The sequence below is a fragment of the Conger conger genome, chromosome 9 (assembly GCF_963514075.1).
Source record: "Conger conger chromosome 9, fConCon1.1, whole genome shotgun sequence".
Taxonomy (NCBI): domain Eukaryota; kingdom Metazoa; phylum Chordata; class Actinopteri; order Anguilliformes; family Congridae; genus Conger; species Conger conger.
In genome coordinates, this window is record NC_083768.1 from 7,368,610 (window position 1) to 7,512,788 (window position 144,179).

Below are 144,179 nucleotides of genomic sequence, written 5' to 3' on the forward strand. Positions count from 1 at the left end.
TCGCTCACAGTCTGCGGAGATTCACTGCAGTTGAATGGAGTCGTTGGAAAGTCCGTTTTGCTTCCCACGGAGAAGGAAGGACTATTCAAAGGAATGGGGTTCATGAATTGGAAAAAGAATAGCGATGATGTCATCACATTACTGAGAGGATCAGAAAACTCATCATTTGAAATCCACCAAATAGACTCAAACTTCAAAGGGAGATTGATCGTGAATAAAGACACTGGGGCTCTAAACATCAGCAATCTGAGAGAAGAGGATTCTGGGGAATATGTCTTTAGCGGTATAATATCATCCATAGCCCTGACGCCAGAGAAATATAAACTACAAGTTTATGGTGAGCACCTCAGTGTTTGTGTCTGTAGATCTCTTAACTGTAATGCCGTTGTGTGTTTCAGTGTGTGTGTCTGTAGATCTCTGACCTGTAATGAAGTGGTGTGTCTCAATGTGTGTGTCTGTAGATCTCTTAACTGTAATGAAGTGGTGTGTTTCAGTGTGTGTCTGTAGACCCCTGACCTGTAATGAAGTGGTGTGTTTCACCATTTGTGTCTGTTGATTGTAATATAAATTTGATGCTGGTGCTTCCTTTCTCCACAGAGATGATTGACTCAGTGCAGGTAACCACCCAGGTCAATAACAGCACAGACAGCTGTAATGTGACCCTGAGTTGCAGTGTGTTTGGAAGCCACCAGGTGGCACTGTTCTGGTCCATAAATGGAGGCAACATTCCCGGAACAGAGAACAAAACTACCCTGACTGTGTCCCCCACCCTGGCAGAAGAGATCTACACCTGTACAGCCAAGAACCCCGTCAGCTCCCAAAGCAGCAGTGTGACAGCCAAGTCCTGCCAACCTCGCGGTCAGTCAGCAATTACTCTCTGATTAGCATAGTCTGTGATTAGCATGTACTCGGCAGAAATTATTAGATGAACTTGCACTCCTTGCACTTGGTCCGTTCTCTGCCTAATTATGTTAAATCCGTATATCCTAGAATGAAAATTGCAGTTCATAATAGTGAAGGACGTGTGCATTTGTGTGCCATAAAACATGGACTCTATCTCTACTAATTTAAATGGGATCAAACCAAACATTTCTTTCGACGATATAAAGGTGCTATATGAATAAAGCTTATAATTATTTTAAAATGCTGCCTAAAGCTGGTTGACACCCACAGACCCCCAATGTCTCCAGACCCTCCAAAGCAGTGGCTAAGGGGCCAGCTTTTACACCGAGGGCACTTCTAGGTGGGAAACCATGACAACCACTCAAACTTTGAAGGCTGATTTCATAAAACCACTCATATTTTAACAAGCTATATCCTCCAAAATGGATTGGCCAATCCCGACAAGTGATTTTGTAGCTCCGTCCGTTAGATGTGTGATAAGATACGCCATTTACTGTATTGCATCAGAAAGTTTTTGTGTAAGGCCGCTTGGCACCTCCCCCTCTCAGAACCTCCACCTCACGCTCACGACTACTGTCTGTTCTGGCTCCACGGTGGTGGAACGAACTCCCCGTTGAGGTCAGAACTATAGAATCTCTCCCCACCTTCAAGCGCAAGCTGAAGACGCACCTCTTCAAGCAGCACCTCTCCCCATCCCTCCCTACCTCCCTGTGAACCTTAATTGTTGTCTCTGTGACTTGCTTTGTGTATCGGTATTTTTAGTTGGCTAGGTAAGCAGTGTTTGGATAGTTAACTTTGGTCACTTTTGCTCTTGTTTGTTTGTTCAAAAAAAAAAAAAAAAAAGAAAAAAAAAAGAATAAGAAATGGCCCTTGTCCTTATCTTTGTTGTACAGGTAGCAGTTGAAATTGTACTTACCTCTAGGGTCTTTCAGCGAACTTATCCCTGGTTATGGGTATGCACTTTGTTGTACGTCGCTCTGGATAAGAGCGTCTGCCAAATGCCAATAATGTAATGTAATGTAAGTGCATGTGTGTTTGCGTGTGACAGTAGTTGTCTCTGTGGGGTCCTGTGTAATGTTTATTTCCTGTAGCACCATCTCCTGGCTTCTCACCGTGTGCACTAAAGTCAGTGCTGTTCTCCACGGGTCTGGTTGCCATGGTTTCGGCTGTCATCGCAGTTAATGTCAGAGAGAGGTGCTGCAGGTCAGTCATGGTCACTGTGTTTATATTTCTCATCAGCATTGAGCTTCAATCTGACACACTCACAATACAACACATTCTACCACTCACACCCTACCATGCACTCACACTCTCTAACACACACTCACACTCTACCATGCACTCACACTCTACCATACTGACACACTCTACCACACACTCACACACTCTACCACACACACTCACACACTCTAACACACATTCTACCACACTCACACTCTCTACCACACACTCGCACACACACACACTCTGTCACACACTCACACACTCACACACTCTGTTGCATACTCACACACTCTGTTGCACACTCACACACTCGCACACTCTGTTGCACACTCACACACTCTACCACACACTCGCACACTCACACACTCTGTCACACACTCACACACTCACACACTCACACACTCACACACTCTGTTGCACACTCACACACTCAGTCACACACGCACACACTCACACACTCTGTTGCACACTCACACACTCACACACTCACACTGTCGCACACTCACACACTCTGTCGCACACTCACACACTCACACACTCTGTTGCACACTCACACACTCAGTCACACACGCACACACTCACACACTCTGTCGCACACACACACACTCACACACTCACACACTCTGTCACACACTCACACACTCACACACTCACACACTCGGTCACACATCCTACTGCACACTACTGAGCAGCACACTCTCACCTTGTTAAAAGAGGTCTAAAAAGCCACACTGCTGCAGATTGTATTGCTTAGTATGAATTTTGGATGCAGTCCTTTGTTTAAAGTTCTTTATTTCTGTTGTTTTTTCAGAGAAATGAGGACTGAGGAGGGAGGGTAAATCTGATATTTGGTATTTGTGTGTGTGTTAGATTAGATTAGATTACATTAGATTTGTATTAAAATTGAGTAAATGAGAACTCTCACCCTGCCGCATTATCTGGTTTGTAAAACTGCAAGCTAAAATTTGTGAAAAAATATAAAATACAGTAAGTAGTCCTTGCAATGCCGTACAGTCCATCTTTTAACCCACCGCTGGGAGGGAAATGCCGACACAGATTCTGATTATTGGTTTGTGCAAGCTTTGCAGTGATTGCCACTTCGTACCGTCTGGCACCTCCCCCTCGCCACACCTGCACTTCACGCTCACGACTGCTGTCTGTCCTGGTGCCACGGTGGTGGAATGACCTCCCGGTGGATGTCAGAACGGCAGAGTAAAACAACTCCTTCAAGTGCAGACTGAAGACCCATCTCTTCAGGCTACACCTTTCCCTCCCCAACTCACAATCACCGTGATTAGCCTTAGACCGTAATGGCACTTATGTATAGATATCGTTACTTGTATAGGTATTGTTGTTGTATTGTTGTATTCTAGCTGCCAACTGTGGTATGCTAGTTTGAAAGTTGATTGTATTCTTCAAGGGTTCTGAATTTCTGTATGTTTACACTAGCACTCGGAACTGTACTGTCCTCTCAGGTCCACTTTTGCACTGCTAAATGCCACGTAATGTAATGTAATGTATAATTGTTAGCCATTATTTGATCTTAACAGTTGTGTTAAATGTTTTTTTTAATTTTTTGCTGTTACAGTATTTTTTCATGTCTGTGAGCTTTTATGAACTCTCAAATGAATCCAAACAAATCGAAATCAAATTAAATATGAAATGTAAATCATTTGTTGCACCAATCAGAGCCTAGCTTGTGCTATACGTTCTCACAGATCCAGCGCTCCACTCTGTTAGTACTGTTTGTTACTGTATTAAGATGTTAAGCGATGAAGCTGCCCCAACCGCCTTTCTAAAGGCAAGAGCAATAAAACGAAGCTCCGCTGGAGTGATTCAAGAAATGCCAAGTCTGTCTCAGTCTCCATCAACTGCGCCGCTCACTACAATACTTTTCATCAAAATTACAAGCTACTATTGCACATCAGCATATTACAGCTTTTAATGTAAAACGGCATTCGATTTTAAAACAAACTCAGCTCTGTGGATCTATTTCAGATGTTTTCATCTCAATGCACACATTTGCAAATGAAGTCACATGAAGTCTAGAGAGTAATGCCATTCTCAGCTCAAAGAGTGAGTATTTACAGCCCATTTAAATCTCCTGGAGCTGACTGAATTTCAGAATGTCCCGTATGTTCAACAGGGCACCAAGCACAGTACACAGCTACTGTAACTTTTAGTTCCATATTTCCAGTGCAGTGGAAAGATTACACATTCAATTCCAAATCAAAGCATTAACAAATGTTATCAAGGCTGCATTATTATTTTACAGGAAGCAAAAATAAGTAATATTAGTCTGTTCAAAAAAATGTCAGTGTCAACATTTTTCTCTTCAAACTGAAACATTACTGTATAAACTGAAAAAATCTTTCTCGATTTTTTTTCTAGCTGGGCGACATGGCTCAGGCAGTAAGAGCAGTCGTCCGGCTGTCGGAGGGTTGCCGGTTCGATCCCGCCCTGGGTATTTGCCATGTAGATTAAGCTTCACTTTAAATTACTGAACTAATATTTAGTTGCATAACCATTGTTTTGGTTGCGTGTCTGTGTCGAGTCAACCAACTTCTGGCTTCTGGTTGTAATATTGAGCTGGCCACTCCATTACCTCAATCATTTTTGTCTGGAACCAAGATGCTCCTCGCTTCCTCAATGTATTCAAACTGATCCATGATCTTGGAATACAAACCCAACACCGTTGTATAAAAAACATCCCCATACCATGATTGTTGCGCCACCATGCTTCACTGTCTTCACAGTGTACTGTGGCTTGAATTCAGTACCCGGGGGTCGTCTGACCACTAGACCCAAAAATAACAATTTTACTCTCATCAGTGTCGTGAGCCACGGACCCCTTGCCGAGCTCAGACCTCACGTTCCCACGAGCAGTACCCCACGAGGAGGTGTCTCGGGGACGAACTCAAGTACTCCGAACGTCCTGGAGCCCTGGTAAGTTCTACTGAACTTCCAGCCCAGTCTCGAAGTGAAGGGTGTGATGCAAATCTGGTAATCGATGTCCTGTATTCAATGTATTCCTCTAAAGACTCTTTATCACATATGATTATAGTAAGATATACTTTATTATAATCAATCAAAAGAATAGAGTTATACAGATTACAGTGTACATATCATCTTTTGCAGTTTGCTAATCACATGCAAGTTACATATACCCCTCTTAGCTCTTTCTAAATTACCTTTCCACCACGATGTTTAAAAATCAAGGTACACCCTTCCTATATCCATCCTCTTTGGCCTTAGCCTTATCCTATAGCTCCCCCTTCTTGACGTTTAAAAAGAAACTATTCCTATAATATTATATTTATCTAAATATGATAATTTCTCTACATTTTTCTACTTTATATAGTACCCTAATAAGAAATAAAAGATATATAAAAGTAAACTTATAATATGTTACTTTTCCTACTTCTACAAATAATATAGATTATAATTACCACTCCAGCTTGGTTATAATTGTTCTGCGTGGATCTTTCTTCACCAGCTCGTAGATATCTTCTGAAGCCAAATTCTGGGATCCTGCTCTAAGGTCTAAAAACTTATCCCTTATATATCTTTTTTGCATACAAAAGTGTACCTTTTTTGATAAGAAATGCCCCCATTATGTCAAGCGGGAAGACATTTATCTTTTATATAACCTGTTTTTTAATGATCATATTAATTATTTCTGTTTTTCCAATTGTCATTTTCTCATACCTCAAAAGAACTGTCCCCAATATTTTATTTCATGGGCCCCTCTGGTTTGGGAATTTCCCCCATCTTGATATATGAGTGGAAAAACACTAGCCCTTATGTTGTTTTTAATGAACCTATTCATCACTGGTGTCTGTGTCAGTTTCATAATCTCTCCTTGACTTCCTCCAAACTTTGATTTCATGCAAGCCAGACGTTAAAGCCTGCCACCATCCCAACACCCTCTTCAGGTGCTCCTTTTTGTGGCGCCTTAAGGGGTCTACAAAGGTCATCCAGCTAATAGCTGAGTGTAATTCATCATTCAACTCCTCTATAGTCAGTCCTTTAAATCTATTCGATAAATTATTTGTGTTATCCTCAGAGAGGCCCGTGAAGCCTCTTAATTTTCTTTCGGTATTGACGTCCATGCCATTTTCCTTATCTCTTTTACATTTTTCAATCTCCTCCTGCTCTTTGATTTCCCAATTATTTTCATTGTCTTTCTCATCCTGTTTTTTTTTAACCAGGCCTCGTGCTCCTCCCCTGTAGGAGCCAGCCCACACGTGTCAACCAAGTATGTTATCGCATCTATCGTCTCCTTGAATGCAAAACTCCCTGGGTCCCCAATTTTCCGTTCTGCGTGTTCAGCCCCTTCCATGGTCATGCTAGAACACATTCTACGCATGGCCTCAGTCAGGCCTTTAGCCTTGCTTTCTAAAACCCTGAATCTAAGTCCTCTGACTTCAGACTCCTCAGTATCCATATACGGTTGTACATTTATTTTATACCATATACTTTTCCTCTTACGGGAGCTTTTACTCCTACCCCATTGGCGTGTGCGAGGGGTTAACAATGCATTCCTGCTTAACCCATCTTCTGTCAATCTCTCATCAGGAGGGCCTAGGGCCGGGTCCTCGACATCAGTTCACAGAATGTTACGCCATTTCTCTTTGGAACAATCAATGTTCCTTGGCAAATTTTAACCAATTCTGCACATTTCCCTTTTTCAACAATGGTGCTTTACTGGGGTTTCTTGCTGATAGCTTAGCTTCTATCAAACGTCTTCTGACTGTAACAGTACTTCCACGTAATTGTAGATCATCTTTGATCTTTCTGGAGCTGATAAATGGCTGAATATTTGCCATTCTGACTATTCTTTGATCCGTTTTAACAGTAGTTGCTTGTTTTCTTCTGCATGTTTCGGGTTTTTGTTGCCATTTTAAAGCATTTGAGATAATTTTAGCTGAGCATCCTATAATTTTCTGCACTTCTTAATATGTTTTCCCCTCTCCAATCAACTTTTTAATCAAATGATGTTGTTCCTCCAAACAATGTTTGCAACGGCCTATTTTACTATTCAGAAGAAAATATATTTTATAATAATGTGTGAAAGATTTGCTTCCTTTTTTCCTTACTAAAGGATAATTAATGACACCTGTTTTTTCACAGAATTAATGAATTCTCTAATTAAACTCCACACTGCTATTATTTTTAACACACCCCTTTCAATGAATGAGTCAATTACTCAGAACAAGCAGTGTGCATGTCATGACAGTTGGGTCTGTTGTTTTTCTATTACACTATGACATCTATAAGTAAATTATTTGTGCCATGCAGAAATATCACTACTACTAATAACAGTGGTTCATCAGGTTACTGATGTTGTACTGCTATTTTTTGAACACCACTAATTCCTTCTGTTACTAAACAGGGCTGGTTGACATAAGAGATCAGACAGAAATGTGCTAATGTATCTTCAAAAAGTAGAACATGCCTACCAAATACTGTCTATATACTAATCTGTCTATATACTAACTACAGTCAAAAAGATGGAGGCCAATGTTACTGCATGTGACATAGGTGATAAAGAGATCACACAAAATACATCACCTACAGTGCATCCGGAAAGTATTCACAGCGCTTCACTTTTCCCACATTTTGTTATGTTACAGCCGTATTCCAAAATTGATAAAATTCATTTTTTCCTCCAAATTCTACACACAATACCCCATAGTGAGTTTTGGTGATTTTTGCAAATTTATTAAAAATAAAAAAATATGTACATGTACATAAAATGTACATAAGTATTCACAGCCTTTGCCATGAAGCTCAAAATTGAGCTCAGGTGCATCCTGTTTTGACTGATCAACCTTGAGATGTTTCAACAGCTTAATTGGAGTCCACCTGTGGTAAATTCAGTTGATTGGACATGATTTGGAAAGGCACACACCTGTCTATATAAGGTCCCACAGTTGACAGTGCATGTCGGAGCACAAACCAAGCATGAAGTCAAAGGAATTGTCTGTAGATCGCCGAGACAGGATTGTCTCGAGGCACAAATCTGGGGAAGGGTACAGAAAAATTTCTGCTGCTTTGAAGGTCCCAATGAGTACAGTGGCCTCCATCATCCGTAAATGGAAGAAGTTTGGAACCACCAGGACTCTTCCTCGAGCTGGCCGCCCGTCTAAACTGAGCAGTCGGGGGAGAAGGGCCTTAGTTAGGGAGGTGACCAAGAACCCGATGGTCACTCTGTCAGAGCTCCAGCATTCCTCTGTAGAGAGAGGAGAAACTTCCAGAAGGACAACCATCTCTGCAGCAATCCACAAATCAGGCCTGTATGGTAGAGTGGCCAGACGGAAGCCACTCCTGAGTAAAAGGCACATGGCAGCCCGCCTGGAGTTTGCCAAAAGGCACCTGAAGGACTCTCAGACCATGAGAAACAAAATTTCTGGTCTGATGAGACAAAGATTGAACTCTTTGGCATGAATGCCAGGCGTCATGTTTGGAGGAAACCAGGCACCGCTCATCACCTGGCCAATACCATCCCTACAGTGAAGCATGGTGGTGGCAGCTTCATGCTGTGGGGATGTTTTTCAGTGGCAGGAACTGGGAGACTAGTCAGGATTGAGGGAAAGATGAATGCAGCAATGTACAGAGACATCCTGGATGAAAACCTGCCCCAGAGCGCTCTTGACCTCAGACTGGGGCGACGGTTCATCTTTCAGCGGGACAACGACCCTAAGCACACAGCCAAGATATCAAAGGAGTGGCTGGTATAGAGGTACTAAAGTAGACAGACAGACAGACAGACAGATAGAGAGTTTTTAAGACTGAATTGCTTTTCATCTCGAGAGGCATTCAGTAAGAAATTAGAAATTAGAAATAGAGAAGTTTCCGTTTGTTTCAATGTTTGTTTCTGGGTTCCACTTCTGTTTTTTTAGAGCAAATGGCAGAGTTCGCAATATGGGGCACTATTAGTAATATGGGGAAATATGTGGAAATATGGGGCACTTCTTGTGTAAACACACACAGGCACACATACGCGTACACACACACACACATAATAAGCCCTATCTCCATAGAGGAAGCCACACAGATCTCTCTTGGATTGAAAATGCTTGTCCTGTTGGTGCCCACACTGCTGTTTGCAGGTACAGTTTAATAACTACGTCTATTTGAAATATGTATTCATATAATAGGTGACTTGCCTCTTATTTTGTGTGGTTCAAATCTCTTTATCACCTTTGTCATCTGCAGTAACATTTTCCTCCATCATTTTGACTGTAGTTAGTATACAGACAGATGTATTTGGAAGACATGTTCTACTTTGTAAAGGTACATTAGCACATTCTTCTCTGATCTCTCATTCCAACCAGTCCTGTTTGCTTCCTGAAGGAATTAGCTGTGCTGTGCTGTGCTTGATGCCCTGTTGAACATACGGGACATTCTCAAATTCAGTCAGCTCCGGTAGATTTAAATAGGCTGTAAATACTCACTCTTTGAGCTGAGAATGGCATTACTGTCGAGACGTCATGTAACTTCATATGCAAATGTCTGCTTTTTATATGACTCATTGTGCATCATGGACTGTATAGTATAGAGCTTTGTGATTATATGACCACTAATTTAAAAGATTTGTAGTGTACCTCCCCACCAGACCGAATCACTTTACCCCCTCACCAGATCTATTCACCCCCCTCCCCACTCCTGTGATGTGTTTCAATGTATGACAATGGCCATTTGTTCTCCACTGAGGGACAGGGTATAAGTGTTGACATTCTCCCTCATCTGCTAGTTCTTGTTGATCTGTACTTGGGGAACAGAACCACTAGTTCCTCTACTATATTAAACTTTCAAATTTGAAACAAAGACATACCTGCATTTATTGTTCTACTGACAATCGCACAGATGAATATATTTAACAAAAATTTCACATTATTGGCGAGCCAACCAGGAGTCAAACCTAGAAAATAATGTAGAATTAGTTAAATATATTCAACCATACAATGTACAATTGTGGGCCCAGAGGGTAGCATTACCCCACTCTGTGCCAGTCCAATGGCTTGATTCTTCCCGTTCCTTCAGAGGGTGACATTGCCTATTTTTACATGAACCTTCGTATTGTTTTAATCATATGAATTTGGATGCATCATTGTTAGACCAGGGTAACTTATTGATTAACACTTCATGACCCATCTCCCCTGGTTATCCTTTCCCTAAAACCCAAGTCTTATGTTATTATTATATGACCATTAACATGCTTTTACTGTAACACCAAATGCTCTATTTTGCGAAGCAATTCTTCCATGTGCCCTCTGTTGTGATGCTTCACCATCTTTCCACCATGTCCGAAGTCCAATCAGTGAATCCAACTGCAGCTGGGCATATTATCCTCGCTTGATACATTGTGTGTGGTTTGTGAATACGACAGGAACCTTCCATGTAGTAGTGCAACCAGGCGCCAACTAGTCTGGTCCATAGAACCAAGAGCACTGTCCTCATCCTGATTAGTTCTGTAGGGGAGAGAAAGACCAAGTGTGAATGTATAGTCTTATGCAGTTTTAATAATTGTATTCATATTGACACTGATGTCAAAGCTCATTTGCGTCCCAGCCAATTATTATTATTATTTTATTATTTATTTAATTTAATTTTTTTAAAGGTACATTACATTACATTACATTACATTACATTACATTACATTACTTGGCATTTAGCAGACGCTCTTATCCAGAGCGACGTACAACAAAGTGCAAATCAATCACAAGAACAAGTGCAAAAGTAGACCTGAGAGGACAGTACAGTTCCGAGTCCTAGTGTAAACATACAGAAATTCAGAACCCTTGAAGAGTACAATCAACATTCAAACTAGCATACCACTGTTGACAGCTAGAATACAACAACAGCCAATAAAAACAACAATACCTATACAAGTAATGATATCTATACATAAGTGCCATTACGGTCTAAGGCTAATCACAGTGATTGTGAGTTGGGGAGGGAAAAGTGTAGTCTGAAGAGATGGGTCTTCAGTCTGCGCTTGAAGGAGGTCAGAGACTCTGCCGTTCTGACATCCACCGGGAGGTCATTCCACCACCGTGGGACCAGGACAGACAGCAGTCGTGAGCGTGAAGTGCAGGTGTGGCGAGGGGGAGGCGCCAGACGGCACGAAGTGGCAGAACGGAGGGGTCTTGTTGGTGTATAGGTCTTGATAAGGGATTGAATATACACAGGGGCTGATCCTTTAACTGCCTGGTATGCGAGCACCAAAGTTTTTAATTTGATGCGAGCCATAACAGGCAGCCAGTGGAGGTTGCTGAGCAGGGGGGTGACATGTGAATGTCTGGGAACATTGAATACCACACGGGCTGCAGCGTTCTGGATGAGTTGTAGGGGTCTGATGGCAGATGCTGGAAGGCCAGCCAGCAGAGAATTGCAATAGTCCAGACGGGACAGGACCATTGCTTGAACAAGGAGCTGAGTGGAGTAGGTGGTGAGAAAGGGTCGGATTCTCCGGATGTTGTACAGGAAGAACCTGCACGCCCGGGTCACCGTAGTGATGTTCTTGGAGAAGGATAGCCTGTTGTCCATCACCACTCCAAGGTTTCTTGCACTAGGGGATGAGGTCACTGTGGTATCCCCTAGTGAGATGGAGAAATCAGAGAAGGGAGAGGTTAAAGCAGGGATGAAGATCACCTCCGTCTTATCTGGGTTGAGCTTTAGATGGTGGTTGCCCATCCAGCTCTGGATGTCTCTCAGGCAGGTGGAGATACGGGTAGAGACCTGTGTGTCTGATGGGGGGAAGGAGAGAAAGAGTTGGGTGTCATCGGCATAACAATGATAGGAGATGCCATGAGCAGAGATAATGGGGCCAAGGGATCTTGTGTAGATGGAGAAGAGGAGGGGTCCGAGGACTGAGCCCTTGGGGACTCCTGTAACAAGGGGGCGAGGGAGGACCAGCCAGAGAGATAAGATTGGATCCACTCTAAGGCTGTGCCACAGATCCCTGTAGATGCCAGGGAGGCTAAGAGGATGGAGTGGTTGACCGTGTCGAACGCCGCAGAGAGGTCAAGAAGGATCAGGACAGAGGAGAGAGAGGTTGCTTGTGCAGCCTGAAGGGACTCATTGACAGAGAGGAGTGCAGTCTCCGTCGAGTGGCCAGGTCTGAAGCCGGACTGGTGGGGGTCCAGCAGGTTATTCTGAGAGAGGAAGGAAGAGAGTTGGTTGGAGGCGGCTCGTTCAATGGATTTGGATAGAAAAGGAAGGAGAGATACCGGACGGTAGTTTTGAATGCAGGAGGGGTTGCCTGAAAGAGGTTTGAGGGGATGGGGTCCAGGGCACAAGTAGTAGGGCGGTGGGAGAGCAGGAGGTGAGACACATCAGCATCTGTAAGGGGACAGAAAGAGGAGAAACAGGGGGCAGACACAGAAATGGAGGCAGGCATAGAAGTGGTGGTGATCGCGAAGGTGCTGCGGATATCTGCAACCTTCTCGTCAAAAAATACCGCAAAGTCATCAGCAGTGAGCGAGGACTGAGATGGTGGGGGAGGTGTGCTGAGGAGAGAGGAGAAAATGGAGAACAGTTGACGAGGGTTAGAAGTGGAGTTCTGGATTTTTGTTTGGTAGTCATTTCTTTTGGCAGTGGTGACAGCGGAGGAGAACTCCGCCAGGAGAGACTGGTAGGAAGACAGGTCCGACGGGTCTTTTGATTTCCTCCACTTCCTCTCGGCTGCACGTAGGCTTGGCCTGGAGGAACGTAGAAGGTCAGAAACCCATTGGCTGGGAGGGGAGGATCGAGCAGGCCGGGAGACAAGAGGACAGAGAGAGTCAAGGGCTGAGGAGAGAGAGGAAAGCAGCACGGAAGATGGGGAATCAGTGGGTAGTTTGGAGAAGGATTCAAGAGGAGGGAGGGAAGCAGTGACTCTGGGGGCAAGGGAGGAGGGTGATAGAGAGCGGAGATTACATCGGACAGAAACAGTGGGGGTGAGAGAAGGGGAGGGAGGTAGAGCAGCTAGGGGGATGGAGAAGGAAATGAAGTGGTGATCAAACTTGTGTAAAGGGGTAACAGTGGGGTTAGAAGAGGAGCAGTTCCTCAGAAAGATCAGGTCAAGAAGATTTCCAGCCTTGTGAGTTGGGGGAGAGTGCTGCAGAGAAAGGTCAAAGGAGTGAAGTAGTGGTAAGAAGGCAGCAGACTGGGAGGCTTCCAGGTGGATGTTGAAATCTCCCAGGAGGATAAGTGGGGTGCCATCCTCAGGGAATGAGCTGAGTAGAGTGTCAAGCTCATCAAGGAAACTTCCCAGGGCACCTGGTGGACGATAAACAACGACAATATAGAGTTTAACAGGGTGAGTAATTGAGACAGCGTGGCATTCAAATCTGGATAGGGATAGGTCAGTGAGGGAAAAGGCAGAGAATTTCCACGAAGGGGAGATCAGCAAGCCAGTACCACCTCCACGGTCAGAGGGCCGGGGGGTGTGTGAGAATGAGAAGGAGGATGAGAGGGACTGGAACTGTAGGGACAGGAGGGAGGCATAACCAGTAATGAAGTCAGCCTTCCGTGTGGCAGACTGACAGTTCCATAGCCCCCCTGCAACTGTGAAGTTGTCACAGGGGGTCAGTGAGGGGTAGCAGAGGTAGGTTGGGTTTCGTCGTCGTGGAGGGCCACGTCGCTGGAAGCGTGTTCTGAAGGGGAGAGAGCAGACCGTAATGGGGTGCTGACACAACATACCATTCCAAAATGGGACGGAGCATCGCTCTGAGCACGCCTATATAAACTGCTAATTACTAATGCAAACTAGCGCCGCCGCAATGTTCTCGGAAAGGGACAGTCTGCTGTCCATCACCACGCCGAGGTTTCTTGGACTGGGTGATGGCGTGAGTGTGGTATCCCTGAGGGAAATGGAGAGATCCAGATGAGGAGTGGTATTAGCAGGGATGAGTATCATTTCATCATTTATCATTTCAAAAACGACACCACGGCAGCAAGTTCTTCAGGAAAATCAGACTTTATTAGCACACGTGCATAAAGCCAGATCAGTTCTCCAGAACTGAACCCCGACTGTCATCCATACACGTCACTCTGTATCTTTCGCTTTTATAAGACGATCTAAGCTGCCGTAATCACTGAAAATATACAGACATACTAAACATTTGATTAATTATTCTCTTCTAAGGGAGTAAATGTACGTTGCATTCTTTGCTCTCATTTCAACAGTTTTCACTGTGGTTTCTTGCGTTTTCATAAGCTCAGCTATAATTAATGTTCTAGGTTCATTTGATTTAATAACAAGCAGCGTACATGGGATATAGTGATTATAAGTCACTTGCATATAGATACACTTCTGGCAAAAAACATTGAGAGTCCCGGAGAAATCAGCTGTACAGTCATATCTCGCTCTGCCCGTGTCCTTGACAGTTGACAGACGCCTCCCCCCCAGCTGGCTGCTGTGTAATTCTAGCATAATTTAGCATTAATTGGTTTGAAACTATACAGGGTACATATCATACTTTAATACGGATATATTGATACACTTTTAGCATACATCATCGAGTGCTTTGGAGGAACCAGCCTGCTCACTAAGGTGGAGTCTGATTTCGACTTGTGATTGTTTATCATGCTTTTAGGAGGGAGATCTTTTGTTCTGTGAATTTTTCCCTACAATGGCTCAGGCAGTAAGAGCAGTCGTCTGGCAGTCGGAGGGTTGCCGGTTCGATCCCCCACCCAGGCTGTGTGTGTGTGCTCGAAGTGTTCCTGAGCAAGACACATAACCCCCAAATACTCCTGACGAGCTGGTTGGTGCCTTGCATGGCAGCCAATCGCCGTTGGTGTGTGAGTGTGTGTATGAATGGGTGAATGGAGAAGCATCAATTGTACAGTGCATTGGATAAAGGCGCTATATAATTGCCTGCCATTTGCCATTTACCTGTACCCACAAGACACTAGCTGTAGTAGCAGCCTCCCCATGGCCTTAACCGCAGACAGTAGGTCTGACATGTGAGTGCCTTCAGTCTCTGGCCCTATAGCCTTAACCACAGACAGTAGGTCTGACATGTGAGTGCCTTTAGTCTCTGGCCCCATAGCCTTAACCACAGACAGTAGGGGTGACGTGTGAGTGCCTTTAGTCTCTGGCCCCATGGCCTTAACCGCAGACAGTAGGGGTGACGTGTGAGTGCCTTCAGTCTCTGGCCCCATAGCCTTAACCGCAGATAGTAGGTCGGACATGTGAGTGCCTTCAGTCTCTGGCCCCATGGCCTTAACCACAGACAGTAGGTGTGACATGTGAGTGCCTTCAGTCTCTGGCCCTATAGCCTTAACCACAGAAAGTAGGTGTGACATGTGAGTGCCTTCAGTCTCTGGCCCCATAGCCTTAACCGCAGACAGTAGGTCTGACATGTGAGTGCCTTCAGTCTCTGGCCCTATAGCCTTCACCGCAGACAGTAGGTCTGACATGTGAGTGCCTTTAGTCTCTGGACCTATAGCCTTAACCACAGACAGTAGGTCTGACATGTGAGTGCCTTCAGTCTCTGGCCCCATAGCCTTAACCACAGAAAGTAGGTGTGACATGTGAGTGCCTTCAGTCTCTGGCCTCATGGCCTTAACCACAGACAGTAGGTCTGACATGTGAGTGCCTTTAGTCTCTGGCCCCCTGGCCTTAACCGCAGACAGTAGGTCTGACATGTGAGTGCCTTCAGTCTCTGGCCCCATGGCCTTAACCACAGACAGTAGGTGTGACGTGTGAGTGCCTTCAGTCTCTGGCTGTTCTGACTGAGGCTGCTGTGCACCCAGCCGTTTTGGCCCTTTTCCTTCCTTCCCCCCTCCTTTTGACCAGCACTGTCAACAATACTGTCATTGGTGCACACACGGGGGCTCCTACACTCACTCTGAATGTGGCCTGCTTTTCCACAGTTAAAACAATTAAATTTGGCCTGGCCCTGATTAGATGGTAGTACGGCAATCCTTTTCCTGGAGCTCTGTTTGGGGGATGAACTGAGTTGAGACTCATTCCATGCAGATAAACAGTCCTGGATCTCTCTGCCTGTCTGATTGGCTGTGCACTCAATTCCCTATTAAATTGTAATAATAAATGCTGGCAGGTAGGGGAAACACAGCCTTTGTATTTATGAATGACCAAACTCCAGAAAATCGGGTCATCACCTGTCAATAGTGCTCTGGCCCCTCCACCTCTGTTACGATTATAGACTCCTACAAATGTTCTAAGAAAATCTGTGGGATGCCGCCCCTCCTTGTGAACAAACTCAAGAATTTTATTCATGTCAGCTATAACAGCTATAACGAGCATAGCCTCGTTCATTAGTCGTAATCGTATGTCATGATTGGGGAAAGCAACAGGGTTTCCATGGCCCTGTACAAATTCTACTGGGATAATGGCCGATGTAGGCAGCCCAGATTGTAATCATTTGCAGTCCTTGTCAGTAAACTGAGTGTATTTGCTGTAGCGCTTGCACTTTGTCAACAACAGCAGTCGGGTCGCTAACTCCATCCCACGTGGGAAGTTGTTGCTGATAAGTAGTCAACCCAGTCAGTGTAAGATCGCGATCAACCTGCTGGTCCTCATATTCGTAAATGACAGTCCCATTAACGGGATTATTTGTTCCACTTGTACAAACTCTGCGTGTACTTATTGGTGCCAGTTTTTTTGACCGATTTACTTGCGTTTGGTGATCTCCCCTCAATGGAAACCGCCCTTCGGAAATGAGAACGAAGTGAATGAGCAATGGATGCACTACATCCTGTCTGGTCATCATTACTTCCTTCAACATCCACGCCTACCCAAGGATCTGTCGCATTTGCCCATCTGATCTGCCATTCATCATCTTCAGGACTGTATTCTGACTCTGCTGGTCTAATGTCCCGAAACCAAGCGCTGCCACTCGCCGTTGCATTACAGTGTTAGTTCATTTTTGCTTTGCTATTTTTTCCTTCAACAACCTTAACTTTTGTACAATGCCCCTATCCTTATATTCACCAGAGACATTCCATAACTCCTCATATGCGATCTGCGCCTGCGCCTGCACATCGCAATTTAGGGATTTCCATAACTTTATCTTTCAGATACTTAATTGTTTGGAACATAGCCATCACACAGTAAGCCTGTCTCGTTTTCTAATTCTTCTCCTTTGCATTGCGCTCTTCACAAGCAGTTTTAAGATATTCAAACACATCTGCTTCTTTTGGTAGCGGCCTGTAGCGGCGTAGTGGTTAAGGTAAATGACTGGGACACGCAAGGTCAGATGTTCGAATCCCGGTGTAGCCACAATAAGACCCTTAACCCTGCATTGCTCCAGGGGAGGATTGTCTTCTGCTTAGTCCAAAGAACTGTACGTTGCTCTGGATAAGTCTGTTGCTGGAAAATTGTGCGGTTAAAAGGTTACAAGCCCAGTTCCTACACTACACTCCACAGCGTTTCTCCCGTTTCAGGGATCCTACATGTTCTATGAGATTAACTATTTTGGTTTCGTTTGTTTGTTTGTCTGGACATTGCAAACATCATTTAAGTGAATTAAAGTATATGGGCATTGAGGCTATCAGGTTGCCATATGGGGGGCTTCCATGCTGAAAGGCCTTCATGAGGATTTCACATTGGCTTGTTTAATTTAATTGTTTGCTCGTTGCCGGTTTCTTGCACGTGACTGGCCCTACTATGTGCCATGTTACCTTACCTGTTGTGGCAGGTAAATGTTTTATGTTTGATGGAACCTGCATTTTGCTTTGTTACTTTTGGCAAACAGACGAAAGGTTGTTTTGCCCAAAACATTGGTGAAAATTAATAATGAAATATCTTTCATGGTACAGTGGTCCTTGCTAGGGAAAAATGCCCTTTTTAACATTTCACAGGTGAGCATCGTCTGATGAAACAGATCCCAGTAAAAACAACGATAGCTATACTTGAGTTTAACTTTATTTGCAAAGAAATGACAGAAAGTGAGAAAGCTTACCGGCTTTCTGATTTGCATCAGACACAGTAAGACTCTTATACACACTTTTCCAGAAGGGGGGGCTTTACCAAAACAAAAAGACATGAAGCTGGCCACGAACATTTATCAGTATTTTGTCTTCTGAATACCCCTTGTTGACCTTGCTGTAAGACTAGAATGTGCTAGCTGAGAAGCAGAGACATTAAGGTCAAAGGCTGTCTGTCTGCTGGAGAGAGACAGAGAAAGACTCATAGTAAGCACTTAATTCAAAAATAGTAATAAGGATTATCACTAAAAGGTTATTTGTAATCATGTGATTGTCTTTATGTTAACACATATTGTCAATTAAGAATCAATTAAGAAAATTACCCTTACATCCTTTACCTCACTGCTATGATGCACCTGCCATCTTCTTAATGCTTTAATTGCTCTGATTGCACTCAAGGGGACATATGGTGACTGAAGAATTACATACCTTATTCCTGATCTGTTCCTTTTCGACAACGTTTCTACAACAGATTGGCTTGGAAGCACCTTGATGGTTTAATCTTTGCTTGAAGTTAATCACCTGACAGAGATTAGAGACAAATGCATTTCTTTCCAGAGTTTTTTTCTGAAATAGTGGGATTATTATTATTATTATTCTTTAAATAATAATAAGAAAAAACAAAACATGAAAAAAGACAAGATAACATCAGACAAATCATCTGACTATAATTTACTGAGAAAACAATACAAAATTTTATAAAACAATACAAAATACAACATTTTGTGATATGTTAGTTCTGCATTGTACATGAAGAGTTGTACACTGGAACTTGCGTTCTATTAAGAGAAGTGTAGTTATAGCTGTGGGGTTGTGATTGTATGGTAATAATAGTTATATTCACATGTACCATCCATCCATCCATTATCTTAACCCGCTTATCCACAGGGGGGCTGGAGCCTATCCCAGCATACATTGGGCAAAAGGCAGGAATACACCTTGGACAGGTCGCCAGTCCATTGCAGGGCACACACACCATTCACTCACACACACACTCAAACCTATGGGCAATTTAGACTCTCCAATCAGCCGAACCTGCATGTCTTTGGACTGTGGGAGGAAACCGGAGAACCCGGAGGAAACCCACGCAAACACGGGGAGAACATGCAAACTCCACACAGAGAGGCCCCAGCTGACCGGGATTTGAGCCCAGGACCTCCTTGCTGTGAGGCGGCAGTGCTACCCACTGCACCATCCATGCCGCCCTCACATATACCAGTCATGTCATGTCAGTTTTTTAGTTAGTAATGCCTGTGTGATATATTGCAGTAAAATTAGTAGTCATGTTGTAATAGTTGTTTATTAATAATCATGTTGCAGTAGAAGCTGTGTTGCAGTGTAACAGTTGTAGAAATGATTATCAAGTAGTCATACTTGAGTAGTATTTCTCTTGTCATAAGTTGTACAGTGGAAGTATTGTTGTAGTATTGCTGTGTATTAATAATAGACCTGGGTTCAAACTGTAATTATTTTGGATTCAAATACTTTTTGTGCTCTATTGATCTTGCATGGTGAATTTGAGTCTGCAAGGGGGACCAGATGGGTGAGGTTTAAACTTTTGGGATAATTTCATTAGTTCTGATACACCAGGCAAGCTTAGTCAAATTCAGAAAAGCATTTGAATCCAAAACAAATACTACTGGTCTGATTTAGTAGTTGTGTTTTAAGTTCTGTAATGATGGATGTGTTGTGTTGGTAACTGTGTTCTCGTAACAGTTGTGTTGCTGTTGTATTCACTCACAGTGCTGCAGGTGTTTAATGCCTGCGGAGATTCACTGCAGTTGAATGGAGTCGTTGGAAAGTCCATTTTGCTTCCCACGGAGGAGCGTCTACTCAAAGGAATTGGTTACATGAATTGGAAAAAGAACAGCGATGATATCATCACATTAGTGAGAAAATCAGAAAACTCATCATTTGAAATCCGGCATATAGACTTAAACTTCAAAGGGAGATTGATTGTGAATCATGACACTGGGGGTCTAAACATCAGCAATCTGAGAGAAGAGGATTCTGGGGAATATGTCTTTGGCGGTTTAGTATCATCCAGGTCCCTGAAGCCAGCGACATATAAACTGCAAGTTTATGGTGAGCACCTCAGTGTTTGTATCTGTAGATCTCTGACCTGTAATGAAGTGGTGTGTCTCAATGTGTGTGTCTGTAGATCTCTTAACTGTAATGAAGTGGTGTGTTTCAGTGTGTGTCTGTAGATCCCTGAGCTGTAATGAAGTGGTGTGCTTCAGTATGTGTCTGTAGATCCCTGACCTGTAATGAAGTGGTGTGTTTCACCATTTGTGTCTGTTGATTGTAATATAAATTTGATGCTGGTGCTTCCTTTCTCCACAGAGATGATTGTCTCAGTGCAGGTAACCACCCAGGCCAATAACAGCACAGACAGCTGTAATGTGACCCTGAGTTGCAGTGTGTTTGGGATCCAACAGGTGGCACTGTTCTGGTCCATAAATGGAGGCAACATTCCCGGAACAGAGAACAAAACTACCCTGACTGTGTCCCCCACCCTGGCAGAAGAGATCTACACCTGTACAGCCAAGAACCCCGTCAGCTCCCAAAGCAGCAGTGTGACAGTCAAGTCCTGCCAACCTCGCGGTCAGTCAGCAATTACTCTCTGATTAGCATAGTCTGTGATTAGCATGTACTCGGCAGAAATTATTAGATGAACTTGCACTCCTTGCACTTGGTCCATTCTCTGCCTATTTATGTTAAATCCGTATATCCTAGAATGAAAATTGCAGTTTATAATAGTGAAGGACGTGTGCATTTGTGTGCCATAAAACATGGACTCTGAGACGGGTGCGTGGGGGTTGGACCCAAAATGCACGACTCAGAAACAATAGTAATATAAAGACCCCTCAGGGCTTTATTCGGGACAAATCCCAGGGGAGTAGTCAACACAAGCAAAGTCCATACACGTAGATCGAGCCAAACAAAAAGTAAACAAACAAAAAGCACGGTGCCGAGGGAAGAGGCAAACTCGTAGTCGGTAGACGTGCAGGGAGGTCCGGTAGCAGGAGAGCTGTCAGCGAGGCAGATGAACAGACGGACGGCAGGCAGAGGCGTAGTCATGGACGAAGCGGGAGTCGAAACCATGAAACAATCAGCGAAGCAAAAGTACAAAAACGGTAGGCGAGGACGGAGTCAAAAAACAAACGATGGTCACAAAACAAAAATCAATAAACAATGGTCGGTAACAGGCTTGGATCGTAACGTGTAATCAATAGTGGTAAATGCTCAAGAGTTGCGTGGTAAACAGAGGCAGACAATTTCGCGAAGAACAGTTGCACGACTGGGCTATAAATGCGGGTGTAGACAGGTGTAGACAATTAGTTAGAGCGTAGCAAGGAAATGGAAAACAGGTGCGATGGATGACAAGTTTAACAAGGAGATTAGTAATCGTTAGTAATAAACCTATCCTGCCCTAGCATTAGTAAATTAGTAAATGACATGCACGAGAAACGTAAGGTAACATGAACACATGATTAGTCTTGTTAGTTTCTATCCAATCCTGATCTAGCGTTAGTCGTTTTAGTAAATAGACAAATGGAAATAATTAGGGAGTGAATGACAGAAGGAGCGAGAGAGAAAAGGCGGAACGCAAGGTTTGCGGAAAGACATGTAAAAGTGTATGCATAAACAACGACCAGTTAACGTAACAATAAACATAAATCAAAACATAATACAAAACGAAACTAAGACGATAACCATTCAACATAACAAGGTAATATAATCGTAACGAAACATAACTAGACATGACGAGAAAATAAATCGTAACAAGAAATAAACTAAACAACATGACGAACCTAGACTAACATAATACATGATAAGACACTACGTGACTAAGACAACATGAATAAACATAAAACATGGCGAGACAGACCTGAAACGTGACAGGACCCCCCCCTTAACGACCGACTCCTGGCGGTCCTTGGAATTTATCAGGGTGGTCACGATGGAAGTCCTTGATCAATGTCTTATCTAGGATGAGACTGGGAGCTACCCAGGAACGCTCCTCAGGGCCATAGCCCTCCCAGTCAACCAGATATTGCACACCACGGCCCCTCTTACGAATGTTCAAGAGCTTTTTCACGGTGAATGCAGGGTGGTTATCAATGATGCAGGGGGGAGGGGGTGGGGGATCGGGGGGACAAAGGGGGTGAGAGGATACAGGCTTAATACATGAAACGTGGAATGTAGGGTGAATCTTAAGTGAAGCGGGGAGTGACAGTTTAACAGAAGATGGATTGATAATGGTGTGGATCTTAAAGGGGCCAATGAAGCGGGGTTGAAGTTTGTGCGATGTGGCTTGGAGGGGAATGTCCTTAGTGGACAGCCAGACGGAGTCACCTGGTTTGTAGGCTGGTGCTGGTGTTCGGTGGCGATCAGCAAAGCGCCGATTACGATCTGCCGTGCGTAAGAGCGCGGCCTTGGCATCCCTCCAGATCTTAGCACAGCGCTTCATGTGGGTGGCGAGGGAGGGAACAGCAATCTCGGCTTCCTGGTCAGGAAACAGTGGAGGTTGATAGCCAAGAGAGATCTCGAAGGGAGACTTTCCGGTGGCGGCGCAGGGCAGGGTGTTGTGCGCGTACTCAACCCAGGTGAGCATCTTGCTCCAAGAAGCCGGATTCTGGGTTGAGACACAACGAAGGGCGGCTCCCAAATCCTGGTTGGCCCTCTCGGTTTGCCCATTGGACTGGGGGTGATAGCCGGATGAGAGGCTGGCCGTGGCACCGAGGGCCAGACAGAAAGCTTTCCACACTTGAGAGATGAATTGTGGGCCCCGGTCGGATACAATGTCTGAGGGGATTCCGTGGATGCGGAACACTTCCTTAATCAACACGTCCGCAGTCTCTTGGGAGGTGGGTAATCCAGGTAGGGGGATGAAGTGGGCTGCTTTACTAAATCGATCCACCACGGTGAGGATGGTGGTGTTACCTTCGGAAGGGGGAAGTCCGGTAACGAAATTCCACCCCAATGTGGCTCCAGGGTCGGCTGGGCACGGGCAGAGGTTGGAGCAGACCAGCAGGGGCTTGGTGGGAGGCCTTGCTTCTGGCACAGGTGGTGCATGCTTTGATGAAGTGTCTGGTGTCGGGGATCATGGTGCTCCACCAGAACTTTCGCTTAAGCACCGCCAAAGTGCGGGTAAAGCCGGGATGGCAGGACAGGGGAGATGAATGAGCCCATTGGAGCACCTGTGTCCGAGCAGCTGATGGGACATAGAGGCGTATTCCTGGGTTGGACCTGGGGTCGGGTTCCTCCCGTAGAGCCCTCTGGATAACAGCCTCAATCTTCCAGGTTACGGATGCGACAGTGCAGGAACCCGGGAGGATGTTCTCAGGTGCCTCACGCTCAGGACAGGTGTCGAATTGTCGGGATAGGGCATCTGGCTTGACGTTCTTAGAACCCGGGCGGTAAGTGAGAGTGAAGTTGAATCTTCCGAAAAACAGCGCCCATCTGGCTTGGCGTGAGTTCAGTCTTTTGGCCGTCTGGAGGTACGCCAAGTTCTTATGGTCGGTCCAGACGATGAAAGACTTCTCGGATCCCTCCAGCCAATGCCTCCACTCCTCTAGTGCCAGTTTGACTGCGAGGAGTTCTCGATTTCCCACGTCATAATTTCTCTCCGCTGGTGAGAGCTTTTTGGAGAAGAAGGCACATGGGTGTAACCGGTTGTCGGAGGCAGAGACTTGTGACAGCACGGCTCCCACCCCAGTGTCAGAGGCATCAGTCTCCACAATAAACTGGCGAGTGGGATCGGGGTGCACCAGGATAGGGGCGGTAGAGAACAGTCTCTTAATTTTTACAAATGCCCCATCTGCTTCGGGGCCCCAACGGAATGGCATGGCAGTGGATGTGAGCTTGGTGAGGGGGGAGACAACTTGGCTGTATGATCTTACGAATCTGCGGTAAAAGTTGGCGAATCCCAAGAAGCGTTGGAGTTGTTTCCGGGTGGAAGGCGTAGGCCAGTCAGTGACCGCTTGAATCTTCTTGGGATCCGCCCTGATCTGTCCCTTCTCCAGAATGAAGCCAAGGAACTCGACAGTGTCGGTGTGGAAGACACACTTCTCCGCCTTGACAAACAATTTGTTCTCCAAAAGTCTCTGGAGAACTTGCCTGACGTGAATCTCATGTTCCTTGGCATTGGTAGAGTAAATTAGAATGTCGTCCAGGTAAACAAATACGTGTCGGCCCAGTAAGTCCCGAAGAACATCATTGACTAGCGCCTGGAACACAGCAGGTGCGTTAGTGAGGCCGAATGGCATGACCAGGTACTCAAAGTGTCCAAGGGAGGTATTGAAGGCGGTTTTCCACTCATCACCTTCTCGGATACGAACCAGATGGTAGGCATTGCGTAGGTCTAACTTGGTGAAGATCGTGGCATCGTGTAGAGGGTGAAAGGCAGAGTCCATCAATGGCAGAGGGTATTTGTTTTTTATTGTAATGTTGTTAAGTTCTCTGAAGTCAATACAGGGACGCAATGAGCCATCCTTCTTCTGCACGAAGAAGAATCCGGCGCCCACAGGTGAGGAGGATGGGCGAATCAGTCCATTGGCTAGGCAGTCCCGGATGTATTTCTCCATGGCCTCCCTCTCAGGTCTGGAGACTTTGTATAAACGGCTTGAGGGGAGTGTGGAACCGGGTAGCAGCTCAATGGCGCAGTCGTAGGGTCGATGAGGGGGAAGCGTCTGTGCCTGTGTCTTGGAGAAGACCGTGCCTAGGTCATGGTAAGGGGTGGGCACCTTCTCCAGGGAGGGCTTGGGGACCTGTGGTGGGTTGGGTGCACCCTCTGCTGGTGCAGGAGCGGATCGTAGGCAGGATTGGTGACACTCACGACTCCAGGCTTGAATCTGGCATGAACTCCAGTCAATGGTGGGGTTGTGTCTCTGGAGCCAGGGTAATCCCAAAATGAGCTGGTCGTTAGGGGACCGGATGACACGGAACTGAATCATCTCGTGGTGGTTTCCAGAAATGATCAGCTGAATGGGTTTGGTGATGTGGGTCATGCGGCAGAACGTCTTTCCGTCCAATGACCGAGCATTCTCGGGGTGGGGTAGTGGGAGGGTGGGAATGTCCAATTCCATGGCCATCATTTCGTCAATGAGGTTTGCGTCAGCTCCAGAATCCACCAACGCGTTAACCTGGATTGCTCTGTCGGGAAGCATCAACATGGCCGTAAGCGTGGAGCGATGGTCGTTCCTGGCAGCGCCTTCATATCTGTTGAGCACTTTCACCTCAACAGATGAGGCAGAGTTCTTGGACCGGAGGGTGCACCGAACTTGGGTGTGTCCCAGCCTCCCACAATAGAAGCAGGAACCGGTTGCTCTCCGACGTGTCCGTTCCTCAGGCGATACTTTCATGCCTGCACGGGAAAGGTCCATGGGTTCGACTCCTTCGGCTAGCTTCTCCTCCGGTCGGGAACTTAACCCTCGCCTGGGGTATGCCTGGGTGGGTGGGACCTGTCTCTCAATCCGGCGTTGTCTGGCACGGTTGTCCAAACGGATGGCAGCACGGACGAGTGGGTCGAACTGAATGATGGGTTCGAGACGTGCCAACTCGTCCTGGAGTGCCTCACTCAGGCTGGCCAGGAACAGGTTAGCCAATGCTGCATCATTCCAGCTGGTGGCTGCCGCGAGAGTACGGAACTCGATAGAATGGTCCGCCGCAGTTCTCCTGCCTTGGCGAAGGGCGATCAGACGTTGGGATGGCTCTTGGTCACTGGAAGCATGCTGGAAAACCTTGCGGATCTCCTCGGCGAACTCCGGGTACCGGGGAGGGAATGAACCCCCGGACCACACAGCTGTCGCCCAGTCCAAGGCTCTCCCCTTCAGTAATCCCATCATGTAGCCGATCCGGCGGTCATCGCTGTTGTAGGTCTGAGGTTGCTGTCTGAACACAAAGTCGCACTGGAGCAGGAACGCCTTGCATCTCTCCGGTTCTCCGCCGAACCTCTCCGGGGGGGGTTGTTGTGGCTCCCGGAATTGCCAGGTTCCCATGGGGTGGGAAGGTAGAGGTGCAGGCGGGTTGGCAGGTTCCTCCAGTGGGTGTGGCTGAACCGCGATGGCGAGTCTCGTCATCTCCGCACACAGCTCACGAATCTCCAGACGAAGTTCGGAGATTCCTTGTGAGTGTTGCTGGACAATGGCGCCTTGTTCCTGGAGTGCGTAGAACATGGCGGTTGAGTCAGCCGGGTCCATGTTGGCGAAATTGTTCTGAGACGGGTGCGTGGGGGTTGGACCCAAAATGCACGACTCAGAAACAATAGTGATATAAAGACCCCTCAGGGCTTTATTCGGGACGAATCCCAGGGGAGTAGTCAACACAAGCAAAGTCCATACACGTAGATCCAGCCAAACAAAAAGTAAACAAACAAAAAGCACGGTGCCGAGGGAAGAGGCAAACTCGTAGTCGGTAGACGTGCAGGGAGGTCCGGTAGCAGGAGAGCTGTCAGCGAGGCAGATGAACAGACGGACGGCAGGCAGAGGCGTAGTCGTGGACGAAGCGGGAGTCGAAACCATGAAACAATCAGCGAAGCAAAAGTACAAAAACGGTAGGCGAGGACGGAGTCAAAAAACAAACGATGGTCACAAAACAGAAATCAATAAACAATGGTCGGTAACAGGCTTGGATCGTAACGTGTAATCAATAGTGGTAAATGCTCAAGAGTTGCGTGGTAAACAGAGGCAGACAATTTCGCGAAGAACAGTTGCGCGACTGGGCTATAAATGCGGGTGTAGACAGGTGTAGACAATTAGTTAGAGCGTAGCAAGGAAATGGAAAACAGGTGCGATGGATGACAAGTTTAACAAGGAGATTAGTAATCGTTAGTAATAAACCTATCCTGCCCTAGCATTAGTAAATTAGTAAATGACATGCACGAGAAACGTAAGGTAACATGAACACATGATTAGTCTTGTTAGTTTCTATCCAATCCTGATCTAGCGTTAGTCGTTTTAGTAAATAGACAAATGGAAATAATTAGGGAGTGAATGACAGAAGGAGCGAGAGAGAAAAGGCGGAACGCAAGGTTTGCGGAAAGACATGTAAAAGTGTATGCATAAACAACGACCAGTTAACGTAACAATAAACATAAATCAAAACATAATACAAAACGAAACTAAGACGATAACCATTCAACATAACAAGGTAATATAATCGTAACTAAACATAACTAGACATGACGAGAAAATAAATCGTAACAAGAAATAAACTAAACAACATGACGAACCTAGACTAACATAATACATGATAAGACACTACGTGACTAAGACAACATGAATAAACATAAAACATGGCGAGACAGACCTGAAACGTGACAGACTCTATCTCTACTAATTTAAATGGGATCAAACCAAACATTTCTTTCGACGATATAAAGGTGCTATATGAATAAAGCTTATAATTATTTTTAAACGCTGCCTAAAGCTGGTTGACACCCACAGACCCCCAATGTCTCCAGACCCTCCAAAGCAGTGGCTAAGGGGCCAGCTTTTACACCGAGGGCACTTCTAGGTGGGAAACCATGACAACCACTCAAACTTTGAAGGCTGATTTCCTAAAACCACTCATATTTTAACAAGCTATATCCTCCGAAATGGATTGGCCAATCCCGACAAGTGATTTCGTAGCTCCGTCCGTTAGATGTGTGATAAGATACGCCATTTACTGTATTGCATCAAAAAGTTTTTGTGTAAGTGCATGTGTGTTTGTGTGTGACAGTAGTTGTCTCTGTGGGGTCCTGTGTAATGTTTATTTCCTGTAGCACCATCTCCTGGCCTCTCACCGTGTGCACTAAAGTCAGTGCTGTTCTCCACGGGTCTGGTTGCCATGGTTTCGGCTGTCATCGCAGTTAATGTCAGAGAGAGGTGCTGCAGGTCAGTCATGGTCACTGTGTTTATATTTCTCATCAGCAGTGAGCTTCAATCTGACACACTCACAATACAACACATTCTACCACTCACACCCTACCATGCACTCACACTCCCTAACACACACTCACACTCTACCATGTACTCACACACTCTACTGTACCACACACTCACACTCTCTAACACACACTCACACTCTACCATGCACTCACACACTCTAACACACATTCTACCACACTCACACACTCTACCACACACTCGCACACTCACACACTCTGTCACACACTCACCCACTCACACTGTCGCACACTCACACACTCTACCACACACTCACACACTCTACCACACACGCTCACACACTCTAACACACATTCTACCACACTCACACACTCTACCACACACTCGCACACTCACACACTCTGTCACACACTCACACACTCGGTTGCACACTCACACACTCTACCACATACTCGCACACTCACACACTCTGTCACACACTCACACACTCACACACTCTGTTGCACACTCACACACTCAGTCTCACACGCACACACTCACACACTCTGTTGCACACTCACACACTCACACTGTCGCACACTCACACACTCTGTCGCACACTCACACACTCACACACTCACACACTCTGTTGCACACTCACACACTCAGTCAGACACGCACACACTCACACACTCTGTTGCACACTCACACACTCACACTGTCACACACTCACACACTCGGTCACACATCCTACTGCACACTACTGAGCAGCACACTCTCACCTTGTTAAAAGAGGTCTAAAAAGCCACACTGCTGCAGATTGTATTGCTTAGTATGAATTTCGGATGCAGTCCTTTGTTTAAAGTTCTTTATTTCTGTTGTTTTTTCAGAGAAATGAGGACTGAGGAGGGAGGGTAAATCTGATATTTGGTATCTGTGTGTGTGTTAGATTAGATTACATTACATTAGATTTGTATTAAAATTGAGTAAATGAGAACTCTCACCCTGCCGCATTATCTGGTTTGTAAAACTGCAAGCTAAAATTTGTGAAAAAATATAAAATACAGTAAGTAGTCTTTGCAATGCCGTACAGTCCATCTTTTAACCCACCGCTGGGAGGGAAATGCCGACACAGATTCTGATTATTGGTTTGTGCAAGCTTTGCAGTGATTGCCACTTCGTACCGTCTGGCACCTCCCCCTCGCCACACCTGCACTTCACGCTCACGACTGCTGTCTGTCCTGGTGCCACGGTGGTGGAATGACCTCCCGGTGGATGTCAGAACGGCAGAGTCTCTGACCTCCTTCAAGTGCAGACTGAAGACCCATCTCTTCAGGCTGCACCTTTCCCTCCCCAACTCACAATCACCGTGATTAGCCTTAGACCGTAATGGCACTTATGTATAGATATTGTTACTTGTATAGGTATTGTTGTTGTATTGTTGTATTCTAGCTGCCAACTGTGGTATGCTAGTTTGAAAGTTGATTGTATTCTTCAAGGGTTCTGAATTTCTGTATGTTTACACTAGGACTCGGAACTGTACTGTCTTCTCAGGTCCACTTTTGCACTTGTTCTTGTGTTTGATTTGCACTTTGTTGTACGTTGCTCTGGATAAGAGCGTCTGCTAAATGCCACGTCATGTTATGTAATGTAATTGTAGTAATTGTTAGCCATTATTTGATCTTAACAGTTGTGTTAAATGTTTTTTTTAATTTTTTGCTATTACAGTATTTTTTCATGTCTGTGAGCTTTTATGAACTCTCAAATGAATCCAAACAAATCGAAATCAAATTAAATATGAAATGTAAATCATTTGTTGCTCCAATCAGAGCCTAGCTTGTGCTATACGTTCTCACAGATCCAGCGCTGCACTCTGTTAGTACTGTTTGTTACTGTATTAAGATGTAAAGCGATGAAGCTGCCCCAACCGCCGTTCTAAAGGCGAGAGCAATAAAACGAAGCTCCGCTGGAGTGATTCAAGAAATGCCAAGTCTGTCTCAGTCTCCATCAACTGCGCCGCTCACTACAATACTTTTCATCAAAATTACAAGCTACTATTGCACATCAGCATATTACAGCTTTTAATGTAAAACGGCATTCAATTTTAAAACAAACTCAGCTCTGTGGATCTATTTCAGATGTTTTCATCTCAATGCACGCATTTGCATATGAAGTCACATGAAGTCTCGACAGTAATGCCATTCTCAGCTCAAAGAGTGAGTATTTACAGCCCATTTAAATCTACCGGAGCTGACTGAATTTCAGAATGTCCCATATGTTCAACAGGGCACCAAGCACAGTACACAGCTACTGTAACCTTTAGTTCCATATCTCAAATGTAGTGGAAAGATTACACATTCAATTCCAAATCAAAGCATTAACAAATGTTATCAAGGCTGCATTATTATTTTACAGGAAGCAAAGAAAAGTAATATTAATCTGTTCAAAAAAATGTCAGTGTCAACATTTTTCTCTTCAAACTGAAACATTACTGTATAAACTGAAAAAATCTTTCTAGATTTAACTTCACTTTTAATTACTGAACTAATATTTAGTTGCATAATCATTGTTTTTGATGACTGCTGCACGTCTGTGTTGCATCGAGTCAAGCAACTTCTGGCACCTAGAAACAGGCATTTCAGCCCAGGATGAACAAACTACACTCCACAGTTCCTGTGAATTTTTGGGTTTTGCTGCAGAAATGGCATTTTTAATGTCACCCCACAAGTTTTCAATGGGGTTGAGGTTGTGATATTGAGCTGGCCACTCCGTTATCTCAATCATTTTTGTCGGAACTAAGATGCTCCTCGCTTCCTTAATGTATTCAAACTGATCCATGATCCTTGGAATACGAAGTAGTATAAAAAACATCCCCATACCATGATTTTTGCGCCACCATGCTTCACTGTCTTCACAGTGTACTGTGGCTTGAATTCAGTACCCGGGGGTCGTCTGACCACTAGACCCGAAAATAACAATTTTACTCTCATCAGTTCACAGAATGTTATGCCATTTCTCATTGGGCCAATCGATGTTCCTTGGCAAACTTGAACCGATTCTGCACATTTCCCTTTTTCAACAATGGTGCTTTACTGGGGCTTCTTGCTGATAGCTTAGCTTCTATCAAACGTCTTCTGACTGTAACAGTACTTACAGGTAATTGTAGATCATCTTTGATCTTTCTGGAGCTGATAAATTGCTGAATCTTTTCCATTCTGATTGTTCTTTGATCCGTTTTAACAGTAGTTGCTCACTTTCTTCTGCATGTTTCGGGGTTTTGTTGCCATTTTAAAACATTTGAGATCATTTTAGCTGAGCATCCTATAATTTGCTACACTTTTTTATACGTTTTCCCCTCTCCAATCAACTTTTTAATCAAATAATGTTGTTCCTCCAAACAATGTTTGGAACTATTTTACTCAGCAATTCAGAAGAAAATATATTTCATATTTTAGACACGATGTGGGTGCGTCACTCTCACTCTCACTCACTCCATCCTTCTCTTCATGAGTGTCTCACTGCTGCCCCCTTCAGGGCTCCATGGCAATGACAGAAACGGCGACCTCAATGCTCTCGGGGAAAACATCGGTAAATGGTAAATGGTTGGAATTTATATAGCGCCTTTATCCAAAGCGCTGTACAATTCTTCTCATTCACCCATTCATACACGCACTCAGACGCTGACGGTGACTGGCTGCCTTGCAAGGCACCGACCAGCTCGTCAGGAGCATTTGGGGGTTAGGTGTCTTGCTCAGGGACACTTTGACACAGCCCGGGCAGGGGATCGAACCGGGGGATCGAACCGGCAACCCTCCGACTGCCAGACGACTGCTCTCACTGCCTGAGCCATGTCGCCACCACGGATGCGGATCGGATCAACGGTCTTGTACATCAAAATCGTTTACATTAATTAATCGCTTTTCAGCGAATGTTGGCCACAGATCAAAACAAATGAATTAAAAAAACAAGTCCCTTCCCCTTTTAATTCCAAGCGCTGGCCAAGCGCTACGAACGCACTACCGAGCCCCTTCATCCAGATACTTCAGAGATCCTTAGTCACACGTGCACTGGGTGAGGTGTTTCGTTAGATTTGACAGCTCTGGAGTTACTGCACCCTATGTCCGATTTGAGGTCCGAGAAGTCGGCGTGTCACTCGCGGCGTGCGAGGGCCATTATTATCTGTTGACAGCTTGCCTTTTGGGTGCTGAGACAGGAAGTTGCGCTTCCGCTCTCTACAGGGTTTTTATTTATTTATTTATTTTTATTTTTAAAGTAAACCCTTTGTCTGCAGTCCGTCCAGCGCACAGACCGCTGAGCTCTGTGAAGCCCCAGCTCTGCAAAAGCCACCAAACGTCATCTGCACTCCGAAGAACAGAGACAGCCACGGACCCAGTGCTCACACAATACAAACAAACACGCACACACACACACACTCAGACCTACCAGTTCACACATACGCAGACAAACACACATTAACTCAGACCAACTGAGTTAATGTGACCCTCACACACACACACACACACACACACACACACACAAACGCACAAACTCAGACCTGCTCCTTCACACACAAGCCCAGGTATCTCTCACACACACACACACACATTGTTGTAGTGAAGGCCATAAAGAAGCTCTGTCATTTCTGCTAAGCTGATTTTGCACCATGTCCTCTTCCCTGTTTGCAGCTCTTTTGGGTAAGTGCGGAGACCGACTCAATCTCTCCCTCTTTCCCTTTCTCTCGTTCTCTGTCCCTTCCTCCTCTTTTACCTGAACAACCTGTTCTTGGCCAGGTTGTTCCCCTTTTTATGGTTGTACTCTGGTTTTGTCAGATTTTGAAACATGATCTAATCAAGGAAATGTTCTATATCGGACAATGATCGAAATATGTGAAATGGTTGCCTTTGAAATGGTTTCTAAAGTTTTCATACAAGAGCTTGAACATGAATTCCAGGTGTGTATGTGATCGAAAGAAAACCTGAACTTGTAATGGTACAGAGTTTTAAAATTTTAAAGCAGGATTTCTTTGTGTATCATTTTTTAACTGTGTGTATGTATGTACAGTCAGGTCCATAAATATTGGGACATCGACACAATTCTCTTCTTTTTGGCTCTATACACCACCACAATGGATTTGAAATGAAACGAACAAGATATGCTTTAACTGCAGACTTTCAGCTTTAATTTGAGGGTATTTACATCCAAATCAGGTGAACGGTGTAGGAATTACAACAGTTTCTATATGTGCCTCCCACTTTTTAAGGGACCAAAAGTAATGGGACAATTGGCTGCTCAGCTTTTCCATGGCCAGGTGTGTGTTATTCCCTCATTATCTCATTTACAAGGAGCAGATACAAGGTCTAGAGTTCATTTCAAGTGCGCTATTTGCATTTGGAATCTGTTGCTGTCAACTCTCAATATGAGATCCAAAGAGCTGTCACTATCAGTGAAGCAAGCCATCATTAGGCTGAAAAATCAAAACAAACCCATCAGAGAGATAGCAAAAACGTTAGGTGTGCCCAATTCAACTGTTTGGAACATTCTTCAAAAGAAAGAATGCACTGGTGAGCTCAGCAACACCAAAAGATCTGGAAGACCACGGAAAACAACTGTGGTGGATGACCGAAGAATTCTTTCCCTGGTGAAGAAAAACCCCTTCACAACAGTTGGCCTGCCATGTATGGCTGCCAATGGAACTGGTTCCCTTGTATTTATTGATGATGTGGCTACTGACAAAAGCAGCATGATGAATTCTGAAGTGTTTTGGGCAATATTATCTGCTCATATTCAGCCAAATGCTTCAGAACTGGGTGATCACAAAAAATATTGATTTGATTCAGTTTTTAACTATTCTGCCAAATGGCTAAAATGTAATGTAAACTGTATAGTACGTTTATTTAGGACCTTACATTGAATTATTTTTGAAATAATCTTATCTGTACAGAATGTTATACAGGTGCCTAAGACTTTGGAACTTTGTTACTTTTTAAAAAGATGATTACTAAAGCCCAGACCCAGGTGACTTACTCTTTAGGGCTTCAGTGAGTCAGGTGAGTATGATTCCAGGGCTGAACTTTTCATTCTGAAGTAACTCCATGCCTTCTAAAGTATCCAACTGCAGTGGCTGTTCTGTCTGCTACTAACAACCGTGGGTTCCTGGAAACGGTTGTGCAATGATTTCAGACTGAAGATGGTGGATTTCCACCACAGCCAGAAAGTGAGAATTGAAAGAGTAGCTACAGGAAGCGTTTACAAGCTGTCCTAGTTGCCTGAGGAGGAGTTACTACTAACTGACAGGATTCCCAAACTTTTGCACAAGGCCTTTTTCATTTTTTGTTATTATTTTGAAACTTAAAAAAAAGAAAGAAAAAAAAAGTCAGCTTGGCTTCTGTTCGCTTAGATATTAATTGTGAAAGGCTTTTAGACCCAGGGGTGCCCACATTTTTGCACACTACTGTAATAGGGTTGTTGCCGTGCATACACCTCCTCACAGTCACTGGTCTACATAGATGTAGGAAAAAAGTGAGAAGGTCAGTTGAGTCATCCATCACTATATTCTCGTAAAGTTGACGAGTTCATACGGTGGTGTGAAAAAGTGTTTGCCCCCTTCCTGATTTCTTATTTTTTTGCATGTTTGTCACACTTATATGTTTCAGATCATCAAACAAATTTAAATATTATTCAAAGACAACACAAGTAAATACAAAATGCAGTTTTTAAATGAAGGTTTTTATTATTAAGGGAGAAAAAAAATCCAAACCTACATGGCCCTGTGTGAAAAAGTGATTGCCCCCCCTGTTAAAACATAACTTAACTGTGGTTTATCAAACCTGAGTTCAATTTCTCTAGCCACACCCAGGCCTGATTACTGCCACACCTGTTCTCAATCAAGAAATCACTTAAATAGGACCTGCCTGACAAAGTGAAGTAGACCAAATGATCCTCAAAAGCTAGACATCATGCTGAGATCTAAAGAAATTCAGGAACAAATGAGACTGGGCAAAAATGGCCTGCATGGCAGAGTTCCAAGACGAAAACCACTGCTGAGCAAAAAGAACATTAAGGCTCGTCTCAATTTTGCCAGAAAACATCTTGATGATCCCCAAGACTTTTGGAAAAATACTCTGTGGTCTGACGAGACAAAAGCTGAACTCTTTGGAAGGTGTGTGTCCCATTACATCTGGCGTAAAAGTAACACTGCATTTCAGAAAAAGAACATCATACCAACAGTAAAATATGGTGGTGGTAGTGTGATGGTCTGGGGCTGTTTTCCTGCTTCAGGACCTGGAAGACTTGCTGTGATAAATGGAACCATGAATTCTGCTGTCTACCAATAAATCCTGAAGGAGAATGTCCGGCCATCTGTTTGTGACCTCAAGCTGAAACGAACTTGGGTTCTGCAGCAGGACAATGATCCAAAACACACCAGCAAGTCCACCTCTAAATGGCTGAAAAAAACCAAAATGAAGACTTTGGAGTGGCCTAGTCAAAGTCCTGACCTGAATCCTATTGAGATGCTATGGCATTACCTTAAAAAGGCGGTTCATGCTCGAAAACCCTCCAATGTGGCTGAATTACAACAATTCTGCAAAGATGAGTGGGCCAAAATTCCTCCACAGCGCTGTAAGAGACTCATTGCAAGTTATCGCAAACGCTTGATTGCAGTTGTTGCTGCTAAGGGTGGCCCAACCAGTTATTAGGTTTAGGGGGCAATCACTTTTTCACACAGGGCCATGTAGGTTTGGATTTTCTCCCTTAATAATAAAAACCTTCATTTAAAAACTGCATTTTGTGTTTACTTGTGTTGTCTTTGACTAATATTTTAATTTGTTTGATGATCTGAAACATTTAAGTGTGACAAACATGCAAAAAAAAAACCCCCAAAAAAAAGAAATCAGGAAGGGGGCAAACACTTTTTCACACCACTGTATGTGGCATCCACCAAGAGAACAGTACAGGCCTGATTGGTTGTTATGCTGTGGGGGGAATTTTCCTACCGTGGTTTTGGTCCACTTTTCTTCCCCATTTGCAGGGAAGCGTCATTTCAAATCAATGCAAAGCTATTCTGAGTGATCACCTTTATAGCTATGATTACATTACATTACATTACATTACATTACAAGGCATTTAGCAGACGCTCTTATCCAGAGCGACGTACAACAAAGTGCAGATCAAACACAAGTACAAGTGCGAAGTGGACCTGAGAGGACAGTACAGTTCCGAGTCCTAGTGTAACCATACAGATATAATCGGAACCCTTGAAGAATACATCAACTTCCAAACTAGCATTCCACGGTTGGCAGCTAGAATACCCCGAGTACAACAATACAATAGCTAATACAAAAAAAGAATATATGATGAAATATGATGAAACCTTTCTATCCTGGCGGGTGGTCTTTTCCTGGATGCCACTGTGCGTGTCCACAATGAGTATGAAAATGATTGGTTTGATTGATGGTGATTACTAATATATGAGAGAATATATTATTATTATTATTATTATTATTATTATTATATTAGTCTTTCACATCAATGTGGAGGAATTTTACTCCATTTTTCTGTATATAATTCAGTCAAAGTGGTAGGTTTCTGAGCATGAACTTCTCTTTTCAGGTTCTGCCACAGCATCTATATTCCACTCAAGTTTGACTAGACCACTCCAATACTTTAATTTTGATTGTTTTCAGTCAACTGGACGTGGACTTGCTTTTGTGTTTTGGATTGTTGTCTTGGTTATCTCGCCCAGTTATGCTTCAGCTCATGGACATCATGTTCATAGTTTAATTTCAAATCTAATGTGCTGGAGTACCGAGCCAAAAGAACAGAAATTGTACCACTGTCCAAATACTTACAGACTGCACTGTACATACACAATTTGATATTTAATGCTCACTCATGATGTTATGTTATGGTGCTCTGAAATGGAGGAGGACTATGTATAAAACGTGCGTTGTGAAAAGAGAATTGTTTTGGATTCATCAGCTAGACGCCCTAATGCTGAAAGGACTTTGTGCTGACTTGACATTAGCTTGTTTAGGAAGGAATTGACATTATAAATATTTTGTTATATTCACATATACCAGTCATGGTTAAATTGTAGTCGTTTTTGTGTTTTAGTTGTGTAGTAACGCCTGTGTGGTTGTCCTTATATTGCAGTAAAAATTGTAGTAGTGTTGTAATAGTTGTATATTAGTAATTGTGTTGTAGTGGAAGCTGTGTTGCGGTAACAGTTGTAGAAATTATTATTGAGTAGTCATACTTGAGTAGTACTTCTCTTGTCATAATTTGTACAGTGGAAGTGTTGTTGTAGTAATTGTGTATTAATAGTAGACCTGGGTTCAAACTGTAATTATTTTGGATTCAAACACTTTTTGTGCTCTATTGATCTTGCATGGTGTATTTGAGCCTGCAAGGAGGACCAGATGGGTGAGGTTTAAACTTTTTGGATAATTTCATTAGTTCCGATACACCAGGCAAGCTTAGTCAAATTCAGAAATTTGAATTTGAATCCAAAACAAATACTATTTGACTGATTTAGTAGTTGTGTTTTAAGTTTTGTAACGATGGATGTGTTGTGTTGGTAACTGTGTTCTAGTAACAGTTGTGTTGCTGTTGTATTCGCTCACAGTGCTGCAGGTGTTTAATGCCTGCGGAGATTCACTGGAGTTGAATGGAGTCGTTGGAAAGTCCATTTTGCTTCCCACGGAGAAGCGACTACTCAAAGGAATTGGTTACATGAACTGGAAAAAGAACAGCAATAATGTCATCACATTAGTGAGAAAATCAGAAAACTCATCATTTGAGATCCGGCATATAGACTCAAACTTCAAAGGGAGATTGATCGTGAATAATGACACTGGGGCTCTAAACATCAGCAATCTGAGAGAAGAGGATTCTGGGGAATATGTCTTTGGCGGTTTTGTATCATCCAGGCCCCTGAAGTCAGCGATATATAAACTGCAAGTTCATGGTGAGCACCTCAGTGTTTTTGTCTGTAGATCTCTGACCTGTAATGAAGTGGTGTGTCTCAATGTGTGTGTCTGTAGATCTCTGAACTGTAATGAAACAGTGTGTTTCAGTATGTGTCTGTAGATCTCTGATCTGTAATGTAGTGGTGTGTCTCAATGTGTGTGTCTGTAGATCCCTGAACTGTAATGAAGTGGTGTGTTTCAGTGTGTGTGTGTCTGTAGATCTCCGAACTGTAATGAAGTGGTGTGTTTCAGTTTGTGTGTCTGTAGATCTCTGAACTGTAGTGAAGCAGTGTGTTTCACCATTTGTGTCTGTTGATTGTAATATTAATTTGATGCTGGTGCTTCCTTTCTCCACAGAGAGGATTATCTCAGTGCAGGTAACCACCCAGGTCAATAACAGCACAGACAGCTGTAATGTGACCCTGAGTTGCAGTGTGTTTGGAAGCCACCAGGTGGCACTGTTCTGGTCCACAAATGGAGGCAACATTCCCGGAACAGAGAACAAAACTACCCTGACTGTGTCCCCCACCCTGGCAGAAGAGATCTACACCTGTACAGCCAAGAACCCCGTCAGCTCCCAAAGCAGCAGTGTGACAGCCAAGTCCTGCCAACCTCGCGGTCAGTCAGCAATTACTCTCTGATTAGCATAGTCTGTGATTAGCATGTACTCGGCAGAAATTATTAGATGAACTTGCACTCCTTGCACTTGGTCCGTTCTCTGCCTAATTATGTTAAATCCGTATATCCTAGAATGAAAATTGCAGTTCATAATAGTGAAGGACGTGTGCATTTGTGTGCCATAAAACATGGACTCCATATCTACTAATTTAAATGGGATCAAACCAAACATTACTTTCGACGATATAACGGTGTTATATAAATAAAGCTTAGAATTATTTTAAAACGCTGCCTAAAGCTGGTTGACACCCACAGACCCCCAATGTCTCCAGACCCTCCAATGTAGTGGCTGAGGGGCCAGCTTTTACATCGAGGGCACTTCTAATTGGTAAACCGTGACAACCACTCAAACTTTGAAGGCTGATTTCACAAAACCTCTCATGTCAGACACACATATTTTAAAAAGCTATATCCTCCAAAATGGATTGGCCAATCCTGACAGGTGATTTCGTAGCTCCGTTCTTCTGATTTCACTTCCAAAAAAATAATAATAATAATTAGATGTGTGAAAAGATATGCCATTTACTGTATTGCGTCAAAATAGTTTTGTGTAAGTGCATGTGTGTTTGTGTGTGACAGTAGTTGTCTCTGTGAGGTCCTGTGTAATGTTTATTTCCTGTAGCACCATCTCCTGGCCTCTCACCATGTGCGCTAAAGTCAGTGCTGTTCTCCACGGGTCTGGTTGCCATGGTTTCGGCTGTCATCGCAGTTAATGTCAGAGAGAGGTGCTGCAGGTCAGTCATGGTCACTGTGTTTATATTTCTCATCAGCAGTGAGCTTCAATCTGACACACTCTGTACCCTCTTTAAAAACAGGTCCAAAAACACTCACACTCACAATACAACACATTCTACCACACACTCACACGCTACCACACAATCTACCACACACTCACACTCTACCACACACTCACACTGCCACACTCACACTCTACCACACACTCACACTCTCTGTCGCACACTCACACACTCACACACTCTGTTGCACACTCACACACTCACACACTCACACACTCGATCACACACTCACACACTCACACACTCGGTCACACATCCTACTGCACACTACTGAGCAGCACACTCTCACCTTGTTAAAAGAGGTCTATAAAGCCACACTGCTGCAGATTGTATTGCTTAGTATAAATTTTGGATGCAGTTCTTTGTTTAAAGTTCTTTATTTCTATTGTTTTTTTCAGAGAGAAATGAGGACTGAGGAAGGAGGGTGAATCTGATATTTGGTATCTGTGTGTCTGTTAGATTAGATTACATTACATTAGATTTGTATTAAAATTGAGTAAATGCCTGCCGCATTATCTGGTTTGTAAAACTGCAAGCTAAAATTTGTGAAAATATATAAAATACAGTAAGTAGTCCTTGCAATGCCGTACAGTCCATCTTTTAACCCACGGCTGGGAGGGAAATGCAGACAGAGATTCAGATTATTGGTGAGCTGAAAATGAAGTAGTGTGTGCAAGCTTTGCAGTGATTAATTGTCGTAATTGTTAGCCATTATTTGATCTTAACAGTTTTCCTTACAATGTTTTTATTTTTATTTTTTGCTGTTACAGTATGTTTTCCAAGTTTCATTTATGAACCCTCAAATGAATCCAAACAAATAGAAATCAAATTCAATATGAAATATAAATCATTTGTTGGAATCCATTCATTTAAATTCCATCAAATGCACGAAATAAATTGGGCTGTAATTAAACAAGACTACAGTTTTTTGTGATTAAACCTTATATTCCATCCAACACAGTTACCCAACATTTTTCGCTTCAATCTGAAACATTACTGTATAAACTGAAAAAATCTTTCTAGATTTAACTTCACTTTAAATTACTGAACTAATATTTTGTTGAATAACCACTGTTTTTGATGACTGCTGCACGTCTGTGTTGCATCGAGTCAACCAACTTCTGGCACCTAGAAACAGGCATTTCAGCCCAGGATGAACAAACTACATTCCACAGTTCCTGTGAATTTTTGGGTTTTGCTGCAGAAACAGCATTTTTAATGTCATCCCACAAGTTTTCAATGGGGTTGAGGTTGTGATATTGAGCGGGCCACTCCATTACCTCAATCTTTTTCGGCGGAACCAAGATGCTCCTCGCTTCCTCGATGTATTCAAACTGATCCATGATCCTTGGAATACGAACCCAACACCGTAGTATAAAAAACATCCCCATACCATGATTTTTGCGCCACCATGCTTCACTGTCTTCACAGTGTACTGTGGCTTGAATTCAGTACCCGGGGGTCATCTGACCACTAGACCCGGAAATAACAATTTTACTCTCATCAGTTCACAGAATGTTATGCCATTTCTTACGCCATTTCTCTTTGGGCCAATCGATGTTCCTTGGCAAATTTTAACCGATTCTGCACATTTCCCTTTTTCAACAATGGTGCTTTACTGGGGCTTCTTACTGATAGCTTAGCTTCTATCAAACGTCTTCTGACTGTAACAGTACTTACAGGTAATTGTAGATCATCTTTGATCTTTCTGGAGCTGATAAATTGCTGAATCTTTTCGATTCTGATTATTCTTTGATCCGTTTTAACTGTAGTTGCTCGCTTTCTTCTGCATGTTTCGGGGTTTTGTTGCCATTTTAAAACATTTGAGATCATTTTAGCTGAGCATCCTATAATGAAACATTTGCTTCCTTTTGTCCTGTGACAATTATTGACACCAGTTTTTTCACAGAATTAATGAATTCTCGAATTAAACTCCTTGAACATGAATGAGTCAATTACTCAGAACAAGCAATGTGCATGTCATGAAAGTTGGGTCTGTTGTTTTTCTAATTACACTACGACATCTACAAGTAAATTATTTGTGCCATGCAGTTACTGCACGTGACATCGGTGATAAAGAGATCTAAATCACACGAAATACATCACCAATTATATAAATACATATTTAAAATAAATGCAGTTATTACACTGTACCTGCAAACAGCAGTGTGGAGACCAACAGGACAAGCATTTTCAGTCTGAGAGAGAGAGAGAGAGAGAGAGAGAGACATCTTATGTCATGTAAGAAATCCCATTAATTTTTTTCCCATAGAGAAATTGTTGTTTGATCTGAAAATCCATACATGGGCATTTCTTTGGCTTACGTCAAAGAACAAGGCTTATGAGGTGTTGGTGTTGGCCTTTCTGGTAGGAAACCCGTATGGATCATAAATCCGAAATCTTCAGTGCAGGGCCCGTCTGGGTGCATGGTGAACGGCGGCCTGTTGCATAGTGGTTAAGGTACATGACTGGGACATGCAGTCGGTGGTTCTAATCCCGGTGTAGCCACAATAAGATCCGCACAGCCGTTGGGCCCTGGAGCAAGGCCCTTAACCCTGCATTGCTCCTGGGGAGGATTGTCTCCTGCTTAATCTAATCAACTGTACGTCTGCCAAATGCCAATAATATAATGTAATGTAATGGCTTCTGATGTCAAGATAGGGTTTAATATGTGTGTATGTTGTGGTAGATAAACTGCCTCAGTCTGAGCCAGATGGACTGGGTGTTCACTCCACACTTGATGAAAACTTCTCCAAAAATCCTTTCCAGTTCACAGTTATAATCTGATATTGACTTCAAATCTTGTCTACCATTATTTTTATGTCTCCCATTCAGCCCCATAAAAAATAAATAGTTGACTTTCTCTGCTGCTCAGATGCTTTACGTCTCCTTTTTTGTTGCACTAATCGTGCACTATGTGATGTTACTGACAATGCATGTTGCCTGGAAACCATGTGTGGTCGTACTGGTGTGGTCATAGCTTGCACTTGCTCAGGCCATAGTTATTCATATAAGCGAACTGATGTTACAGTGACAGGCTTCAAGTTTCTCTTATCTTCAGTTCTCCTTATCTGCTCTGTACCCCCAGCATGTTTTTCTGACACAGAAATACACAGGAATGTATCTGAGAGTGTTTAGACTTCCACAATATGTGACGCAACGCAGTAAATGGTGTATTAGCACAGATTTCATTTTTCTTTTTTTAACTAGAAGATCAGAGCTACAAAATGAGGTATAACATGCACTATGGGGGGCACTATAAGTAAATTGTATAAGGGGTACTACTGTATTAGTAAATAAATTTGGCTTTTCTAAAAAAATATTTCTAATTTGAAAAATGTGTTTGATTGCATTGCATAAAAAATACAATATTTTCTACCTAAATATATCTCAGTAATAATTTGTTTTCTGGTCTTTTTGTGCATCTTTATCAATGGTGCCAGTAATTTGGACATAATTGTACACATTTCTTTGTGAGCAGGTATTACAGTCTCTGTAGATTGTAACTTTAATACACTTCCTGTGTGAAGTTAGTGGCCCCACCACACACACGCACACACACACACAGGCACACACACACACACACACACACACGCACACACGCACGCACGCACACACATACATATACAAAGCCCCGCAGAGGAAGCCACACAGATCTCTCCCGGACTGAAAATGCTTATCCTGTTGGTGGCCACACTGCTGTTTGCAGGTACAGTTTAATAACTACGTCTATTTGAGATATTTATTCATATAATAGGTGACTTGCTTCTTATTTTGTGTGGTTCAGATCTCTTTATCACCTTTGTCACCTGCAGTAACATTTTCCTGCATCATTTTGACTGTAGTTAGTATATAGAGAGATGTATTTGGTAGGCATGTTCTACTTTGTAAAGATACATTAGCACATTCTTCTCTGATCTCTCATTCCAACCAGCCCAGTGTGCTTCCTGAAGGAATTAGCTGTGCTGTGCTGTGCTTGATGCCCTGTTGAACATATGGGACATTCTCAAATTCAGTCAGCTCCAGTAGATTTAAATAGGCTGTGAATACTCACTCTTTGAACTGAGAATGGCATTACTGTCGAGACTTCATGTGACTTCATATGCAAATGTCCTTTGTAAAATGGCTGCTTTTTATATTACTCATTGTACATTATGGAGTGTGTAGTATAGAGCTTTGTGATTATATGACCACTAATTTAAAAGATTCATAGTGTTCGAAAACATGGGAGGCAAGTGCACTACAGTCAACCCCCCTGAAGCATCTCACTTTGTTTGGTCAATCTACAACCCTGTCTAGCCCCCAATCCTGTGAAATGTAACTCTTTGATTAGTACCTCTCTGTCATATCCTCTGCCTTCTCTTTGGCCAAACTCTTAACCTTCAGCAGGGATATCCATGTTGGCTTTTTCCCCTCCAAAAGCCAACATGGATATTCCTGCTGAAGTCTGCTGAATTGAAAAGATAATAGTGCTGGCTTTCCTGTCAGATTTTTAGTCACCAAACAAGATATCTCCCAGTCAAAACTTTTAAGAAAGTCCAGTTCATGTGGAGCAAAATAAAGACGCTAATCATTATGTGAAAGCATGTCATTTATAACAGTGTAGGAGTATAATCTTTTTATGCATTTACTCTTTTTCCCAACACCTGTTTTTTCTTTACTTTTGTCAGGTTTGAAAGCTTTATAAGTGACTGATTCAAATTTTTCAGCAATAAGTCTCACAAATGAGATGACAAATAGCAAGCAAGACAGTCAAAGTCTGCAGAAGTACAACTGTAGCAAGTTTATTTTATGTATATATATTTTTTATACTATACAAAACTATACTATTTCATGAATGTATAATTTTTCTTTTCTTTTTTTTTACATGCGCCTAAGATTTTGCACAACACTGTATATACACTCACCGAGCACTTTATTAGGAACATTTTTACTTTATAACACCTACTTATTCATGCAACTATCTAATCAGCCGATTGTGTGGAAGCAGTGCAATGCATACAATCATGTAGATACCGATCAGGAGCTTCAGTTAATGTTCATATCAACCATCAGAATGGGGTAAAAATGTGAGCTAAGTGACTTTGTCCGTGGAATGACTGTTGGTGGCAGACTGGGTGGTTTGAGTATCTTAGAAACTGCTGATCTCCCGGGATTTTCATCCATACTAGTCTCTAAAGTTTGCAAACAGACAGAAATACCTTGTTAATGAGAGACATCAGAGGAGAATGGCCGGACTGGTCAAGGCTGACCAGAAAGCGACAGTAATGCAAATAACCACACATTACAACAGTGGTTTGCAGAAGAGCATCTCTGAATGCACAACACATCATAACTCTAAGTGGATAGGATACAGCAGTAGAAGTCAAAAACAAAAAATATATAATAAATACCTAATAAAGTGCTCACAGAGTGTATTAAGCTACTGTTTTTGTTTTGAATCAAGTAAACTGTAGTAAAGTGTAAATATTTTCATTATGTTCATCCATTTAACATGATCTTTTGTATAGATGTGTATAGATCTGAGTTGCACACTTGAATTACACTTCTTCCCAAAAATATATAGATGCACAGTGGCAGTTTGTTTCTATTTTATAATGGATCCTGTAAATTGTTGTGTTGATGTTATAATGTGTGTTGAACAGAGTTTGTTTTACAGTTTTAAAAAACTTAAAAAAAACATTTTTCTGTTTCTTTCTAGTTTCCAGAGCTGAAGAGGATTTGTTTGTGCTCAAGGGAGACTCTGTTCGTCTGGATGTGAAGAGACATGAAGAACTACAGTTTGACAGCATATTATGGAGATTTAATATCTCTTCTAAAATAGTGCATTACACTCAGAATATAAAATATATGAAAAAATATAAAAACAGTATTATATCAGAATTTGATGAGACAAGCTTCTCTCTGCTACTGAAGAATGTGCAGCAGAATTACAGTGGGATCTACAGAGCAACGATAGCAGATGATGGAGGACAGGAGAAACATGTTGCTACCTACAGGCTCACAGTTCAAGGTAGAAATGTGACTCTGTTACAGTTACTGGGATGTGTAAAATACACATAGGGGCAACATTACCTCAGGAGGTATGAGCAGTTACCTGGCAGTGGGAGGGTTCCCGGTTCGATTCTGCCCTGGGTGTGTTGAAGTGTCCCTGAACAAGACATCTAACCCCCAATTGCTCCCGATGAGCTGGTTGGTGCCTTGCATGGCAGCCATTCACCGTTGGTGTGTGTATGAATGGGTGAATGGGAAGCATCAGTTGTACAGTGCTTTGGATAAAGGCGCTATGTGAATGGCAACTATATACAATCATAAGAGTGAAAAAATGATCATACCCTAATGCATTTAAAATGGCAATCTATGATTTTTCCATACGAACAAATATCATCTTTGAGATATATTCCCACTGGCGTTTCTCTAGCAATCACAATTGAGATCATTCACAGTGTTTAATTTCATTTCTGTACATTAAAACTTAAAGTTTGTGGCGGGCGCCCTGTATGTAAATGTATGCAGGAAAACCATGGAAACTAATGTTGCGAGGGCAGAGATGTGTAGTTTGCGTGGCACAAGCGTCCGGCAGTAATGCAGGAGAGTTTAAGCGCCATAAACACAAGAGGAGGAGGAGTTTGAGAACCCTTGTCTGTGGTGAAGTGACTGAAACAAGGAAACACTGACAGTCAGGAGAGGGAAAGCTGTGTGAGAGAGAGCTGGAGGTTGCGAGGAACTAAAATGTAGAATAGACCAAAACTGAGGAAATCATAGATTAAAGCCACTTTAAATAAGTGTAATTCTGTAGATAAATGTTATTTCTGAGATTATCATGAGATTGTCATATGTGGTTTCTGAGATTATATGATAACAATATGAATATGTGGCATTATTGTGATATTAAATGATATGATGTATGAGTTTATTATGACTATATTCTGAAGTGTGTCACATCTTTGGCCCAGTGGATTGGTTGTTGTTTTGCAGAGGCCCCGCCCATACCCCAGGTGATAGTGGCGTTACTCTCCTCTGATGGAGGGGTCTGTAAGGTGTTGGTGAACTGCTCTGCTGAAGACACCATGGTCAGCGACACCTGTGACCACACCCACTGCACACAGGTAGAGAATACAACCTCACTGACAGGACTCAACCTCATCGTCACGGCAACCAACAGGAACATCTACTGCAACAGCAGTAACCGGGTCGACACAAAGACGCAATCAAATTCCACAAAGGACATCTGTAAGTCTGTCTGTGGATAATGTGACTGTGCTTATTCTCTGGCATTTCCTGTGTGTGTGTGTATGTGCGTGTGTGTGTGCATGTGTGTGTGTGTGTGTGTATGTCTGTGCGTGTGTGTGTTTGTGTATGTGTGTGCGTGTGTGTGTGTGTGTGTGTCTGTGTGTGTGTGCGTGCGTGTGTGTGTTTCAGTCTGTCCATGAGTGTGTGAAAGTGTCCCATGTATGTTTGAATGTGCTTGCACACACGTGTGTATATTTGTGAGTATGGGCATGTGTATGTGTGTAAGTGCATGTGTGTTTGTGTGTGACAGTAGCTGTCTCTGTGGGGTCCTGTGTAATGTTTATTTCCTGCAGGTTCAGTGCCTCCTGTAGCACCATCTCCTGGCCTCTCACCGTGTGCACTAAAGTCAGTGCTGTTCTCCGCGGGTCTGGTTGCCATGGTTTCGGCTGTCATCGCAGTTAATGTCAGAGAGAGGTGCTGCAGGTCAGTCATGGTCACTGTGTTTATATTTCTCATCAGCAGTGAGCTTCAATCTGACACACTCTGTAACCTCTTTAAAAACAGGTCCAAAAACACTCACACGCTTTCAATACAACACATTCTACCACACATTCACACACTACCACACAATCTACCACACACTCACACTCTACCACATTCACACACTCTACCACACACACTCACACGCTACCACACTCACACTCTCTAACACACACTCTACCACACACTCACACTCTCTACCACACACTCACACTCTCTAACACACACTCTACCACACACTCACACACTCTACCACACACTCACAGTCTCTACCACACACTCACACACTCTACCACACACTCACACTCTCTACCACACACTCACACTCTCTAACACACACACTCTACCACACACTCACACTCTACCACACTCACACTCTCTACCACACACTCACACTCTCTATCACACACTCACACTCTCTACCACACACTCACACACTCTACCACACACTCACACTCTCTAACACACACTCTCTAACACACACTCACACTCTCTAAGACACACACTACCACACTCACACTCTACCACACTCACACTCTGTTGCACACTCACACTCTCTGTTGGACACTCACACTCTCTGTCGCACACGCACACACTCTGTTGCACACTCACACACTCTACCACACACTCACACACTACCACACTCACACTCTACCACACACTCACACTCTCTGTCGCACATTCACACACTCGGTCGCACACTCACACACACGGTCGCAGGCTCACACACTCTGTTGTATGCTCACACACTCTACCACACACTCACACTCTCTGTCACACACTCACACACTCTACCACACACTCACACACTCACACACTCGGTCACTCATCCTACTGCACACTACTGAGCAGCACACTCTCACCTTGTTAAAAGAGGTCTAAAAAGTCACACTGCTGCAGATTGTATTGCTTAGTATGAATTTCGAATGCAGTTCTTTGTTTAAAGTTCTTTATTTCTGTTGTTTTTTTCAGAGAAATGAGGACTGAGGAGGGAGGGTGAATCTGATATTTGCTATCTGTGTGTGTGTTAGATTACATTACATTACATTAGATTTGTATTAAAATTGAGTAAATGAGAACTCACCCTGCCGCATTATCTGGTTTGTAAAAGTGCAAGCTAAAATTTGTGGAAAATATATAAAAAACAGTAAGTAGTCCTTGCAATGCCGTACAGTCCATCTTTTAACCCACCGCTGGGAGGGAAATGCCGACACAGATTCTGATTATTGGTTTGTGCAAGCTTTGCAGTGATTAATTGTAGTAATTGTTAGCCATTATTTGATCTTAACAGTTTTCCTTACAATGTTTTTTTTGCTGTTACAGTATGTTTTTCATGTCTGTCGAAATCGAAATCAAATTAAATATGAAATATAAATCATTTGTTGCCCCAATCAGAGCCTAGCTTGTGCTATACGTTCTAGCAGATACGTTCTAGTACTGTTTGTTCCTGCATTACGATGTTAAGCGATGAAGCTGCCCCAACCGCCTTTCTAAAGGCGAGAGCAATAAAACGAAGCTCCGCTGGAGTGATTCAAGAAATGCCAAGTCTGTCTCAGTCTCCATCAACTGCGCCGCTCACTACAATACTTTTCATCAAAATTACAAGCTACTATTGCACATCAGCACATTACAGCTTTTAATGTAAAACGGCATTCAATTTTAAAACAAACTCAGCTCTGTGGATCTATTTCAGATGTTTTCATCTCAATGCACGCATTTGCATATGAAGTCACATGAAGTTTAGACAGTAATGCCATTCTCAGCTCAAAGAGTGAGTATTTACATCCTATTTAAATCTACCGGAGCTGACTGAATTTCAGAATGTCCCATATGTTCAACAGGGCACCAAGCACAGTACACAGCTACTGTAACTTTTAGTTCCATATTTCAAATGTAGTGGAAAGTTTACACATTCAATTCCAAATCAAAGCATTAACAAATGTTATTAAGGCTGCGTTATTATTTTACAGGAAGCAAAGAAAAGTAATATTAATCTGTTCAAAAAAATGTCAGTGTCAACATTTCTCTCTTCAAACTGAAACATTACTGTATAAACTGAAAAAATCTTTCTCGATTTTTTTTCTAGCTGGGCGACATGGCTCAGGCAGTAAGAGCAGTCGTCCGGCTGTCGGAGGGTTGCCGGTTCGATCCCGCCCTGGGTATTTGCCATGTAGATTAAACTTCACTTTAAATTACTGAACTAATATTTAGTTGCATAACCATTGTTTTGGTTGCGTGTCTGTGTCGAGTCAACCAACTTCTGGCTTCTGGTTGTAATATTGAGCTGGCCACTCCATTACCTCAATCATTTTTGTCTGGAACCAAGATGCTCCTCGCTTCCTCAATGTATTCAAACTGATCCATGATCTTGGAATACAAACCCAACACCGTTGTATAAAAAACATCCCCATACCATGATTGTTGCGCCACCATGCTTCACTGTCTTCACAGTGTACTGTGGCTTGAATTCAGTACCCGGGGGTCGTCTGACCACTAGACCCAAAAATAACAATTTTACTCTCATCAGTTCACAGAATGTTACGCCATTTCTCTTTGGAACAATCAATGTTCCTTGGCAAATTTTAACCAATTCTGCACGTTTCCCTTTTTCAACAATGGTGCTTTACTGGGGTTTCTTGCTGATAGCTTAGCTTCTATCAAACGTCTTCTGACTGTAACAGTACTTCCACGTAATTGTAGATCATCTTTGATCTTTCTGGAGCTGATAAATGGCTGAATATTTGCCATTCTGACTATTCTTTGATCCGTTTTAACAGTAGTTGCTTGTTTTCTTCTGCATGTTTCGGGTTTTTGTTGCCATTTTAAAGCATTTGAGATAATTTTAGCTAAGCATCCTATAATTTTCTACACTTCTTAATATGTTTTCCCCTCTCCAATCAACTTTTTAATCAAATGATGTTGTTCCTCCAAACAATGTTTGGAACGGCCTATTTTACTATTCAGAAGAAAATATATTTTATAATAATGTGTGAAACATTCGCTTCCTTTTTTCCTTACTTAAGGATAATTAATGACACCTGTTTTTTCACAGAATTAATGAATTCTCTAATTAAACTCCACACTGCTATTATTTTTAACACACCCCTTTCAATGAATGAGTCAATTACACAGAACAAGCAGTATGCATGTCATGACAGTTGGGTCTGTTGTTTTTCTATTACACTATGACATCTATAAGTAAATTATTTGTGCCATGCAGAAATATCACTACTACTAATAACAGTGGTTCATCAGGTTACTGATGTTGTACTGCTATTTTTTGAACACCACTAATTCCTTCTGTTACTAAACAGGGCTGGTTGACATAAGAGATCAGACAGAAATGTGCTAATGTATCTTCACAAAGTAGAACATGCCTACCAAATACTGTCTATATACTAATCTGTCTATATACTAATTACAGTCAAAAAGATGGAGGCCAATGTTACTGCATGTGACATAGGTGATAAAGAGATCTAAATCACACAAAATACATCACCTACAGTGCATCCGGAAAGTATTCACAGCGCTTCACTTTTCCCACATTTTGTTATGTTACAGCCGTATTCCAAAATTGATAAAATTCATTTTTTTCCTCCAAATTCTACACACAATACCCCATAGTGACAACGAGAAAATCGTTTTTTTGGTGATTTTCGCAAATTTATTAAAAATAAAAAAATATGTACATGTACATAAAATGTACATAAGTATTCACAGCCTTTGCCATGAAGCTCAAAATTGAGCTCAGGTGCATCCTGTTTCGACTGATCAACCTTGAGATGTTTCTACAGCTTAATTGGAGTCCACCTGTGGTAAATTCAGTTGATTGGACATGATTTGGAAAGGCACACACCTGTCTATATAAGGTCCCACAGTTGACAGTGCATGTCGGAGCACAAACCAAGCATGAAGTCAAAGGAATTGTCTGTAGATCGCCGAGACAGGATTGTCTCGAGGCACAAATCTGGGGAAGGGTACAGAAAAATTTCTGCTGCTTTGAAGGTCCCAATGAGTACAGTGGCCTCCATCATCCGTAAATGGAAGAAGTTCGGAACCACCAGGACTCTTCCTAGAGCTGGCCGCCCGTCTAAACTGAGCAATCGGGGGAGAAGGGCCTTAGTTAGGGAGGTGACCAAGAACCCGATGGTCACTCTGTCAGAGCTCCAGCATTCCTCTGTAGAGAGAGGAGAACCTTCCAGAAGGACAACCATCTCTGCAGCAATCCACAAATCAGGCCTGTATGGTAGAGTGGCCAGACGGAAGCCACTCCTGAGTAAAAGGCACATGGTAGCCCGCCTGGAGTTTGCCAAAAGGCACCTGAAGGACTCTCAGACCATGAGAAACAAAATTTCTGGTCTGATGAGACAAAGATTAAACTCTTTGGCATGAATGCCAGGCGTCATGTTTGGAGGAAACCAGGCACCGCTCGTCACCTGGCCAATACCATCCCTACAGTGAAGCATGGTGGTGGCAGCTTCATGCTGTGGGGATGTTTTTCAGTGGCAGGAACTGGGAGACTAGTCAGGATTGAGGGAAAGATGAATGCAGCAATGTACAGAGACATCCTGGATGAAAACCTGCTCCAGAGCGCTCTTGACCTCAGACTGGGGCGACGGTTCATCTTTCAGCAGGACAACGACCCTAAGCACACAGCCAAGATATCAAAGGAGTGGCTGGTATAGAGGTACTAAAGTAGACAGACAGACAGACAGATAGAGAGTTTTTAAGACTGAATTGCTTTTCATCTCGAGAGGCATTCAGTAAGAAATTAGAAATTAGAAATAGAGAAGTTTCCGTTCGTTTCAATGTTTGTTTCTGGGTTCCACTTCTGTTTTTTTAGAGCAAATGGCAGAGTTCGCAATATGGGGCACTATTAGTAATATGGGGAAATATGGGGCACTTCTTGTGTAAACACACACAGGCACACATACGCGTACACACACACACACACACACACACACATAATAAGCCCTATCTCCATAGAGGAAGCCACACAGATCTCTCTTGGATTGAAAATGCTTGTCCTGTTGGTGCCCACACTGCTGTTTGCAGGTACAGTTTAATAACTACGTCTATTTGAAATATGTATTCATATAATAGGTGACTTGCCTCTTATTTTGTGTGGTTCAAATCTCTTTATCACCTTTGTCATCTGCAGTAACATTTTCCTCCATCATTTTGACTGTAGTTAGTATACAGACAGATGTATTTGGAAGACATGTTCTACTTTGTAAAGATACATTAGCACATTCTTCTCTGATCTCTCATTCCAACCAGCCCTGTTTGCTTCCTGAAGGAATTAGCTGTGCTGTGCTGTGCTTGATGCCCTGTTGAACATACGGGACATTCTCAAATTCAGTCAGCTCCAGTAGATTTAAATAGGCTGTAAATACTCACTCTTTGAGCTGAGAATGGCATTTCTGTCGAGACCTCATGTGACTTCATATGCAAATGTCTGCTTTTTATATGACTCATTGTGCATCATGGACTGTATAGTATAGAGCTTTGTGATTATATGACCACTAATTTAAAAGATTTGTAGTGTACCTCCCCACCAGACCGAATCACTTTACCCCCTCACCAGATCTATTCACCCCCCTCCCCACTCCTGTGATGTGTTTCAATGTATGACAATGGCCATTTGTTCTCCACTGAGGGACAGGGTATAAGTGTTGACATTCTCCCTCATCTGCTAGTTCTTGTTGATCTGTACTTGGGGAACAGAACCACTAGTTCCTCTACTATATTAAACTTTCAAATTTGAAACAAAGACATACCTGCATTTATTGTTCTACTGACAATCGCACAGATGAATATATTTAACAAAAATTTGACATTATTGGCGAGCCAACCAGGAGTCAAACCTAGAAAATAATGTAGAATTAGTTAAATATATTCAACCATACAATGTACAATTGTGGGCCCAGAGGGTAGCATTACCCCACTCTGTGCCAGTCCAACGGCTTGATTCTTCCCGTTCCTTCAGAGGGTGACATTGCCTATTTTTACATGAACCTTCGTATTGTTTTGATCATATGAATTTGGATGCATCATTGTTAGACCAGGGTAACTTATTGATTAACACTTCATGACCCATCTCCCCTGGTTATCCTTTCCCTAAAACCCAAGTCTTATGTTATTATTATATGACGATTAACATGCTTTTACTGTAACACCAAATGCTCTATTTTGCGAAGCAATTCTTCCATGTGCCCTCTGTTGTGATGCTTCACCATCTTTCCACCATGTCTGAAGTCCAATCAGTGAATCCAACTGCAGCTGGGCATATTATCCTTGCTTGATACATTGTGTGTGGTTTGTGAATACGACAGGAACCTCCCATGTAGTAGTGCAACCAGGCGCCAACTAGTCTGGTCCATAGAACCAGGAGCATTGTCCTCATCCTGAAGAAAGAACAAGTGTGAGTGTATAGTCTTATGCAGTTTTAATAATTGTATTCATATTGACACTGATGACAAAGCTCATTTGCGTCCCAGCCAATTATTATTATTTTTTTATTATTTATTTAATTTTATTTTTTTAAAGGTAGGCACCTCTGTTGCCCTAATGGCCATTAGTACAGCTGGGAATGCCAAAATTCAATTTGAAACCATTGTCTCTTTCCTGTTGTTTTGGAAATCCAGGAAATCCCCATCATGGGAACACTATGGGTGACATGGTGTCGTGTCTAGGAAACGACAGAGTCCAAATCTTCAATTTGTGGAAAAACATTACATTACATTACATTACGTTATTGGCATTTGGCAGACGCTCTTATCCAGAGCGACGTACAACAAAGTGCATACCCAAAACCAGGGATAAGTTCGCTTAAAGACCCTAGAGGGAAGTACAATTTCAACTGCTACCTGGACAACAAAGATAAGGACGAGGGACAATTATTATTATTATTTTTTTTGAACAAAGAAACAAACAACAGAGCAAAAGTGACCAAAGTTCACTATCCAAACACTGCTTACCTAGCTAACTAAAAATACCGATTCACAAAGCAAGTCACAGAGACAACAATTAAGGTTCACAGGGTAGGGAGGGATGGGGAGAGGTGCTGCTTGAAGAGGTGTGTCTTCAGCTTGCGCTTGAAGGTGGGGAGAGATTCTTCAGTTCTGACCTCAACGGGGAGTTTGTTCCACCACCGTGGAGCCAGAACAGACAGTAGTCGTGAGCGTGAGGTGGAGGTTTGGAGAGGGGGAGGTGCCAAGCGGCCTGTGGAGGCTGAACGAAGAGGTCTGGCAGGGGTGTAGGGTCTGATGATTGTTTGTAGATTAGCTCGGGAAGACCCCTTAACTGCTTGGAAGGCTAGCACCAATGTTTTGAATTTGATGTGAGCCATGACAGGCAGCCAGTGGCAGGAAGTAAGCAGGGGGGTGACGTGTGAGTATTTGGGAAGGTTGAAGACCAGACGAGCTGCTGCATTCTGGATAAGTTGGAGGGGTCTGATGGCAGACGCTGGGAGGCCAGCCAAGAGGGAATTGCAGTAGTCCAGGTGGGATAGAACAAATCGCTTGGACCAGGAGCTGGGTCGAGTAAGGGGTGAGAAAGGGGCGGATTCTCCGTATGTTGTATGGGAAGAACCTGCAAGACCGGGTCACCGGCGCAATGTTCTCGGAAAGGGACAGTCTGCTGTCCATCACCACGCCGAGGTTTCTTGGACTGGGTGATGGCGTGAGTGTGGTATCCCTGAGGGAAATGGAGAGATCCAGATGAGGAGAGGTATTAGCAGGGATGAGTATCATTTCATCATTTATCATTTCAAAAACGACACCACGGCAGCAAGTTCTTCAGGAAAATCAGACTTTATTAGCACACGTGCATAAAGCCAGATCAGTTCTCCAGAACTGAACCCCGACTGTCATTTTTACACCCATTTTATACACAGTTACTCCACCTACAACACCCACACTGTTCTTATCGTAACTCCTCCCAAAGCTCCTCCCACAACATCATTGTGGCAAATCACCAATGGTCCTTATGCTCTGCCAAGTTCAGGGCGTTCTGCCAACTACGAACAAAGTTCAGGACTCCCCCCGTCCTCACTTCACCCCGCATCTGCTCTTGGCAGAGTGGAAAACTACCAGACCTCATAAAGTTCTGGATGCCCCCCCTCTAACACACACGTCATCCATACACGTCACTCTGTATCTTTCGCTTTCATAAGACGATCTAAGCTGCCGTAATCATTGAAAATATACAGACATACTAAACATTTGATTAATTATTCTCTTCTAAGGGAGTAAAGGTACGTTGCATTCTTTGCTCTCATTTCAACAGTTTTCACTGTGGTTTCTTGCGTTTTCATAAGCTCAGCTATAATTAATGTTCTAGGTTCATTTGATTCAATAACAAGCAGCGTACATGGGATATAGTGATTATAAGTCACTTGCATATAGATACACTTCTGGCAAAAAACATTGAGAGTCCCGGAGAAATCAGCTGTACAGTCATATCTCGCTCTGCCCGTGTCCTTGACAGTTCGAGACGCCTCCCCCCCAGCTGGCTGCTGTGTAATTCTAGCACAATTTAGCATTAATTGGTTTGAAACTATACAGGGTACATATCATACTTTAATACGGATATATTGATACACTTTTAGCATACATCATCGAGTGCTTTGGAGGAACCAGCCTGCTCACTGTGCATTAGTGTTCTGCAGTGGGTTGGTTGCATTTTCTCCTGGATTAGTTAAGTATTATTTGTTTGCTTGCTGATTCTAAATTCAGTTTAGTTGTCATTATAGTGTTCTGTTGTGTACTTGTTTGTTTGTTAGCTATTACAAGTGGTGTTTATTTAGATTCAGTGAAACTGGGTTAGGTGTTTGTTTCTCTCAGGTAAGCTAGGCTATTAAGTTAGGCTATTGTTTTACTGGCTGGCAGGCCACAGCTTTTGTTGTAGGAGGAGCCAATACTTTGCACCCTGCTCAGGGTATAATTACTGGCACACCTGAACTCACTTCAGTGTGCATTAGTGTTCTGCAGTGGGTTGGTTGCATTTTCTCCTGGATTAGTTAAGTATTATTTGTTTGCTTGCTGATTCTAAATTCAGTTTAGTTGTCATTATAGTGTTCTGTTGTGTACTTGTTTGTTTGTTAGCTATTACAAGTGGTGTTTATTTAGATTCAGTGAAACTGGGTTAGGTGTTTGTTTCTCTCAGGTAAGCTAGGCTATTAAGTTAGGCTATTGTTTTACTGGCTGGCAGGCCACAGCTTTTGTTGTAGGAGGAGCCAATACTTTGCACCCTGCTCAGGGTATAATTACTGGCACACCTGAACTCACTTCAGTGTGCATTAGTGTTCTGCAGTGGGTTGGTTGCATTTTCTGTATTCAGCGTCAGTGTTATTTAAGCAGTTGTGTAGCGCACCAGCGGCAGCTGTGTGCGGCAGCCTCGGCTACTTGCCTCGGCGTACGAAGTCGCAGGTGTACAAAGTCGGGGGTGTCTATCTACGGGTGTCCATCCAGGCTGTCTTCGAGCCTGATGTTTGATTTTGTTTTTGCTGCCTGCCCTCATTCCACTGTGTAGTATTCCCCTTGTCCTCCCTAGTTCCCTCCATGTGTTTCCTTCCCATCCCTGTCCTCTCTCCTCTCCCCAGGTCCCAGTCAGGTAGGAGGTTCGCCTCCCGCCAACATGGGCAGAATATCTCTAACCTCATCTTCCCTCCCAGATCCCCTGGTATTGATCTCTGTGTGGCTGGTGGCCTCTGGAACTGCCAGTCCGCCGTCCAGAAAGCAGACTTCATATCTGCCTATGCCTCCCACCTCAACCTTGACTTTCTTGCTTTAACTGAAACGTGGCTCTCACCTGAGAACACGGCCACCCCGGCTGCCCTTTCCTCTGCCTTCTCTTTTTCCCACACACCCAGATCCTCTGGCAGAGGAGGTGGCACAGGTCTCCTAATCTCATCCTCATGGAGATCTAGTGTCTTCTCCTCATCCCTCTCCTTCTCCTCTTTTGAATTTCATGCGGTTTCTGTTACTCTGCCGTGCAAACTGTTTATCATTGTTGTTTATCGCCCCCCGGGTCCTCTGGGGAACTTTTTGGATGAGATGGACATCCTCCTCAGCTCCTCACCTGTCAATGACACCCCCCTGATCCTCCTGGGTGACTTCAACCTCAACTCAGAGTCCACCCAGTCTACCTTTCTCTCCCTCCTCTCTTCTTTTGACCTTACCCTCACTCTTTCCCCTCCCACCCACAAAGCAGGCAACCTTCTTGACCTCATCTTCACAAGGAGCTGCACAACAACCAACCTCTCTGTAACACCACTCCATATATCTGACCACTCCTTCATCTCTTTCTCTCTTCCACTCTCCTCTAACACCCATCCATCTCTCCCACCATCCACTGTCACCTGTCGACGGAACCTACGCCACCTGTCTTCCTCCACCCTCTCATCTACAATCCTCTCCTCCCTACCATCTGCAGAGTCTTTCTCTCGACTGTCTACCGATGATGCGGCTACAACTCTCATGTCCTCCCTCTCATCTTCCTTTGACTCTCTGTGTCCCCTCACCACCAAACTAGCTCGGGCCTCCCCCCCCAGTCCCTGGCTTTCTGATGCTCTACGAGCTGTCCGAACCGAACTGCGGGCGGCGGAGAGAAAATGGAAAAGGTCCTGTCTCCCCAGTGATATGGCTTCCTTCCATGCCCTCTTATCATCTTTCCATTCCTCTGTCTCTCTAGCTAAATCTTCCTTCTTTCACTCGAAAATTAACGCGGCCGCCTCTAATCCCCGCAAACTGTTTTCAACTTTCTCCTCTCTTCTGGCCCCCCCTCCCCCCCCACCCCCCTCATCACTCACACCTGATGACTTTGTCTCCTTCTTTGAAAAGAAGGTCGATGCTATTCGCAATTCCTTCTCCCAACCCTCCACCCCTGCTGACCCTCCTACCCTCCCCAACTCCCTAACCTCCTTTTCTCCCCTCTCTGACGCCGACACGCTGAAACTCCTTACTTCCCACCGCCCGACCACCTGTCCTCTTGACCCCATCCCCTCTCCCCTCCTACAATCTATATCTGAGGACATTCTCCCTTTTCTCTCCTCTCTAATCAACACCTCCCTCTCTTCCGGCACCATGCCCTCTTCCCTGAAGAGGGCCAGAGTCACTCCCCTCCTCAAAAAACCTACTCTCGATCCCTCTGCCCTGAACAACTACCGGCCTGTCTCTCTTCTTCCCTTGCTCGCTAAAACCCTGGAACGGGCGGTCTGCTCCCAACTGTCCACCTATCTTCTCCACAACAATCTCCATGACCCCAACCAGTCTGGCTTCAAGAGTGGCCACTCCACTGAAACCTGCTCGCGGTCACTGAGGCACTCCACTCTGCTAAAGCAAAATCCCTCTCCTCTGTCCTCATCTTCCTCGACCTGTCGGCCGCCTTCGATACAGTCAACCATGAGATTCTGCTCTCATCGCTGGCTGGGATGGGTGTCACAGGTTCTGCACTCGCTTGGTTTTCCTCCTACCTCTCTGGTCGCTCCTACCAGGTGACTTGGAGGGGCGCACTCTCCGACCCTCAACCCCTACGAACTGGAGTCCCGCAGGGCTCGGTTCTTGGGCCTCTCCTCTTCTCGCTATACACCATGTCTCTTGGTTCTGTTATCTCTTCCCACGGCTTCTCTTATCACTCCTACGCTGATGACACCCAACTCTTCATTTCCTTCCCCCCTGACACCCAAATCACCACACAGATCTCTGCCTGCTTGGCTGATATCTCTGCATGGATGACTTCCCATCACCTGAAGCTCAACCTTGCCAAAACTGAGCTTCTCTACATCCCTGCTAAGTCCTCTCCGTCAATCGACCTCTCACTGACTGTGGAGGACTTTGTAGTTTCCTCCTCCCGTACGGCAAAGAATCTTGGGGTGACTCTTGATAACTGCCTCTCCCTGGCTCCACAAGTATCCTCCACTGCCAGAACCTGCAGGTTCTTTCTGTTTAATATACGCCGCATCCGTCATCTCCTGACGGAGAAAGCCACCCAGCTCCTAGTCCAGGCGCTCGTCATTTCCCGCCTGGATTACTGCAACTCCCTCCTAGCCGGTCTCCCAGCGTGCGCCATCAAGCCCCTCCAGCTGGTCCAGAATGCTGCAGCCCGCTTGATCACCAGTCAGCCCAGGTCGGCTCATGTCACCCCGCTTCTCATTGGCCTCCACTGGCTTCCTATTGCCGCACGCATCCGATTCAAGGCCCTAGTGTTGGCATTTCAGGCTGCTAAGGGGACTGCCCCACATTACATACAATCCCTGATCACTCCCTACTCCCCAGCTAGACCACTCCGGTCTGCCAGCTCTGGTCGCCTTACGATTCCCTCTCTACGGGCACCTGGCGGTCGAGCTGCACGTTCACGCCTGTTTTCCGTTCTGGTTCCTCAGTGGTGGAATGACTTGCCTACCACTGTCAGGACAGCAGAATCCCTCCCCCTATTTCGACGCAGACTCAAAACACACCTCTTCAAACTCTACCTTAGTCCCCCCTCCTGATTTACCCCGCCCCCCCCTTCTGATACCCCTATCCCTGTCTAACCCCCCCCCAAAAAAAATAAAATAAATAAATAAATAAATAAATAACAGCCTTTGTATTTATGTGTAAAACCCCACGCTAACCCAACGACGGAATTTAGCGAGGGCTGAAGGTATCAGCGTGCTCGTCCTACTGGTGTTGTTGAAAGAATACTAATAGGGTTAAAAATGAGTGGCCCCTATGCGCAGATTCTAGATCAGCCAATAAATAAACCACGATAAAAAGGCAGTAGTACCACTCTGCCTTCCGCTCTTTACTGGTCCGGGCTGACCAAGAATATCCACAATAGGGCCAATATATTCACCTTCGTTTATCTGACTCCATTTTAGAATAATAATTTAGATTAGTTATCCACATTAGGTAGATGTCTTATTGATAATTTTGACTTGATCGCTATAGGAATCCTGTACTGAGATTTACTCTCCGAACAGTCCTCTGCTGGTACCGCCGCATGTCACATCGCGCGTTATGTGCACGTCTCACAAACTGACTAGATATCTATAGTCATCACAGAGTGATTTATGCTGTGTAATATGAACGGCGTGCCTCTTTTGGTTGTTGGATGTATTTGGACTTTACAAAACCCCTTGCTCCTGCACCATTTTGATTGTAGTTTAGAGTTTGTTTGTAGTTCATTGGTTTGGAGGTATTTATATTTTAGTGTATGCTTCACCCTTACCTGCTGACATTAGCTTGGGAGCCCCCTGAAGGGTCCATGAAGCCAGCGCCCCTCCCGCCCCCAGGGGACAATGCAAACATCATTTAAGTGAATTAAAGTATATGGGCATTGAGGCTATCAGGTTGCCATATGGGGGGCTTTCATGCTGAAAGGCCTTCATGAGGATTTTTTTCCGAAATAATGGGATTATTATTATTTTTTAAATAATAGTAATAAAACACAAACCATGACAAAAGACAAGATAACATCAGACAAATCATCTGACTATAAATTACTGAGAAAACAATACAAAATTTTATAAAACAATACAAAATACAACATTTTGTGATATGTTAGTTCTGCATTGTACAGGAAGAGTTGTACACTGGAACTTGTGTTCTATTAATAGAAGTGTACCGTAAATCCTCAAATTGTGGCCAGGGTCTTTTATTTACTTAGGCTGCACAAAGCACAGGCCTTTATTTGGGGCAGGCTTGTATTCGAGGCAGGCCTTTATTTCTTATTAGGCTTCTGTTGTAGAATTTTATTCTTAGAAATAAAGTAAAAGGCTACACTTAAAGTGGGCCAACACTGTTCAACACTTCCTGTAACCGTTTAGAAACGCAACTTGAGTAGCTACACCATTAATGAAAGCCAAAACAGATGCGTCTTCATAAAATACCAACTTGCCAGACATGCCTTCATGAACAATAACAAATTAGCGTAGATAACAGCAAGTTAAGGATCTTTTTTTCCTAAAGTGCGTTTTATTGTGAGACATGCGTTTCATTTTGAGCAGCATACCGGTAGGCTATCAAAAGATTTTCGCTTTGGTTTGGGATTTAATTTACTTTTGGACTGTCTGATTCAATTGCTAAATGTTGGGACTGATGAGCACTGAAATCTGGGGGGTATTTGATGGTTCACTGTTAAGTTTTATGTAGTTGAAAGAGAGTTGGGATTTCCACCCGTCTGTTTATTGCGAGTCAAGGCAGCCACTTTCATTCATTCATTGAACGTGCGCTGTGCTGTAAATACATGGAAACCTTATTGCGTAGCCAAGTAGCCTAAATTGAGTTAATTTTTAATTTTGCCTGATTTACTTTTTATTAAATTCGTATGCTGGAATGCATCGCGGCAACAATTGTGTTTAAATGTATACTGCTTGAGCTTTTGGCAAGCTACTCAGAAGGGGGCGGCAAGCGACTGGTAGCTTGAGAGCAATGTGTTGGAGACCCATGGTGTAGGACAACGACTTTTCATTGGCAACAGTATTAAACCAACCAACAATATAAAATATTAAGAAGAGCTCTTTTATTTCATTGAGTTAAATCGAAACAATGTCTTCTAGTGCGCATGGACTGATAGCCCTACTGGTAGGCAATATTACCCCGGCTTGTATTTGGGGGCCGGCCTTTATTTGTCCGAATCGACCACGCCCTCGGCTATTATCCGAGGCCCGGCTTCAAATAGAATCCCGGACACAATTTGAGGATTTACTGTAGTTATGGTTGTGGGGTTATGATTGTATGGTAATAATAATTATATTTACCATCCATCCATCCATCCATCCATTATCTTAACCCGCTTAGAGGGGGGCTGGAGCCTATCCCAGCATACATTGGGTGAAAGGCAGGAATACACCCTGGACAGGTCGCCAGTCCATTGCAGGGCACACACACCATTCACTCACACACTCACACCTATGGGCAATTTAGACTCTGCAATCAGCCTAACCTGCATGTCTTTGGACTGTGGGAGGAAACCGGAGTACCCGGAGGAAACCCACGCAGACACGGGGAGAACATGCAAACTCTGCACAGAGGCTTACCTGGATTCAAACCCAGGACCTCCTTGCTGTGAGGCGGCAGTGCCACCCACTGCACCATCCGTGCCGCCCTCACATATACCAGACATGGTTAAATTGTAGTCTTTTTTTTTTTTTTTTCGTGAGTAATGCCTGTGTGATATATTGCAGTAAGAATAGTAGTAGTGCTGTAATAGTTGTTTATTAGTAATCATGTTGTAGTGAAAGCTGTGTTGCAGTAACAGTTGTAGAAATTATTATCAAGTAGTCACACTTGAGTAGTACTTATCTTGTCATAATTGTACAGTGGGAGTGTTGTTGTAGTGATTGTGTATTAATAGTGGACCAAGGTTCAAATAATATTTATTTTGAATTCAAATACTTTTTGTGCTGTATTGATCTTACATGGTGTATTTGAGCCTGCAAGGAGAACCAGATGGGTGAGGTTTAAACTTTTTGGATAATTTCATTAGTTCCGATACACCAGGCAAGCTTAGTGAAATTCAGAAAAGCATTTGAATCCAAAACAAATACTATTTGTGCCCTGGTCTGATTTAGTAGTTGTGTTTTAAGTTTTGTAACGATGGATGTGTTGTGTTGGTAACTGTGTTCTAGTAACAGTTGTGTTGCTGTTGCATTCGCTCACAGTCTGCGGAGATTCACTGCAGTTGAATGGAGTCGTTGGAAAGTCCGTTTTGCTTCCCACAGAGAAGGAAGGACTACTCAAAGGATTTGGGTTCATGAATTGGAAAAAGAATAGCGATGATGTCATCACATTACTGAGAGGATCAGAAAACTCATCATTTGAAATCCACCAAATAGACTCAAACTTCAAAGGGAGATTGATCGTGAATAAAGACACTGGGGCTCTAAACATCAGCAATCTGAGAGAAGAGGATTCCGGGGAATATGTCTTTAGCGGTATAATATCATCCATAGCCCTGACGCCAGAGAAATATAAACTACAAGTTTATGGTGAGCACCTCAGTGTTTGTGTCTGTAGATCTCTTAACTGTAATGACGTTGTGTGTTTCAGTGTGTGTGTCTGTAGATCTCTGACCTGTAATGAAGTGGTGTGTCTCAATGTGTGTGTCTGTAGATCTCTTAACTGTAATGAAGTGGTGTGTTTCAGTGTGTGTCTGTAGATCCCTGAACTGTAATGAAGTGGTGTGTTTCACCATTTGTGTCTGTTGATTGTAATATAAATTTGATGCTGGTGCTTCCTTTCTCCACAGAGATGATTGTCTCAGTGCAGGTAACCACCCAGGCCAATAACAGCACAGACAGCTGTAATGTGACCCTGAGTTGCAGTGTGTTTGGGATCCAACAGGTGGCACTGTTCTGGTCCATAAATGGAGGCAACATTCTCGGAACAGAGAACAAAACTACCCTGACTGTGTCCCCCACCCTGGCAGAAGAGATCTACACCTGTACAGCCAAGAACCCTGTCAGCTCCCAAAGCAGCAGTGTGACAGTCAAGTCCTGCCAACCTCGCGGTCAGTCAGCAATTACTCTCTGATTAGCATAGTCTGTGATTAGCATGTACTCGGCAGAAATTATTAGATGAACTTGCACTCCTTGCACTTGGTCCATTCTCTGCCTATTTATGTTAAATCCGTATATCCTAGAATGAAAATTGCAGTTCATAATAGTGAAGGACGTGTGCATTTGTGTGCCATAAAACATGGACTCTATCTCTACTAATTTAAATGGGATCAAACCAAACATTTCTTTCGACGATATAAAGGTGCTATATAAATAATGCTTATAATTATTTAAAAACGCTGCCTAAAGCTGGTTGACACCCACAGACCCCCAATGTCTCCAGACCCTCCAAAGCAGTGGCTAAGGGGCCAGCTTTTACACCGAGGGCACTTCTAGGTGGGAAACCATGACAACCACTCAAACTTTGAAGGCTGATTTCCTAAAACCACTCATATTTTAACAAGCTATATCCTCCAAAATGGATTGGCCAATCCCGACAAGTGATTTCGTAGCTCCGTCCGTTAGATGTGTGATAAGATACGCCATTTACTGTACTGCATCAAAAAGTTTTTGTGTAAGTGCATGTGTGTTTGTGTGTGACAGTAGTTGTCTCTGTGGGGTCCTGTGTAATGTTTATTTCCTGTAGCACCATCTCCTGGCTTCTCACCGTGTGCGCTAAAGTCAGTGCTGTTCTCCACGGGTCTGGTTGCCATGGTTTCGGCTGTCATCGCAGTTAATGTCAGAGAGAGGTGCTGCAGGTCAGTCATGGTCACTGTGTTTATATTTCTCATCAGCAGTGAGCTTCAATCTGACACACACTCTACCATGTACTCACACACTCTACTGTACCACACACTCACACTCTCTAACACACACTCACACTCTACCATGCACTCACACTCTACCATACTGACACACTCTACCACACACTCACACACTCTACCACACACACTCACACACTCTAACACACATTCTACCACACTCACACACTCTACCACACACTCGCACACTCACACACTCTGTCACACACTCACACACTCTGTTACACACTCACACACTGACACACTCTACCACACACTCACACACTCTACCACACACACTCACACACTCTAACACACATTCTACCACACTCACACACTCTACCACACACTCGCACACTTACACACTCTGTCACACACTCACACACTCTGTTGCACACTCACACACTCGCACACTCTGTCACACACTCACACACTCGGTTGCACACTCACACACTCTACCACACACTCGCACACTCACACACTCTGTCACACACTCACACACTCACACACTCTGTTGCACACTCACACACTCTGTTACACACTCACACACTCACACACTCTGTTACACACTCACACACTCGATCACACATCCTACTGCACACTACTGAGCAGCACACTCTCACCTTGTTAAAAGAGGTCTAAATAGCCACACTGCTGCAGATTGTATTGCTTAGTGTGAATTTCGGATGCAGTCCTTTGTTTAAAGTTCTTTATTTCTGTTGTTTTTTCAGAGAAATGAGGACTGAGGAGGGAGGGTAAATCTGATATTTGGTATTTGTGTGTGTGTTAGATTAGATTACATTACATTAGATTTGTATTAAAATTGAGTAAATGAGAACTCTCACCCTGCCGCATTATCTGGTTCGTAAAACTGCAAGCTAAAATTTGTGAAGAAATATAAAATACAGTAAGTAGTCCTTGCAATGCCGTACAGTCCATCTTTTAACCCACCGCTGGGAGGGAAATGCCGACACAGATTCTGATTATTGGTTTGTGCAAGCTTTGCAGTGATTGCCACTTCGTATCGTCTGGCACCTTCCCCCTCGCCACACCTGCACTTCACGCTCACGACTGCTGTCTGTCCTGGTGCCACGGTGGTGGAATGACCTCCCGGTGGATGTCAGAACGGCAGAGTCTCTGACCTCCTTCAAGTGCAGACTGAAGACCCATCTCTTCAGGCTACACCTTTCCCTCCCCAACTCACAATCACCGTGATTAGCCTTAGACCGTAATGGCACTTATGTATAGATATCGTTACTTGTATAGGTATTGTTGTTGTGTTGTTGTATTCTAGCTGCCAACTGTGGTATGCTAGTTTGAAAGTTGATTGTATTCTTCAAGGGTTCTGAATTTCTGTATGTTTACACTAGGACTCGGAACTGTACTGTCCTCTCAGGTCCACTTTTGCACTTGTGTTTGATTTGCACTTTGATGTACGTCGCTCTGGATAAGAGCGTCTGCTAAATGGCACGTAATGTAATGTAATTTAATTGTAGTAATTGTTAGCCATTATTTGATCTTAACAGTTGTGTTAAATGTTTTTTTATTTTTATTTTTTGCTATTATGGTATTTTTTCATGTCTGTGAGCTTTTATGAACTCTCAAATGAATCCAAACAAATCGAAATCAAATTAAATATGAAATGTAAATCATTTGTTGCTCCAATCAGAGCCTAGCTTGTGCTATACGTTCTCACAGATCCAGCGCTCCTCTCTGTTAGTACTGTTTGTTACTGTATTAAGATGTTAAGCGATGAAGCTGCCCCAACCGCCGTTCTAAAGGTGAGAGCAATAAAACGAAGCTCCGCTGGAGTGATTCAAGAAATGCCAAGTCTGTCTCAGTCTCCATCAACTGCGCCGCTCACTACAATACTTTTCATCAAAATTACAAGCTACTATTGCACATCAGCACATTACAGCTTTTAATGTAAAACGGCATTCAATTTTAAAACAAACTCAGCTCTGTGGATCTATTTCAGATGTTTTCATCTCAATGCACGCATTTGCATATGAAGTCACATGAAGTTTAGACAGTAATGCCATTCTCAGCTCAAAGAGTGAGTATTTACAGCCCATTTAAATCTCCTGGAGCTGACTGAATTTCAGAATGTCCCATATGTTCAACAGGGCACCAAGCACAGTACACAGCTACTGTAACTTTTAGTTCCATATCTCAAATGTAGTGGAAAGATTACACATTCAATTCCAAATCAAAGCATTAACAAATGTTATCAAGGCTGCATTATTATTTTACAGGAAGCAAAGAAAAGTAATATTAATCTGTTCAAAAAAATGTCAGTGTCAACATTTTTTTCTTCAAACTGAAACATTACTGTATAAATTGAAGAAATCTTTCGAGATTTAATTTCACTTTAAATTACTGAACTAATATTTTGTTGAATAACCACTGTTTTTGATGACTGCTGCGCACCTGTGTTGCATCGAGTCAACCAACTTCTGGCACCTAGAAACAGGCATTTCAGCCCAGGTTGAACAAACTACATTCCACAGTTCCTGTGAATTTTTGGATTTTGCTGCAGAAACAGCATTTTTAATGTCACCCCACAAGTTTTCAATGGGGTTGAGGTTGTGATATTGAGCTGGCCACTCCGTTACCTCAATCATTTTTGCCTGGAACCAAGATGCTCCTCACTTCCTCGATGTATTCAAACTGATCCATGATCCTTGGAATACGAACCCAACACCGTAGTATAAAAAACATCCCCATACCATGATTGTTGCGCCACCATGCTTCACTGTCTTCACAGTGTACTGTGGCTTGAATTCTGTACCCGGGGGTCGTCTGACCACTAGACCCGAAAATAACAATTTTACTCTCATCAGTTCACAGAATGTTACGTCATTTCTCTTTGGAACAATCAATGTTCCTTGGCAAATTTTAACCAATTCTGCACATTTCCCTTTTTCAACAATGGTGCTTTACTGGGGTTTCTTGCTGATAGCTTAGCTTCTATCAAACGTCTTCTGACTGTAACAGTACTACCACGTAATTGTAGATCATCTTTGATCTTTCTGGAGCTGATAAATGGCTGAATATTTGCCATTCTGACTATTCTTTGATCAGTTTTAACAGTAGTTGCTTGTTTTCTTCTGCATGTTTCGGGTTTTTGTTGCCATTTTAAAGCATTTGAGATAATTTTAGCTGAGCATCCTATAATTTTCTGCACTTCTTAATATGTTTTCCCCTCTCCGATCAACTTTTTAATCAAATGATGTTGTTCCTCCAAACAATGTTTGGAACGGCCTATTTTACTATTCAGAAGAAAATATATTTTATAATAATGTGTGAAACATTCACTTCCTTTTTTCCTTACTAAAGGACAATTAATGACATCTGTTTTTTCACAGAATTAATGAATTCTCTAATTAAACTCCACACTGCTATTATTTTTAACACACCCCTTTCAATGAATGAGTCAATTACAAGCAGTGTGCTTGTCGTGACAGTTGGGTCTGTTGTTTTTCTATTACACTACGACATCTATAAGTAAATTATTTGTGCCATGCAGAAATATCACTACTACTAATAACAGTGGATCATCAGGTTACTGATGTTGTACTGCTATTTTTTGAACACCACTAATTCCTTCTGTTACTAAACAGGGCTGGTTGACATGAGAGATCAGACAGAAATGTGCTAATGTATCTTCACAAAGTACAACATGCCTACCAAATACTGTCTATATACTAACTACAGTCAAAATGATGGAGGCAAATGTTTCTGCACGTGACATAGGTGATAAAGAGATCTAAATCACACAAAATACGTCACCTATTATATAAATACATATTTAAAATAGACGTAGTTATTACACTGTACCTGCAAACGAGAGAGAGAGAGAGAGAGAGAGAGAGAGAGAGAGAGAGAGAGAGAGAGAGAGAGAGAGAGAGAGAGAGAGAGAGAGAGAGAGAGAGAGAGAGAGAGAGAGAGAGAGAGAGAGAGAGAGAGAGAGAGAGAGAGAGAGAGAGAGAGAGAGAGAGAGAGAGAGCGAGCGCCTGTAGCCTAGTGGTTAAGGTGAATGACTGGGACACGCAAGGTTGGTGGTTCTAATCCCGGTGTAGTCACAATAAAATCTGCACAGCTGTTGGGGCCCTTGAGCAAGGCCCTTAACCCTGCATTGCTCCAGGATTGTCTCCTGCTTAATCTAATCAACTGTATGTCTGCCAAATGCTAATAATATGATGTAATATTACAGCTTCTGATGTCAAGATAGGGTTTAATATGTGTGTTCACTTTTCTTTTTTTAACTAGAAGATCAGAGCTACAAAATGAAGTATAACATGCACTATAGGGGGCACTATTAGTAAATTGTATAAGGGGTACTACTGTATTTGTTTAAACTTTTGGGCTTTTCTAAAAATATATTTCTAACTTGAAAAAATGTGTTTGATTGCATTGCATAAAAAATACAATATTTTCTAACTAAATATATCTCAGTAATCATTTGTTTTCTGGTCTTTTTGTGCATCTTTATCAATGGTGCCAGTAATTTGGACCTGATTGTACACATTTCTTTGTGATTGCTATAAGCAGTTATTACAACCTCTGTCGGCTGTAACTTTAATACACTTCCTGTTATGCCGGGGGGAACAGGGGAACCAAAAGCAGACCGGGGTGAAGAAAAAATGACGGATTTAATTGCAACAGCAGGGGCAGACAGAGCGGAGTCAAAAAACAGGCCAAGATCAAAAACCAGGGGGTCAGTCCAACAAGGCAGGGGTACAGATATCCACAACACGCAAAGAAGAGTCCAGGGAAGCAGGCAGGGGTCAAAACCGGAAATCCGATAAACAGGGGCAAGGACTCAGGAACAAGGGCAAGGATACAGGAACAAGGGCTCAGCAACAAGGGGGCTAGAACTGGAGGAAGGATTAAAGGGCTCGGGAACAAAAAACAGGGCAAAAAAACAGGACGAACTCGCAGCGTGCAACTGAAAAGGACAGGTATAAATACACGGGGGGAATGAGAAAAACTAGGCGGGGCATGGGAGTGAGGGCGGTCTAACAAATAAAAATCAGGTGAGACACATGAAAGGGTAATAGGACAATAACGAGGGGGAAACGAAAATGCGGACTGGATTCACAAAGACACACATAGGTCCGGACTAGGGAGTAGACAATTTGCAGAGAATCAGGAGATGCAGAGATACGGAGAGACAGCTGTGAATACTTCGCTGATCAATGATAGAATAGGGAGGCGGAGTTACAGAACAGAATTGAAACTGGAGATGCGTTAGTAAGTTAGTTAAGTGATTTAAATTACAAATACCCAAAACTAGTGAAGGTTAGTTTGTTAGTTTTACAGACATATTAGTGTGTTAGTATAATTAGTACTGTACAACTTCTATGTTAGTTGGGATTAGTATATTAGTGCTATGTACAAACATGAAATGGAGAGAAAGCAGGAAGTAAGGAATGCAAGATTGGAAGGAAGGTTGAACCCCAGAACTACCGTAAACACCCGAATAGTGGGGCACGCAGACAGGGGAGTGACTGGGCTAGTAAACATTCAGACTCAGACATCACAGGGGATGACGAGTGCAAAGACTAATGAATATAAACAGAACACCAGACATGAAATATGAAAAATAATAAATTACAAGAATAATGATAATAAACAAAGATGAACTAACACAGGAAAGAACAAAGGAACATAACACTTCCTGTGTGAAGTTGGTGGCCCCACCACACACGCACACACACACACACACAAACACACACACACACACACACACACATACTAAGCCCTATCTCGACAGAGGAAGCCACACAGATCTCTCTTGAACTGAAAATGCTTGTCCTGTTGGTGCCCACACTGCTGTTTGCAGGTACAGTTTAATAACTACGTCTATTTGAAATATGTATCCATATAATAGGTGACTTGCCTCTTATTTTGTGTGCTTCAGATCTCTTTATCACCTTTGTCCCCTGCAGAAACATTTTCCTCCATCATTTTGACTGTAGTTAGTATACAGACAGATGTAATTCTCAAATTCAGTCAGCTCCGGTAGATTTTAATTGGCTCTAAATACTCACTCTTTGAGCTGAGAATGGCATTACTGTCGAGACTTCATGTGACTTCATATGCAAATGTCCTTTGTAAAATGGCTGCTTTTTATATTTGTCATTGTACATGGACCGTATAGTATAGAGCTTTGTGATTATATGACCACTAATTTAAAAGATACGTAGAAACGACAGAAACAAAAAAAATTTGCATTTTCCTTTATTTAAACTCAGAGACACATTGTGAGCATTTGGAGGTACACATAAAACACGATAACAATTTGAAAGAAAAATTAGTAGTACTAAATAAGATAAATCAATAATAAAGATTCAAAAGGAAACAATATAAAATAGAGACTTAAGAGACACAGTAAAAATAAATAATTTACTTATGTGAGTGTGTTTTGTTGTGCGTTATCACTGCATAGGGTGTGCAGAGCTTTGTTCTGTTTTGTTACCAGAAAATCATTGAGCAGGATTCAGACCAGCAGCCGTTCATTCACATTAACTGCAGAAATCCGTGTGTAATGTTTGCCGGTTAAAAGCCCAGTTCCTACACTACACTCGGGACCAGAGCGTTTCTCCCGTCTCAGGGATCCTACATGTTCTATGAGATTAATAATTTTGGTTTTGTTTGTGGCGGCACAGATGGTGCAGTGGTTAGCACTGCCGCCTTACAGCAAGGCGGTCTTGGGTTTGAATCCCTGTCGGCCGGGGCCTCTCTGTGTGGAGTTTGCATGTTCTCCCCGTGTTTGCGTGGGTTTCCTCCCACAGTCCAAAAACATGCAGGTTAGGCTGATTGGAGAGTCTAAATTGCCTGTAGATATGAGTGTGTGAGTGAATGGTGTGTGTACCCTGCAATGGACTGGCGACCTGTCCTGGGTGTATTCCTGCCTTTCACCCAATGTATGCTGGGATAGGCTCCAGCCCTCCAGCGACCCTGTTCAGGATAAGCAGGTTAGGATAATGAGTGAATGGTTTTGTTTGTTTGATTTCATGCACATCTTCCTCTGAGCGGTATGTGCATGTGAAATAACACAATCATGTACATACGTGGGCATACACAGCAGGAATTGGCAGTATTTCAAATACAGGCATTTCAAACAAGCGCTTGCATTCATGCATTTGGTATGTAATATGAATGGCGTGCCTCTTTTGGTGGTTCACATTTGGTATGTAATATGAACGTGTGCCTCTTTTGGTTGTTCACATTTGGTACGTAATATGAACGTGTGCCTCTTTTGGTTGTTCACATTTGGTATGTAATATGAACGCTGTGTAATATGAACGACGTGCCTCTTTTGGTTGTTTACATTTCGGATGTATTCAGACTCTGTGCCACTTGTTCCTGCACCATTTTGATTGTAGTTTAGAGTTTGTTTGTAGTTCATTTGTTTGGAGGTATTTATATTTTAGTGTATGCTTCACCCTTACCTGCTGACATTAGCTTGGGAGCCCCCTGAAGGGTTCATGAAGTCAACGCCCCTCCCGCCCCCAGGGGACATTATTTAAGTGAATTAAAGTATATGGGCATTGAGGCTATCAGGTTGCCATATGGGGTGCTTCATGAGGATCTGACATTGGCTTGTTTAATTTAATTCTTTGCTCGTTGCCGGTTTCTTGCACGTGACTGGCCCTACTATGTGCCACGTTACCTTACCTGTTGTTACATTACATTACATTATTGGCATTTAGCAGACGCTCTTATCCAGAGCGACCTTTACCTTGTGGCAAGTAAATGTTTTATGTTTGATGGAACCTGCATTTTGCTTTGTTACTTTTAGCAACAGACGAAGTGAAGACTGAAGAGTTCCATACCTTATTCCTGATCTGTTCCTTTTCTACAATGTTTCTACAACAGATTGGCTTGGAAGCACCTTGATGGTTTAATCTTTGCTTGAAGTTAATCACCTGACAGAGATTAGAGACAAATGCATTTTTTTTTCTGAAATAATGGGATTATTATATATATTTTTTTAATAATAATAATAAAACACAAACCATGACAAAAGACAAGATAACATCAGACAAATCATCTGACTATAATTTATGAGAAAACAATACAAAATTTTATAAAACAATACAAAATACAACATTTTGAGATATGTTAGTTCTGCATTGTACAGGAAGTGTTATATTAATATAAGTGTAGTTATGGTTCTGGGGTTGTAATTGTATGGTAATAATAGTTATATTCACATGTACCATCCATCCATCCATCCATCCATCCATCCATTATCTTAACCCACTTGTCCTGAACAGGGGGGCTGGAGCCTATCCCAGCATACATTGGGTGAAAGGCAGGAATACACCCTGGACAGGTCACCAGTCCATTGCAGGGAACACACACCATTCACTGACGCACTCATACCCACAGGCAATTTAGACTCTCCAATCAGCCTAACCTGCATGTCTTTAGACTGTGGGAGGAAACCGGAGTACCCAGAGGAAACCCACACAGACACGGGGGGAGAACATGCAAACTCCACACAGCCGGCTGACCGGGATTTGAACCCAGGACCGCCTTGCTGTGAGGCAGCAGTGCTACCCACTTCACCATCCCTGCCGCCCTCACATATACCAGTCATGGTTAAATTGTTGTTGTTTTTTAGTTAGTAATGCCTGTGTGATATATTGCAGTAAAAATAGTAGTAGTGTTGTAATAGTTGTTTATTAATAATCATGTTGTAGTGTAAGCTGTGTTGCAGTAACAGTTGTAGAAATGATTATCGAGTAGTCATACTTGAGTAGTACTTCCCTTGTAATGAGTTGTACAGTGGAAGTGTTGTTTTAGTAATTGTGTATTAATAATAGATCTGGGTTCAAACTGTAATTATTTTGGATTCAAATACTTTTTGTGCTCTATTGATCTTACAGGGTGTATTTGAGCCTGCAAGGAGGACCAAATGGGTGAGGTTTAAACTTTTGGGATAATTTCATTAGTTCCGATACACCAGGCAAGCTTGGTGAAATTCAGAAAAGCATTTGAATCCAAAACAAATGCTTTTGGTCAAATACTACTGGTCTGATTTAGTAGTTGTGTTTTAAGTTTTGTTACGATGGATGTGTTGTGTTGGTAACTGTGTTCGAGTAACAGTTGTGTTGTTGTTGTATTCGCTCACAGTGCTGCAGGCGTTTCATGTCTGCGGAGATTCACTGCAGTTGAATGGAGTCGTTGGAAAGTCCATTTTGCTTCCCACGGAGGAGGAAGGACTGCTCAAAGAAACTAAGGGAATAATGGTGTGGAATAAGGAAAATGCTGATATCATCACATTAATGAGAGAATCAGAAAACTCACCATTTGAAATCCAGCAAATAGACTCAAACTTCACAGGGAGATTGATCATGAATAATGACACTGGGGCTCTAAACATCAGCAATCTGAGAGAAGAGGATTCCGGGGAATATGTCTTTGCCGGTTTTGCATTATCCAGGTCCGTGAAGCCAGAGAGAAATAAGCTGGAAGTTTATGGTGAGCACCTCAGTGTTTGTGTCTGTAGATCTCTGACCTGTAATGAAGTGGTGTGTCTCCATGTGTGTGTCTGTAGATCCCTGAACTGTAATGAAGTGGTGTGTACCCGGGCTGTGTCGAAGTGTCCCTGGGCAAGACACCTAACCCCCAAATGCTCCTGATGAGCTGGTTGGCGCCTTGCATGGCAGCCAATCACTGTTGGTGTGTGAATGGGTGAATGAGAAGCATCAATTGTAAAGGCGCTATATATCTGAACTGTAATTAAGTGATGTGTTTCACCATTTGTGTATGTTGACTGTAAAATTAATTTGATGCTGGTGCTTCCTTTCTCCACAGAGACGATTGTCTCAGTGCAGATAACCACCCAGGTCAATAACAGCACAGACAGCTGTAATGTGACCCTGAGTTGCAGTGTGTTTGGAAGCCACCGGGTGGCGCTCTTCTGGTCCACAAATAGAGGCAACATTCCCGGAACAGAGAACAAAACTACCCTGACTGTGTCCCCCACCCTGGCAGAAGAGATCTACACCTGTACAGCCAAGAACCCCATCAGCTCACAAAAAAAGCAGTGTGACAGTCAAGTCCTGCCAACCTCGCGGTCAGTCAGCAATTACTCTCTGATTAGCATAGTCTGTGATTAGCATATACTCGACATAAATTATTAGATGAAATAATGAAATAATGCACTCCTAGCACTTGGTCCGTTCTCTGAATATTTATGTTAAATCTGTATATCCTAGAATGAAAATTGCAGTTGATAATAGTGAAGGACGTGTGCATTTGTGTGCCATAATACATGGACTCTATCTCTACTGATTTAAATGGGATCAAACCAAACATTACTTTCGACGACATAAAGGTGCTATATAAATAATGCTTATAATTATTTAAAAACGCTGCCTAAAGCTGGTTGACACCCACAGACCCCCAATGTCTCCAGACCCTCCAAAGCAGTGGCTGAGGGGCCAGCTTTTACACCGAGGGCACTTAGAGTTGGGAAACCATGACAACCACTCAAAAGGCTGATTTCACAAAACCTCTTATGTCAGACACACATATTTTAACAACCTATATCCTCCAAAATGGATTGGCCAATTCCGACAAGTGATTTTGTAGCTCCGTTCTTCTAATTTCACATAAAAAAAATAAAAATAATAATTCGATGTGTGATAAGATACGCCATTTACTGTGTTGCATCAAAATAATTTTGTGTAAGTGCGTGTGTTTGTGTGTGACAGTGGTTGTCTCTGTGGGGTCCTGTGTAATGTTTATTTCCTGTAGCACCATCTCCTGGCCTCTCCCCATGTGCACTAAAGTCAGTGCTGCTCTCCATGGGTCTGGTTGCCATGGTTTCGGCTGTCATCGCAGTCAATGTCAGAGAGAGGTGCTGCAGGTCAGTCATGGTCACTGTGTTTATATTTCTCATCAGCAGTGAGCTTCAATCTGACACACTCTGTACCCTCTTTAAAAACAGGTCCTAAAACACTCACACTCACAATACAACACATTCTACCACACACACCCAACCATGCACTCACACTCTACCACACACTCTACCACACACTCACACTCTCTAACACACACTCTAACACACACTCACACTCTCTACCACACACTCACACTCTCTACCACACACTCAAACTCTAACACACACTCTACCACACACTCACACTCTCTAACACACACTCACACTCTCTACCAAACACTACCACACACTCACACTCTCTAATACACGCTCACACTCTCTACCACACACTCACACTCTCTACCAAACACTCACACACTCTACCACACACTCACACTCTCTAACACACACTCACACCCTCTACCACACACTCAAACTCTCTAACACACACTCACACTCTCTACCACACACTCATACTCTCTAACACTCACTCTACCACACACTCACACTCTCTAACACACACTCTACCACACGCTCACACTCTCTAACACACACTCCCACTCTCTACCACACACGCACACTCTCAAACACACACTCACACTCTCTACCACACACTCACACACTCTACCACACACTCACACTCTCTAACACACACTCACACTCTCTACCACACACTCACACTCTCTAACACACACTCTACCACACACTCACACTCTCTAACACACACTCACACTCTCTACCACACACTCACACTCTGTACCACACACCCACAATCTCTACCAAACACTCACACTCTCTAACACACACTCTACCACACACTCATACTCTACCACACTCACACTCTACCACACACTCACACTCTGTACCACACACTCACACTCTCTAACACACACTCACACTCTCTACCACACACTCACACTCTCTACCAAAGACTCACACACTCTACCACACTGTCACACACTCGGGTACACACTCACACACTCTAACGCACACTCACACTCTCTACCACACACTCACACTCTCTAACACACACTCACACTCTCTAACACACACTCTACCACACACTCACACTCTCTAACACACACTCTACCACACACTCCCACTCTCTACCACACACTCCCACTCTCTAACACACACTCACACTCTCTACCACACACTCACACACTCAACCACACACTCACACTCTCTAACACACACTCACACTCTACCATGTACTCACACACTCTACTGTACCACACACTCACACTCTCTAACACACACTCTACCACACACTCACACTCTCTGACACACACTCACACTCTCTACCACACACTCTACCACACACTCACACTCTACCACACTCACACTCTCTACCACAAACTCACACTCGCTAACACACACTCACACTCTCTAACACACACTCACACTCTCTAACACACACTCACACTCTCTAACAAACACTCACACACTCTACCACACACTCACACTCTCTAACACACACTCACACTCTCTACCACACACTCACACTCTCTACCACACACTCACACTCTCTAACAAACACTCTACCACACACTCACACTCTACCACACTCACACTCTCTACCACACACTCTACCACACACTCACACTCTCTACCACACTCACACTCTCTAGCACACACTCACACTCTCTAGCACACACTCACACTCTCTAACACACACACTACCACACACTCACACTCTCTAACACACACTCTACCACACACTCACACTCTACCACACACTCACACTCTTTAACACACACACTACCACACTCACACTCTGTTGCACACTCACACACTCTGTTGCACACTCACACACTCTACCACACACTCACACACTCTACCAAACACTCACACTCTCTGTCACACACTCACACACTCGGTCACACGCTCACACACTCTGTGGCACACTCACACACTCACACACTCTGTTGCACACTCACGCACTCCGTCACACACTCACACACTCACACACTCTGTTGCATGCTCACACACTCTGTTGCACACTCACACACTCGGTCACACACTCACACACTCACACACTCTGTTACACACTTACACATTCTGTTGCACACTCACACACTCTGTCACACACTCACACACTCTGTTGCACGCTCACACACTCTGTTGCACACCCACACACACACACAGTCTGTTACACACTCACACACCCTATTGCGCACTCACACACTCTACCACACACTCACACTTTCTAACACACACACTACCACACTCACGCTCTCTCACACACACACTACCACACACTCATACTCTCTACCACACTCACACTCTCTACCACACACTCACACTCTCTAACACACACTCTACCACACTCTCTACCACACACTCTACCACACACTCACACTTTCTAACACACACACTACCACACTCACACTCTCTAACACACACACACTACCACACACTCATACTCTCTACCACACTCACACTCTCTAACACACACACTACCACACACTCACACTCTCTAACACACACTCTACCACACACTCACACTCCACCACACTCACACTCTCTACCACACTCACACTCTCTAACACACACACTACCACACTCACACTCTACCACACTCACACTCTCTGTTGCACACTCACACTCTCTGTCACACACTCACACACTCTGTTGCACGCTCACACACTCTGTTGCACACCCACACACTCACACAGTCTGTTACACACTCACACACCCTATTGCACACTCACACACTCTACCACACACTCACACTTTCCAACACACACACTACCACACTCACGCTCTCTAACACACACACTACCACACACTCATACTCTCTACCACACTCACACTTTCTACCACACACTCACACTCTCTACCACACACTCACACTCTCTAACAAACACTCTACCACACTCTCTACCACACACTCTACCACACACTCACACTTTCTAACACACACACTACCACACTCACACTCTCTAACACACACACTACCACACACTCATACTCTCTACCACACTCACACTCTCTAGCACACACTCACACTCTCTAACACACACACTACCACACACTCACACTCTCTAACACACACTCTACCACACACTCACACTCTCTACCACACACTCACACACTCAACCACACACTCACACTCTCTAACACACACTCACACTCTCTACCACACATTCACACTCTCTAACACACACTCTACCACACACTCACACTCTCTGACACACACTCACACTCTCTACCACACACTCTACCACACACTCACACTCTACCACACTCACACTCTCTACCACAAACTCACACGCTCTAACACACACTCACACTCTCTAACACACACTCACACTCTCTAACAAACACTCACACACTCTACCACACACTCACACTCTCTAACACACACTCACACTCTCTACCACACACTCACACTCTCTACCACACACTCACACTCTCTAACACACACTCTACCACACACTCACACTCTACCACACTCACACTCTCTACCACACACTCTACCACACACTCACACTCTCTACCACACTCACACTCTCTAGCACACACTCACACTCTCTAGCACACACTCACACTCTCTAACACACACACTACCACACACTCACACTCTCTAACACACACTCTACCACACACTCACACTCTACCACACACTCACACTCTTTAACACACACACTACCACACTCACACTCTGTTGCACACTCACACACTCTGTTGCACACTCACACACTCTACCACACACTCACACACTCTACCAAACACTCACACTCTCTGTCACACACTCACACACTCGGTCACACGCTCACACACTCTGTGGCACACTCACACACTCACACACTCTGTTGCACACTCACGCACTCCGTCACACACTCACACACTCACACACTCTGTTGCATGCTCACACACTCTGTTGCACACTCACACACTCGGTCACACACTCACACACTCACACACTCTGTTACACACTCACACATTCTGTTGCACACTCACACACTCTGTCACACACTCACACACTCTGTTGCACGCTCACACACTCTGTTGCACACCCACACACACACACAGTCTGTTACACACTCACACACCCTATTGCACACTCACACACTCTACCACACACTCACACTTTCTAACACACACACTACCACACTCACGCTCTCTCACACACACTCTACCACACTCACACTCTCTACCACACACTCTACCACACACTCACACTCTCTACCACACTCACACTCTCTAGCACACACTCACACTCTCTAGCACACACTCACACTCTCTAACACACACACTACCACACACTCACACTCTCTAACACACACTCTACCACACACTCACACTCTACCACACACTCACACTCTTTAACACACACACTACCACACTCACACTCTGTTGCACACTCACACACTCTGTTGCACACTCACACACTCTACCACACACTCACACACTCTACCAAACACTCACACTCTCTGTCACACACTCACACACTCGGTCACACGCTCACACACTCTGTGGCACACTCACACACTCACACACTCTGTTGCACACTCACGCACTCCGTCACACACTCACACACTCACACACTCTGTTGCATGCTCACACACTCTGTTGCACACTCACACACTCGGTCACACACTCACACACTCACACACTCTGTTACACACTCACACATTCTGTTGCACACTCACACACTCTGTCACACACTCACACACTCTGTTGCACGCTCACACACTCTGTTGCACACCCACACACACACACAGTCTGTTACACACTCACACACCCTATTGCACACTCACACACTCTACCACACACTCACACATTCTAACACACACACTACCACACTCACGCTCTCTCACACACACACTACCACACACTCATACTCTCTACCACACTCACACTCTCTACTACACACTCACACTCTCTACCACACACTCACACTCTCTAACACACACTCTACCACACTCTCTACCACACACTCTACCACACACTCACACTTTCTAACACACACACTACCACACTCACACTCTCTAACACACACACTACCACAAACTCATACTCTCTACCACACTCACACTCTCTAACACACACACTACCACACACTCACACTCTCTAACACACACTCTACCACACACTCACACTCCACCACACTCACACTCTCTACCACACTCACACTCTCTAACACACACACTACCACACTCACACTCTACCACACTCACACTCTCTGTTGCACACTCACACTCTCTGTCACACACTCACACACTCTGTTGCACGCTCACACACTCTGTTGCACACCCACACACTCACACAGTCTGTTACACACTCACACACCCTATTGCACACTCACACACTCTACCACACACTCACACTTTCCAACACACACACTACCACACTCACGCTCTCTAACACACACACTACCACACACTCATACTCTCTACCACACTCACACTCTCTACCACACACTCACACTCTCTACCACACACTCACACTCTCTAACACACACTCTACCACACTCTCTACCACACACTCTACCACACACTCACACTTTCTAACACACACACTACCACACTCACACTCTCTAACACACACACTACCACACACTCATACTCTCTACCACACTCACACTCTCTAGCACACACTCACACTCTCTAACACACACACTACCACACACTCACACTCTACCACACTCATACTCTACCACACACTCACACTCTCTACCACACACTCACACTCTCTAACACACACTCACACTCTCTAGCACACATTCACACTCTCTACCACACACTCACACTCTCTAACACACACTCACACACTCAACCACACACTCACACTCTCTAACACACACTCACACTCTCTACCACACACTCACACTCTCTAACACACACTCTACCACACACTCACACTCTCTGACACACACTCACACTCTCTACCACACACTCTACCACACACTCACATTCTACCACACTCACACTCTCTTCCACAAACTCACACTCTCTAACACACACTCACACTCTCTAACACACACTCACACTCTCTAACACACACTCACACTCTCTACCAAACACTCACACACTCGACCACACACTCACACTCTCTGACACACACTCACACTCTCTACCACACACTCTACCACACACTCACACTCTACCACACTCACACTCTCTTCCACAAACTCACACTCTCTAACACACACTCACACTCTCTAACACACACTCACACTCTCTAACACACACTCACACTCTCTACCAAACACTCACACACTCTACCACACACTCACACTCTCTAACACACACTCACACTCTCTACCACACACTCACACTCTCTACCACACACCCACACTCTCTACCACACACTCACACTCTCTAACACACACTGTACCACACACTCACACTCTACCACACTCACACTCTCTACCACACACTCTACCACACACTCACACTCTCTACAACACTCACACTCTCTAGCACACACTCACACTCTCTATCACACACTCACACTCTCTAACACACACACTACCACACACTCACACTCTCTAACACACACTCTACCACACACTCACACTCTACCACACACTCACATTCTCTAACACACACACTACCACACTCACACTCTGTTGCACACTCACACACTCTGTTGCACACTCGCACACTCTACCACACACTCACACACTCTACCAAACACTCACACTCTCTGTCACACACTCACACACTCGGTCACACGCTCACACACTCTGTCGCACACTCACACACTCACACACTCTGTTGCACACTCACGCACTCTGTTGCACACTCACACACTCGGTCACACACTCACACACTCACACACTCTGTTACACACTCACACATTCTGTTGCACACTCACACACTCTGTCACACACTCACACTCTCTACCACACACTCACACTCTCTACCACACACTCCCACTCTCTAACACACACTCACACTCTCTACCACACACTCACACACTCTACCAAACACTCACACTCTCTGTCGCACACTCACACACTCTGTTGCACACTCACACACTCTACCACACACTCACACACTCTACCAAACACTCACACTCTCTGTCGCACACTCACACACTCGGTCACATGCTCACACACTCTGTTGCACACTCACACACTCTTCCACATACTCACACACTCTACCAAACACTCACACTCTCTGTCACACACTCACACACTCTGTTGCACGCTCACACACTCACCCACTCACACACTCTGTTGCACACTCACACACTCGGTCACGCACTCACACACTCACACACTCTGTTACACACTCACACATTCTTTTGCACACTCACACACTCTGTCACACCCTCACACACTCTGTTGCACACTCACACACTTGGTCACACACTCACACACTCACACACTTTGTTACACACTCACACATTCTGTTGCACACTCACACACTCTGTTGCACGCTTACACACTCTGTTGCACACTCACACACTCTGTTACACACTCTGTTACACACTCACACACTCTAACACCCACTCACACTCTCTACCACACACTCACACTCTCTACCACACACTCACACTTTCTAACACACACTCTACCACACACTCACACTCTACCACACTCACACTCTCTACCACATACTCTACCACACACTCATACTCTCTACCACACTCACACTCTCTAGCACACACTCACACTGTCTACCACACACTCACACTCTCTAACACACACACTACCACACACTCACACTCTCTAACACACACTCTACCACACACTCACACTCTCTAACACACACACTACCACACTCACACTCTACCACACTCACACTCTGTTGCACACTCACACACTCTGTTGCACACTCACACACTCTACCACACACTCACACACTCTACCATACACTCACACACTCTGTTGCACACTCACACACTCTGTCACACACTCACACACTCACACACTCTGTTGCACGCTCACACACTCTGTTGCACACTCACACACTCGGTCACACACTCACACTCTCACACACTCTGTTACACACTCACACATTCTGTTGCACACTCACACACTCTGTCAGACACTCACACACTCTGTTGCACGCTCACACACTCTGTTGCACATTCACACACTCTGTTACACACTCACATACCCTGTTGCACACTCACACACTCACACACTCTGTTACACACTCACACACTCACACACTCTGTTACACACTCACACACTCTGGTACACACTCACACACGCTGTTGCACACTCACACACTCTGTCACACACTCACACTCTCTACCACACACTCACACACTCTACCACACACTCACACTCTCTAAAACACACTCACACTCTCTACTACACACTCACACTCTCCAACACACACTCACACTCTCTACCACACACTCACACTCTCTACCACACTCTCACACTCTCTACCACACACCCACACTCTCTACCACACACTCACACTCTCTAACACACACTCTACCACACACTCACACTCTACCACACTCACACTCTCTACCACACACTCACACTCTCTACCACACACTCACACTCTCTAGCAAACACTCACACACTCTACCACACACTCACACTCTCTAACACACACTCACACTCTCTAACACACACTCTACCACACACTCACACTCTACCACACTCACACTCTCTACCACACACTCACACTCTCTACCACACACTCACACTCTCTAACACACACTCACACTCTCTACCACACACTCACACTCTCTAGCAAACACTCACACACTCTACCACACACTCACACTCTCTACCACACACTCACACTCTCTACCACACTCTCACGCTCTCTAACACTCACTCACACTCTCTACCACACTCTCACGCTCTCTAACACTCACTCACACTCTCTACCACACACTCACACTCTCTAACACACACTCACACTCTCTAACACACACTCACACTCTCTAACACACACTCTACCACACACTCACTCTCTACCACACTCACACTCTCTACCACACACTCACACTCTCTACCACACACTCACACTCTCTAACACACACTCACACTCTCTACCACACACTCACACTCTCTAGCAAACACTCACACACTCTACCACACACTCACACTCTCTAACACACACTCACACTCTCTACCACACTCTCACACTCTCTAACACTCACTCTACCACACACTCACACTCTCTACCACACACTCACACTCTCTAACACACACTCAACCACACACTCACACTCTGTAACACACACTCACACTCTCTACCACACACACTAACTCTCAAACACACACTCACACTCTCTACCACACACTCACACACTCTACCACACACTCACACTCTCTAACACACACTCACACTCTCTAACACACACTCTACCACACACTCACACTCTCTACCACACACCCACAATCTCTACCACACACTCACACTCTCTAACACACACTCTACCACACTCTCACACTCTACCACACTCAATCTCTACCACACACTCACACTCTCTAACACACACTCACACTCTCTAACACACACTCACACTCTCTACCACACACTCACACTCTCTAACACACACTCATACTCTCTACCACGCACTCACACTCTCTACCAAACACTCACACACTCTACCACACTGTCACACACTCGGTTACACACTCACACACTCTAACGCACACTAACACTCTCTACCACACACTCCCACTCTCTAACACACACTCACACTCTCTACCACACACTCACACACTCAACTACACACTCACACTCTCTAACACACACTCACACTCTACCATGTACTCACACACTCTACTGTACCACACACTCACACTCTCTAACACACACTCACACTCTCTAACACACACTCACACTCTCTACCACACACTCACACTCTCTACCACACACCCACAATCTCTACCACACACTCACACTCTCTAACACACACTCTACCACACACTCACACTCTACCACACTCATACTCTACCACACACTCACACTCTCTACCACACACTCACACTCTCTAACACACACTCACACTCTCTAGCACACATTCACACTCTCTACCACACACTCACACTCTCTAACACACACTCACACTCTCTAACACACACTCACACACTCAACCACACACTCACACTCTCTAACACACACTCACACTCTCTACCACACACTCACACTCTCTAACACACACTCTACCACACACTCACACTCTCTTCCACAAACTCACACTCTCTAACACACACTCACACTCTCTACCACACACTCACACTCTCTAACACACACTCTACCACACACTCACACTCTACCACACTCACACTCTCTACCACACACTCACACTCTCTACCACACACTCACACTCTCTAGCAAACACTCACACACTCTACCACACACTCACACTCTCTAACACACACTCACACTCTCTAACACACACTCTACCACACACTCACACTCTACCACACTCACACTCTCTACCACACACTCACACTCTCTACCACACACTCACACTCTCTAACACACACTCACACTCTCTACCACACACTCACACTCTCTAGCAAACACTCACACTCTCTACCACACACTCACACTCTCTAACACACACTCACACTCTCTACCACACACTCACACTCTCTAGCAAACACTCACACACTCTACCACACACTCACACTCTCTAACACACACTCACACTCTCTACCACACTCTCACACTCTCTAACACTCACTCTACCACACACTCACACTCTCTACCACACACTCACACTCTCTAACACACACTCAACCACACACTCACACTCTCTACCACACACTCACACTCTCTACCACACTCTCACACTCTCTACCACACACCCACACTCTCTACCACACACTCACACTCTCTAACACACACTCTACCACACACTCACACTCTACCACACTCACACTCTCTACCACACACTCACACTCTCTACCACACACTCACACTCTCTAGCAAACACTCACACACTCTACCACACACTCACACTCTCTAACACACACTCACACTCTCTAACACACACTCTACCACACACTCACACTCTACCACACTCACACTCTCTACCACACACTCACACTCTCTACCACACACTCACACTCTCTAACACACACTCACACTCTCTACCACACACTCACACTCTCTAGCAAACACTCACACACTCTACCACACACTCACACTCTCTAACACACACTCACACTCTCTACCACACTCTCACGCTCTCTAACACTCACTCACACTCTCTACCACACTCTCACGCTCTCTAACACTCACTCACACTCTCTACCACACACTCACACTCTCTAACACACACTCACACTCTCTAACACACACTCACACTCTCTAACACACACTCTACCACACACTCACTCTCTACCACACTCACACTCTCTACCACACACTCACACTCTCTACCACACACTCACACTCTCTAACACACACTCACACTCTCTACCACACACTCACACTCTCTAGCAAACACTCACACACTCTACCACACACTCACACTCTCTAACACACACTCACACTCTCTACCACACTCTCACACTCTCTAACACTCACTCTACCACACACTCACACTCTCTACCACACACTCACACTCTCTAACACACACTCAACCACACACTCACACTCTGTAACACACACTCACACTCTCTACCACACACACTAACTCTCAAACACACACTCACACTCTCTACCACACACTCACACACTCTACCACACACTCACACTCTCTAACACACACTCACACTCTCTAACACACACTCTACCACACACTCACACTCTCTACCACACACCCACAATCTCTACCACACACTCACACTCTCTAACACACACTCTACCACACTCTCACACTCTACCACACTCAATCTCTACCACACACTCACACTCTCTAACACACACTCACACTCTCTAACACACACTCACACTCTCTACCACACACTCACACTCTCTAACACACACTCATACTCTCTACCACGCACTCACACTCTCTACCAAACACTCACACACTCTACCACACTGTCACACACTCGGTTACACACTCACACACTCTAACGCACACTAACACTCTCTACCACACACTCCCACTCTCTAACACACACTCACACTCTCTACCACACACTCACACACTCAACTACACACTCACACTCTCTAACACACACTCACACTCTACCATGTACTCACACACTCTACTGTACCACACACTCACACTCTCTAACACACACTCACACTCTCTAACACACACTCACACTCTCTACCACACACTCACACTCTCTACCACACACCCACAATCTCTACCACACACTCACACTCTCTGACACACACTCTACCACACACTCACACTCTACCACACTCATACTCTACCACACACTCACACTCTCTACCACACACTCACACTCTCTAACACACACTCACACTCTCTAGCACACATTCACACTCTCTACCACACACTCACACTCTCTAACACACACTCACACTCTCTAACACACACTCACACACTCAACCACACACTCACACTCTCTAACACACACTCACACTCTCTACCACACACTCACACTCTCTAACACACACTCTACCACACACTCACACTCTCTTCCACAAACTCACACTCTCTAACACACACTCACACTCTCTACCACACACTCACACTCTCTAACACACACTCTACCACACACTCACACTCTACCACACTCACACTCTCTACCACACACTCACACTCTCTACCACACACTCACACTCTCTAGCAAACACTCACACACTCTACCACACACTCACACTCTCTAACACACACTCACACTCTCTAACACACACTCTACCACACACTCACACTCTACCACACTCACACTCTCTACCACACACTCACACTCTCTACCACACACTCACACTCTCTAACACACACTCACACTCTCTACCACACACTCACACTCTCTAGCAAACACTCACACTCTCTACCACACACTCACACTCTCTAACACACACTCACACTCTCTACCACACACTCACACTCTCTAGCAAACACTCACACACTCTACCACACACTCACACTCTCTAACACACACTCACACTCTCTACCACACTCTCACACTCTCTAACACTCACTCTACCACACACTCACACTCTCTACCACACACTCACACTCTCTAACACACACTCAACCACACACTCACACTCTGTAACACACACTCACACTCTCTACCACACACACTAACTCTCAAACACACACTCACACTCTCTACCACACACTCACACACTCTACCACACACTCACACTCTCTAACACACACTCACACTCTCTAACACACACTCTACCACACACTCACACTCTCTACCACACACCCACAATCTCTACCACACACTCACACTCTCTAACACACACTCTACCACACTCTCACACTCTACCACACTCAATCTCTACCACACACTCACACTCTCTAACACACACTCACACTCTCTAACACACACTCACACTCTCTACCACACACTCACACTCTCTAACACACACTCATACTCTCTACCACGCACTCACACTCTCTACCAAACACTCACACACTCTACCACACTGTCACACACTCGGTTACACACTCACACACTCTAACGCACACTAACACTCTCTACCACACACTCCCACTCTCTAACACACACTCACACTCTCTACCACACACTCACACACTCAACTACACACTCACACTGTCTAACACACACTCACACTCTACCATGTACTCACACACTCTACTGTACCACACACTCACACTCTCTAACACACACTCACACTCTCTAACACACACTCACACTCTCTACCACACACTCACACTCTCTACCACACACCCACAATCTCTACCACACACTCACACTCTCTAACACACACTCTACCACACACTCACACTCTACCACACTCATACTCTACCACACACTCACACTCTCTACCACACACTCACACTCTCTAACACACACTCACACTCTCTAGCACACATTCACACTCTCTACCACACACTCACACTCTCTAACACACACTCACACTCTCTAACACACACTCACACACTCAACCACACACTCACACTCTCTAACACACACTCACACTCTCTACCACACACTCACACTCTCTAACACACACTCTACCACACACTCACACTCTCTGACACACACTCACACTCTCTACCACACACTCTACCACACACTCACACTCTACCACACTCACACTCTCTTCCACAAACTCACACTCTCTAACACACACTCACACTCTCTAACACACACTCACACTCTCTAACACACACTCACACTCTCTACCAAACACTCACACACTCTACCACACACTCACACTCTCTAACACACACTCACACTCTCTACCACACACTCACACTCTCTACCACACACCCACACTCTCTACCACACACTCACACTCTCTACCACACACTGTACCACACACTCACACTCTACCACACTCACACTCTCTACCACACACTCTACCACACACTCACACTCTCTACAACACTCACACTCTCTAGCACACACTCACACTCTCTATCACACACTCACACTCTCTAACACACACACTACCACACACTCACACTCTCTAACACACACTCTACCACACACTCACACTCTACCACACACTCACATTCTCTAACACACACACTACCACACTCACACTCTGTTGCACACTCACACACTCTGTTGCACACTCACACACTCTACCACACACTCACACACTCTACCAAACACTCACACTCTCTGTCACACACTCACACACTCGGTCACACGCTCACACACTCTGTCGCACACTCACACACTCACACACTCTGTTGCACACTCACGCACTCGGTCACACACTCACACACTCACACACTCTGTTGCACGCTCACACACTCTGTTGCACACTCACACACTCGGTCACACACTCACACACTCACACACTCTGTTACACACTCACACATTCTGTTGCACACTCACACACTCTGTCACACACTCACACTCTCTACCACACACTCACACTCTCTACCACACACTCCCACTCTCTAACACACACTCACACTCTCTACCACACACTCACACTCTCTAGCAAACACTCACACACTCTACCACACACTCACACTCTCTAACACACACTCACACTCTCTACCACACTCTCACACTCTCTAACACTCACTCTACCACACACTCACACTCTCTACCACACACTCACACTCTCTAACACACACTCTACCACACACTCACACTCTACCACACTCACACTCTACCACACACTCACACTCTCAAACACACACTCACACTCTCTACCACACACTCACACTCTCTAACACACACTCTACCACACACTCACACTCTCTACCACACACCCACAATCTCTACCACACACTCACACTCTCTAACACACACTCTCTAACACACACTCTACCACACTCACACTCTCATACACTCACACTCTCTACCACACACTCACCCTCTCTAACACACACTCACACTCTGTAAAACACACTCACACTCTCTAACACACACTCATACTCTCTACCAAACACTCACACTCTCTACCAAACATTCACACACTCTACCACACTGTCACACACTCGGTTACACACTCACACACTCTAACGCACACTCACACTCTCTACCACACACTCACACTCTGTTACACACACTCATACTCTCTACCAAACACTCACACTCTCTACCAAACACTCACACACTCTACCACACTGTCACACACTCGGTTACACACTCACACACTCTAACGCACACTCACACTCTCTACCACACACTCACACTCTGTAACACACACTCACACTTTCTACCACACACTCACACACTCAACCACACACTCAAACTCTCTAACACACACTCACACTCTAACCATGTACTCACACACTCTACTGTACCACACACTCACACTCTCTAACACACACTCACACTCTCTACCACACACTCACGCTCTCTACCACACACCCACAATCTCTACAACACACTCACACTCTACCACACTCACACTCTACCACACACTTACACTCTCTACCACACACTCACACTCTCTAACACACACTCACACTCTCTAACACACACTCACACTCTCTACCACACACTCACACTCTCTACCAAACACTCACACACTCTACCACACTGTCACACACTCTGTTACACACTCACACACTCTAACGCACACTCACACTCTCTACCACACACTCACACTCTCTAACACACACTCTACCACACATTCAAACTCTCTAACACACACTCTACCACACACTCACACTCTCTAACACACACTCACACTCTCTACCACACACTCACACTCTCTACCAAACACTCACACACTCTACCACACTGTCACACACTCTGTTACACGCTCACACACTCTAACGCACACTCACACTCTCTACCACACACTCACACACTCAACCACACACTCACACTCTCTAACACACACTCACACTCTCTACCACACACTCACACTCTCTAACACACACTCTACCACACACTCACACTCTACCACACTCACACTCTCTACCACAAACTCACACTCTCTAACACACATTCACACTCTCTAACACACACTCACACTCTCTACCAAACACTCACACACACTCTACCACACACTCACACTCTCTAACACACACTCACGCTCTCTACCACACACTCACCAAACACTCACACTCTCTACCACACTCACACTCTCTAGCACACACTCACACTCTCTAGCACACACTCACACTCTCTAACACACACACTACCACACACTCACACTCTCTAACACACACTCTACCACACACTCACACTCTACCACACACTCACACTCTCTAACACACACACTACCACACTCACACTCTGTTGCACACTCACACACTCTGTTGCACACTCACACACTCTACCACACACTCACACACTCTACCAAACACTCACACTCTCTGTCACACACTCACACACTCGGTCACACGCTCACACACTCTGTCGCACACTCACACACTCACACACTCTGTTGCACACTCACGCACTCGGTCACACACTCACACACTCACACACTCTGTTGCACGCTCACACACTCTGTTGCACACTCATAAACTCGGTCACACACTCACACTCTCTACCACACACTCACACTCTCTACCACACACTCACACTCTCTACCACACACTCACACTCTCTAGCAAACACTCACACACTCTACCACACACTCACACTCTCTAACACACACTCACACTCTCTACCACACTCTCACACTCTCTAACACTCACTCTACCACACACTCACACTCTGTAACACACACTCACACTCTCTACCACACACGCACACTCTCTAACACACACTCACACTCTCTACCACACACTCACACACTCTACCACACACTCACACTCTCTAACACACACTCTACCACACACTCACACTCTCTACCACACACCCACAATCTCTACCACACACTCATACTCTCTACACACTCACACTCTCTACCAAACACTCACACACTCTACCACACACTCACACTCTCTAACACACACTCACACTCTCTAACACACACTCACACTCTCTAACACACACTGTACCACACACTCACACTCTCTACCACACACCCACAATCTCTACCACACACTCATACTCTCTACACACTCACACTCTCTACCAAACACTCACACACTCTACCACACACTCACACTCTCTAACACACACTCACACTCTCTACCACACACTCACACTCTCTACCACACACCCACACTCTCTACCACACACTCACACTCTCTAACACACACTCTACCACACACTCACACTCTACCACACTCACACTCTCTACCACACACTCTACCACACACTCACACTCTCTACCACACTCACACTCTCTAGCACACACTCACCCTCTCTAACACACACACTACCACACACTCACACTCTCTAACACACACTCTACCACACACTCACACTCTACCACACACTCACACTCTCTAACACACACACTACCACACTCACACTCTGTTGCACACTCACACACTATGTTGCACACTCACACACTCTACCACACACTCACACACTCTACCAAACACTCACACTCTCTGTCACACACTCACACACTCGGTCACACGCTCACACACTCTGTCGCACACTCACACACTCACACACTCTGTTGCACACTCACGCACTCGGTCACACACTCACACACTCACACACTCTGTTGCACGCTCACACACTCTGTTGCACACTCACACACTCGGTCACACACTCACACACTCACACACTCTGTTACACACTCACACATTCTGTTGCACACTCACACACTCTGTCACACACTCACACACTCTGTTGCACGCTCACACACTCTGTTGCACACTCACACACTCACACACTCTGTTACACAATCACACACCCTGTTTTACACTCACACACTCTACCACACACTCACAGTTTCTAACACGCACACTACCACACTCACACTCTCTAACACACACACTACCACACACTCATACTCTCTACCACACTCACACTCTCAACCACACACTCACACTCTCTACCACACACTCACACTCTCTAACACACACTCTACCACACTCTCTACCACACACTCTACCACACACTCACACTTTCTAACACACACACTACCACACTCACACTCTCTAACACACACACTACCACACACTCATACTCTCTACCACACTCACACTCTCTAGCACACACTCACACTCTCTAACACACACACTACCACACACTCACACACTCTACCACACACTCACACTCCACCACACTCACACTCTCTACCACACTCACACTCTCGAATACACACACTACCACACTCACACTCTACCACACTCACACTCTCTGTTGCACACTCACACTCTCTGTCACACACTCACACACTCTACCAAACACTCACACTCTCTGTCGCACACTCACACACTCTGTTGCACACTCACACACTCTACCACACACTCACACACTCTACCAAACACTCACACTCTCTGTCGCCCACTCACACACTCGGTCACAAGCTCACACACTCTGTTGCACACTCACACACTCTACCACATACTCACACACTCTACCAAACACTCACACTCTCTGTCGCACACTCACACACTCTGTTATACACTCACACTCTGTTGCACACTCACACACTCTGTTGCACACTCACACACTCACACACTCTGTCACACACTCACACACTCACACATTCTGTTGCACACTCACACACTCTGTTGCACACTCACACACTCACACATTCTGTTACACACTCACACATTCTGTTGCACACTCACACACTCTGTTGCACACTCACACACTCTGTCACACACTCACACACTCTGTTGCACACTCTGTTACACACTCACACATTCTGTTGCACACTCACACACTCTGTTGCACGCTCACACACTCTGTTGCACACTCTGTTACACACTCACACACTCTGTTACACACTCACACACTCTAGCACACACTCACACTCTCTACCACACACTCACACTCTCTAACACACACTCACACTCTCTAACACACACTCTACCACACACTCACAATCTCTAACACACACTCTACCACACACTCACACTCTCTAACACACACTCACACTCTCTAACACACACTCTACCACACACTCACAATCTCTAACACACACTCTACCACACACTCACACTCTCTAACACACACTCACACTCTCTAACACACACTCTACCACACACTCACAATCTCTAACACACACTCTACCACACACTCACACTCTCTAACACACACTCACACTCTCTACCACACACTCACACTCTCTAACACACACTCTACCACACACCCACACTCTCTGACACACTCACACTCTCTACCACACACTCTACCACACACTCACACTCTACCACACTCACACTTTCTACCACAAACTCACACTCTCTACCACACACTCACACTCTCTAACACACACTCACACTCTCTAACACACACTCACACTCTCTAACAAACACTCACACACTCTACCACACACTCACACTCTCTAACACACACTCACACTCTCTACCGCACACTCACACTCTCTACCACACACCCACACTCTCTACCACACACTCACACTCTCTAACACACACTCTACCACACACTCACACTCTTCCACACTCACACTCTCTACCACACACTCTACCACACACTCACACTTTCTAACACACACTCTACCACACTCACACTCTCTAACACATACACTACCACACACTCACACTCTCTACCACTCTCACACTCTCTAGCACACACTCACACTCTCTAACACATACACTACCACACACTCACACTCTCTACCACACTCACACTCTCTAGCACACACTCACACTCTCTAACACACACTCTACCACACGCTCACACTCTACCACACTCACACTCTCTACCACACACTCTACCACACGCTCACACTCTACGACACTCACACTCTCTACCACACACTCACACTCTCTAACACACACTCTAACACACTCACACTCTCTAACAAACACTCACACACTCTACCACACACTCACACTCTCTAACACACACTCACACTCTCTACCGCACACTCACACTCTCTACCACACACCCACACTCTCTACCACACACTCACACTCTCTAACACACACTCTACCACACACTCACACTCTTCCACACTCACACTCTCTACCACACACTCTACCACACACTCACACTTTCTAACACACACTCTACCACACTCACACTCTCTAACACATACACTACCACACACTCACACTCTCTACCACTCTCACACTCTCTAGCACACACTCACACTCTCTAACACATACACTACCACACACTCACACTCTCTACCACACTCACACTCTCTAGCACACACTCACACTCTCTAACACACACTCTACCACACGCTCACACTCTACCACACTCACACTCTCTACCACACACTCTACCACACGCTCACACTCTACGACACTCACACTCTCTACCACACACTCACACTCTCTAACACACACTCTAACACACTCACACTCTCTAACACACACTCACACTCTCTAACACACACTCTACCACACACTCACAATCTCTAACACACACTCTACCACACACTCACACTCTCTAACACACACTCACACTCTCTAACACACACTCTACCACACACTCACAATCTCTAACACACACTCTACCACACACTCACACTCTCTAACACACACTCACACTCTCTAACACACACTCTACCACACACTCACAATCTCTAACACACACTCTACCACACACTCACACTCTCTAACACACACTCACACTCTCTACCACACACTCACACTCTCTAACACACACTCTACCACACACCCACACTCTCTGACACACTCACACTCTCTACCACACACTCTACCACACACTCACACTCTACCACACTCACACTTTCTACCACAAACTCACACTCTCTACCACACACTCACACTCTCTAACACACACTCACACTCTCTAACACACACTCACACTCTCTAACAAACACTCACACACTCTACCACACACTCACACTCTCTAACACACACTCACACTCTCTACCGCACACTCACACTCTCTACCACACACCCACACTCTCTACCACACACTCACACTCTCTAACACACACTCTACCACACACTCACACTCTTCCACACTCACACTCTCTACCACACACTCTACCACACACTCACACTTTCTAACACACACTCTACCACACTCACACTCTCTAACACATACACTACCACACACTCACACTCTCTACCACTCTCACACTCTCTAGCACACACTCACACTCTCTAACACATACACTACCACACACTCACACTCTCTACCACACTCACACTCTCTAGCACACACTCACACTCTCTAACACACACTCTACCACACGCTCACACTCTACCACACTCACACTCTCTACCACACACTCTACCACACGCTCACACTCTACGACACTCACACTCTCTACCACACACTCACACTCTCTAACACACACTCTACCACACTCACACTCTGTTGCACACTCACACACTCTGTTGCACACTCACACACTCTACCACACACTCACACACTCTACCAAACACTCACACTCTCTGTCGCACACTCACACACTCGGTCACACGCTCACACACTCTGTTGCACACTCACACATTCTACCACACACTCACATACTCTACCAAACACTCACACTCTCTGTCGCACACTCACACACTCTGTTACACACTCACACTCACACTCACACACTCTGTTGCACACTCACACACTCACACACTCACACACTCTGTTGCACACTCACACACTCGGTCACACACTCTCACACTCTGTCTCACATTCACACTCTACCACACAATCTACCACACTCACACACTCTACCACACACACTCACACTCTACCACACACTCACACTCTCTGTCGCACACTCACACACTCACACACTCTGTCGCTCACTCACACACTCACACACTCTGTTGCACACTCACACACTCTGTCACACACTCACACACTCACACACTCTGTTGCACGCTCACACACTCTGTTGCACACTCACACACTCGGTCACACACTCACACACTCACACACTCTGTTACACACTCACACATTATGTTGCACACTCACACACTCTGTCACACACTCACACACTCACACACTCTGTTACACACTCACACACTCTGTTGCACACTCACACTCTCAGACACTCTGTTACACACTCACACACTCACACACTCACACACTCTGTTACACACTCACACACTCACACACTCTGTTACACACTCACACACTCACACACTCTGTTGCACACTCACACACTCTGTTGCACGCTCACACACTCTGTTGCACACTCACACACTCACACACTCTGTTACACACTCGCACACTCTGTTGCACACTCACACACTCACACACTCTGTTACACACTCACACACTCACACACTCTGTTACACACTCACACACTCACACACTCTGTTGCACACTCACACATTCTGTTGCACACTCACACACTCTGTCACACACTCACACACTCTGTTGCACGCTCACACACTCTGTTGCACACTCACACACTCACACACTCTGTTACACACTCACACACTCTGTTGCACACTCACACACTCACACACTCTGTTACACACTCACACACTCACACACTCTGTTACACACTCACACACTCACACACTCGGTTGCACACTCACACACTCTGTTACACACTCACACACTCTGTTGCACACTCACACACTCACACACTCTGTTACACACTCACACACTCTGTTGCACGCTCACACACTCTACCACACACACTCTACCACACACTCACACACTCTGTCGCACACTCACACACTCGGTCGCACACTCACACTCTCTGTTACACACTCACACACTCTGTTACACACTCACACACTCTGTCACACACTCACACACTCACACACTCGGTCGCACATCCTACTGCACACTACTGAGCAGCACACTCTCACCTTGTTAAAAGAGGTCTAAAAAGCCACACTGCTGCAGAGTGTATTGCTTAGTATGAATTCTGAATTCAGTTCTTTGTTTCTGTTGTTGTTTCAGAGAAATGAGGACTGAGGAGGGAAGGTGAATCTGATATTTGCCATCTGTGTGTGTGTGTTAGATTAGATTACATTACATTAGATTTGTATTAAAATTGAGTAAATGAGAACTCTCACCCTGCTACATTATCTGGTTTGTAAAAGTGCAAGCTAAAATTTGTGAAAATATATAAAATACAGTAAGTAGTCCTTGCAATGCCGTACAGTCCATCTTTTAACCCACCGCTGGGAGGGAAATGCCGACACAGATTCTGATTATTGGTTTGTGCAAGCTTTGCAGTGATTAATTGTAGTAATTGTTAGCCATTATTTGATCTTAACAGTTTTCCTTACAATGTTTTTTTGCTGTTACAGTATGTTTTTCATGTCTGTGAGCTTTTATGAACTCTCAAATGAATCCAAACAAATCGTAATCAAATTAAATATGAAATATCAATCATTTGTTGCCCCAATCAGAGCCTAGCTTGTGCTATACGTTCTCACAGATCCAGCGATCCACTCTGTTAGTACTGTTTGTTACTGTATTAAGATGTTAAGCGATGAAGCTGCCCCAACCGCCTTTCTAAAGGCAAGAGCAACAAAACGAAGCTCCGCTGGAGTGATTCAAGAAATGCCAAGTCTGTCTCAGTCTCCATCAACTGCGCCGCTCACTACAATACTTTTCATCAAAATTACAAGCTACTATTGCACATCAGCACATTACAGCTTTTAATGTAAAACGGCATTCAATTTTAAAACAAACTCAGCTCTGTGGATCTATTTCAGATGTTTTCATCTCAATGCACACATTTGCATATGAAGTCACATGAAGTTTAGACAGTAATGCCATTCTCAGCTCAAAGAGTGAGTATTTACATCGTATTTAAATCTACCGGAGCTGACTGAATTTCAGAATGTCCCATATGTTCAACAGGGCACCAAGCACAGTACACAGCTACTGTAACTTTTAGTTCCATATTTCCAGTGCAGTGGAAAGATTACACATTCAATTCCAAATCAAAGCATTAACAAATGTTATCAAGGCTGTATTATTATTTTACAGGAAGCAAAGATAAGTAATATTAATCTGTTCAAAAAAATGTCAGTGTCAACATTTTTCTCTTCAAACTGAAACATTACTGTATAAACTGAAATTACTGAACTAATATTTAGTTGCATTATCATTGTTTTTGATGACTGCTGCACGTCTGTGTTGTATCGAGTCAAGCAACTTCTGGCACCTAGAAACAGGCATTTCAGCCCAGGATGAACAAACTACATTCCACAGTTCCTGTGAATTTTTGGGTTTTGCTGCAGAAATGGCATTTTTAATGTCACCCCAGTTTTCAATGGGGTTGAGGTTGTGATATTGAGCTGGCCACTCCGTTACCTCAATCATTTTTGTCGGAACTAAGATGCTCCTCGCTTCCTTAATGTATTCAAACTGATCCATGATCCTTGGAATACGAAGTAGTATAAAAAACATCCCCATACCATGATTTTTGTGCCACCATGCTTCACTGTCTTCACAGTGTACTGTGGCTTGAATTCAGTACCCGGGGGTCGTCTGACCACTAGACCTGAAAATAACAATTTTACTCTCATCTGTTCACAGAATGTTACGCCATTTCTCTTTGGGCCAATCGATGTTCCTTGGCAAATTTGAACCGATTCTGCACATTTCCCTTTTTCAACAATGGTGCTTTACTGGGGCTTCTTGCTGATAGCTCAGCTTCAATCAAATGTCTTCTGACTGTAACAGTACTTACAGGTAATTGTAGATCATCTTTGATCTTTCTGGAGCTGATAAATTGCTGAATCTTTTCCATTCTGATTATTCTTTGATCCATTTTAACAGTAGTTGCTCGCTTTCTTCTGCATGTTTCGGGGTTTTGTTGCCATTTTAAAACATTTGAGATCATTTTAGCTGAGCATCCTATAATTTGCTACACTTTTTAATACGTTTTCCCCTCTCCAATCAACTTTTTAATCAAATAATGTTGTTCCTCCAAACAATGTTTGGAACTATTTTACTCAGCAATTCAGAAGAAAATATATTTCATATTTTAGACACGGTGTGGGTGCGTCACTCTCACTCTCACTCACTCCATCCTTCTCTTCATGAGCGTCTCGCTGCTGCCCCCTTCAGGGCTCCATGGCAATGACAGAAACGGCGACCTCAATGCTCTCGGGGGAAAACATCGGTAAATGGTAAATGGTAAATGGTTGGAATTTATATAGCGCCTTCATCCAAAGCGCTGTACAATTGATGCTTCTCATTCACCCATTCATACACGCACTCAGACGCTGACGGTGACTGGCTGCCTTGCAAGGCACCGACCAGCTCGTCAGGAGCATTTGGGGGTTAGGTGTCTTGCTCAGGGACACTTTGACACAGCCCGGGCAGGGGATCGAACCGGGGGATCGAACCGGCAACCCTCCAACAGCCAGACGACTGCTCTCACTGCCTGAGCCATGTCGCCACCACGGATGCGGATCGGATCAACGGTCTTGTACATCAAAATCGTTTACATTAATTTACAATCGCTTTTCAGCGAATGTTGGCCACAGATCAAAACAAATGAATTAAAAAAACTTTTAATTCCAAGCGCTGGCCAAGCGCTACGAACGCACTACTGAGCCCCTTCATCCAGATACTTCAGAGATCCATAGTCACACGTGCACTGGGTGAGGTGTTTCGTTAGATTTGACAGCTCTGGAGTTACTGCACCCTATGTCCGATTTGAGGTCCGAGAAGTCGGCGTGTCACTCGCGGCGTGCGAGAGCCATTATTACCTGTTGACAGCTTGCCTTTTGGGCGCTGAGACAGGAAGTTGCACTTCCGCTTTCTGCAGGTTTTTTTTTTTTTTCATTTTATTTTTAAAGTAAACCCTTTGTCTGCAGTCCGTCCAGCGCACAGACCGCTGAGCTCTGTGAAGCCCCAGCTCTGCAAAAGCCACCAAACGTCATCTGCACTCCGAAGAACAGAGACAGCCACAGACCCAGTGCTCACACAATACAAACAAACACGCACACACACACACACACACACACACACTCAGACCTACCAGTTCACACATACGCAGACAAACACACATTAACTCAGACCGACTGAGTTAATGTGACCCTCACACACACACACACACACACACACACACACACACACAAACGCACAAACTCAGACCTGCTCCTTCACACACAAGCCCAGGTATCTCACACACACATACACACACACACACACATTGTTGAAGTGAAGGAAGCAGTTGTGGGCCATAAAGAAGCTCTGTCATTTCTGCTAAGCTGATTTTGCACCATGTCCTCTTCCCTGTTTGCAACTCTTTTGGGTAAGTGCGGAGACCGACTCAATCTCTCCCTCTTTCCCTTTCTCTCGTTCTCTGTCCCTTCCTCCTCTTTTACCTGAACAACCTGTTCTTGGCCAGGTTGTTCCCCTTTTTATGGTTGTACTCTGGTTTTGTCAGATTTTGAAACATGATCTAATCAAGAAAATGTTCTATATCTGACAATGATCGAAATATGTGAAATGGTTGCCTTTGAAATGGTTTCTAAAGTTTTCATACAAGAGCTTGAACATGAATTCCAGGTGTGTATGTGATCGAAAGAAAACCTGAACTTGTAATGGTACAGAGTTTTAAAATTTTAAAGCAGGATTTCTTTGTGTATCATTTTTTAACTGTGTGTATGTATGTACAGTCAGGTCCATAAATATTGGGACATCGACACAATTCTCTTCTTTTTGGCTCTATACACCACCACAATGGATTTGAAATGAAACGAACAAGATATGCTTTAACTGCAGACTTTCAGCTTTAATTTGAGGGTATTTACATCCAAATCAGGTGAACGGTGTAGGAATTACAACAGTTTCTATATGTGCCTCCACTTTTTAAGGGACCAAAAGTAATGGGACAATTGGCTGCTCAGCTTTTCCATGGCCAGGTGTGTGTTATTCCCTCATTATCTCATTTACAAGGAGCAGATACAAGGTCTAGAGTTCATTTCAAGTGTGCTATTTGCATTTGGAATCTGTTGCTGTCAACTCTCAATATGAGATCCAAAGAGCTGTCACTATCAGTGAAGCAAGCCATCATTAGGCTGAAAAATCAAAACAAACCCATCAGAGAGATAGCAAAAACGTTAGGTGTCCCCAATTCAACTGTTTGGAACATTCTTAAAAAGAAAGAACGCACTGGTGAGCTCAGCAACACCAAAAGACCTGGAAGACCACGGAAAACAACTGTGGTGGATGACCGAAGAATTCTTTCCCTGGTGAAGAAAAACCCCTTCACAACAGTTGGCCTGCCATGTATGGCTGCCAATGGAACTGGTTCCCTTGTATTTATTGATGATGTGGCTGCTGACAAAAGCAGCATGATGAATTCTGAAGTGTTTTGGGCAATATTATCTGCTCATATTCAGCCAAATGCTTCAGAACTGGGTGATCACAAAAAATATTGATTTGATTCAGTTTTTAACTATTCTGCCAAATGGCTAAAATGTAATGTAAACTGTATAGTACATTTATTTAGGACCTTACATTGAATTACTTTTGAAATAATCTTATCTGTACAGAATGTTATACAGGTGCCTAAGACTTCGCAACTTTGTTACTTTTTAAAAAGATGATTACTAAGGCCCAGACCCAGGTGACTTACTCTTTAGGGCTTCAGTGAGTCAGGTGAGTATGATTCCAGGGCTGAACTTTTCATTCTGAAGTAACTCCATGCCTTCTAAAGTATCCAACTGCAGTGGCTGTTCTGTCTGCTACTAACAACCGTGGCTTCCTGGAAACGGTTGTGCAATGATTTCAGACTGAAGATGGTGGATTTCCACCACAGCCAGAAAGTGAGAATTGAAAGACTAGCTACAGGAAGCGTTTACAAGCTTTCCTAGTTGCCCGAGGAGGAGTTACTACTAACTGACAGGGTTCCCAAACTTTTGCACAAGGCCTTTTTCATTTTTTGTTATTATTTTGAAACTTAAAAAAAAGAAAGAAAAAAAAAGTCAGGTTGGCTTCTGTTCGCTTAGATATTAATTGTGAAAGGCTTTTAGACCCAGGGGTGCCCACATTTTTGCACACTACGGTAATAGGGTTGTTGCCGTGCATACACCTCCTCACAGTCACTGGTCTACATAGATGTAGGAAAAAAGTGAGAAGGTCAGTTGAGTCATCCATCACTATATTCTCGTGAAGTTGATGAGTTCATACAGTGGTGTGAAAAAGTGTTTGCCCCCTTCCTGATTTCTTATTTTTTTGCATGTTTGTCACACTTAAATGTTTCAGATCATCAAACAAATTTAAATATTATTCAAAGACAACACAAGTAAATACAAAATGCAGTTTTTAAATGAAGGTTTTTATTATTAAGGGAGAAAAAAAATCCAAACCTACATGGCCCTGTGTGAAAAAGTGATTGCCCCCCCTGTTAAAACATAACTTAACTGTGGTTTATCAAACCTGAGTTCAATTTCTCTAGCCACACCCAGGCCTGATTACTGCCACACCTGTTTTCAATCAAGAAATCACTGAAATAGGACCTGCCTGACAAAGTGAAGTAGACCAAATGATCCTCAAGAGCTATACATCATGCTGAGATCTAAAGAAATTCAGGAACAAATGAGAAAGAAAGTAATTGAGATCTATCAGTCTGGAAAAGGTTATAAAGCCATTTCTAAAGCTTTGGGACTCCAGCGAACCACAGTGAGAGCCATTATCCACAAATGGCGAAAACATGGAACAGTGGTGAACCTTCCCAGGAGTGGCCGGCCGACCAAAATTACCCCAAGAGCGCAGCGACGACTCATCCAAGAGGTCACAAAAGACCCCACAACAACATCCAAAGAACTGCAGGCCTCACTTGCCTCAGTTAAGGTCAGTGTTCATGACTCCACCATAAGAAAGAGACTGGGCAAAAATGGCCTGCATGGCAGAGTTCCAAGGCGAAAACCACTGCTGAGCAAAAAGAACATTAAGGCTCATCTCAATTTTGCCAGAAAACATCTTGATGATCCCCAAGACTTTTGGGAAAATACTCTGTGGTCTGACGAGACAAAAGCTGAACTTTTTGGAAGGTGTGTGTCCCATTACATCTGGCGTAAAAGTAACACCGCATTTCAGAAAAAGAACATCATACCAACAGTAAAATATGGTGGTGGTAGTGTGGTGGTCTTGGGCTGTTTTACTGCTTCAGGACCTGGAAGACTTGCTGTGATAAATGGAACCATGAATTCTGCTGTCTACCAAAAAATCCTGAAGGAGAATGTCCGGCCATCTGTTTGTGACCTCAAGCTGAAACAAACTTGGGTTCTGAAGCAGGACAATGATCCAAAACACACCAGCAAGTCCACCTCTGAATGGCTGAAGAAAAACAAAACGAAGACTGGAGTGGCCTAGTCAAAGTCCTGACCTGAATCCTATTGAGATGCTGTGGCATGACCTTAAAAAGGCGGTTCATGCTCGAAAACCCTCCAATGCGGCTGAATTACAACAATTCTGCAAAGATGAGTGGGCCAAAATTCCTCCACAGTGCTGTAAGAGACTCATCGCAAACGCTTGATTGCAGTTGTTGCTGCTAAGGGTGGCCCAACCAGTTATTAGGTTTAGGGGGCAATCACTTTTTCACACAGGGCCATGTAGGTTTGGATTTTCTCCTTTAATAATAAAAACCTTCATTTAAAAACTGCATTTTACTTGTGTTGTCTTTGACTAATATTTAAATTTGTTTGATCTGAAACATTTAAGTGTGACAAACATGCAAAAAAACAAACAAACAAAAATAAATAAATAAATAAATCAGGAAGGGGGCAAACACTTTTTCACAGCACTGTGGGGTCCACCAAGAGAACAGTACAGGTCTGATTGGTTGTTATTGTTTCCTACCGTGGTTTTGGGTCCACTTTTCTTCCCCATTTGCAGGGAAGCGTCATTTCAAATCAATGCAAAGCTATTCTGAGTGATCACATTTATAGCTATGATTACATTACATTACATTACATTACATTACAAGGCATTTAGCAGACGCTCTTATCCAGAGCGACGTACAACGAAGTGTAGATCAAACACAAGTACAAGTGCGAAGTGGACCTGAGAGGACAGTACAGTTCCGAGTCCTAGTGTAACCATACAGATATAATCGGAACCCTTGAAGAATACATCAACTTCCAAACTAGCATACCACAGTTGGCAGCTAGAATACCCCGAGTACAACAATACAATAGCTAATACAAAAAAAATATATATGATGAAATATGATGAAACCTTTCTATCCTGGCGGGTGGTCTCTTCCTGGATGCCACTGTGCCCGTCCACAATGAGTATGAAAATGATTGGTTTGATGGTGATGATTACTAATATATGAGGGAATATATTATTATTATTTTATTATTATTATTATTATTATTATTATTATTATTATTATTATTATTATATTAGTCTTTCACATCAATGTGAAATTTCTGTATATAATTAGTCAAAGTGGTAGGTTTCTGAGCATGAACTTCTCTTTTCAGGTTCTGCCACAGCATCTATATTCCAGTTAAGTTTGACTAGACCACTCCAAAACTTTAATTTTGATTGTTTTCAGTCAACTGGACGTGGACTTGCTTTTGTGTTTTGGATTGTTGTCTTGGTTATCTCGCCCAGTTACGCTTCAGCTCATGGACATCATGTTCATAGTTTAATTTCAAATCTAATGTGCTGGAGTACAGAGCCAAAAGAACAGAAATTGTACCACTGTCCAAATACTTACAGACTGCACTGTACATACACAGGTTGATATCGAATGCTCTCTCTTGATGTTATGTTATGGTGCTCTGAAATGGAGGGGGACTACGTATAAAACGTGCGTTGTGAAAAGAGAATTGTTTTGGATTCATCAGCTAGACGCCCTAATGCTGAAAGGACTTTGTGTGGACTTGACATTAGCTTGTTTAGGAAGGAATTGACCTTATAAATATTTTGTTATATTCACATATACCAGTCATGGTTAAATTGTAGTCGTTTTTGTGTTTTAGTTGTGTAGTAACGCCTGTGTGGTTGTCCTTATATTGCAGTAAAAATTGTAGTAGTGTTGTAATAGTTGTATATTAGTAATTGTGTTGTAGTGGAAGCTGTGTTGCGGTAACAGTTGTAGAAATTATTATTGAGTAGTCATACTTGAGTAGTACTTCTCTTGTCATAAATTGTACAGTGGAAGTGTTGTTGTAGTAATTGTGTATTAATAGTAGACCAGGGTTCAAACTGTAATTATTTTGGATTCAAATACTTTTTGTGCTCTATTGATCTTGTATGGTGAATTTGAATTTGCAAGGGGGACCAGATGGGTGAGGTTTAAACTTTTGGGATAATTTCATTAGTTCCGATACACCAGGCAAGCTTAGTCAAATTCAGAAAAGCATTTGAATCCAAAACAAGTAATATTTGAGCCCTGGTCTTATTTAGTATTTAGTTGTGTTTTAAGTTTTGGAACGATGGATGTGTTGTGTTGGTAACTGTGTTCTCGTAACAGTTGTGTTGCTGTTGTATTCATTCACAGTGCTGCAGGTGTTTAATGTCTGCGGATATTCACTGCAGGTGAATGGAGTCGTTGGAAAGTCTGTTTTGCTTCCCACGAAGGAGGAGCGACTACTCAAAGGAATTGGTGACATGAATTGGAAAAAGAATAGTGATGATATCATCACATTAGTGAGAAAATCAGAAAACTCACCATTTGAAATCCAGCATATGGACTCAAACTTCACAGGGCGATTGATCGTGAATAATGACACTGGGGCTCTAAACATCAGCAATCTGAGAGAAGAGGATTCTGGGGAATATGTCTTTGGCGGTTTAATATCATCCAGGTCCCTGAAGCCAGTGACATATAAACTGCAAGTTTATGGTGAGCCCCCCAGTGTTTGTGTCTGTAGATCTCTGACCTGTAATGAAGTGGTGTGTCTCAATGTGTGTGTCTGTAGATCCCTGAACTGTAATGAAGTGGTGTGTTTCAGTATGTGCCTGTAGATCTCTGACCTGTAATGAAGTGGTGTGTTTCACCATTTGTGTCTGTTGATTGTAATATTAATTTGATGCTGGTGCTTCCTTTCTCCACAGAGAGGATTGTCTCAGTGCAGGTAACCACCCAGGTCAATAACAGCACAGACAGCTGTAATGTGACCCTGAGTTGCAGTGTGTTTGGGAGCCACCAGGTGGCACTGTTCTGGTCCACAAATGGAGGCAACATTCCCGGAACAGAGAACAAAACTACCCTGACTGTGTCCCCCACCCTGGCAGAAGAGATCTACACCTGTACAGCCAAGAACCCCGTCAGCTCCCAAAACAGCAGTGTGACAGTCAAGTCCTGCCAACCTCGCGGTCAGTCAGCAATTACTCTCTGATTAGCATAGTCTGTGATTAGCATGTACTCGGCAGAAATTATTAGATGAACTTGCACTCCTTGCATTTGGTCCGTTCTCTGCATATTTATGTTAAATCCGTATATCCTAGAATGAAAATTGCAGTTCATAATAGTGAAGGACGTGTGCATTTGTGTGCCATAAAACATGGACTCTATCTCTACTAATTTAAATGGGATCAAACCAAACATTTCTTTCGACGATATAAAGGTGCTATATGAATAAAGCTTATAATTATTCAAAAACGCTGCCTAAAGCTGGTTGACACCCACAGACCCCCAATGTCTCCAGACCCTCCAAAGCAGTGGCTGAGGGGCCAGCTTTTACACCGAGGGCACTTATAGGTGGGAAACCATGACAACCACTCAAACTTTGAAGGCTGATTTCCTAAAACCACTCATATTTTAACAAGCTATATCCTCCAAAATGGATTGGCCAATCCCGACAAGTGATTTCGTAGCTCCGTCCATTAGATGTGTGATAAGATACGCCATTTACTGTATTGCATCAAAAAGTTTTTGTGTAAGTGCATGTGTGTTTGTGTGTGACGGTAGTTGTCTCTGTGGGGTCCTGTGTAATGTTTATTTCCTGTAGCACCATCTCCTGGCTTCTCACCGTGTGCACTAAAGTCAGTGCTGTTCTCCACGGGTCTGGTTGCCATGGTTTCGGCTGTCATCGCAGTTAATGTCAGAGAGAGGTGCTGCAGGTCAGTCATGGTCACTGTGTTTATATTTCTCATCAGCAGTGAGCTTCAATCTGACACACTCACAATACAACACATTCTACCACTCACACCCTACCATGCACTCACACTCTCTAACACACACTCACACTCTACCATGTACTCACACACTCTACTGTACCACACACTCACACTCTCTAACACACACTCACACTCTACCATGCACTCACACTCTACCATACTGACACACTCTACCACACACTCACACACTCTACCACACACACTCACACACTCTAACACACATTCTACCACACTCACACACTCTACCACACACTCGCACACTCACACACTCTGTCACACACTCACACACTCACACTGTCGCACACTCACACACTCTACCACACACTCACACACTCTACCACACACGCTCACACACTCTAACACACATTCTACCACACTCACACACTCTACCACACACTCGCACACTCACACACTCTGTCACACACTCACACACTCTGTCACACACTCACACACTCGGTTGCACACTCACACACTCTACCACATACTCGCACACTCACACACTCTGTCACACACTCACACACTCACACACTCACACACTCTGTTGCACACTCACACACTCAGTCACACACGCACACACTCACACACTCTGTTGCACACTCACACACTCACACTGTCGCACACTCACACACTCTGTCGCACACTCACACACTCACACTCTCACACACTCTGTTGCACACTCACACACTCAGTCACACACGCACACACTCACACACTCTGTCGCACACTCACACACTCACACACTCACACACTCTGTTGCACATTCACACACTCAGTCACACACGCACACACTCACACACTCTGTTACACACTCACACACTCGGTCACACATCCTACTGCACACTACTGAGCAGCACACTCTCACCTTGTTAAAAGAGGTCTGAAAAGCCACACTGCTGCAGATTGTATTGCTTAGTATGAATTTCGGATGCAGTCCTTTGTTTAAAGTTCTTTATTTCTGTTGTTTTTTCAGAGAAATGAGGATTGAGGAGGGAGGGTAAATCTGATATTTGGTATCTGTGTGTGTGTTAGATTAGATTACATTACATTAGATTTGTATTAAAATTGAGTAAATGAGAACTCTCACCCTGCCGCATTATCTGGTTTGTAAAACTGCAAGCTAAAATTTGTGAAAAAATATAAAATACAGTAAGTAGTCTTTGCAATGCCGTACAGTCCATCTTTTAACCCACCGCTTGGAGGGAAATGCCGACGCAGATTCTGATTATTGGTTTGTGCAAGCTTTGCAGTGATTGCCACTTCGTACCGTCTGGCACCTCCCCCTCGCCACACCTGCACTTCACGCTCAGGACTGCTGTCTGTCCTGGTGCCACGGTGGTGGAATGACCTCCCGGTGGATGTCAGAACGGCAGAGTCTCTGACCTCCTTCAAGTGCAGACTGAAGACCCATCTCTTCAGGCTACACCTTTCCCTCCCCAACTCACAATCACCGTGATTAGCCTTAGACCGTAATGGCACTTATGTATAGATATCGTTACTTGTATAGGTATTGTTGTTGTATTGTTGTATTCTAGCTGCCAACTGTGGTATGCTAGTTTGAAAGTTGATTGTATTCTTCAAGGGTTCTGAATTTCTGTATGTTTACACTAGGACTCGGAACTGTACTGTCCTCTCAGGTCCACTTTTGCACTTGTTCTTGTGTTTGATTTGCACTTTGTTGTACGTCGCTCTGGATAAGAGCGTCTGCTAAATGCCACGTAACGTAATGTAATGTAATTGTAGTAATTGTTAGCCATTATTTGATCTTAACAGTTGTGTTAAATGTTTTTTAAAATTTTTTGCTATTACAGTATTTTTTCATGTCTGTGAGCTTTTATGAACTCTCAAATGAATCCAAACAAATCGAAATCAAATTAAATATGAAATGTAAATCATTTGTTGCTCCAATCAGAGCCTAGCTTGTGCTATACGTTCTCACAGATCCAGCGCTCCACTGTGTTAGTACTGTTTGTTACTGCATTAAGATGTTAAGCGATGAAGCTGCCCCAACCGCCTTTCTAAAGGCGAGAGCAATAAAATGAAGCTCCGCTGGAGTGATTCAAGAAATGCCAAGTCTGTCTCAGTCTCCATCAACTGCGCCGCTCACTACAATACTTTTCATCAAAATTACAAGCTACTATTGCACATCAGCACATTACAGCTTTTAATGTAAAACGGCATTCAATTTTAAAACAAACTCAGCTCTGTGGATCTATTTCAGATGTTTTCATCTCAATGCACGCATTTGCATATGAAGTCACATGAAGTCTAGAGAGTAATGCCATTCTCAGCTCAAAGAGTGAGTATTTACAGCCTATTTAAATCTACCGGAGCTGACTGAATTTCAGAATGTCCCATATGTTCAACAGGGCACCAAGCACAGTATACAGCTACTGTAACTTTTAGTTCCATATTTCAAATGTAGTGGAAAGATTACACATTCAATTCCAAATCAAAGCATTAACAAATGTTATCAAGGCTGCATTATTATTTTACAGGAAGCAAAGAAAAGTGATATTAATCTGTTCAAAAAAATGTCAGTGTCAACTGTCAGGGTTGGGAAGGAGGACTGGCTGTGACCACCAGGGGGGTGCTTGATTACCTTCACCTGGTAGTCATTAGTATCAGCCAGGTACCTACCTCTGGAGAGTATTTAAGCTCTCATTCCCCTTCAGTCGTTGCTTCGGTGTACACTTACGCTCTGTCACCCAAGCTGGTAAACGCACACGGTAGACTCAGGTAATCGAGTCAGGTATTGTGCTGGGTTTTGGTTCTTTCTGTTCGCAAAAGAAAAAGAAAAAGATAATTAGTAATTTAGGTAAGGAAGGGGTTCTGCTCGCTGGCAGTGTGCCGTATTTGAACACCTTCCTAGGGTTTGAGTGTCTTGGTTTTCTTTTATTTTTCGGCTCGTGTGAGTCTGTGGGTGCGGGACGGTGTCCCGGGTATGTACTTTCATTTCTAAGTTTTTCCGGAGCTGCGACTCCTGGTGTTTTATTTTCTGTGCCTAGTATTTTACACTAGGTTGTACATTTATTTTTGGGTTTCCCCCCCCGTTTCGGGGGTTGAGTGCGCACGTCTATGCACTCTGTTTTTCGTTATTTCTTCGCCCTGGTTTTAATGGGTAGCTTTAATTTTTGAGCCGTTATTTGGGGCTCTTATTTGTACGGAGCTGTCTCCGTTTGTACCCCGGTCTCTGCTATTTCCCCGGGGCCTGGGTGGCGGACACTTTTGGTGTGTTTGCTCATTTAGGATCACCCTTAGTCGCGCTTGGCTCTCCGCACCTCCCCGTAACAGAACACCGAAGCCAACATGGAGAGACCAGCGACTTGTGCTATAGGGGATTCTCCGCTGGAGGCGGTCGTAGCCGCCCAGCAGGCTGCTCTGGTCAGGCAGGAGCAGGAGTTGCAGGTATTGCGGGTACAACAGACTGCCGCTGCCGAGAGACAGACCCTGGTATTTCAGCGCCAGGACGAAATCCTGTCCAGGTTAGATCAGCAGCAGAATGTGTTGTTAGGGCTCGCTGAGACGTTCCGGCAACTAGCTAGTGAGTTTCGTTCGTCCCAAGCACAAGCCACGGATACCTCCCCACCGCCCATCCCTCCCCAAACAGTCACTCACCAACTTACTACGCCGATGGTTAGGGAGCCCAAGCTACAGCTTCCCCTACGGTATGGAGGAGAGGCAGGGAAATGCAGGGGGTTTCTAGCTCAGTGCCTCATTTTTTTTAAGTCCCAACCCTCACGGTTCACTACGGAGGATTCGCGAGTCGCTTTTATTTTATCCCTGCTGACTGGGACAGCTCTGACCTGGGCGGAACCACTGATCCGAGGGCAAGCTCCCCTTATGAACAACTCGCAGCTCCTCATGCAAGAAATGACGCGAGTGTTTGACCATGATGTCACTGGCAGGGAGGCGGCATCTCGTTTAACTTGGATCAAACAGGGTACTCGGAGTGTTGCCGAGTTCTCTGTGGAGTTCCAGGCCCTGGCAGGGGAGACGGGCTGGGCGGACGAACCGCTCATTACACTATTCTCGAGCGCGTTATCTGACCCGGTCAGGGATGCCCTGGCTACCATGGAGTCACCGGGGAGTTTAGGCTCTCTGATATCGGCGGCTATCCGCATTGATAACCGGGTCCGGGAACGAGAGAGGGAGAGAGCGGGCAGAAGGGACGGGCCAAATTGGCCGATTCCGTCTTCTCCGGGCAGGGCTGTCAGTACGGAGGTCCGTCAAGGCACACATACGGGGGAGGAGCCGATGCAGCTAGACGCGGCTAACCTGGCGCGTCCTAAGAGGCGTCCCTGGAAAGAAGGGTTGTGCTTCTTTTGCAGAAGACCCGGGCATTTAGTTAGGGACTGCCCCGCTCTGAGAGTAAAAGAGCAGTCCCACTAGGGGAGCGAAAGTCGCTAGTGGGACTGGTTAGGGGCATTAGCTTTCGCACGTGTCTTCCCGTCCACCTAATGTGGAGGGGAGGTGGGGCTAGGGCAGACGCTTTTATTGATTCCGGGGCGGTTGATAATTTCATTGACCGTCAGTGGGTTCAACAGCAGAGACTGCCGGTCCGGGTCCTGCCTCAGCCCCAGGCCATCACGGCGCTTGACGGGCGTCCGCTGGGGTCCGGGGTGGTTCGCCAGATGACTGAGTGGGTGGTTATGCGGGTTCCGTTTCGAGGGCACCGGGAACGCATTTTTTTTTTTTTTGGTGGAGTCTCCAGCGTACCCAATCATCTTAGGCCACAGGTGGTTAGCTAAACACCAACCCCGTATAAACTGGGGAGACTGGAGTCATCCGGTGTCCCGGTGGGGTCCGTATTGCACCAACCACGCAGAACAAACGCACACCCCCGCAGGCCCTCCTGTAGAGACTGACATAGGCTCCGAGGCAGACGAAGGGGAGGCTAGGGGGTTCCCCAGCTCTCAGATTAGTCCTCGGGACACGGCGGAGCAGGCTGAGAGTCTGGAATGGGATTCTACCTGCGATTGGTACCCGCCCGTGGACGAGGAGGACGGCAGTGACGTCACTGACCGGGACTCCGAAAGATATGGTTCCGACAGTGGGGATGAGGGTCGGATGATAGGGGCCATTACATTTCCTCTTCCCTCTAACGTACCCAGGGAATATAGGGAGGTAGCGGAGGTATTTAGTAAGCAACGGGCCACTACGTTACCTCCGCACCGCTCATATGACTGCGCCATTGAGCTATTCCCTGGTACCACTCCGCCTAGGGGGTCGCTATATTCATTGTCGGCGCCTGAGAGCGAGACCATGAATGAGTATATTCGCGACGCTTTGGCGAACGGGTTTATTACACCATCCACGTCACCGGCAGGGGCTGGCTTCTTTTTTGTGAAAAAGAAGGACGGGGGTCTTAGACCCTGCATTGATTATAGGGGGCTAAATGCGATAACCATCAAGAATAGGTACCCCCTGCCGCTGATGAACTCCGCATTTGAGCGCCTGCAGTCGGCATCTGTGTTTACCAAACTCGACCTCCGTAATGCGTAAAATCTTGTTCGCATACGGCAGGGCGATGAATGGAAAACGGCATTTAATACTCACACCGGGCATTATGAATATCGGGTCATGCCGTTTGGTCTCACTAATGCCCCTGCAGTATTTCAGGCGCTGGTAAATGACGTGCTCAGGGAGATGTTGGAGAAATTTGTGTTCGTATATCTGGATGATATTTTAATATTCTCCAACAATCTCTCTGAACACATGCGGCACGTTAACCTAGTCCTCACGCGTCTGTTAGGAGCCGGCCTGTTTGTCAACGCGGAGAAGTGTGTTTTTCACTCAGACACGGTGTCGTTCCTCGGATTCATTGTGTCTCGGGGAAAAGTTGAGATGGACCCTGCGAAAGTAGCGGCCGTCAGGGATTGGCCTACTCCGGCATCTATAAAACAGGTGCAGAGGTTCTTAGGATTCGCTAATTTTTACCGCCGGTTCATTCGAAATTTTAGTACAGTGGTCGCGCCCATCACTGCGCTGACCAAGAAGACTGCTTCAGCGCGCTTTGGGTGGAATCCCCGGGCAGAGGCGGCATTCATGGAGTTAAAAAGAAGGTTCTGTACGGAACCCATCTTAATAAACCCCAACCCCTCGCTGCCGTTTATTGTGGAGGTCGATGCCTCTGAGCTGGGAGCAGGTGCTGTTCTGTCTCAACGGTCCCCCCTAGATCAAAAGGTACATCCCTGTGCATTTTTCTCTCGGTCACTGTCCCCGGCTGAGAGAAATTACGATGTGGGAGACAGGGAACTGCTGGCAGTTAAATTAGCTCTGGAGGAGTGGCGTCACTGGTTGGAGGGGGCGGAGCATCCGTTCACCGTGTGGACGGACCACAAAAATCTGGAGTATATACAGACTGCTAAAACGCGTAACTCACGCCAAGCCCGCTGGGCACTGTTTTTTACTCGCTTTTCTTTTATTATGACCTACCGTCCCGGGTCGAAAAACACCAAACCTGATGCCCTTTCTCGGATATTTGACAACACTGACGGGGAGCGCAGTCCCCAACCTATCATTCCGAGGGAACAAATAGTAGCACCCGTGATCTGGGAGGTGGAGTCAGCGGTCCGGAGGGCTTTGCGCCTTGAGCCGGACCCAGGGGGGGGTCCACCGCATCGTCTTTTCGTGCCAGCAGGGGTTCGGTCCCAGGTGTTGCAGTGGGGACATGCGTCCCGGCTGGCAGGGCATCCCGGGGTTCACCGCACCAAGGATTTCTTGTCCAGACGGTTCTGGTGGCCTGGGATGGAAAGAGACGTCCGCGAGTTTGTGGCTGCCTGTCCGGTCTGCGCACGCAGCAAGGGTTCACACCAGCCTCCCTCAGGGCTATTACAGCCATTGCCTGTTCCGAGACGCCCTTGGAGTCACGTGGCCCTGGATTTTATTACGGGGTTGCCGCCGTCAGAGGGCAACACAGTGATCTTGGTGGTGGTCGACCGGTTTTCAAAGGCAGCTCATTTTATGGCACTACCCAAATTACCGTCGGCAGTTGAGACCGCACGGTTGGTGGTCGATCATGTTTTTAGGCTACATGGTCTACCCCAGGACGTGGTGTCTGACCGCGGTCCCCAGTTCGCGTCTCGGTTCTGGCGTGCGTTCTGCTCCTTGCTAGGGGCCACGGTGAGCCTCTCATCGGGCTTTCACCCCGAGACCAATGGGCAGACTGAACGCACGAACCAGACGCTCGAAAACACACTCCGGTGCTTAGCCGCGGCCAACCCCACGTCCTGGAGTCGCCAGCTCGCGTGGGCCGAGTATGCGCACAACACTCTGCGCAACGCCTCCACTGGCCTCTCGCCCTTTGAGGCTCAATTTGGATATGCGCCCCCACTGTTCCCGGAGCTGGAGAGGGGGGCTGAGGTGCCCTCCGCGGAAGCCTTTGTTCGGCGGTGTCGTAGCACCTGGAGCAAAGTACGGGCTGCACTCTTACGCGCTACGGCCACCCAGAAGAGGCTGGCCGACAGGTGGCGCCGGTCAGCTCCCTCCTACAGGGTAGGGCAGAGAGTGTGGCTATCGACTATCTTTCGAGATTTAATTTCACTTTAAATTACTGAACTAATATTTTCTTGAATAACCACTGTTTTTGATGACTGCTGCGCACCTGTGTTGCATCGAGTCAACCAACTTCTGGCACCTAGAAACAGGCATTTCAGCCCAGGATGAACAAACTACATTCCACAGTTCCTGTGAATTTTTGGATTTTGCGGCAGAAACAGCATTTTTAATGTCACCCCACAAGTTTTCAATGGGGTTGAGGTTGTGATATTGAGCTGGCCACTCCATTACCTCAATCATTTTTGTCTGGAACCAAGATGCTCCTTGCTTCCTCGATGTATTCAAACTGATCCATGATCCTTGGAATACGAACCCAACACCGTAGTATAAAAAACATCCCCATACCATGATTTTTGCGCCACCATGCTTCACTGTCTTCACAGTGTACTGTGGCTTGAATTCTGTACCCGGGGGTCGTCTGACCACTAGACCCGAAAATAACAATTTTACTCTCATCAGTTCACAGAATGTTACGTCATTTCTCTTTGGAACAATCAATTTTAACTAATTCTGCACATTTCCCTTTTTCAACAATGGTGCTTTACTGGGGTTTCTTGCTGATAGCTTAGCTTCTATCAAACGTCTTCTGACTGTAACAGTGCTTCCAGGTAATTGTAGATCATCTTTGATCTTTCTGGAGCTGAAAAATGGCTGAATCTTTGCCATTCTGACTATTCTTTAGGGTTTTTTTTCTATTTTAAAGCATTTGAGATCATTTTAGCTGAGCATCCTATAATTTGCTGCACTTCTTAATACGTTTTCCCCTCTCCAATCAACTTTTTAATCAAATGACATTGTTCCTCCAAACAATGTTTGGAACGGCCTATTTTACTTAGCAATTTAGAAGAAAATATATTTTATAACAATGTGTGAAACATTTGCTTCCTTTTTTCCTTACTAAAGGACAATTAATGACACCTGTTTTTTCACAGAATTAATTAATTCTCTAATTAAACTCCACACTGCTATTATTTTGAACACACCCCTTTCAATGAATGAGCCAATTACTCAGAACAAGCAGTGTGCATGTCATGAAAATTGGGTCTGTTGTTTTTCTATTACACTACTACATCTACAAGTAAATTATTTGCCATGCAGAAATATCACAACTACTACTAATAACAGTGGTTCATCAGGTTACTGCTGTTGTTTTTTGAAGTAAACAGGGCTGGTTGGCATGAGAGATCAAATACTGTCTATATACTAATCTGTCTATATACTAACTACAGTCAAAATGATGGAGGCAAATGTTTCTGCACGTGACATAGGTGATCTAAATCACACAAAATACGTCACCTATTATATAAATACATATTTAAAATAGACGTAGTTATTACACTGTACCTGCAAACGGGAGAGAGAGAGAGAGAGCGAGAGAGCGAGAGAGCGAGAGAGCGAGAGAGCGAGAGAGCGAGAGAGCGAGAGAGCGAGAGAGCGAGAGAGCGAGAGAGCGAGAGAGCGAGAGAGCGAGAGAGCGAGAGAGCGAGCGCCTGTAGTGGTTAAGGTGAATGACTGGGACACGCAAGGTTGGTGGTTCTAATCCCGGTGTAGTCACAATAAAATCTGCACAGCCGTTGGGGCCCTTGAGCAAGGCCCTTAACCCTGCATTGCTCCCGGGGAGGATTGTCTCCTGCTTAATCTAATCAACTGTATGTCTGCCAAATGCTAATAATATGATGTAATATTACAGCTTCTGATGTCAAGATAGGGTTTAATATGTGTGTTCACTTTTCTTTTTTTAACTAGAAGATCAGAGCTATGTAAAATGAAGTATAACATGCACTATAGAGGGCACTATTAGTAAATTGTATAAGGGGTACTACTGTATTTGTAAAAACTTTTGGGCTTTTCTAAAAATATATTTCTAACTTGAAAAATGTGTTTGATTGCATTGCATAAAAAATACAATATTTTCTAACTAAATTATATCTCAGTAATCATTTGTTTTCTGGTCTTTTTGTGCATCTTTATCAATGGTGCCAGTAATTTGGACCTGATTGTACACATTTCTTTGTGATTGCTATAAGCAGTTATTACAACCTCTGTCGGCTGTAACTTCAATACACTTCCTGTTATGCCGGGGGGAACAGAGGAACCAAAAGCAGACCGGGGTGAAGAAAAAATGACGGATTTAATTGCAACAGCAGGGGCAGACAGAGCGGAGTCAAAAAACAGGCCAGGGTCAAAAACCAGGGGGTCAGTCCAACAAGGCAGGGGTACAGATATCCACAACACGCAAAGAAGAGTCCAGGGAAGCAGGCAGGGGTCAAAACCGGAAATCCGATAAACAGGGGCAAGGACTCAGGAACAAGGGCAAGGATACAGGAACAAGGGCTCAGCAACAAGGGGGCTAGAACTGGAGGAAGGAATAAAGGGCTCGGGAACAAAAAACAGGGAAAAAAAACAGGACGAACTCGCAGCGTGCAACTGAAAAGGACAGGTATAAATACACGGGGGAATGAGACAAACTAGGCGGGGCATGGGAGTGAGGGCGGTCTAACAAATAAACATCAGGTGAGACACATGAAAGGGTAATAGGACAATAACGAGGGGGAAACGAAAATGCGGACTGGATTCACAAAGACACACATGGCTCCGGACTAGGGAGTAGACAATTTGCAGAGAATCAGGAGATGCAGAGATACGGAGAGACAGCTGTGAATACTTCGCTGATCAATGATAGAATAGGGAGGCGGAGTTACAGAACAGAATTGAAACTGGAGATGCGTTAGTAAGTTAGTTAAGTGATTTAAATTACAAATACCCAAAACTAGTGAAGGTTAGTTTGTTAGTTTTACAGACATATTAGTGTGTTAGTATAATTAGTACTGTACAACTTCTATGTTAGTTGGGATTAGTATATTAGTGCTATGTACAAACATGAAATGGAGAGAAAGCAGGAAGTAAGGAATGCAAGATTGGAAGGAAGGTTGAACCCCAGAACTACCGTAAACACCCGAATAGTGGGGCACGCAGACAGGGGAGTGACTGGGCTAGTAAACATTCAGACTCAGACATCACAGGGGATGACGAGTGCAAAGACTAATGAATATAAACAGAACACCAGACATGAAATATGAAAAATAATAAATTACAAGAATAATGATAATAAACAAAGATGAACTAACACAGGAAAGAACAAAGGAACATAACACTTCCTGTGTGAAGTTGGTGGCCCCACCACACACACGCACACACACACACACACACGCAAACACACACACACACACACATACTAAGCCCTATCTCGACAGAGGAAGCCACACAGATCTCTCTTGAACTGAAAATGCTTGTCCTGTTGGTGCCCACACTGCTGTTTGCAGGTACAGTTTAATAACTACGTCTATTTGAAATATGTATTCATATAATAGGTGTCTTGCCTCTTATTTTGTGTGGTTCAGATCTCTTTATCACATTTGTCACCTGCAGAAACATTTTCCTCCATCATTTTGAGTGTAGTTAGTATACAGACAGATGTAATTCTCAAATTCAGTCAGCTCCGGTAGATTTTAATTGGCTCTAAATACTCTTTGAGCTGAGAATGGCATTACTGTCGAGACTTCATGTGACTTCATATGCAAATGTCCTTTGTAAAATGGCTGCTTTTTATATTTGTCATTGTACATGGACTGTATAGTATAGAGCTTTGTGATTATATGACCACTAATTTAAAAGATACATAGAAACGACAGAAACAAAAAAAATTTGCATTTTCCTTTATTTAAACTCAGAGACACATTGTGAGCATTTGGAGGTACACATAAAACACGATAACAATTTGAAAGAAAAATTAGTAGTACTAAATAAGATAAATCAATAATAAAGATTCAAAAGGAAACAATATAAAATAGAGACTTAAGAGACACAGTAAAAATAAATAATTTACTTATGTGAGTGTGTTTTGTTGTGCGTTATCACTGCATAGGGTGTGCAGAGCTTTGTTCTGTTTTGTTACCAGAAAATCATTGAGCAGGATTCAGACCAGCAGCCGTTCATTCACATTAACTGCAGAAATCCGTGTGTAATGTTTGCCGGTTAAAAGCCCAGTTCCTACACTACACTCGAGACCAGAGCGTTTCTCCCGTCTCAGGGATCCTACATGTTCTATGAGATTAATAATTTTGGTTTTGTTTGTGGCGGCACCGATGGTGCAGTGGTTAGCACTGCCGCCTTCCAGCAAGGCGGTCTTGGGTTTGAATCCCCGTCGGCCGGGGCCTCTCTGTGTGGAGTTTGCATGTTCTCCCCGTGTTTGCGTGGGTTTCCTCCCACAGTCCAAAAACATGCAGGTTAGGCTGATTGGAGAGTCTAAATTGCCTGTAGATATGAGTTTGTGAGTGAATGGTGTGTGTACCCTGCAATGGACTGGCGACCTGTCCTGGGTGTATTCCTGCCTTTCACCCAATGCATGCTGGGATAGGCTCCAGCCCTCCAGCGACCCTGTTCAGGATAAGCAGGTTAGGATAATGAGTGAATGGTTTTGTTTGTTTGATTTCATGCACATCTTCCTCTGAGCGGTATGTGCATGTGAAATAACACAATCATGTACATACGTGGGCATACACAGCAGGAATTGGCAGTATTTCAAATACAGGCATTTCAAACAAGCGCTTGCATTCATGCATTTGGTATGTAATATGAATGGCGTGCCTCTTTTGGTGGTTCACATTTGGTATGTAATATGAACATGTGCCTCTTTTGGTTGTTCACATTTGGTATGTAATATGAACGTGTGCCTCTTTTGGTTGTTCACATTTGGTATGTAATATGAACGTGTGCCTCTTTTGGTTGTTCACATTTGGTACGTAATATGAACGTGTGCCTCTTTTGGTTGTTCACATTTGGTATGTAATATGAACGCTGTGTAATATGAACGACGTGCCTCTTTTGGTTGTTTACATTTCGGATGTATTCAGACTCTGTGCCACTTGTTCCTGCACCATTTTGATTGTAGTTTAGAGTTTGTTTGTAGTTCATTTGTTTGGAGGTATTTATATTTTAGTGTATGCTTCACCCTTACCTGCTGACATTAGCTTGGGAGCCCCCTGAAGGGTTCATGAAGTCAACGCCCCTCCCGCCCCCAGGGGACATTATTTAAGTGAATTAAAGTATATGGGCATTGAGGCTATCAGGTTGCCATATGGGGGGCTTTCATGCTGAAAGGCCTTCATGAGGATTTGACATTGGCTTGTTTAATTTAATTCTTTGCTCGTTGCCGGTTTCTTGCACGTGACTGGCCCTACTATGTGCCACGTTACCTTACCTGTTGTTACATTACATTACATTATTGGCATTTAGCAGACGCTCTTATCCAGAGCGACCTTTACCTTGTGGCAGGTAAATGTTTTATGTTTGATGGAACCTGCATTTTGCTTTGTTACTTTTAGCAACAGACGAAGTGAAGACTGAAGAGTTCCATACCTTATTCCTGATCTGTTCCTTTTCTACAATGTTTCTACAACAGATTGGCTTGGAAGCACCTTGATGGTTTAATCTTTGCTTGAATTTAATCACCTGACAGAGATTAGAGACAAATGCATTTTTTTTTCTGAAATAATGGGATTATTATTATTATTTTTTTAATAATAATAATAAAACACAAACCATGACAAAAGACAAGATAACATCAGACAAATCATCTGACTATAATTTACGAGAAAATAATAAAAAAATTTATAAAACAATACAAAATACAACATTTTGAGATATGTTAGTTCTGCATTGTACAGGAAGTGTTATATTAATATAAGTGTAGTTATGGTTCTGGGGTTGTAATTGTATGGTAATAATAGTTATATTGACATGTACCATCCATCCATCCATCCATCCATCCATTATCTTAACCCACTTGTCCTGAACAGGGGGGCTGGAGCCTATCCCAGCATACATTGGGTGAAAGGCAGGAATACACCCTGGACAGGTCACCAGTCCATTGCAGGGAACACACACCATTCACTGACGCACTCATACCCACGGGCAATTTAGACTCTCCAATCAGCCTAACCTGCATGTCTTTAGACTGTGGGAGGAAACCGGAGTACCCAGAGGAAACCCACACAGACACGGGGGGAGAACATGCAAACTCCACACAGCCGGGATTTGAACCCAGGACCTCCTTGCTGTGAGGCAGCAGTGCTACCCACTGCACCATCCCTGCCGCCCTCACATATACCAGTCATGGTTAAATTGTTGTTGTTTTTTAGTTAGTAATGCCTGTGTGATATATTGCAGTAAAAATAGTAGTAGTGTTGTAATAGTTGTTTATTAATAATCATGTTGTGGTGTAAGCTGTGTTGCAGTAACAGTTGTAGAAATGATTATCGAGTAGTCATACTTGAGTAGTACTTCCCTTGTAATGAGTTGTACAGTGGAAGTGTTGTTTTAGTAATTGTGTATTAATAATAGATCTGGGTTCAAACTGTAATTATTTTGGATTCAAATACTTTTTGTGCTCTATTGATCTTACATGGTGTATTTGAGCCTGCAAGGAGGACCAAATGGGTGAGGTTTAAACTTTTGGGATAATTTCATTAGTTCCGATACACCAGGCAAGCTTAGTCAAATTCAGAAAAGCATTTGAATCCAAAACAAATACTATTGGTCAAATACTACTAGTCTGATTTAGTAGTGTTTTAAGTTTTGTTACGATGGATGTGTTGTGTTGGTAACTGTGTTCTAGTAACAGTTGTGTTGCTGTTGTATTCGCTCACAGTGCTGCAGGCATTTCATGTCTGCGGAGATTCACTGCAGTTGAATGGAGTCGTTGGAAAGTCCATTTTGCTTCCCACGGAGGAGGAAGGACTGCTCAAAGAAACTAAGGGAATAATGGTGTGGAATAAGGAAAATGTTGATATCATCACATTAATGAGAGAATCAGAAAACTCACCATTTGAAATCCAGCAAATAGACTCAAACTTCACAGGGAGATTGATCATGAATAATGACACTGGGGCTCTAAACATCAGCAATCTGAGAGAAGAGGATTCCGGGGAATATGTCTTTGCCGGTTTAGCGTTATCCAGGTCCGTGAAGCCAGAGAGACATAAGCTGGAAGTTTATGGTGAGCACCTCAGTGTTTGTGTCTGTAGATCTCTGACCTACCCGGGCTGTGTCGAAGTGTCCCTGAGCAAGACACCTAACCCCCAAATGCTCCTGATGAGCTGGTTGGCGCCTTGCATGGCAGCCAATCACTGTTGGTGTGTGAATGGGTGAATGAGAAGCATCAATTGTAAAGGCGCTATATATCTGAACTGTAATTAAGTGATGTGTTTCACCATTTGTGTATGTTGATTGTAATATTAATTTGATGCTGGTGCTTCCTTTCTCCACAGGGATGATTGTCTCAGTGCAGGTAACCACCCAGGTCAATAACAGCACAGACAGCTGTAATGTGACCCTGAGTTGCAGTGTGTTTGGAAGCCATCGGGTGGCTCTCTTCTGGTCCACAAATGGAGGCAACATTCCCAGAACAGAGAACAAAACTACCCTGACTGTGTCCCCCACCCTGGCAGAAGAGATCTACACCTGTACAGCCAAGAACCCCGTCAGCTCCCAAAACAGCAGTGTGACAGCCAAGTCCTGCCAACCTCGCGGTCAGTCAGCAATTACTCTCTGATTAGCATAGTCTGTGATTAGCATATATTCAGCAGAAATTATTAGATGAAATAATGAAATAATGCACTCCTAGCACTTGGTCCGTTCTCTGCATATTTATGTTAAATCTGTATATCCTAGAATGAAAATTGCAGTTGATAATAGTGAAGGACGTGTGCATTTGTGTGCCATAAAACATGGACTCTATCTCTACTGATTTAAATGGGATCAAACGAAACATTACTTTCGACGATATAACGGTGCTATATGAATAAAGCTTATAATTATTTTAAAACGCTGCCTAAAGCTGGTTGACACCCACAGACCCCCAATGTCTCCAGACCCTCCAATGTAGTGGCTGAGGGGCCAGATTTTACACCGAGGGCACTTCTAGTTGGGAAACCGTGACAACCACCCAAACTTTGAAGGCTGATTTCACAAAACCTCTTATGTCAGACACACATATTGTAACAAGCTATATCCTCCAAAATGGATTGGCCAATCCCGACAAGTGATTTCGTAGCTCCGTTCTTCTGATTTCACATTAAAAAAAATAATAATAATAATTCGATGTGTGATAAGATACGCCATTTACTGTGTTGCATCAAAATAATTTTGTGTAAGTGCGTGTGTTTGTGTGTGACAGTAGTTGTCTCTGTGGGGTCCTGTGTAATGTTTATTTCCTGTAGCACCATCTCCTGGCCTCTCACCGTGTGCGCTAAAGTCAGTGCTGCTCTCCACGGGTCTGGTTGCCATGGTTTCGGCTGTCATCGCAGTTAATGTCAGAGAGAGGTGCTGCAGGTCAGTCATGGTCACTGTGTTTATATTTCTCATCAGCAGTGAGCTTCAATCTGACACACTCTGTAACCTCTTTAAAAACAGGTCCAAAAACACACACACTCACAATACAACACATTCTACCATACACACCCTAGCATGCACTCACACACTCCACTGTACCACACACACACACCCTACCATGCACTCACACACTCTGTTGCACACTCACACTCTACCACACACTCACACACTCTGTCACACACTCACACACTCTGTCGCACGCTCACACACTCTACCACACACTCTGTCACACACTCACACACTCACACACTCTACCTCACTCACACACTCTGTCACACACTCACACACTCACACACTCTGTCACACACTCACACACTCACACACTCTACCTCACTCACACACTCACACACTCACACACTCTACCTCACTCACACACTCACACACTCTGTCACACACTCACACACTCTGTTGCACACTCACACTCTCTGTTACACACTCACACATTCTGTTACACACTCACACACTCTGTCACACACTCACACACTCACACACTCGGTCACACATCCTACTGCACACTACTGAGCAGCACACTCTCACCTTGTTAAAAGAGGTCTAAAAAGCCACACTGCTGCAGATTGTATTGCTTAGTATGAATTTTGAATGCAGTTCTTTGTTTTAAGTTCTTTATTTCTGTTTTTTTTTTTCAGAGAGAAATGAGGACTTCGGAAGGAGGGTGAATCTGATATTTGGTATCTGTCTGTGTGTTAGATTAGATTACATTACATTAGATTTGTATTAAAATTGAGTAAATGAGAACTCTCACCCTGCCGCATTATCTGGTTTGTAAAAGTGCAAGCTAAAATTTGTGAAAATATATAAAATACAGTAAGTAGTCCTTGCAATGCCGTACAGTCCATCTTTTAACCCACCGCTGGGAGGGAAATGCCGACACAGATTCTGATTATTGGTTTGTGCAAGCTTTGCAGTGATTAATTGTAGTAATTGTTAGCCATTATTTGATCTTAACAGTTTTCCTGACAATGTTTTTTTTTATTTTTTGCTGTTATAGTGTTTTTCATGTCTTGTGAGCTTTTATGAACTCTCAAATGAATCCAAACAAATCGAAATCAAATTAAATATGAAATGTAAATCATTTGTTGCCCCAATCTGAGCCTAGCTTGTGCTATACGTTCTCACAGATCCATCGATCCACTCTGTTAGTACTGTTTGTTACTGCATTACGATGTTAAGCGATGAAGCTGCCCCAACCGCCTTTCTAAAGGCAAGAGCAATAAAACGAAGCTCCGCTGGAGTGATTCAAGAAATGCCAAGTCTGTCTCAGTCTCCATCAACTGCGCCGCTCACTACAATACTTTTCATCAAAATTACAAGCTACTATTGCACATCAGCATATTACAGCTTTTAATGTAAAACGGCATTCAATTTTAAAACAAACTCAGCTCTGTGGATCTATTTCAGATGTTTTCATCTCAATGCACGCATTTGCATATGAAGTCACAGGAAGTCTAGACAGCAATGCCATTCTCAGCTCAAAGAGTGAGTATTTACAGCCCATTTAAATCTCCTGGAGCTGACTGAATTTCAGAATGTCCCGTATGTTCAACAGGGCACCAAGCACAGTACACAGCTACTGTAACTTTTAGTTCCATATTTCCAGTGCAGTGGAAAGATTACACATTCAATTCCAAATCAAAGCATTAACAAATGTTATCAAGGCTGTATTATTATTTTACAGGAAGCAAAGATAAGTACTATTAATCTGTTCAAAAAAAATGTCAGTGTCAACATTTCTCTCTTCAAACTGAAACATTACTGTATAAACTGAAAAAATCTTTCTAGATTTTTTTTCTAGATGGGTGACATGGCTCAGGCAGTAAGAGCAGTCGTCTGGCTGTCGGAGGGTTGCCGGTTCGATCCCGCCCTGGGTATTTGCCAATTAGATTAAACTTCACTTTAAATTACTGAACTAATATTTAGTTGCATAACCATTGTTTTGGTTGCGTGTCTGTGTCGAGTCAACCAACTTCTGGCTTCTGGTTGTAATATTGAGCTGGCCACTCCATTACCTCAATCATTTTTGTCTGGAACCAAGATGCTCCTCGCTTCCTCAATGTATTCAAACTGATCCATGATCCTTGGAATACAAACCCAACACCGTTGTACAAAAAACATCCCCATACCATGATTGTTGCGCCACCATGCTTCACTGTCTTCACAGTGTACTGTACCTTTACTCTCATCAGTTCACAGAATGTTACGCCATTTCTCTTTGGAACAATCAATGTTCCTTGGCAAATTTTAACCAATTCTGCACATTTCCCTTTTTCAACAATGGTGCTTTACTGGGGTTTCTTGCTGATAGCTTAGCTTCTATCAAACGTCTTCTGACTGTAACAGCGTTTCACTTTTCCCACATTTTGTTATGTTACAGCCTTATTCCAAAATTGATAAAATTCATTTTTTTCCTCCAAATTCTACACACAATACCCCATAATGACAACGAGAATATTGTTTTTTGGTGATTTTTGCAAATTTATTAAAAATAAAAAAATAAAAAATCACATGTACATAAGTATTCACAGCCTTTGCCATGAAGCTCAAAATTGAGCTCAGGTGCATCCTGTTTCGACTGATCAATCTTCTACCTACTACCTTTCTACAGCTTAATTGGAGTCCACCTGTGGTAAATTCAGTTGATTGGACATGATTTGGAAAGGCACACACCTGTCTATATAAGGTCCCACAGTTGACAGTGCATGTCGGAGCACAAACCAAGCATGAAGTCAAAGGAATTGTCTGTAGATCGCCGAGACAGGATTGTCTCGAGGCACAAATCTGGGGAAGGGTACAGAAAAATTTCTGCTGCTTTGAAGGTCCCAATGAGTACCGTGGCCTCCATCATCCGTAAATGGAAGAAGTTCGGAACCACCAGGACTCTTCCTAGAGCTGGCCGCCCGTCTAAACTGAGCAATCGAGGGAGAAGGGCCTTAGTTAGGGAGGTGACCAAGAACCCGATGGTCACTCTGTCAGAGCTCCAGCATTCCTCTGTAGAGAAAGGAGAACCTTCCAGAAGGACAACCATCTCTGCAGCAATCCACAAATCAGGCCTGTATGGTAGAGTGGCCAGACGGAAGCCACTCCTGAGTAAAAGGCACATGGCAGCCCGCCTGGAGTTTGCCAAAAGGCACCTGAAGGACTCTCAGACCATGAGAAACAAAATTTCTTGTCTGATGAGACAAAGATTGAACTCTTTGGCATGAATGCCAGGCGTCATGTTTGGAGGAAACCAGGCACCGCTCATCACCTGGCCAATACCATCCCTACAGTGAAGCATGGTGGTGGCAGCTTCATGCTGTGGGGATGTTTTTCAGTGGCAGGAACTGGGAGACTAGTCAGGATTGAGGGAAAGATGAATGCAGCAATGTACAGAGACATCCTGGATGAAAACCTGCTCCAGAGCGCTCTTGACCTCAGACTGGGGCGACGGTTCATCTTTCAGCAGGACAACGACCCTAAGCACACAGCCAAGATATCAAAGGAGTGGCTGGTATAGAGGTACTAATGTAGACCGACAGACAGACAGATAGAGAGTTTTTAAGACTGAATTGCTTTTCATCTCGAGAGGCATTCAGTAAGAAATTAGAAATTAGAAATAGAGAAGTTTCCGTTTGTTTCAATGTTTGTTTCTGGGTTCCACTTCTGTTTTTTTAGAGCAAATGGCAGAGTTCGCAATATGGGGCACTATTAGTAATATGGGGAAATATGGGGCACTTCCTGTGTAAGGTTAGTGGCCCCACCACACACACGCACAAACACACACAGGCACACATACGCGTACACACACACACATAATAAGCCCTATCTCCATAGAGGAAGCCACACAGATCTCTCTTGGATTGAAAATGCTTGTCCTGTTGGTGCCCACACTGCTGTTTGCAGGTACAGTTTAATAACTGCGTCTATTTGAAATATGTATTCATATAATAGTGACTTGCCTCTTATTTTGTGTGGTTCAGATCTCTTTATCACCTTCGTCACCTGCAGAAACATTTTCCTCCATCATTTTGACCGTAGTTAGTATATAGACAGATGTATTTGGAAGACATGTTCTACTTTGTAAAGATACATTGGCACATTCTTCTCTGATCTCTCATTCCAACAAGCCCTGTTTGCTTCCTGAAGGAATTAGCTGTGCTGTGCTGTGCTTGATGCCCTGTTGAACATATGGGACATTCTCAAATTCAGTCAGCTCCAGTAGATTTAAATAGGCTGTAAATAGTCACTCTTTGAGCTGAGAATGGCATTACTGTCGAGACGTCATGTGACTTCAAATGCAAATGTCTGCTTTTTATATGACTCATTGTGCATCATGGACTGTATAGTATAGAGCTTGCTTGATACATTGTGTGTGGTTTGTGAATACGACAGGAACCTCCCATGTAGTAGTGCAACCAGGCGCCAACTAGTCTGGTCCATAGAACCAGGAGCATTGTCCTCATCCTGATTAGTTCTGTAGGGGAGAGAAAGAGCAAGTGTGAGTGTATAGTCTTATGCAGTTTTAATAATTGTATTCATATTGACACTGATGTCAAAGCTCATTTGCATCCCAGCCAATTATTATTATTTTTTATTATTTATTTTATTTAATTTTTTTAAAGGTAGGCACCTCTGTTACCCTAATGGCCATTAGTACAGCTGGGAATGCCAAAATTCAATTTGAAACCATTGTCTCTTTCCTGTTGTTTCGGAAATCCAGGAAATCCCCATCATGGGAACACTATGGGTGACATGGTGTCGTGTCTAGGAAATGAGTCCAAATCTTCAATTTGTCGAAAAACGACACCATGGCAGCAAGTTCTTCAGGAAAATCTGACTTTATTAGCACGCGTGCATAAAGCCGGATCAGGCCTCATAAAGTTCTGGATGCCCCCCCTAACACACACGTCATCCATACACGTCCCTCTGTATCTTTCGCTTTTATAAGACGATCTAAGCTGCCGTAATCATTGAAAATATACAGACATATGAAACCTTTGATAAATATTATCTTCTAAGGGAATAAATGTACGTTGCATTCTTTGCTCTCATTTCAACAGTTTTCACTGTGGTTTCTTGCGTTTTCATAAGCTCAGCTATAATTAATGTTCTAGGTTCATTTGATTTAATAACAAGCAGCGTACATGGGATATAGTGATTATAAGTCACTTGCATATAGATACACTTCTGGCAAAAAACATTGAGAGTCCCGGAGAAATCAGCTGTACAGTCATATCTCGCTCTGCCCGTGTCCTTGACAGTTCAAGACGCCTCCCCCCCCAGCTGGCTGCTGTGTAATTCTAGCACAATTTAGCATTAATCGGTTTGAAACTATACAGGGTACATATCATACTTTAATACGGATATATTGATACACTTTTAGCATACATCATCGAGTGCTTTGGAGGAACCAGCCTGCTCACTAAGGTGGAGTCTGAATTTGACTTGTGATTGTTTATCATGCTTTTAGGAGGGAGATCTTTTGTTCTGTGAATTTTCCCCTACAATGGCTCAGGCAGTAAGAGCAGTCGTCTGGCAGTCGGAGGGTTGCCGGTTCGATCCCCCACCCGGGCTGTGTCGAAGTGTCCCTGAGCAAGACACCTAACCCCCAAATGCTCCTGACGAGCTGGTTGGTGCCTTGCATGGCAGCCAATCGCCATCGGTGTGTGAGTGTGTGTATGAATGGGTGAATGGAGAAGCATCAATTGTACAGTGCATTGGATAAAAGCGCTATATAAATGCCTGCCATTTGCCATTTACCTGTACCCACAAGACACTAGCTGTAGTAGCAGCCTCCCCATGGCCTTAACCGCAGACAGTAGGTGTGACGTGTGAGTGCCTTCAGTCTCTGGCTGTTCTGACTGAGGCTGCTGTGCACCCAGCCGTTTTGGCCCTTTTCCTTCCTTCCCCCCTCCTTTTGACCAGCACTGTCAACAATACTGTCATTGGTGCACACACGGGGGCTCCTACACTCACTCTGAATGTGGCCTGCTTTTCCACAGTTAAAACAATTAAATTTGGCCTGGCCCTGAATAGATGGTAGTACGGCAATCCTTTTCCTGGAGCTCTGTTTGGGGGATGAACTGAGTTGAGACTCATTCCATGCAGATAAACAGTCCTGGATCTCTCTGCCTGTCTGATTGGCTGTGCACTCAATTCCCTATTAAATTGTAATAATAAATGCTGGCAGGTAGGGGAAACACAGCCTTTGTATTTATGAATGACCAAACTCCAGAAAATCGGGTCATCACCTGTCAATAGTGCTCTGGCCCCTCCACCTCTGTTACGATTATAGACTCCTACAAATGTTCTAAGAAAATCTGTGGGATGCTGCCCCTCCTTGGGAACAAACTCGAAAATTTTATTCATGTCAGCTATAACAGCTATAACGAGCATAACCTCATTAGTCTTAATCGTATGTCATGATTGGGGAAAGCAACAGGGTTTCCATGGCCCTGTACAAATTCTACTGGGATAATGGCCGATGTAGGCAGCCCAGATTGTAATCATTTACAGCAGTCCTTGTCAGTAAAGTGAGTGTATTCGCTGTAGCGCTTGCACCTTGTCAACAACAGCAGTCGGGTCGCTAACTCCATCCTACGTGGGAAGTTGTTGCTGAAATGTAGTCAACCCAGTCAGTGTAAGATCGCGATCAACCTGCTGGTCCTCATATTCGTAGGTGACAGTCCCATTAACGGGATTATTTGTTCCACTCGTACAAACTCTGCGTGTACTTATTGGTGCCAGTTTTTTGTTTTTTTTCCGTCATGACCGATTCACTTGCGTTTGGTCTCAATGGAAACCGCCCTTCGGAAATGAGAACGAAGTGAATGAGCAATGGATGCACTACATCCTGTCTGGTCATCATTACTTCCTTCAACATCCACGCCTACCCAAGGATCTGTCGCATTTGCCCGTCTGATCTGCCATTCATCATCATCAGGACTGTATTCTGACTCTGCTGGTCTAATGTCCCAAAACCAAGCGCTGCCACTCGCCGTTGCATTACAGTGTTAGTTCATTTTTGCTTTGCTATTTTTTCCTTCAACAACCTTAACTTTTGTACAATGCCCCTATCCTTATTTTCACCAGAGACATTCCATAACTCCTCATATGCGATCTGCGCCTCGCGTAGCTGTCCCTGCGCTTTAATTAATCCTGAAGTCGTGCTACTCAGTTTTTCCCCTCAACTGACAAATGTCTTTTTTTAATTCTAGTTGTGCTGTGGAATCCAAGGAATCGCCACCTTAACGTGGTGGAGGGGTTTGTGTGTCCCGGTGATCCTGGGAGCTAGGTTGTCGGGGGCACTGTTAGCCCCCAGTAGGGTCTCCCAAGGCAAATTGGTCCCGGGGGAGGGGCCAAACTAAGAGCGATTCAAAGACTCCATGATACGGCCACACAATGACCTAGTTACCTCGCCCGGAAAAGGGAAACCGGGGCCCCCTTCTGGAGCCAGACCCGGGAGGGGAGCTCGTCGGCGAGCTTATCCCATGGGGCCCGGCCGGGCACAGCCCGAACTGGTCACGTAGGGTCGCCGCCCTGTGGGCTCACCACCTGCAGGGGTCAGCACCGGAGTCGGGTGCTTTGCCCAATGGGCAGTAGGCAAAGGCGGGGATCCGGGCGTGCTGATCCTCGGTGTCGCAGACTGGTTCTGGGGACATGGAACGTCACCTCTCTGGTGGGGAAGGAACCGGAGCTAGTGCGGGAGGCGGAGCGGTACCAACTAGATATAGTTGGGCTCACCGCCACGCACAGTACTGGTTCCGGAACCAAACTCCTGGAGAGGGGCTGGACTCTGTTCTTTTCTGGAGTTGCTCAAGGTGAGAGGCGGGCGGGTGTGGGGATACTCACAAGCCACCGGCTGAGCGCCACTGTGTTGGAGTTCCACCCGGGGAATGAGAGGGTCGCCTCTCTGCGACTACGTGTCGCTGGGGGGAATGCTCTGACTGTCAATTGTGCTTATGCACCAAACGGCAGTTCAGAGTATCCGGCCTTCTTGGAGTCACTGGGCGGCTGACTACCTAGCAGTGTTCTTCATAGAATTTCATTTTTCCTGTTCATGGGACTCGGAGCTTGGAGGAACTTGTGCTCAAGGCAGGGATGACAGAAGTGGGGGCGAGTCAGTCCCCCTGATCTGACCAAGGGGGCAGCTTTTAAGCTATTAGTTTCACCTATTGATATGAGGTTACAAATTAAAAATATATATAAAAACATAAACTGATGTTCAATTTCTGAAAAAAAACAGAGCACACACAAAGATGTAGATGTTTTTATTTCCTAAAATGTCAAATGTCACAGCAAGTCTGACCTCACCCTGGTGTCCATTCCAGAAACCAAGATTATCCGGATGTATTAAATCGAAATGTAGGAAATCTTTTTTTGAGGATCAAAGAAAGCCTGTGTCAGTAACTACTTTGCCAATTTGTTGTACATCGCTCTGGATAAGAGCGTCTGCCAAATGCCATTAATGTAATGTAATGTAATGTAACGTGGGCAATGACGGAGAAACCTGGAGGGGGGTGATTGGGAGGAATGGCCTGCCTGATCGGAACCCAAGTGGTGTTTTGTTATTGGACTTCTGTGCTGGTCATGGATTGTCGATAACAAACACCATGTTCGAGCATAGGGTAGCTCATAAGTGTACTTGGTACCAGAGCACCTTAGGCCAAAGATTGATGATCGACTTTGTGGTCGTATCATCAGACCTGCAGCCGTATGTCTTGGACACTCGGGTGAAGAGAGGAGCAGAGCTGTCAACTGATCACCACCTGGTGGTGAGTTGGATCAAGTGGCCGGGGAGGCTGCCGGACAGACCCGGTAAACCCAAACGTGTAGTGAGGGTGAACTGGGAACGTCTGGCGGAGGCCCCTGTTCGTGAGGTCTTCAACTCCCACCTCCGGAGGAACTTCTCACGCATCCCGGGCGAAGCTAGGGACATGGAGTCCGAGTGGGCCATGTTCAAAGCCTCCATTGCAGAGGCGGCAAGCAGGAGCTGTGGCCAGAAGGTCATCGGTGCCTGTCGGGGTGGCAACCCAAGGGAGGGAGGCCATCAAACTGAAGAAGCAGGCCTTTCGGGCTTGGCTGGCCTGGGGGTCCCCTGAAGCAGCAGACAGGTACCAGGTGGCCAGAAGGGCTGCGGCTTCGGCTATAGGAGGAGTTCGGGGAGGCTATGGAGAAGGACTTTCGGTTGGCCTCGAGGAAGTTCTGGCAAACCATCCGACGACTCAGAAAGGGAAAGCAGGGCTTGTCTCAGGCTGTTTTCAGCAGGGAAGGAGAACTGCTGACCCGGACTGGGGATATTGTCGGGCGGTGGAAAGAGCACTTTGAGGAGCTCCTGAACCCGAACAACACGTCCTCTGTGGAAGAGGCAGAGTCTTCAGGCAATCTTCCAGGAATCTGCACCTATATCCCTGGCGGAAGTTGCAAGTCGCCGGGTGTGGATGAGATTCGCCCTGAGATGCTGAAGGCTCTGGACATTGTTGGGCTGTCTTGGCTGACACGCCTCTTCAGTGTAACGTGGAGGTCGGGGACAGTACCTGCAGAGTGGCAGACCGGGGTGGTGGTCCCCATTTTTAAGAAGGGGGACCGGAGGGTGTATTCCAATTATCGGGGTATCACACTCCTCAGCCTCCCTGGGAAAGCTTACTCTAGGGTGCTGGAAAGGAGGCTCCGACCGACGGTCGAACCTCGGATTCAGGAGGAGCAATGTGGCTTCTGTCCTGGCCGTGGAACAGTGGACCAGCTCTTTACCTTGGCGGGGTTGCTGGCGGGGTCATGGGAGTTTGCCCATCTAGTCCACATGTGCTTTGTGGACTTGGAGAAGGCTTTCGACCATGTCCCCTGGGGAACCCTGTGGGGTGTACTGCGGGAGTATGGGGTACCGGGGCCGTTGTTACGAGCCATCAGGTCCCTGTATAACCAAAGTGAGAGCTGTGTCCGCATTCTCGGCACAAAGTCAAGCACGTTTCCAGTGGGTGTTGGACTCCGCCAAGGTTGCCCCTTGTCACTGGTCCTGTTTGTGGTATTCATGGACAGGATCTCAAGGCGCAGCCGAGGTGAGGAGAGTGTCCGGTTTGGTGACCTCAGAACCACATCTCTGCTTTTTGCGGATGATGTGGTTCTGCTGGCTTCATCGGACCGTGACCTTCAGCACACACTGGAGGGGTTTGCAGCCGAGTGTGAAGCGGCCGGGATGAGAGGCAGTCCGAAAACGGTGGATTGCTCCCTCCGGGTTGGGAACGAGCCTTTGCCCCAAGTGAAGGAGTTCAAGTATCTCAGGGTCTTGTTCACGAGTGAGGGTAGAAGGGAGTGTGAGATCGACAGGCGGATTGGTGCAGCGTCAGCAGTAATGCGGGCGTTGCACCGGACCGTCGTGGTGAAGAGGGAGCTGAGCCGGAAGGCGAAGCTCTCGATTTACCGGTCGATCTACGTCCCAACCCTCACCTATGGTCACAAGCTTTGGGTCGTGACCGAAAGAACGAGATCGCGTATACAAGCGGCTGAAATGAGCTTCCTCCGTAGGGTGGCCGGGCTCAGCCTTAGAGATAGGGTGAGGAGCTCAGATATCCGGAGGGAGCTCGGAGTAGAGCCGCTGCTCCTTCGTGTCGAAAGGAGCCAATTGAGGTGGTTCGGGCATCTGATCAGGATGCCTCCCGGGCGCCTCCCTTTGGAGGTTTTCCGGGCTCGTCCAACTGGGCGCAGCCCCGAGGTAGACCCAGAGCCCGCTGGAGAAATTATATATCTCTCCTGGCCTGGGAACGCCTCGGGATCCCCCAGGAGGAGCTAGAATGCGTTGCTGGGGAGAGGGACGCCTGGAATACCCAGCTTTGCCTACTGCCACCACGACCCGACTCCAGATAAGCGGGTGACGATGGATGGATGGATAGTTATGCTGTGGCATGCACCAGGCGTTCTGCAACAGAGGCCTCTAGGATTTCCCTCTAGTTTCATCTCCGAACATTCAATGTCACATCGCAATTTAGGGATTTCCGTAACTTTATCTTTCAGACACTTAATTGTTTGGAACATAGCCATCACACAATTAGCTTGTCTCGTTTTCTAATTCTTCTCCTTTGCATTGCACTCTCCACAAGCAGTTTTAAGATATTCAAACACATCTGTTCCATTTGGTATAGGCCTGTAGCGTAGCGGTTAAGGTAAATGACTGGGACACGCAAGGTCGGTGGCCCTAATCCCAGTGTAGCCACAATAAGATCCGCACAGCCAATGGGCCCTTGAGCGGGCAAACAACTGTATGTTGCTCTGGATAAGTCTGTTGCTGGATCATTGCGCGGTTACAAACCCAGTTCCTACACTACACTCAGGACCTCTCTGGGTATGTAATATGAATGGTGTGCCTCTTTTGGTTGTTCAAATTTGGTATGTAATATGAACGGCGTGCCTCTTTTGGTTGTTCACATTTCGGATGTATTCGGACTCTGTGCCACTTTACAAAACCATTTGCTCCTGCACCATTTTGACTGTAGTTTAGAGTTTGTTTGTAGTTCATTGGTTTGGAGGTATTTATATTTTAGTGTATGCTTCACCCTTACCTGCTGACATTAGCTTGGGAGCCCCCTGAAGGGTACATGAAGCCAGCGCCCCTCCCACCCCCAGGGGACATCATTTAAGTGAATTAAAGTATATGGGCATTGAGGCTATCAGGTTGCCATATGGGGGGCTTTCATGCTGAAAGGCCTTCATGAGGATTTGACATTGGCTTGTTTAATTTAATTCTTTGCTCGTTGCCGGTTTCTTGCACGTGACTGGCCCTACTATGTGCCACGTTACCTTACCTGTTGTGGCAGGTAAATGTTTTATGTTTGATGGAACCTGCATTTTGCTTTGTTACTTTTGGCAACAGACAAAAGGTTGTTTTGCCCAAAAAGTTGGTGCTAATTAATAATGAAATCCTTCATGGTAGTGTGGTCTTTTACCTCACAGCAATGATGCACCTGCCATCTTCTTAATGCTTTAATTGCTCTGATTGCACTCAAGGGGACACATGGTGACTGACGAGTTCCATACCTTATTCCTGATCTGTTCCTTCTACAACGTTTCTACAACAGATTGGCTTGGAAGCACCTTGATGGTTTAATCTTTGCTTGAAGTTAATCACCTGACCGAGATTAGAGATAAATGCATTTCTTTCCAGAGTTTTTTTCTGAAATAATGTGATTATTATTATTTTAAAAATAATAATAATAAAACACAAACCATGACAAAAGACAAGATGACATCAGACAAATCATCTGACTATAATTCCCGAAGAAAACCATACTAAATTTTCAAAAACAATACAAAATACAACATTTTGTGATATGTTAGTTCTGCTTTGTACAGGAAGAGTTGTGTTCTATTAATATAAGTGTAGTTATGGTTCTGGGGTTGTAATTGTATGGTAATAATAGTTATATTCACATGTACCATCCATCCATCCATTATCTTAACCCACTTATCCTGAACAGGGGGGCTGGAGCCTATCCCAGCATAAATTTGGTGAAAGGCAGGAATACACCCTGGACAGGTCGCCAGTCCATTGCAGGGCACACACACCATTCACTCACACACTCATACCCATGGGCAATTTAGACTCTCCAATCAGCCTAACCTGCATGTCTTTGGACTATGGGAGGAAACCGGAGTACCCGGAGAAACCCACACAAACACGGGGAGAACATGCAAACTCCACACAGGCCTACCTGGATTCAAACCCAGGACCTCCTTACTATAAGGCAGCAGTGCTACCCACTGCACCATCCGTGCAGACCAGACATGGTTTAATTGTAGTCGTTTTTGTGTTTTTTAGTTAGTAATGCCTGTGTGATATATTGCAGTAAAAATAATAGTAGTGCTGTAATAGTTTATTAGTAATCATGTTATAGTGGAAGCTATGTTGCAGTAACAGTTGTAGAAATTTTTATCAAGTAGTCACACTTGAGTAGTACTTATCTTGTCATAATTGTACAGTGGGAGTGTTGTTGTAGTGATTGTATATTAATAGTAGACCAGGGTTCAATTGATCTTGCACGGTGTATTTGAGCCTGCAAGGAGAACCAGATGGGTGAGGTTTAAACTTTTGGGATAAGTTCATTAGTTCCGATACACCAGGCAAGCTTAGTCAAATTCAGAAAAGCATTTGAATCCAACACAAATACTATTTGAGCCCTGGTCTGATTTAATAGTTGTGTTTTAAGTTTTGTAATGATGGATGTGTTGTGTTGGTAACTGTGTTCTAGTAACAGTTGTGTTGCTGTTGTATTCACTCACAGTCTGCGGAGATTCACTGCAGTTGAATGGAGTCGTTTGCTTCCCACGGAGGAGCGACTACTCAAAGGAATTGGTGACATGAATTGGAAAAAGAAAAGTGATTTTATTATCACATTAGTGAGAAAATCAGAAAACTCACCATTTGAGATCCGGCATATAGACTTAAACTTCAAAGGGAGATTGATCGTGAATAATGACACTGGGGCACTAAACATCAGCAATCTGAGAGAAGAGGATTCTGGGGAATATGTCTTTGGCGGTATAATATCATCCAGGTCCCTGGAGCCAGTGACACATAAACTGCAAGTTTATGGTGAGCGCCTTAGTTTTTGTGTCTGTAGATCTCTGACCTGTAATGAAGTGGTGTGTCTCAATGTGTGTGCATGTAGATCCCTGAACTGTAATGAAGTGGTGTGTTTCAGTATGTGTCTGTAGATCTCTGAACTGTAATTAATTGATGTGTTTCAGTGTGTGTGTGTATGTTGATTTTAATATTAATTTGAGGCTGGTGCTTCCTTTCTCCACAGGGATGATTGTCTCAGTGCAGGTAACCACCCAGCTCAACATCAGCACAGACAGCTGTAATGTGACCCTGAGTTGCAGTGTGTTTGGAAGCCACCAGGTGGCACTGTTCTGGTCCATAAATGGAGGCAACATTCCCGGAACAGAGAACAAAACTACCCTGACTGTGTCTCCCACCCTGGCAGAAGAGATCTACACCTGTACAGCCAAGAACCCCGTCAGCTCCCAAAGCAGCAGTGTGAGCGTCAAGTCCTGCCAACCTCGCGGTCAGTCAGCAATTACTCTCTGATTAGCATAGTCTGTGATTAGCATGTACTCGGCAGAAATTATTAGATGAAATAATGAAATTATGCACTCCTTGCACTTGGTCCGTTCTCTGCATATTTATGTTAAATCTGTATATCCTAGAATGAAAATTGCAGTTGATAATAGTGAAGGACGTGTGCATTTGTGTGCCATAAAACATGGACTCAATCTCTACTGATTTAAATGGGATCAAACGAAACATTACTTCCGACGATATAACGGTGCTATATGAATAAAGCTTATAATTATTTTAAAACGCTGCCTAAAGCTGGTTGACACCCACAGACCCCAATGTCTCCAGACCCTCCAATGTAGTGGCTGAGGGGCCAGATTTTACACCGAGGGCACTTCTAGTTGGGAAACCGTGACAACCACTCAAACTTTGAAGGCTGATTTCACAAAACCTCTTATGTCAGACAAACATATTTTAACAAGCTATATCCTCCAAAATGGATTGGCCAATCCCGACAAGTGATTTCGTAGCTCCGTTCTTCTGATTTCACATTAAAAAAAAAATAATAATAATTAGATGTGTGATAAGATACGCCATTTACTGTGTTGCATCAAAATAATTTTTTTTTGATGACTGCTGCACGTCTGTGTTGCATCGAGTCAAGCAACTTCTGGCTTCTGGTTGTGATATTGAGCTGGCCACTCCATTACCTCAATCTTTTTCGGCGGAACCAAGATGCTCCTCGCTTCCTCGATGTATTCAAACGGATCCATGATCCTTGGAATACGAACCCAACACCGTAGTATAAAAAACATCCCCATACCATGATTTTTGCGCCACCATGCTTCACTGTCTTCACAGTGTACTGTGGCTTGAATTCAGTACCCGGGGGTCGTCTGACCACTAGACCCGGAAATAACAATTTTACTCTCATCAGTTCACAGAATGTTATGCCATTTCTTACGCCATTTCTCTTTGGGCCAATCGATGTTCCTTGGCAAATTTTAACCGATTCTGCACATTTCCCTTTTTCACCAATGGTGCTTTACTGGGGCTCCTTACTGATAGCTTAGCTTCTATCAAACGTCTTCTGACTGTAACAGTACTTACAGGTAATTCTAGATCATCTTTGATCTTTCTGGAGCTGATAAATTGCTGAATCTTTTCCATTCTGATTATTCTTTGATCCGTTTTAACTGTAGTTGCTCGCTTTCTTCTGCATGTTTCGGGGTTTTGTTGCCATTTTAAAACATTTGAGATCATTTTAGCTGAGCATCCTATAATGAAACATTTGCTTCCTTTTGTCCTGTGACAATTATTGACACCAGTTTTTTCACAGAATTAATGAATTCTCGAATTAAACTCATTGAACACACCCCTTTCAATGAATGAGTCAATTACTCAGAACAAGCAATGTGCATGTCATGAAAGTTGGGTCTGTTGTTTTTGTAATTACACGACTACATCTACAAGTAAATTATTTGTGCCATGCAGTTACTGCACGTGACATCGGTGATAAAGAGATCTAAATCACACGAAATACATCACCAATTATATAAATACATTTTTAAAATAAACGCAGTTATCACACTGTACCTGCAAACAGCAATGTGGAGACCAACAGGACAAGCATTTTCAGTCTGAGAGAGAGAGAGAGAGAGAGAGAGAGAGAGATCTTATGTCATGTAAGAAATCCCATTAATTTTTTTCCCATAGAGAAATTGTTGTTTGATCTGTAAATCCATACATGGGCATTTCTTTGGCTTACGTCAAAGAACAAGGCTTATGAGGTGTTGGTGTTGGCCTTTCTGGTAGGAAACCCGTATGGATCATAAATCCGAAATCTTCAGTGCAGGGCCCGTCTGGGTGCATGGTGAACGGCGGCCTGTTGCATAGTGGTTAAGGTACATGACTGGGACACGCAGTCGGTGGTTCTGATCCCGGTGTAGCCACAATAAGATCCGCACAGCCGTTGGGCCCTGGAGCAAGGCCCTTAATCCTGCATTGCTCCAGGGGAGGATTGTCTCCTGCTTAATCTAATCAACTGTACGTCTGCCAAATGCCAATAATATAATGTAATGTAATGGCTTCTGATGTCAAGATAGGGTTTAATATGTGTGTATGTTGTGGTAGATAAACTGCCTCAGTCTGAGCCAGATGGACTGGGTGTTCACTCCACACTTGATGAAAACTTCTCCAAAAATCCAGTTCACAGTTATAATCTGATATTGACTTCAAATCTTGTCTACCATTATTTTTATGTCTCCCATTCAGCCCCATAAAAAATAAATAGTTGACTTTCTCTGCTGCTCAGATGGTTTACGTCTCCTTTTTTGTTGCACTATTCTTGCACTACGTGATGTTACTGACAATGCATGTTGCCTGGAAACCATGTGTGGTCATACTGGTGTGGTCATAGCTTGCACTTGCTCAGGCCATAGTTATTCATATAAGCGAACTGATGTTACAGTGACAGGCTTCAAGTTTCTCTTATCTTCAGTTCTCCTTATCTTCTCTGTACCCCCAGCATGTTTTTCTGACACAGAATGTATCTGAGAGTGTTTAGACTTCCACAATATGTGACGCAACGCAGTAAATGGTGTATTAGCACAGATTTCATTTTTCTTTTTTTAACTAGAAGATCAGAGATACAAAATGAGGTATAACATGCACTATGGGGGGCACTATAAGTAAATTCTTTTAGGGGTACTACTGTATTAGTAAAAACATTTGGGCTTTTCTAAAAATATATTTCTAATTTGAAAAATGTGTTTGATTGCATTGCATAAAAAATACTATATTTTCTACCTAAATATATCTCAGTAATCATTTGTTTTCTGGTCTTTTTGTGCATTTTTATCAATGGTGCCAGTAATTTGAACCTGATTGTACACATTTCTTTGTGAGTGCTATAAGCATTTATTACAACCTCTGTCGGCTGTAATACACTTCCTGTGTGAAGTTGGTGGCCCCACCACACACGCACACACACACGCACACATACACACACACACACGCACGCACACACACACACACACACACACACACACACACGCACACACACACACGCACACACACACATACACACACACATACTAAGCCCTATCTCGACAGAGGAAGCCACACAGATCTCTCTCGGACTGAAAATGCTTGTTCTGTTGGTGCCCACGCTGCTGTTTGCAGGTTCAGTTTAATAACTACGTCTATTTGAAATACAGTGGGAGCAATAATTATTTGATCCCTTGCTGATTTTGTAGGTTTGCCCACTTACAAAGAATGGAACTGTGTAGAATTTTAATCATAGGTACATTTTAACATTGAGAGACAGAATATCACAAAATAATCCACAATAACAACATCATATAAATTTTATTAATTTATTGTCATATTTTTGCACGAAATGATATGATGTATGAGTTTATTATGGCTATATTGTGTAGTGTGCCACATCTTTGGCCCAGTGGATTGGTTGTTGTTTTGCAGAGGCCCCGCCCATACCCCAGGTGATAGTGGCGTTACTCTCCTCTGATGGAGGGGTCTGTAAGGTGTTGATGAACTGCTCTGCTGAAGACATCTGGGCCAGCTACACCTGTGACCACGCCCACTGCACACAGGTAGAGAATACAACCTCGCCGACAGGACTCAACCTCATTGTCACGGCAACCAACGACACCATCCACTGCAGCAGCAGTAACACAAAGGTAACACAAAATGGTCGACACAAAGACGCAATCATATTCCACAAAGGACATCTGTAAGTCTGTCTGTGGATAATGTCACAGTGCTTATTCTCTGGCATTTCCTGTGTGTGTGTGTGTGTGTGTGTGTGTCTGTGTGTGTATGTGTATTTGTGTGTGTGTGTGTGTGTGTGTGGGTATGTGCGTATGTGTTTTTGTGTGTGTGTGTGTGTGTGTGCGTGTGTGTGTGTGTGTGTGGGTGTGTGCGTATGTGTTTTTGTGTGTGTGTGTGTGTGTGTGTGTGTGTGTGTGCTTTGCCTAAATTGTCCAATCGATACTCAAAGCTTTAGCACAGGCTAATGACACACGTGGAGAAAGTGTCATGGCTTCGACTTGCATGGCTGCTTTTGAAGTGGGCTCGCTAATCTTTATTGATGATGTAACTCATGATGGTAGCAGCAGGATGAATTCAGAAGTTTACAGAAACATTCTGTCAGCCAAATTATGGAGAAATGTGTCCAAACTAATTGGGAGGAACTTCATCAACTTCATTCATCGTTATTTATGGGAGTTGGATTTGGGTGTTGTATCTGGATGCTGAATTTGGGTATTGTGTCTGAGAGTTGGATCTGAGCATTGAATTTAGGAGCTGAAATTCTGTGTTCGGATGATAGTTTGGATGATAGTTATGGTGTTTTTTTTATGGCAATCCCAGGTTTGTCTCAGGGACGTTGAAGTGCAAAACAAATAAACATTTAGACAGATAATGCATACAGCGGTTCCATAAGTCTTTGGACTTGTACGTATATTTTCTTGATTTGTATTCCACAATTGTAATCAAACAATTCACGTATGGTTAAAGTGCAGAATTTTTGCCTTTATGAAAGGGTATTAGTATCATAATATTTGGGACAAATGGCTTCATAGGCATAGGCTTCTGGTTGCCTGTTACTGTTCTGGAGTTTGTCAACAAGAGGACCAGAGCTGTGCCAATGAAAGTCAAGGAACGAAGCCTTATGAAACAAAAACAAACATGGATGTGTCAGGGACTACTGTCACTGTACATTTACATTTACATTTACATTTTTTTATTTATCCAAAGCGACTTACAAGTGCATAGGTTCTTCCATAAGTTAAAGCATCACATCCATAACTATTAAAATACACATGAAGTGCTGTTCTAAAAAATACAGTCATCATAAGTGCAAGTTTTTTTTTTTGGGTTAGACAAGAGGAATAGGGATATCGGAAAGGGGGGGGGGGTCAGGAGGGAGGACTAAGGTACAGTTTGAAAAGGTGTGTTTTTAGTCTGCGTCAAAATAGGGTGAGGGATTCTGCTGTCCTGACAGTGGTAGGCAAGTCATTCCACCACTGAGGAACCAGAACGGAAAACAGGCGTAAACGTGCAGATCGACCGCCTGGTGCTCGTAGTGAGGGAACCGTAAGTCGACCAGAGCTGGCAGACCAGAGCTGGCAGACCGGAGCGGTCTAGCTGGGGAGTAGGGAGTGATTAAGGATTGTATGTAAGGTGGCCCAGTCCCCTTAGCAGCCTGAAATGCCAACACT

At 44.3% G+C, this 144,179-nt stretch overlaps 1 protein-coding gene across 5 annotated transcripts; it reads left to right on the plus strand.

Moving 5' to 3' along the window:
* Positions 1–32,562: 32,562 nt before the first annotated feature.
* LOC133136224 (SLAM family member 5-like) lies at positions 32,563–110,825 on the plus strand. 5 transcript variants are annotated; one of them, XM_061253529.1, is made up of 5 exons: positions 32,563–32,638; positions 107,260–107,604; positions 107,817–108,077; positions 108,713–108,824; positions 110,121–110,825. In XM_061253529.1, the coding sequence occupies exons 1-5, from the start codon at positions 32,608–32,610 to the stop codon at positions 110,332–110,334; spliced, it is 963 nt and encodes a 320-aa protein (XP_061109513.1). In that variant the 5' UTR covers positions 32,563–32,607; the 3' UTR covers positions 110,335–110,825. The 5 variants fall into 5 exon arrangements, with proteins under 5 accessions (XP_061109513.1, XP_061109517.1, XP_061109512.1 ...); XM_061253533.1 differs by lacking the exon at positions 32,563–32,638 and adding an exon at positions 101,614–102,051 and having other exon boundaries at positions 109,852–110,825; XM_061253528.1 differs by lacking the exon at positions 32,563–32,638 and adding an exon at positions 101,614–102,051.
* Positions 110,826–144,179: the final 33,354 nt, after the last annotated feature.

Coding starts and splice junctions, on each gene's coding strand:
- LOC133136224 (XM_061253529.1), top strand. CDS start 32,608: ATGTCCTCTTCCCTGTTTGCAGCTCTTTTGG. Junction 32,639..107,259: donor CCTGTTTGCAGCTCTTTTGG/GTAAGTGCGGAG, acceptor ATTCATTCACAG/TGCTGCAGGTGTTTAATGTC. Junction 108,825..110,120: donor GTCAGAGAGAGGTGCTGCAG/GTCAGTCATGGT, acceptor GGTTTGTGCAAG/CTTTGCAGTGATTGCCACTT.